This window comes from Furipterus horrens, unplaced genomic scaffold (genome assembly GCF_987537825.1).
Source record: "Furipterus horrens unplaced genomic scaffold, mFurHor1.1.pri manual_scaffold_8, whole genome shotgun sequence".
Taxonomy (NCBI): Eukaryota; Metazoa; Chordata; class Mammalia; order Chiroptera; family Furipteridae; genus Furipterus; species Furipterus horrens.
In genome coordinates, this window is record NW_028327178.1 from 86,647,540 (window position 1) to 86,791,718 (window position 144,179).

The 144,179-nt window shown below is 42.5% G+C and overlaps 3 protein-coding genes across 5 annotated transcripts in view; 1 reads left to right on the top strand and 2 right to left on the bottom strand.

Moving 5' to 3' along the window:
- The first annotated feature begins 37,557 nt into the window (after positions 1-37,557).
- RNF24 (ring finger protein 24) lies at positions 37,558-85,252 on the top strand. The gene is made up of 6 exons (XM_090286086.1): positions 37,558-37,665; positions 62,507-62,656; positions 69,897-69,939; positions 72,878-72,919; positions 80,047-80,126; positions 80,845-85,252. Exons 2-6 carry the CDS (start codon positions 62,514-62,516, stop codon positions 80,981-80,983), a joined length of 447 nt encoding a protein of 148 aa, XP_090142212.1. The 5' UTR covers positions 37,558-37,665; positions 62,507-62,513; the 3' UTR covers positions 80,984-85,252.
- Positions 85,253-85,300: 48 nt separating this feature from the next.
- PANK2 (pantothenate kinase 2) lies at positions 85,301-112,279 on the bottom strand. Of its 2 annotated transcripts, XM_090286088.1 has the most exons (7): positions 111,854-112,279; positions 103,077-103,429; positions 97,556-97,809; positions 96,302-96,478; positions 93,972-94,095; positions 92,431-92,556; positions 88,978-90,138 (listed from the first exon to the last, which is right to left on the bottom strand). In XM_090286088.1, exons 1-7 carry the CDS (start codon positions 112,110-112,112, stop codon positions 90,088-90,090), a joined length of 1,344 nt encoding a protein of 447 aa, XP_090142214.1. In that variant the 5' UTR covers positions 112,113-112,279; the 3' UTR covers positions 88,978-90,087. The 2 variants fall into 2 exon arrangements, with proteins under 2 accessions (XP_090142213.1, XP_090142214.1); XM_090286087.1 differs by lacking the exons at positions 88,978-90,138; positions 92,431-92,556 and adding an exon at positions 85,301-86,143 and having other exon boundaries at positions 111,854-112,132.
- Positions 112,280-134,510: 22,231 nt separating this feature from the next.
- The window catches only part of MAVS (mitochondrial antiviral signaling protein), a 12,724-nt gene continuing 3,055 nt past the window's right edge, over positions 134,511-144,179 (bottom strand). The window contains exons 1-6 of one of the 2 annotated variants that reach the window (XM_090286089.1): positions 143,901-144,046; positions 142,567-142,741; positions 141,135-141,307; positions 140,234-140,390; positions 137,858-138,351; positions 134,511-136,966 (exon numbers count right to left, since the gene is read on the bottom strand). In XM_090286089.1, the coding sequence (XP_090142215.1) occupies positions 136,526-136,966; positions 137,858-138,351; positions 140,234-140,390; positions 141,135-141,307; positions 142,567-142,741; positions 143,901-144,017 (1,557 nt within the window). In that variant the 5' untranslated portion in view covers positions 144,018-144,046 and the 3' untranslated portion in view covers positions 134,511-136,525. Of the gene's footprint in view, positions 136,967-137,857; positions 138,352-140,233; positions 140,391-141,134; positions 141,308-142,566; positions 142,742-143,900; positions 144,047-144,179 lie in introns of those variants that run through there. The other variant, XM_090286090.1, reaches the window with a different exon arrangement.

Consider the following 144,179-nt stretch of genomic DNA (forward strand, 5'->3'; position numbering starts at 1 on the left):
TGCTACAGATTGTTTATAGTTAGCTGAGAGATAAGAAAAGCAGAGCAAGCTCTAAAGCATAATATGCATTCTTTAAATTCAGTTCCCATGGGAACCCTCTGAGTGTCCTTCAGTCCTGTCTGCCTCAGCCTTCTGATTCTCCATTGAGACATAGAGGCCTCCCGGGGCGGGGGGGCCTGCATCATGGCTTGGGCTACAATTCCCGAAACCACAAGGAGCCATTACCCCCACAATGGAGGAAACTCAGCTCATCTGTTTTTCTAGCTGAAGCCTATGGCTAACTTGGCAGGGAAGTTTTCCAGTGGGGCAAGACAGCAAATCAAAACTCTGGGAACTTCATAGTTCTAATATTTGTTTAAGGTGGTTTAATAATTGTTCTTCTCCTTTAGGACTTTAAGAGTATTCGTTATTTTAATCTTTATAAACAGTGGATTCAATAATAATAAAATATCAGTGAGTTTCAGTTTCTCTAAAAAAATTAAAAACTGGGAGAAAATAATGCTTGACCCCAGAAGACTTGTACATGAATGTTCATAGTTTTACTCATAAGAACTAAAAGTTAGAGACAACCCAAATGTCTACCAACAAGGGAATAAACAAATATTCATAAGCAAATTATGTTCTGTCCATTACAATGGAATAATAACCAGCAAGAAAAAGGGAACAAACTACTAATACATACAACAACCTGGATGACTCTCAAATGCATTATGCTTAACAAAATAAACCTTACACAAAAGAACAAAATGTATGATTCTTTTCTGTGACATTCAAGAACAGGAAGAACTAAGCTAACATCAGAAGAGTTATTTCCTCTGGGGCAGAGATGGGATTGATGAGGAGGAGCACAAAGGACCAGAACTGTGCTCAGCCTCTTGGAAATGAATACCTCCAGGTGCTCAGAGCCTGGGGTGCGGCCACAGAAAACAGAAACAGTTGAGCACATGGCCACAGCCAGACAGAGATGCCAACAGCAGCAGTGCCCCGCCACAGTCCTCCCATGGTCAGTCCTTCTGATCGATCCCATCAGTCACCCTGTAATCTTCTAATAAATCCCTCTTTTGCTTAGGCCTCTCAGAGCCATTTCTGTGTTTGAAACCAAACACCCTGGCTGGTAAATGCTGTGTGGAATGAGCCCAGGGCTGAGTGTCAGAGAGATCTGGACGGTGTCCTAAGTCACTCCGGTTCATCAAGTCTTGCCACATTGGATGATCAGATAGCCAGAGGGAGTTTGTCCCATGACCAGTCCAGTTCACAAGGGAAAGCAATTGGTCAGGAAGAGCCTGTGGAAGGATGGGGAGAGCTGCTGAGGGCAGCTGCAGGCCAAGCTGACCCAGCCAGGGGGTCTACTTTCAGCTGGGTAGGTGGGGGTTGTAGCGCACCAGCCTTGCTGGGCTTATAACAGGGCAGAGAAGTTCATGGGACTGACCTGAACCCACAGAGCAGGATCCTCACAACATAGGCTGATCACTGGGCAGGAGCAGCTTTCAAGCAATGAGGGGCCAGGTCCCTGTGTAGGGACTGTCTTCTGGGGGCAAAGCACAGCTTGGGCTATAGGGAGTTCTCAGCCAGCAGAAGAGACTTCATGAACGCAAGGTGTAGAAGTGCACCTTAGAGCACAGTGCACATGTACACGCACACACACCACACATACACCACGCACACACAGATTAGCCCCCTCAAAGAGGAACACAGGAAAAAGATGGGAGAGTGCCAGGGCAGTCCCACTGACAGGAGGAAGCCAAGGAGCAAGCTGACTGTGGCCACAAGGCAGCTTCTGTGGAAGCCTTGGTCAAGCTGGAGGCTGCTATTATGTTTTGGGGCAGACTGAGTGTCTAGCTAGAGCAAGAGAAGGAGGATTGACCCCCCTGGGATTTGGGTGTACCAGTTAGCTAATGCACTGTAACAGATCCCTCCAAAACTTGGTGGTTGAAAATAATAAGCATTTACTATTATTCATGAGCCTATGGGTTAGCTAGTCAATCTGGTATTGTCTAGGATCACTCTTGTGTCTACCATCAGCTATGAGTCAAGTAGGTGTCTTTGCTGATCTTGGCTAGGCTATCTGACACATTTGGATGTCAGCTAGTGGCTGGTGTAAGATGGCTTCAACTACGAAGATTGTCTTTGCTCCATGTGGTCTCTTGTCCTCCAATTGGCTAGTCTGAGAATGTTCACATGGTCATGGCAATATTTAAGAGAGCAAGCAGAAACAGGCAAGGCCCAGAAAGGGGTTAACAACTTCTACCACCTTCCATCAGTCAAGCAAGTCACAAGTCCAGACCAGATTCAAAGGGCCAGGAAACAGACTCCACCTCTCAATGGGATGAGCTATGAGATCAGATCATAAAAGGTGTGTATTCGGGGAGTGGTGGAGAATTAGGGCCATTTTTTAAATCATTCTGCTACATAGGGCAAAGTCAATCCTGGCATGGAATGTGTCAAACCCTAGGTTTTCAAGCAAAACCCTCAACCATTCTCAGGCTGCTTTGAGGACAGCCTCTGGCCCTTTTCTCCACAATGGCCCCTCCCTCACTGGAGTCTAGGCCAGGGAGAAACAAGGGACAAGCCAGTGGGAGTCCTGGAAGTCAGTCCTCATCTCTGACTCTGAATGGGTACTGGAAGCAAAGGCGAGGCAGGAGGAAGGCAAAATGAGAGGAAGGGGTAGGAGGCTGGACATGCCCTTCCTGACAAGGACCTACCCACAGGCGACGAAGAACAGGGAACAATTTTAGCACCTCTCACCCCCTCTCCTCCCTTGTCAGGGCACCAAGCTCCCACCAACCTTTTGGCTCACATCACCCAGGCCTACTTCCTGGTAGGACCCAGGCTCCAAAACCAACTCCTCTCAAATTACCTCCACTTCTAGCTTTTCACAGCTCTTCCCCTCCACCCCCACTCTTTATAGCTGCTGCAGAGAAATGAATCTGACAAAGCCTATCTCTCTTAGGGTCAGGGCAGATCTGGCCAATGGGTTTCATCTCTAAGTGGCAACAGTAATGATATTAACAGCTTCCATTTATTGAGCACCTACTGTGTGCCAGGTCTTAGGCTAAATGCTTATCAGAGATTACTGTGGGATTATGTTACAGGGGCTAACTAGAGCACCCACTCTCTGGAGAGGGGTTGTAAGTCCTTGTTTGAAAGACTCTGGTAATGAATTAGCAATGTGAGAGAGGGCGTTGACAGCAGGCATGCCTGGGTATAATCTGTCCTAGTTTAGGCTGCTATAACAAGTTTTCATAGACAGGATGCTTAAACAACACACATTTATTTCTCACAGTTCTGGAGGCTGAGAGGTCCAAAATCAAGGTGCCAGCAGATCTAGTGTCTCCTGAGGGCCTACTTGCTGATTTGCAGATGGCTGTCTTCTTCTTATATCCTCATAAGGCAGAGAGCAGAGAGAAAGCAATTTCTCTTTTGTCTTCTCTTATAAAGTCACTAATCCCATTCATGAGGGCTCCATCGAATGACCTAATTACCCCCAAAGACCCTATCTTCTAATACCATCACATAGGGGGTTAGGATTTCAACATATGAAATTTGGAGGGACCCAAATGGTTCATTACACTGTCACTGTGACCTTAGGCAAACTATTTATCTCTCTGAGCTTCAGAGATAATAGTAACATTTGTTTCACAAGGTTATGAAAATTAAATGAGATCATGCTTATAGAGCAATTACCAGAGCACCCAGTCTGTAGCAAGTATGAAATAAGTGTTTACTATTTTAATCATTAGGGTTCTGATCATTCAATCTAGAACAGGGATTACACATCCTATGCCCCCAGAGGTAGGGCAGGGTGAGGCTGCTGGCATTGTAAGGAGAACATCACAGTGGGAAAGGTTAGACTGCCCTGATTTTCAATGAAAAGACTCAGTTTCGGAACCACATGAATATTAGATACTGCTTTTGGCTTTTACCACTTCCAACCACTAGTACCTGTGATTTTTTTTTTTTTTAAACCTGAGAGCTTTCCCCGACCATTTGACCCCATTCTGTTTATCTGTAACCAGAGAGTTAATATCCTACCCTAGTAGTCTTCAACTAATGACTGACAGGAGTTGGTGTATAACCACCCCAGCTCCCTCGCCTCTCAAATGCCATGACTCAGATGTGTGCCCTGCACTCCCTCCCAGACTTCCAGAGCAGGATTAAGCTCCAGTCACCCACAGTGACTAAAACACACCTTGCATCCGCTTCATTCTCTTCCCTGTCTCACTTCCTGAATCTCCTGCTAGAGGTCTTGGGAACCTTCACAAATAAGCTTCTTGCACTTGAATCCTTGTCTCAAGCTATGCTCTGTGAAAAAGCAGCCTAAGACTCCCCCTCTGTTGAGGCCAGCCATGCCACACTAGCGGTCATCTGGGAGGGTCACACAAAGCCTGACCTCTGCTCCACAGCTCAGGCTGCCTAAAAATGATAGAACCTTTGGGTTGCTGAATCAGAAGGCATCTCCATCCCCAGGGATGCAAGCTAGAGACACCTTACAGGCAAATTTTCTCTCCTTTAAATCCCTCTTCACATATTCAGGGACTCCATGGAGACTGTCAAGGCCATCTTGACCTGAGGACCGAGATGACACAAAGGCTCTACCTTAAGTGTGCAACCTCTAATCAATTAATAGAAGTCGCCTGGAGGCTCTATCCAGGATTGGAGTATGCAGATATAATTTGTAATGTCTGCCTTGAGCCATGGAATGGCTAAGCAGGGGTCTTATGTCCACCACCCTGGCTCTAGAAGTAAATTAGCTTCTTCATGGGGAAGTTTACTGAATTTTCCTTTACATTCTTAGTCCACCAAGGCTCTCTCTCTGCCCCTTACTGAGCTACTTCCTTCATGTGACTTGCCCCATCCCAGTCAGCAAGCCTGTGCACTAACCACAGCCACCCATTTTCTGGATGAGGAAACTGAGGCTCTGAAATATTAAGTGACTTTCCCAGCATGACAGAACAGAGGTTTTCGATCAGGTCTGCCAGACAGCAAATCCTCACACTATACCGTTCATAGGGAAGGCAGTAGTAAAGGTCTTTGACCACAGAGAACAGCCAACACGCCTTTTTTTGTTAAGAGAGGCCTTCTGTCTACTGGTGCCCCCATCCTCTGTGGTCTTCTCCAGTCAGGTGGCGAAGAGGCTCTGGGGTGCAGTGAGAAGCCCTTCCCCTACCCCAGCCACTCCCAGTCTCTCCCAGCCTTTCCTCTGCCAGGCTTTGACTCCACCTTCTTGGGTCCAGACTCTCCCACTCCCATCTGGGAATGCTAGTCCTCACTATCCTGAAGCAGCTGCCTCTCAGACAGGGCTGGAGGCTCCCAGAAAAACCGAGGCGAAATCCTAACGAGGCAAAATTTTATCTGCAACAGGCAGGACTGGGACACTTCCAAACCTCTGAGTTATGGAAAAATCCAGCAGAGGCCTTCCCAGGGTGGTGATTCAGCACTCCCACAGGCTGGGGGCTCTGAATAGGGGCTTGGGACTACAGTCTAGGCCTGGAGCCTGCTGACCAGGCGGCCTGCCCATGGGTTTGGCTCACGCTCTCTCCCAAGGAGCAGCTCAGGACTTAGAATACATTCCTGTTGCAGCACATCTGGCCTCCAGCTTCGAAAGCCATCTCTGCTCTGAGAAGCCCATGGGGTGAGACTCTCAGACCCACGGTCTCTCTAACCACAAGCACAGACTTTAACTTGTCCCTCCCTGTCCCCATGGAGATACCTAATAGGACAGCTTGTTGTTGGTGCCTAGTTTTGTGGAATGAGAGAGCAGCAAGCAGTGCACAAGCAAGGGAGAGGGTAACAAAGCCACCAAGCTATGGACAATGCAGGGGGTCATCAGGCTGACCTTGAAGTCAGCTAGACCTGGCTTTGAATTCCTCACTAACTGGTGTTTTAGATCCTACTCTCTAGAATCAGAGATGGGGATTCCTGCGCACATAATTTACTGAGGAAATTCTCTCAGGAGAAGGGAGGGAGGGAAGCAGGACAGGGCAAGGGAAGATGCTCACCAAGGATGGGGTCTCAGTGACATCTAATCTCAGCCTGATCCCCCATGGAGCTCTGGGGGGTGAACAGTCCAGAGTTGATCTCCCTTGAGGTAAGCTGGCCAGGCTCTTATCCCCCTGCACCAATCAGTTCTTTTCCACTCCTGGAGAGTAGGGGATGGGGGATGGGAGAGAGGGGAAGTAAGTTCCCAGAAGGTGCTGGGCAAGGGCATGGGCTTTTAACCACCACACTGACAGCACATGGGGAAAGAGACCCAGGTAGGGCACCAACATCAGTTATTACACTGGGCAAGATTTAGTTTACTCCTTTGTAAAATGAGCATAATATATACCACACTGGTATGCTGGGAAGTCAGCAAAAGCCCCCCAACACAAGGTAAGTTCTCAGTGATGGGAAGCTACCATTCCTATTGCTTGTTGAAGTCATTTTAATAAGGAAGTTAATTTTTTTTAATTGTTAGCCTTTTTATTTATTTACTTATTTGTTTATTTACTTATTTATTTTTAGAGAGAGGGCAAAGGAGAAAGAGAGGGAGAGAAACATCACTGTGTGGTTGCCTCTCACTCGTACCCCCAACTGGAGACTTACATGCAACCTAGTCATGTACCCTGACTGGGAATCGAACCAGCGACACTTGGCTCGCAGGCCAATGCTCAATCCACTGAGCCACAGCAGCTAGGGTAGGAAGTTAATTTTGTGTGTCAACTTGGCAGGGCCATGGATATCCAGACATTTGGTCAAACATTATTCTGGATATTGCTATGAGGGTGTTTTTGGAGGACGGTACATTCAGTCAGTGCACTTTGAGTAGGCAGATTGCCTCTATGCTGTGGGTGGACTCATTTAATCAGCTGAAGTCCTGACTAGAGAAAGAAACTGACTTCTCCCAAGCAAGAGGAAATTCTGCAAGAAGATGGCCTTTGGACTTGAACTGTAGCATAAGCTCTTCCTTGAGTCTCCAGCCTGGTGGCTCACTTGGCAGATTTTGGACTTACCAGTCTCTATAATTGTGTGAGTCAATTCCTTAAACTACAATAAATAAATTTCAATTTCTCTTTCTCTTTCTCTTTCTCTTTCTGTTTCTCTCTCTCTCTCTCTCTCTCTCTCTCTCTCTCTCTCTCTCTCTGTGCATGTGTGTCTCTCTGTGTCTCTCTCTGTCTTTTTCTCTCTCTCTCTCTCTCTCTGTCTCTCCCTGACAAATACAGATAGAAAGGAGAGAAGGAGGTGGACAGCCCAGGGCCCAATGACAATGTCCCAAAGACATGTCTTTATCACCACCCAACCATGTTTCTAGGAATTTCGTGACCCTCCTGAATTCTTGGGAATCAAGACAGAAGCGCACTAACCCAGCTTTCCTGGCACCCACTGTATCAGATCCCGAAGCAACCTCTCCAGGCAGACACACCAGTCCCAGGCATCTCCCACCAGCCCTGCCACCAGCTTCTCCCTACCTCACCTTCCCATAAAGACATGGGGGAGGGGTGAGTCCTCAGAAAAGGGGGAGGTAGATCCAAACAGAGCAGCACTTCCCAGAGTTCACTGTTCCCACCTGCTCCTGGTGATCTCACTAGAATGCTGAGGACCCAGGACGGTCTCAACGAGACAGGAGGGAACGTGAGGACCCCCAAGTATCCTCTCTGATTAGCCTAGGTTCCTTTCTTCCTGCAATGAGGGCTGACAAATGCATTATTGTGCCCTGCCCCTGGCCTCTGTAGAAAAGTTAACACCTTAGACAGGGGGGGCAATGGTGACACCCCAGTAGGAAGACATGCCTTGGAGAGAACATAACCCTGATGACACCTTGATTTCAGACTTCTACCTTCCAGGACTGTGAGAATGACCTTCTGTTGTTTAAGTCACCTAGTCTGTGATATTTTGTTACGACAGTCCTAGGAAACAGATTCAGGGAGCTCACTACATGCCGTCCAACAGTTTGCCAAAGTGCCAACTACTACATTTCTGAGGGAAATCCTAGGATTAGAGTTTGGAAATTGGTGGCCACACCACCTCAGGGATTTGTCAGAGCAGAGCAGTCAGCTGCACTTCCTCTGCCTTGAAACCATCGTCAGTGCTCTAACGTGAAGGAAACAAAAGCTCAGGGAGGGTTAGTTACTTGCCCAAGATCACACGGCTGGCAAGGGGGTGGGGGCAAGACTTGAACTCAGGCTGACTCAAAAGCAAAGGTTTCTGTGACACTTGGGCCCCGAAGAGTAGCTCCACCTGGCACCACACAGGCAGGTCCAGCCCTGCTGGCTCACCTCCTGACACCTCATGCTGTGAGTCAGAGCAGCTGAAGACTTTATGAGCCCTCTCATGGGCTAACACCTGACAACCTGGTTATGCGAAAAGCCACATGTGAAACTCTGGCTCTCGTAACCACATTATTTATAAGGAAGTGAATCTAACTTCTCCCAAGGCCTTTGGCTGCCTGCCCTTCAGGAAGACTCGGGACAGTTTTTCAGGACAAAGCAGGGAGCAAAGAGGAGCTCCCTCTGGCCCTGCCCCACTCTGTCCCCAGAGCCTCCTCTGCTCCAGGCTGCCTTTCCGTCTGGGCCTCTGCACGGTCCTCCTCGCAGTGGGGACCCAAGGAGAAGGGACGCTGGAGGTAGGCAGGAGGAGACAGCGGGGGGAAGAAAAAGAAGAGGTGGCCAAATGAAGAGACAGACAGATGGACTGGAGGGGACAGGGTCTTTCGGCTCCTACTTCTCAGAAGCTGGGGCTCAGACAAAATCCACCAAATGAAACAGGCGTCTATTGCCTGTCCTGGAATGCCAGACCCAGACAGCAAGGCTGGGTCCAGAGTGGGACAATGGGCACTGCACACCAGTCCACAAGACAGCCCAACCCCCAATTCTGTCTCCAGCTTTCTGGGTGAGAACTGCTCGGTTTTCTCTGATCCTCTCTGACCTCTGTGCCCTTCACTGTCTCTCCCTTCTTTCCCATGCACCTCAGTTCTGAAGCCAGAAGTCTGAACTCAAGCTGTCAGCAAGGCCGTGCTCTCTTCGAAGACGTCAACCTGTGGGGGTGACCACTGTCCCCTGCCTAAGCTGCTAACTTTTCTGCAGAGGCTGGGAGCAGAGCACAGGAAAGTACTATTTGTCAGTCTGATGGCTGTGAAAGGACCCAAAAGGTAGAAAGAAAAGACGGAAGCAAGAGAAGGAAGCCACAGTCACTTCTCCTCCAGCCATGGCCTCCCAAGTTCCAGGACAAAGGGAGACATGGGAGAGGGTTCATCAGCAAGGAGCCGGGGAACAGAAGAGGAGGAAGGAAGAACAGAGAGTAGGGCTCCAGGAGGAGAAGGGTGGGGAATATATGCTTCAAAGCTGCTCCCCTGGCCAGGTGGGCTGAAGGTCAGAGCTGGGCAAGCCCCCTCAGCAGGTGACGAGAATACTGAAAATCCCACGTTATCCCGGGCCAAGAAAAGTCCTTTCTGCCTCATCCACCCGCCCACTCACTCCTTCATATCTCGCTTTCTTTTCCCAGCACACCTGGTTTCCTGATTCCATTCACTTCCCTCATTTGCCCACCGTTTGTAGCTCCCGGGCAGAGAACTTTGCCCAGTGCCTGGCAAATTCATGTTTATTACATGAACTCATGGATGAATCTCAGTGGATACATGCAGGATTTTTAACAGGGGACAAAAGGCTTTAAAGAAGTTGCAAATTTATACTTCTAACCCGACCTGCTACCAAACCCTGTGCTTATACTCATCACACACAGGCACTTTCAAGTATGAAACCACGGCCCCATGTCTCATAACAAACTTAGTTTTTCTTTCTTTTTCCCTCACTGGTCTCAGAGCCCTGCCTCCTCCTCTTTTCCTGCAATCCTGGACACCGTGAGAAGGCTCCACCCGCCCTCTGGTTGGCCTGCAGCTCCAGGCCAAACTCCCTTCCTCTATTTTTATCTCATGTGCACATTCTTGGCAGCCTTTAAAAATTCTCTCCGTAAAATCCATGGGCTCCACCCTCACCATCCCCTTCTGCAGCCCTGCCTCAGACAAAGCCACTTCTGAGGAAGTGGACCCACCCTACCTGTCTCCTCACTGTTCCTCTGGTTCCTTCCAGACTCTGTCATTGTTACCCTCATCTCACTTCCTGTGCCTTCCCCCAGACACACACACACACACACACTCATACACACATATACACATGTACACACACAAACATATTACAATACATATACACATTATATATAAACACATATTTTATATATATGCCTCCACTGAAATATATCTTCCTCTGTGTATTTTTTCACTCTACCTTCTAGTGCCCTTGCCACCTTCCCCTTCGCACACAGTGCTGGCTTATTCTCAGCAGGTATTGCCAACTCACAGTCCCTTTATTCTGGACCCTTAACTGCGGGCACCGTGGGAAGTAGAATAGTGGCCCACCAAGAAACCCACATCCTAATCCTCAGAACCTGTGAATATGTTAACGTATATGGCATAAGGGTCTTTGTGATGAGATTAAATTAAGGAATTTAAATTGAAGAGATTATTCTGGATTGTTCAGGTTGGTCTGATGTAATCCCAAGGGTCCTTATAAAGGAAAGAGGGAGGCAGGGGAGTCAGAAATTATTTAATGATTGAAGCAGAGGAGAGAGAGAGAGAAATGTAAAAGTGTTACACCGCTGACTTTGAAGGTGGAGAAAGAGGCCACAAGCCAAGGACTGCAAGGAGGTTGGAGAAATTGAAAAAGGCAAGGAAGCAAGTCCTCTCCTAAACAGAGCCTCCAGAAGGAACACAGAGCTAGCACACTTAAACCCGTTTTGGACTTGTGACCTCCAAAACTGGAAGGTTTTGTGTGGTTTTAAGCATGTTTGTTACAGCAACAAAGGGAAACTAATTCAGATATCGATTTGTACAATTCCAGTAGTCACACAGCGCCCACCTGAGTAGCTGTTGCTGGCAGCCCTGCTTGGTGCAGTCCATGCATAATGCCTTTGCAGTGTGTCTGTCACTGAAGGATAATAGTGGATAATGGTGCCCTTTAACAGTTGCCATCGTTTAGGTGCCACCCCCCCCCAACCCCAGAAGCTGACTCTGAGACAAGAAATTGGATGCAAGTAATTTAACTAGAGGTGATGCCAGGAAACACTGAGAGGAGAGTGGGAAAGTGAGACAAGGAAGGGAAGCCAACCAATAAAAGTCCATTATTAACAAGTTACTGGTGTAGGCAATAAAGCTCAAGCCCACAGAGGAACTCTCAGAGCCAACGTTGAGCATGCCACAGTGTTAGCCCTGGGGAATGACCCCTTCCTTCCCCAGGGGAAAGAGAGGTAGAGTGTATATTATATACCTACTCCCATCAGTCATTGGCCGAGGGCTGCCTGGAGGTGGTGAGACAGTGTTCTGGTCTCTGGCCAGCACAAACAGAACCACTTATATGCTTTGGAGAAAGCTCTCAGGCAAAGAGATGTGCATTCTAGCCACAGAACACACTGAAGTAGTGAGTCCCAAACTGTGAGAGATGGGTGCCTATCCAGTCAGCAGTGTGCCCCTCCTCAACAAGGAAGCGCCGCCATATATGTGGCCTCTATACCTCCCCTCACTAGAGTGGGAAGAGTATGGGCTCTGGGTTCTAATCCATACAGCTCTATAGCATTCTGTAGACTGTTTCTCAATTTGGATTTGTCTGGGGTGCTATCATGATTAGATTGATATGAGAAGCAATATTGAACCCTTCCCAGTGCATCACATCAGGGGGTACATAATGCCAGTAGAGTTACTACTAGTGATCTTAACCTTGGGTCTGTGGTTAAAGTGGTATCTACCAGGTTTCTCCACTTTTATATTTTTCCTTTAAAATTAATAAATATGCTGGGAAGATACTTTGAGATTTTGTTTCTCATCAAATTTTCGCCCAGGGAGTGTAGTACCATCAATGAATCTTGCCTGCTACTGTTATTACTATAGGGTTTGCCTAGTGGTGATTTTCTATTTCCCTCATTTTTAGACCTAGTTTTAAGTTCTTTTGCATTTCAGTTTCTTCATCTGTAAATGGGGGCAATATTTTTTTCCTGCTAGAGAAAAAGAGCTATATTACATAAAGATCAAAGCATCCATCCACCAGGAAGTTACAAGAATTCAAAAAGAGTATCAAAATATATGATGCAAAAACTAATTGAGTTGAAAGAAGAAACAGATAAATCAACAATTACAAATGGAGACTTCCCATTTGCAGCAAATGATAAAACTATTAGAGAATCAACAAGGATATAGAACTGAACAATACCATCAACCAAGAGGATATAATTGGCATATAAAAAATACTGTACCAACCAATAGCAGAACACACTTTTTTTTTCAAGAACTCATAGAATGTTCACCAAGATAAATGATATCCTTCCCTGGTTGGTGTGGCTCAGTGGATTGCATGTTGGCCTGTGAAACCAAAGATGCCAGTTTGATTCCCAGTCAGGGCACAAGCCTGGATTGTGGGCCAGGTCCCCCATTTGGGGCATGCCAGAGGCAACCACACATTGATGTTTCTCTCCCTCTCTTTCTCTCTCCTTTCCCCTCTCTCTAAAAATAAATAAATAAAATCTTTTTAAAAAGGAAAAGATAAACCATATCCTGGGTTATGAAACAAGCTTCAACTAACTTAAAATAATTAACACAGACAACAGTATGGTGATTACAAGAAGAAAAAGGGGTACAGGGAGGTAGAAGAGGGTAAAGGTGGGATAAATGGTGACAAAAAGAGACTTGACTTTGGATGATGAACACACAATGCAATATACAGATGATATATTATAGAACTGTGCACTTGAAACCTATAAATTTTATTGACCAATGCTACCCCAATAAATTCAATAAAAAAATTTTAAAATAATTAAAATCATACATACAAAGTATGTTCTCTGACCATAATGGGATAAAACTAGAAATTAATAATGGAAAGTCAGTATGAAAATCTCTAAAATTGAAAAGCTAATCAAACATTTCAGTAATCCATCATCAAAGAGGCTTCAAAAGAAATTTTTAAAATATGTTGATCTAAATTAAAATACAACATATCAAAATCGGTGGAATCAAATAAAGCAGTGCTGAAAGGAAAATTTTAAATGCTAAATGCTTATATTAGGAAAGAGAAAAAGCCTCAAATCAACTATCTGAGCTCATACTTCAAGAAACTAGAAAAAAGGAGAGCAAAATAAGTGCAAATCAAGCTGAAGAAATGAAATAATAAAGATAAAAGTAACATCCAAGGAAATTGAAAACAGGAGGATAATAGAGAAAATTATTGAAACAAGAAGCTAGTTCTTTGAAAAATTTAATAAAGTTTATAAACTTTTAGCAAGACTGATGACGATAAGAAGGGAAAAGACAAATATAACCAATATCAGAAATGAAACAGGATATCACTTCATTCCTAAAGCCATTTAAAGGATAATAAGGGACTACTATGAAAAGCATTATGCTCAGAAATTTGACAACTTAAAAGAAATGGATCAATTTCAACCTACCAAACTACCAAATTTCAATGAAGATAATAGATAATCTGAATAATGCTACAACCATTAAAGGATATATATATTGAATCTATAATGTAAAACTCCTGAAAAACAATCTCCAAGTCCAGATGGGAATTCTACCAAACACTTGAAGAAGAATTAGCCCTAAATTTTACACAATCTCTTCCAGAAAATTGAAGTGGAAACATTTTCCAACTGATTTTATTCTATTTTTTTTTAAGGTTTTATTTTTTTATTTTTAGAGAGAGGGGAAGGGTGGGAGGAGGGAGAGAAACATCAATGTGTGGTTGCCTCTCACACACCCCCAATTGGGGACCTGGCCCACAACCCAGGCATGTGCCCTGACTGGGAATCAAACCAATGACCCTTTGGTTCACAGGCCGGCATCTGATCCACTGAGCTACACCAGCCAACAGAAGACTAGGACCTGGAATATACAAAGAACTCTCAAATTATAACAGTAAAAAAAAATTATTCAAGAAAAATAGGCAAAAGATCTGACCAAACATTTTACCAAACAGGATGTTCAGAAGGCATATAAGCACATGAAAAAAAAAGTTTAACATCATTACCCATTAGAGATATATGAAGTAAAACTATAATGAGATATCACTATACACCTACCAGAATAACTAAAATTAAAAGTTGTAACAACACCAAATGCTGACAAGACTGTAGAGTATCTGGATCACTCACACACTATTGGTGAGAATGTAAAATGATACAGCTACTACAGGAAGCAATTTGGCAGATTTTCATAAAACTACACATGCAAGTTCCACGTGACTCGGCAATTATACTCCTGGACATTTATCCCAGAGAAATTATATTTTTCACAAAAGCTTGTACACAAATGTTCATCACTATTGTATTATTCTGATTATGCATAACAGTGGAAACTGGAAACAATCTAGATGTCCTTCAATGGGTGAATGGTTAAATAAACTATGAGGGATCCATACCATGGAATACTACTCAGCAATAAAAAGGAACAAACTACTGATACACACAACAAGTTGGATGAATCTCCAGGGAATTGTGCTGTGTAAATAAAGTGAATCCCCAAAGGTTACATACTGTATTATTTCTTTTATATGTCATTATTGAAATGACAAAATTGTATAAATGGAGACTCCATTAGTAGTTGCCAGGAAGTAGAAACAGACAACATGGGGGAGGGGAGTTGGGATGGGTGTGATTATAAAAAAGCAGCCCAAGGGATCTTGTGGGAACCAAACTGTTCTGTATATTAACTATGGTAATGATTACATGAATCTCCTTATGTGACAAATTACATAAAACTAAATGCAAACATGCATCTGTAAAACTGGAGAAAACTGAGTAAGATTGGTATATAGTATGAATGTCAGTTTCCTGGCTTTGATAGTGTGCTATAGTTACACAAGATGTTGTCATTGAGGGTAACTGGGTAAAGGATACAAGGATCTTTCTATATTATTACAATGTCATGTGAATTTACAATTATTTCAAAATTAAAAGTTATTTTTTAAGATTTTATTTATTTTATTTTCAGAGAGAGGGGAAAAGAGAGAGAAAGAGAAGGAGAGAAACAACAGTGTGTGGTTGCCTCTTACACACCCCCAACTGGGGACCTAGCCTGAAACCCAGGCATGGCCCTAACTGGAAATCAAACTGGCAGACCTTTGGTTTGCAGGCCGGTGCTCAACCCACTGAACCACACACTAGCCAGAGCTAAAAGTTAATTTTAAAGAAAGACCACTAGAAAAAAAGCTAGAGGAATGTATGTGCAGACAATATAACATGTATGAGAGAATACCTTTGATTTGAGAGTGAGCACTGACTCACACCTAGATTAGAATAAATCCCCAAACTGGGTAGTGAGGAGAGCTACATGATTCTGGATGTCTGAGAATAGAAGCTCTACATCTTGCCTTCTTCCCCATATCAATGTGGGAACTCCAAGTGCAGAAAGAAGCCTGAATAGGGCTCAGAGTGGAAATAAGACCATCCAACAGAGATGGCAGTGTGCACATGGAAAGTTGAACCAGTCCTGTCAGGGTTCCCAAAATCCAGCAAAGTGTGGAAGTAATAGAATAAGTTACATACATCTGTGAATAGCCCAGAAAATCTGGAGTGTCCTAGATAATCCACCATGTCCTCTTGGGCCATCACAGAACTTTAGAATACCCTGTGAATCAAGACGGGCACAGGAGTTGGCTGACAGACACCCAGCCCCCAAGGAATCATGCAGTCAAGGGTGAGAATTGTGCTAGCAAGGACATTTATGAACTGATCACCAAAAAACAAGGTCAAAAGAGCACAGTTAGTATGATGCTGAGGCAGAAAGTGATGATACAGACCAGATGCCATCTACCAATGCTTTGGATTTCTGGAAGCCTCCCAGAAACTCCACTGACAGCAACACGGAATGAAGTTCACAATAGAGATTGTACTGGCTTCCTTCCTTCCCCTTTCTCACTTCTTCATTCACCTAACTGGTGCTTCCTCACATCATCTCCTACATCAACTACTTGCATTTGAATTATCTGAGAATCTGCGTTGGGCGATAACTAAAAGTAAGGTCAGTGGTAATTGCTGGTCAGTGTCTCAATCCAAATGCGTTGTGTTAAGTGAAAGAAGCCAGACTCAAAAGGCTTCATACTATATTATTCCACTTATATGACATTGTAGAAAAGGTAAAACTATTAGGATAAAAAAATAGATCATCGTGTTAGGAATGAAGAAGCAAGCCAGGGACTCTCAAACCAGTAGGAGATAATTAACAGATAAATCATGGAAAAGAGGCCAGGAAATGACATTCCACAGTTCCCCCACACATATCTCTGCGATCAAAAGGAGGAAGATTGTTATCACCAAACACAGAGAAATGGGAAGATGTAGCTGGATAACTTTGCAAATAAATTGGAGATAGACCTATAAATAGATTGTTGGCAGCCGTCCGTCTCGAGAGACGATGGTGTAGCTTCTTAAGAGTCTATCTGCACCGCCGAGAATGGTTGTGCAGTCCGACTCGGGAGTGACACGGTATCTGTCTCCTCCCGTGTTGAATCGACATCTTGCGATGACGCTGGAGTGTCCTCTCCAGTGAAGCTGAAGCTACAGAGCCTGGGCAGGGTGATATGGAGGGTCTGCTGTTGCCCATGCAGCAGACCCCCCCTCTCTTCGCAGCTGAAGGATCCAAGGGAAAGACGGAGTCAATACAGCTTGGCTTCAGGTGCGCCGCAGGAGTTGCCGGTGTTGACTACAACGTCAAACCGCCTTAGGGACTCCGGCTCCGGATTTTCTGTCGGGGTTTACTCCCTTAGCCTTTCCCCTGAAGAGGTGTGCCGCAAGGCAGCGGAGGTTTTTTGGAGTCAGAGTTTTCCTTCTCTGATGTGCCCTGACTGGAAGATCGAACCAGCGACACTTAGCTCGCAGGCCGATGCTCAATCCACTGAGCCAAACCAGCCAGGGTCAATATGAATAGATTACCCTTAGTTAACAGAGAAGGAAAACTCTGACTCCAAAAAACCTCCGCTGCCTTGCGGCATACCTCTTCTGGGGAAAGGCTAAGGGAGTAAACCCCGACAGAAAATCCGGAGCCGGAGTCCCTAAGGCGGTTTGACGTTGTAGTCAACACCGGCAACTCCTGCGGCGCACCTGAAGCCAAGCTGTATTGACTCCGTCTTTCCCTTGGACCCTTCAGCTGCGAAGAGAGGGGGGGTCTGCTGCATGGGCAACAGCAGACCCTCCATATCACCCTGCCCAGGCTCTGTAGCTTCAGCTCCACTGGAGAGGACACTCCAGCGTCATCGCAAGATGTCGATTCAACACGGGAGGAGACAGATACCGTGTCACTCCCGAGTCGGACTGCACAGCCATTCTCGGCGGTGCAGATAGACTCTTAAGAAGCTACACCATCGTCTCTCGAGACGGACGGCTGCCGACGACGACCCTTAGTTAATCAAACACTGTGTTAGATAGTTAATCGCGTTAGATTGTGAACCCGGATTAACCAGTAATGGAGAAACGGGGGAGAAGGAGAGGGGAAGGGGAGCTAATCGAATTAGTATAAAACCAGTTTTCTTTATCTACTTCGTGAACACATGCTCCTGGCTGGCGGTGCACCTGACTCTGCAGACTCGTAAATAAACGCCTCACTTTGCTGCTGAAGTCCTGTGTCCTGGTGATTTATTGTGAGCATTTCTCACAATCTAGGGGCTTGTCCAGGATCCTCCACCTGTGTGGGGGAAGCGGCTCTGAGCTGAGGCAGGGAGATGCATCCTGCCCACTTTTGGGTGGCCTACTTGACCCAGGGCCCACCCACCTTACAGTGTCCAGAAACGGACCCCAGATTTCTTGTTGGGACAGCAGTAGAACTGACACAGGGGTGAAACAAAAGCCAACACCGTGGTAACAAGGCAACCTCGTGCATGGGCCAAGGTAAGAAAATTGTGTTAATTACGGCCTTGGTGGTTGGGCATCCTCAGAGATCTAATGTGTGTTTGTGTGACTGAGGGCTCTGAGCAAGAAACTTCCAGTATGGGGGGGTTGAGCTCACAGGTTTGTGTGCAAGAAATCTCCAGTATGGGGGGTTAAGCACACAAAGCATAAACAAGAACTTCCAATAAGGGGAGTTGAGTCCATGGGCCATAGGCAAGAAACCTCCAATACGAGGGATTGAGCTCATGGTGTTTCTGTATACCAGAAATCTCCAGTAAGGGAGGTTGAGTATATGGGGTCTGTATACAAGAAACTTCCAGTATGGGGGGTTGGGTATACAGGGTGTGAGCAAGAAATCTCCAATATGGGGGGTTGAGCTCACGGGTTCATGTTCAAGAAATCTCCAGTAATAAGGGGTTGAAGATACAACCAGATTCAGCCACAGCCACAGAAATTGATTGAGGGCAGGAAATAAAACCCTAAGCCTAGGGAAACTGAAGAATTAGGGAAAATGTTAGAGCATTGGGGAGAAGATCCCCGGACCCAGAATAAGAAAAAACAAAAAATGGTAAAATATTGCTATCTTCTTTGGTTTAAGAATCCAAAAGGGGCAATCTGTTTTCTGGCCCCAATTCAGGTCTGATGAAATTTGAGTTTGTCAAGCCCTGATCTTATATGCCAGTGATCAGGCATCAGCTTCTAAGGAAGAGAAGGAAAATGCTCTCTGCTGGTTACAATCTACCAGCAGGTCTACCGCTCTCTTCCCTGTAAAAGAAAGAAGATAAAGCCTGGGACCCTCTGTCCTGTCTCCTGCCACCTTATAGCTCTGACCAACTGGCGGCCAACTGGGCATAGGCCCACAGAAAGACAATACAGACAAATCAGGCCAGGGACACCTAACAGGTGCCCAACTGGTAGCCATGCCCACGACACCCATAGCACTAGCAGGAACTTACTCTAGATTAAGAAAGAATTAGAACAATGTAAGCAAGACCTGAAGAACTTTCCCATTCCCACAGAGCAGCCAATGTTTCCCCTTAGGGAAGTCTCCATGGGCACTATATGAAGCACTTGGTAGACAAACCCTATGGATTGGCAGAACAATTAGATCAGTTCCTTGGACCCAGCATATACATGTGGACGGAACTGATGTCTGTACTAGATATATTCAATGGGAAAGAGTGGGGAATGATCAGACTGGCTGCTGTGAGGATATGGAAAAGGGAACATCCTCCTGGTCAGGGAATTGTCCCAGCTGAACAAAAGTTTCCCAGTATAGATCCTGAGTGGCATAATAACAGGCCAGAGGATAGGGCTCAGATGAGAGACTTTAGGAGCCTCATAATCAGGGGAATCAAAGAGTCCATTCCCCAAGCACAGAATGTCTCCAAGGCATTCAAGATACAGCAAGAAAGAGATGAAACTCCATCAGCATTCCTACAGAAGTTCAGGGACCAGATAAGAAAGTATTCTGGTCTAAATCCAAAGAATGTTGTAGGGCAGGGACTCTTAAAGGTCACCTTTGTAACAAAAGATGGCCAGATATTTATAAGAAATTGCAGAAGGTAGATGATGGGCCATATAAAACAACTGAAATCTCCTCGAGAAAGCTCATAAAGTGTACATTAAAAGAGAGAAAAAGAAGCTGAAACTTCAAAAAGCTGCAGGAAATCTCTGCAAATCTAGGAACCTTTAGCTGCCAGATACTTAGTTTGAGTATAGTCCTTCACAGTGTGGGAAAGAACAAGAATTGGAAGCATGTTATGTTTAAATCTGAAGATGTAAAGGGTATTTAAAAAGTTTGTGAATGTTGCAGAAGGTCTGTGGAAAGTTGTAACGATAAAAAGGAAACAGTTATGGAAGTTTTAAACCTGGGAAAAGGAAACCTCAGCTGCTTGTGTTCTGATTTTATAAAAGCATACTTTGGTCTGTTCTGCTGTGAAATTCTCTGTACATGTTTTTGACTAATGAGACTTAGGAAAGGTCATCTGTAAACTGGTTGACAAAAATTCCTTTTGCCAATCAGGACCCAGGAAGGGTCATTCAGGGCTGAAAAGCATTCCAGTCTGGGTAAGTGAGCATGTCTCTGCCAGGGCATGTCTCTCTAGGAGGCCAGTGGACATACTGGAGAGAGAGGATCTAGCTGTCTCTATTTTGAATTATTGCTCTGTGTATGTTCTGAAAGGAAAAACTGAGGTTTTCCAGGGAAAGTTAAAACTTCACATGAAATGAAGGGAACCAGGGAAAGTTTAAGCCATGAAGATGAAAAAGGTTTATTAGAAGTTTATAAAAGTTTTGAAAAGAAATTGCATGGTTTTAGTAATGGAAGGCATAATGCATGTAAGTGCAATTTTGAAGGACAGAGATTTTTTTTCACACCTTTATATTTTTCTGCCTACCTGATCCCTCCAGTATTTGGCACTCTAAAGAAGTAAGAAATGACGTAGGTTTCTTTTGCATAAAACTAATAATACCAGTTGCTAATGGTGGTTTTGTTAACTGAGGCTTGGCTGAGATATCATGCCTGAAGGAGGCTTGCCTAGGCTCTGGTTGTTACCATAAAGCCCTGAGCAATGGGAATTGAATTTCAAGGCTAGCGAAAGCCTGATACCCTGGTTGGTTGTGTGTTTTGTGGCAATATTTCTAAGGAATGAACAAAGGTTGCTTTCCCGAAAGATGGCTAGGAGGATCCTTAAGGCACAGTGGAAAACCTGAGGATCTTGTAAAAAGCATGGTTTTACAAGCAAGGCCCAATGGCAGGTGTGTGGCTCAGCTTCTGTGCCCAGAAGGGCGGACTGAAGGTCAACCTGAAGATTCCTTGTGTGAGTTCCAGCAAAGCAGACTTAAAAGATTATATGTGATCAATTGCTGCTCTTGTTGTGTTTATGCAAATGAACAGGCTAAATTAAAACTAGACTTAATGCAGTCCCTTTAATAACAGGGAGGGTAATCCTTAGGAGAAAAATCATGATTTGAGGAATATCACAATGCTCAGTGGTAGACTATAAACTAGTGCACCTGTCTTTAAAAGTTTGTTTTCATTTAGAAGTTAAAATTAGCTTTGTAACATCAACAAAAATGTTCAATCTACAGGCAAGGAGGACCTGTCAAACTGTCATTGTTAAATATCATTCCAGCAAAGGCCCTGTGATTGGATGCCTCTACAGTTTTACAGATTCAGAGGCTGGTTTATGAGTTATGTTGTGTGAATTAACATCTATATTCTTCCTTGGCATAGGGCATAAGCCTATAATCTCATTACCTGAGTAATTGTCTGTACATATAGACCTCACTTAAGAAGCCTATCTGCATTGCTGCCTCCTGAGACTCCCATCTGCATCGCCGCCTTCTGAGACTCCAATCTGCATCACTGCCTCCTAAGACTCAATGGTTTGGCTGAACTAAGTGGTTGGGTTGGTAAAATGTGGGGCAGTCTGTGGGCTTCACTTTAAAACTGGTTTCTCTTTTCTGTCGCATAGCTTGAACAGAAAGAGCCCAGAGTTCTGAGAAGGGGGACATCCTAAAATATTCCCTTTGGCCCAAACTAAGTTTAGTGTGCAAAAGGGCTTTGAACAGGTGTGACATGCCTTGCACACCTTCCGCCAGAGAAGCCAATTATTTTTTCCTAATGTAGGACATTAAACATTCATCCCTGCCTATTTTCATCTAGTGGTTATAGTTTTAATTATGCCTTTTAATCCTGTTGCCAAATCTGTTGCTCCCCCGAATACGACAAGGATGCCAGTTTATTCAGCAGTGTCAGCCCTTGGAAACTGAGCATGATGCCACTGTCCTGGGACAGACAACTGACCTGGACTTTACAAAATCCTTCTGCATGTGGGAAGACCATCCTCTCCTTCTCACTCCCACTCTATTAGGGATTTCTAGACCCAAGGGTAGGTAGGACAATGGCTATGTCCAGCTTGAAGCAGATAGAGGAGCATAAGACCTTCGCCTAATGTCTTTTATAAGATTATAAAGGGTCTTAAGTCTGAGAGGAATGAATTGTTACAAAGGAAGTTCCCCCAAATTCCCCAGAGCCTGCAGTTGGGAATGTGGGGGAAGAGTGCAGCTTTCAAGATGTCTTTGTATAGCTATGGCTGGTAGCTAGTATCTTAGTTATACAAATGGCTTTGGTTCTTCCAAGGCCCCAAGGAGATGAGAAGGATTTTGACTATAAAATGACGATGAAAAAGAGGTCAATAGCCCCTGGTGGATCACTTGATCCTCACATCTATATCGATGCTACTGGGGTCCCTAAAGGAGTTCCAGAGAATTTTAAGGCTAGGAATCAAATAGCAGCAGGGTTTGAGTCAGTGCTCTTCTGGTAGTCAACAATAATAAGAATGTTGATTGAATAAACTATATTATTATAATCAGCAGAGACTTATTAATTGTACCAGGGATGCTATAGGAGGAATAGCTCAACAGTTAGATGCCACCAGTTGAATGACGGATAGGATGGCACTGGATATGATGCTAGCAGAAAAAGGAGGTGTATATGTCATGCTCGAAGGACAGTGTTGCAATTTTATCCCCAATAATACAGCTCCTGATGGGACTATCACTCAGTCTCTACAGGGACTGACTACCCTAGCAAATGAACTAGCAGAAAACTCAGGCATCAACAATCCTGTAAGAGGATGGTTAGAAAACTGGTTTGGCAATTGGAAAGGAATGATCATGTCAGCTCTTGTCTCCCCACCCTCATTGTAGTAGCAGGTGCCCTTACTGTTTTAGGCTTCTGTATTATTCCCTGCACCAGAGGTTTAGTTCAGAGATTAATTGAGACTTCATTAACTGAACAGATGCTAGTAATTTACCAACAGAATAATCTCCTCCTCCTGGAGGTTGACGAAAATCCTGGCTATGAGGCAGAGAATCAAGAAATCCTCATGAGTTTTGAAGGGACAAATTAGAAGTTTGAGTAGTCAACTCTCCAAAAGAGAGAGGGGGCATTGTTAAGGATAAAGAAGCAAGCCAGTGAGTCTCAAACTAGTAGGAGATAATTAACAAATAAATCATGGAAAAGAGGCGAGGAAACGACATTCTGCAGCTCCTCACACATATCTCTGGGATCAAAGGGAGGAAGATTGTTATCACCAAACACAGAGAAATGGGAAGATGTAGCTAGATAACTTTGTAAATAAGTTGGAGATAGACTATAACTAGGTCATCCTTAGTTAATCAGACCCTAAGTTAAGTAGTTAATTGCATTAGGTTGTGAACTTGGGTTAACCAGTAATGGAGAAATGGGGAGAAGGGGAGCTAATTGCATTAGTGTAAAACCAGTTTTCTTTGTCTACTTCATACACACATGCTCCTGGCTAGCAATGTGCCTGACTCTGCACACTCATGAATAAACGCCTCGCTTTGCTGCTGAAGTCCTATGCCCCAGTGATTAATTGTGAGTGTTTCTCACAATTTGGGGGCTCATCCAGAATCCCGTCTGTGTGCGGGAAGGGGCCCTGAGCCAAGGCAGAGAGACGCATCATACCTGTTTTTGGGTGGCCTGCTCGACCCAAGGCCCACCCACCTCACAGTGGTCAGAAATGAACCCAAGAGTTCTTGTTGGGACAGCAGTAGACTGACACAGGTGAGTGAAACAAAAGCAAACGTCGCAGTAACCAGGCAACCACATGCATAGGCCAAGGTAAGAAAATTGGGTTAATTACTATGTTAGTGGTTGGGCATCAAGTGTGTGTGTGTGTGGCTAAGATGCATCTTAAGATACAAAGCCGGTGCAGTGTCTCAATCCATGGTTCTGTTCTCCTGCAAGGGATGCGGCCAAAGACGGATGAAGCAAATCTCAGGCTGTGTGCAAAAAATTTCCAGTATGGGGAATTGAGCACACAAGGCATGGACAAGAAACCTCCAATATGGGGAGTTGAGCTCACGGTGTTTCCATGTACAAGAAATCTCCAGTAAGGGGGGTTAAGTATACGGGTTCTGTATACAGAAACTTCCAGTATGGGGGATTGAGTATACAGGGTGTGAGCAAGAAACTTCCAATATGGGGGGTTGAGCTTACATGTTCATGTTCAAGAAATCTCCAGTAAGTGGGGTTGAGAACACAACCAGATTCAGCCACAGATGCAGGGGTCAACTGAGGATGGGAAATAAAAATTCTAAGCCTAGGGAAACTAAAAAATGGGGCAAAGAAACACCCCATAGACATTCTGCACAATAGTCCATTAGGGAAAATGTTAGAGCACAGGGGAGAATATCCCCAGACCCAGAATAAGGAAAAACAGAAAATGGTAAAATATTGCTATTTTCTTTGGCCAAGGAAACCCAATAAGGGGCAATCCGTTTTCTGGCCCCAATCTGGGTCCAATGAAACTGGGGTTTCTTAAGCCCTGATCTTATATGTGAGTGATCAGGCATCAGCTTCTAAAGAAGAAAAGGAAAATGCTCTCTGCTGGTTACAACCTACCAGCAGGTCTACAGGTCTCTTCCCTGTAGAAGAAAAAGAAGATAAAGCTTGGGATCTCTGTCCTGTCTCCTGCTACCTTACAGACCTGGCCAGTTGGCAGCCAGCTGCGCTCAGGCACTGCAGACAGAGAGTACAGACAAATCAGGCCAGGGACACCTAACAGGTGCCCAAACAGTAGCTGTGCCCATGACACCCATGGCACTGGCGGGAACTTACTCTAGATTAAGAAAAGAATTAGAACAATGTAAGCAAGACCTGAAGAACTTTCTTATTCCCACAGAGCAGCCAATGTTTCCCCTTAGGGCAGTCTCCATGGGACCAGAACAAATTGGGTATGTCAAATGCTCCCTTAACAAGCACTAAAGTTAGAAACTTCAAGCGCTATATGAAGCACTTGGTAGAGGACCCCTATGGATTGGCAGAACAATTAGATCAGTTCCTTGGACCCAGCATATACACGTGGATGGAATTGATGTCTGTACTAGACATATTCAGTGGGGAAGAGAGGGGAATGATCAGACTGGCTGCTATGAGGATATGGAAAAGGGAACATCCTCCTGGTCAGGGAATTGTCCCAGCTGAACAAAAGTTTCCCAGTATAGATCCTGAGTGGCATAATAACAGGCCAAAGGATAGGGCTCAGATGAGAGACCTTAGGAGCCTCATAATCAGGGGAATCAAGGAGTCCATTCCCCAAGCACAGAATGTCTCCAAGGCATTCAAGATACAGCAAGAAAGAGATGAAACTCCATCAGCATTCCTACAGAAGTTCAGGGACCAGATAAGAAAGTATTCTGGTCTAAATCCAAAGAATGTTGTAGGGCAGGGACTCTTAAAGGTCACCTTTGTAACAGAAGATGGCCAGATATTTATAAGAATTTGCAGAAGGTAGATGAATGGGCCAGATAGAACAATTGAAAACTCCTCAGGAAAACTCAGAAAGTGTAAGTTAGAAGAGAGGAGAAGCAGAAGTTTGTTTAAAGTTGCAGGACATCTCTGCAAACCTAGGAACTTTTAGCTGCCAGATACTTAGTTTGAGTATAGTCCTTCACAGTGTGGAAAAGAACAAGAATTGGAAGCATGTTATGCTTAAATCTAAAGATGTAAAGGGTATTTTAAAAGTCTGTGAATGTTGCAGAAGGTCTGTGGAAAGTTGTAACGATAAAAAGGAAACAGTTATGGAAATTTTAAACCTGGGAAAAGGAAACCTCAGCTGCTTGTGTTCTGATTTTATAAACGTGTATTTAGATCTGTTCTGTCATGGAATTCTCTGTATCTGTTTTTGACCAATGAGACCTAGACAAGGTCATCTGTAAACTGGTTGACAAAAATTTCTTTTGCCAACCAGGACCCAGGAAGGGTCATTCAGGGCTGAAAAGCATTCCAGTCTGGGTAAGTAAGCATGTCTCTGCCAGGGCATGTCTCTCTAGGAGGCCAGTGGACATACTGGAGAGAGAGGATCTAGCTGTCTCTATTTTGAATTATTGCTCTGTGTATGTTCTGAAAGGAAAAACTGAGGTTTTCCAGGGAAAGTTAAAACTTCACATGAAATGAAGGGAACCAGGGAAAGTTTAAGCCATGAAGATAAAAAAGGTTTATTAGAAGTTTATAAAAGTTTTGAAAAGAAATTGCATGGTTTTAGTAATGGAAGGCATAATGCATGTAAGTGCAATTTTGAAGGACAGAGATTTTTTTCACACCTTTATATTTTTCTGCCTACCTGATCCCTCCAGTATTTGGCACTCTAAAGAAGTAAGAAATGACGTAGGTTTCTTTTGCATAAAACTAATAATACCAGTTGCTAATGGTGGTTTTGTTAACTGAGGCTTGGCTGAGATATCATGCCTGAAGGAGGCTTGCCTAGGCTCTGGTTGTTACCATAAAGCCCTGAGGAATGGGAATTGAATTTCAAGGCTAGCGAAAGCCTGATACCCTGGTTGGTTGTGTGTTTTGTGGCAATATTTCTAGGGAATGAACAAAGGTTGCTTTCCTGAAGGATGGCTAGGAGGATCCTTAAGGCACAGTGGAAAACCTGAGGATCTTGTAAAAAGCATGGTTTTACAAGCAAGGCCCAATGGCAGGTGTGTGGCTCAGCTTCTGTGCCCAGAAGGGCAGACTGAAGGTCAACCTGAAGATTCCTTGTGTGAGTTCCAGCAAAGCAGACTTAAAAGATTATATGTGATCAATTGCTGCTCTTGTTGTGTTTATGCAAATGAACAGGCTAAATTAAAACTGGACTTAATGCAGTCCCTTTAATAACAAGGAGGGTAGAGAGTTGCTTACAAAGGGGTGCCTATAAGACTATCACATGATTTCTCAAATGACACTTCGCAGGCAAGAAGGGACTGGCAAGAAGTATTCAATGTGATGAAAAGCAAGGACCTACAGCCAAGATTTCTCTATCTAGCAAAGCTATCATTTAGAATGGAAGGGCAGATGAAGTGCTTCCTAGACAAGGTAAAGCTAAAAATGTTAATCATCACCAAGCCATTATTATATGAAATGTCAAAGGGACTTACTTAATAAAAAGAAGATCAAAACTATAAACACTAAAATGACAACAAACTCAGAACTATCAACAACTGAATCTAAAAAATAAAAACAAAATCCAACTAAGCAAACCAGAATAGGAGCAGAATCATAGGAATGGGAATTATTTGGAGGGTTATAAACTGGGAGAGTGAAGGGAGAGAAATGGGGAAATGGTCCAGGGATTAAGAAGCATAATCAGTTGATACAAATAGACAGGGGAAATTAAGAATAATATAGGAAAGAGTGAAGCCAAAAAACTTATATGCATGACCCATGGACATGAACTAAGGAGGGTGGGATTACTGGAGGGAAGGCGGGTGCTGAGCAGAGGGGAGCAAAGGGGGAAAAGATTGGGACTACTGTAACAACATAATCAATAAAATATACTTAAAAAAATAACAAGGAGGGTAATCTTTAGGAGAAAAAGCATGATTTGAGGAAAATCACAATGTTCAGTGGTAGACTATAAACCAGTGCACCTAACTGTCTTTAAAAGTTTGTTTTCATTTAGAAGTTAAAATTAGTTTTGTAACATCAACAAAGATGCTCAATCCACAGTCAAGGATGACCTGTCAAATTGCCATTGTTAAATACCATTCCAGCAAAGGCCCTTTGACTGGATGCCTCTACAGTTTTACAGACTCAGAGGCTGTTTTGTGGGTTATGTTGTATGAATTAACATGTATATTCTTCCTTCTGTTTGCATAGGACATAAGCCTATAATCTCATTACCTGAGTAATTGTCTGTACATATCGTCGTCGTCGGCAGTCGTCCGTCTCGAGAGACGATGGTGTAGCTTCTTAAGAGTCTATCTGCACCGCCGAGAATGGCTGTGCAGTCCGACTCGGGAGTGACATGGTATCTGTCTCCTCCCGTGTTGAATCGACATCTTGCGATGACACTGAAGCTACAGAGCCTGGGCAGGGTAATATGGAGGGTCTGCTGTTGCCCATGCAGCAGACTCCCCCTCTCTTCGCAGCTGAAGGGTCCAAGGGAAAGACGGAGTCGATACAGCTTGGGTTCAGGTGCGCCGCAGGAGTTGCCGGTGTTGACTACAACATCAAACCGCCTTAGGGACTCCGGCTCCGGATTTTCTGTCGGGGTTTACTCCCTTAGCCTTTCCCCTGAAGAGGTATGCCGCAAGGCAGCGGAGGTTTTTTGGAGTCAGAGTTTTCCTTCTCTGATGTACCCTGACTGGAAGATCGAACCAGCGACACTTAGCTCGCAGGCCGACGCTCAATCCACTGAGCTAAACCAGCCAGGACTTCAGAGAGAGATTAAATACTAGATAACTTGGTCATTAGGTGACTAATCATTAAACAAACTAGCTTTAAGGAGAACTAACTATAAGGAGAGTTAGCTCATATACGCCTCACTTAAAAAGCCCATCTGCATCACCACCTCCTGAGACTCAATGGTTTGGCTGAACTAAGTGGTTGGGTTGGTAAAGTGTGGGGCAGTCTGTGGACTTCATATTAAAACTGGTTTCTCTTTTCTGTCCCATAGCTTGAACAGAAAGAGCCCAGAGTTCTGAGATGGGTGAAATCCTAAAATATTCCCCTTAGCCAAACTAAGTTTAGTGTGCAAAAGGGCTTTGAACAGGTGTGACATGCCTTGCACACCTTCTGCCAGAGAAGCCAATTTTTTTCCTAATGTAGGACATTAAACATTTATTCCTGCCTGTTTTCATCTAGTGGTTATAGTTTTAATTATGCCTTTTAACGCCGTTGCCAAATCTGTTGCCCCCCAAAGATGACAAGGATGCCAGTTTATTCAGCAGTGTCAGCCCTTGGAAACTGAGCATGCCACTGTCCTGGGACAGACAACTGACCTGGACTTTACAAAATCCTTCTGCATGTGGGAAGGCCACCCTCTCCTCCTCACTTCCACTCTATTAGGGATTTCTAGACCCAAGGGAAGGTAGGACAATGACCATGTCCAGCTTAAAGCAGCTACAGGAGCACGAGACCTTCGCCCAATGTCCTTTATCAGATTATAAAGGGTCTTAAGTCTGAGAGGAGGAATTGTTACAGAGTAAGGTTCCCCCAAAATTTCCAAGAGCCTATGGTTTGAACATGGGGGAAGTGGACAGCTTTCAAGATGTCTTTGTATAGCTATGGCTGGTAGGTAGTATCTTAGTTATACAAATGGCTTTGCTTCTTCCAAGGCCCCAAGAAATGGGAGGGATTTTGACTATAAAATGGTGATGAAAAGGAGGTTAACAGCCCCTAATGGTGGATCATTTGATCCTTATATCTATATCGATGCCCCTGGGGGTCCCTAAAGGAGTTCCAGAGAATTTTAAGGCTAGGAATCAAATAGCGGCAGGGTTTGAGTCAGTCCTCTTCTGGTAGTAAACAATAATAAGAATGTTAATTGAATAAACTATATTATTATAATCAGCAGAGAGTTATTAATTATACCAGGGTTGCTATAGGAGGAATAGCTCAACAGTTAGATGCCACCAGTTGAATGACCTGGGAGAATAGGATAGTACTGGGTATGACGTTGGCAGAAAAATGAGGTGTATGTGTAATGCCTGGGGGACAGTGTTGCACTTTTATCCCCAATAATACAGCTCCTGATGAGACTAAGATTTTACAGGCACTAACCACCCTATCAAACGAACTGGCAGGAAACTCAGGTATTGACGATCCTATAAGAGGATGGTTAGAAAACTGGTTTGGCAATTGGAAAGGAATGATTACTTCAGCTCTTGTCTCCCTCACAGTAGTAGCAGGTGCCCTTACTGCTTTAGGCTGCTGTATTATTCCCTGCATCAGAGATTTAGTTCACAGATTAATTGAGACTGCACTAACTAAACAGATGCCAGCAATTTATCAACAGAATAATCTCCTCCTCCTGGAGGCTGACGAAAATCCTTGCTATGAGGCAGAGAGTCAAGAAATCCTCATGAGTTTTGAAGGGACAAATTATTAGAGGTTTGAGTAGTCAATTTTCCAAAAGAAACGGGGAATTATAAGGGATAAAGAAGCCACTGACTCTCAAACCAGTAGGAGATAATTAACAGATAAATCATCGAAAAGAGGGGAGGAAACGACATTCTGCAGCTCCTCACACAGATCTCTGGGATCAAAAGGAGGAAGATTATCACCACCAAACACAGAGAAATGAAAAGATGTAGCTAGATAACTTTGCAAATAAGTTGGAGATAGACCTATAACTAGATTACCCTTAGTTAGTCACACCCTTAATTAAGTAGTTAATCATGTTAGATTGTGAACCCAGGTTAACCAGTAATGGAGAAATGGGGAAGAAGGAGAGGGGAGGGAGAGCTAATCACATTAGTATAAAACCAGTTTTCTTTGTCTACTTTGTGCACGCATGCCCCTGGCTGGCAGTGTGCCCCACTCTGCAGACTCATGAATAAACGCCTCGCTTTGCTGCTGATGTCCTGTGTCCCAGTGATTTATTCTGAGTGTTTCTCACAGATCCTCCTAGGTTTACCCTATATCAACCTCATGGAGATTCCCATTCCTCTGCCTATGTTGGACCCCCTGGTTCCTGTAGCCTGTGTCTTTTTCTTTTGGTTTTCTTCCTCAGCTTGCTTAAGTACTTTCTTCAGTTACTTCCTAGAAAAGGAAGTATGAGATTATGAATTTCTGAAATTGTCTTTATTCTACTTTTCTCTTGATTGATAGTGTGGGTGGGAATAGAATTTTAGATTGGCAACAATTCCCCTTTAAAATTTAGCAGTTGCTACTCTAGTATTATACCTTCCAGTGTTGCTGCAACAGTTTTAATGAAGAGAAGTGTAAAGCCATTTTGATTCCTGAGACTTGGTTTTACTTGATTCAACTTGTGGAATATTCTTGTCCCCAGGGTTCTGAAATTTCAGACGTACGTGCTTTGCTTGGGCCTATTTTTACCCATTGAATTAGGCACATGGTCGGCCCTTTTGACATGGAAATTTGTTTATGCAGTTTGAGAAATTTTTCTTGAATTATCTCACGGATGATTTGCTCCCCTCTTTCTGGAATGCATGTTATTTAGATGTTAAACCATCTGCACTATTCCTCCTAGATTCCTCTTTTCTTTTCTATTTTTTCATCACTTTGTCTTTTGGGTCTATTTTATTGGGAGATAACCCAGACTTTATTTCCCAAATCATCTGAGTTTTTCATTTCAGCAATCATATTTGTTTTTTATATTTTAAAGGTTTATTCCTGTTTTCTGTCTTCTACAATAACATCTTATGTTTTGTCATAGGTGTAGTATCATCTCTTATTCTTGAGAATAAATCTTGGGTTTATCCAAGTTGCTTTTTTCTGTTTATTTTAATTCTCAGCTTGTGGTTTATTTTATTTTTATTATTACTTGTTCTCTGTCTTCCCTGTTAGCAATTTTCCTCAGATGTGTGGTAATTTGTGGTAGATGTTATTGGTAGCTTGCTACAACCCTCAGCTGCTGCGAGTGTTGGTTGTTAATGAACCAGAGTTGCCTCTTTCGCTAGAGCAATGATTTTCAACCTGTTACATCTCATGGCACACAAACTGATTACTAAAATTCTGTGGCACACCAAAAAATATGTTATATTTTTTGCCACTCTGACAAAAATCGGTATGATTTTGATTGATTTACAAAATCTAGTAATGACCTGCCCTTTTTGCTCCAAAATGACTTTTTATTAAAAATCAGGTGCCTATATTTGTATATAAAGATTTCTGGTACCAAGAATTCATCAGTCAGATGCAACTTTATTATGCGATATGACCAATTAGATACAACTCTATTATATGATCTATATATTTATGGTTCAAGACAGAGCATTCACACCAGAAAGTTATTGTTATGTTGGCTGTTGTCACTTTTTTATTTGACAATTTAAGGTTAAAGAGGTTAGTTCCCTTGACTAAATAGTCAGGTATTGTATGTTTTAAAAATTCTGTGGCACACTGCTTGAAAATCTCTGCTCCAGACAATTGACTTCAGCCAGAAGCTGCCTGGTCTGGGAGGTTATGGCCACCTCCCTGGTAAGCCACAGGCAATGATTGATTAAAATGTGGACACACAAAAAAAGCCTTCTTGCATCAAGGTGAGATCAGTTCTAGGATGTAGTTCACACTCCAGGGTTCTCTGTGGGATAAGAACGAGGCTAGACTCCAGCTAAGACCACAGCTTTGTTCTTAGCTCCTTTCACTGCTGCTTCTAGAGAAGTGAGACATGGTGTGTGTGGCGGGGGGGGGGGGGGGGGCTTCTCCTGAGAGACCACTCTCAATTCACATGCACCCGAATCCCCACCACAGCCTCTGTTTATAGGGAACCTGAGACATCATCTTTAGCTGTCTGCTCTTGAATAAGAGTAAAATTTATTGAAAGCCCTGAGTTTGGGCGTCAGAAATGTCAATTCAGAGATTCACTGTAGGGAGATACGGGTGGTCATTTATTGGAAACGCCAATGCCAATATCCTTATTTCTTTCCTTTAGGACTGGTCAGAGTACCAGAGAAGAGGGATGGAGTGTGGCTGCCAGTGATTTGAAAAGTGAGCAGAAAAGAAAGCTGAGGCTCTCAGCCTGCAGTGAGCGAATATTTACTTAATGCCCCTGTTCTTTACATGACACCTTTGTCCTCAGCTGTGCCTGGTGTCCCCAGACCAAAGACCCTCTGTTTTACCCACTCCAAACTAAATCTCCAGCCTTCTGCTTGGGGGGAAGGGGCCCTGCAGCATCAAGAGTGTGAGAGAAGAGCTAGAACTTTCACTGCTTCCCAATCACCTTTCACCCAGTTCTCCCGATTTTGGATTGCTGCATTCCAGAAGTTTCTAAGACTGCCAACTCCTTTTTTTGTTTGTTTTAATTTTTTAGTATTTTACCATGAAAGTAAGTCTGTTAGCTTTCTCTGGGTTTCAACCTTCTTGGGACTGCTAAATCAATTACCATTCATCCATTTGTTTTCCAGCTTCCAAAATTCTTTTTGCTATTGTCTCTTCTGTTCTCATAAGTTTGTGTCTTTTTTTTTTTTTTTTTAATCTCTTTATAGTAGTTTTAATGGATTTCAGGAGGGTGCAAAGATAGACGTGTGGGTTCAATTCAGCATCTAAACCTGGGAGGGGAAATCTCTGGTCATATTAAGAAGATATTTTCTGCCAGCACTTCCCTCCTGTGAGCCCCTTTGGATGACAGGCCAGTGAGAACTGCAGGCAAAGGAGCCCAAGGCCTGTGGTGGAACCTGTGTCTCACAGTAGAGGATACCCTCCTGTACATAGTTCAAGCTTCTTCCCCACTCTTGGCCTTCACCCACCTCTGAGGGCATAAAGGGCTGAGTCCAGATTATGACCAAGTAGGTTGGAAGGGCAAAAAGCCAAGATAAACCAGGGAAACCTGCCTAGAGGAGGTACTGCTATAGTGGGAGAGGCAAAAGATACTGGATCTTATCTTTCTAATGAGAGAGTTCATCCCCTCTAGCTCTGCTTCTATGACTCTGTGAGGCCAGAAGTCATTCCAGAAAGACTGCTTTCTTGCCCTCTCCCTCTTTACTGTTCCTTGCATTAGGATGAGGCAATGGTGGCAGAGCTATTTGGATAGATTGGATAGGTTGAAAGAGGGAAGTACTAAACCATATAGTTCCCTTTTCCTGGAATGTTTGTGAGCAAAGATATGATCTCACTTCACTTCTTCCTTCAAGCTCAGACCGAAAAACCCAGAAAAGAAAAAAGGTAGTGACACAATTGGGTGGGAGAACTTAGGAGAGGCAAGAATTGTGGTGATAATAGTGGTAGAGACTGTGTAACCAATAGCAGATGAGCTGAGCTTGCTGCACAAATGTAACTTCAAAGTTCCCAGTTGTCATCTATAAGCAACGGGAAGTCAGTGAATAAATATTCCAGCCTCCTTCATCATCACCTGGGAGGAAAGTGTGAGGATGTTCCTACGAAGTTTCTCAGGGGGTTCCCAGGTGCCCATGGCAGTAACTGGCCCATTAGCACACCTTAGTATTGGCTTCTCTCCCTTCCATATCTCGCTTTCCCATTTCTTCACTCCTATTTCCTGAGATAACCTCCCAAATAAATTACCTAGATCTCAAACCTTGTCTCAGGACCTGCTCTTAGGAGAATTCACACTAAGACAGGTGTCCTCCAATCCAAAAGCAAGTAGGAACAGACTGCATCATCACTGGGAAATGCTGCTCCCACTTCCTCTGTCTGCAGCTGGTCTCAGCTAGAAGGTGCTCACGCGGAATCCTGAGCACATTTACATTTTCAGGAGCTCTGAGCTCTGTTTGGGTCACTGGGCCTGTGTGTGCCAAAAAAGACAACATAAATTGTTGATAGCTAGGAAAACGGAATGCTTGGCTACTGCCTCAGAGAAGAAACTGCTCGACGCAAAGCTGTCATGCACATAGGAACCTATACTTCCTTTCCCACTCACACTGTTTCACAGTTCTGCACACACATCCTGCATCGAGAAGCAATTCCATCACTCCAAGGTCAGACTCACACCCCAGCTAGAGATCAACACGGCCTGTGAGAAGAGGAGGACCATTGGGATGATGCTAGCAGGAGGAGGCCCGGCAGGAGACTCTTTGGGAATCTTGGATGAATGGAAACATAGTACCATACCTCAATCTCTTACAGAAATGTGAGACTCATCTGCTGACCCAGTCCAAGGGGTCAAAGCATTGAATGGCCAGCCCTTGAAGAGATTATTCAGAGTTCTAGATTAATTAAGCAGTCAAATATTGGCCAATACGACGATGTATCCATTCAACAGATGGATAGGTCTAACCATTTGGGAAGGAAAGGCAGAGGGGTTGGACTATAGACCACATTTGATTTCTAGCTACGGTTTGAAAAACTGATTTTTGCCTTTATTGGTCAGGCAGTCATTCAAAAAAACTTGTATCGAGCACCATATCCAAAATGACTAAAACCAACCTCTGCTCCTACTACAGTTACCATCAGAAAGCTGCTATTCCAAAATTAGTCATAGACATTTGATTTAAAATTAGATATCATCTCTTTTACAGAAGGTAGAGGAGTCTTAAAGGATTTCTGACCATGTGGGTAGTGGCAAAGTTTTTTGAGAAATGAGCTGGGGATGATGAAAATGCTTTGAATAAGTAGGAAATGGTTAAAAGTGGGGAGAGGGGAGGTAGAGAGTAAGAGGGGCATCCTCTTTCCTTCCATCTGTCTCCCATCATGTGGAACAAGGGAACATGTTAGCTGAGAAAGCAACTACTTCAAGTCCTGGATGCCTGCTGCTTTGGGGTACCTACCTAAACTGCCCAGGGCTTCCTTAATATACCAACATCGCATATTTCATATCCATTTTGCCTAGAGAAGACAGGGGTGGTAGGGAGTGGTGAGGGGGGAATAGAACCTTTTGTATCACTAGGCACATAGGATCATGGACTGGCAGGTAAATCTCCAGCTGGAGATACCAGAAGACCAATAACTCTGACTTCTACCCCAACAGGGGTAAGGAAAAATCCACTACTGGGGAAAGAAGGTCAGGATCCTGTGATATGTGTTGTGAAAACTGTGAGGCTGGGTTCCGCTTGTCCAATTCCAAGGGGAGATGTTCTCCTTGACCCAAAGAGCAGTTAGGCTAGCTAGTGCCTCAACAAAATTTTCATAAGATGGATCTCACTGAAAATAGCAACTGAACACATCTCTCCTCCTTACATCCTTACATTCTTTCTGTCTCTCTTTTCCCCCTCCCCGCCCTAATTTTCACAAGGACAAAGGACATGAAGCTGGAGTCATTCCACCCTCTACCCTACAGCAGTGTTTGGACTAGTGACTCTCTAGCCAAGCTTTCTAAACAAACAAAACGTGTTTCCAAACAACCATCAGGGGAAGGAAGCAACAAGAAGGGAGAAGAAAGAAATGGGAGCTCAGCCTTTCTCTCCCCCATGGAGCCTCCCTCACCCACCAGGGAACATCACCTATCTCAACAACCATTGAATGACCACTGTGCACGAGTAACCTACCAGCTAGGTCTCAAGGAAACATCGCTCCTATGGTTTAAGGGCTCATATTCTGGTCGCAATGGGAAACATGCAAGTGAGTAGGAACCCTAAGTGTGCCTGTGCTGAGAGGAAAGCGGGTACAGGTGAGGATTCCAAAAGAAAGTCTGTCAACAAGGAGGGAACAGGAAGGAACACTTCATTAAAAAACTGTCTTTTGAGTGTTTCTAAATAAGTGTTGCTTTCATAATAAAGAGAACAAACAGCAAGAACACAGGCACTAAGGGTGAACACCGTAGTGCTGCTCTGGAAATGGCTGGAAAACCAAAGTGGCAAGTTGGGGAGAAAAAAGAGAAAAGGATAGAGACAAGGGAACATGTGCATACCATGTAACTTGATTTGCATAAGCATGGATTGAAATTTCAGCAATACCTCTGGAGGGAGAAGAGGAGGCCTGATGTAGGCAGATTGAGAGGTACTAGCAAATTAGAGTTGAGAAGGTCCTCCTGCTTCAAATGAGAGCGAGAAGTGAAAGGAGAGAGGGGAAAAAGATCCTGACATTCTTGGCTTGGGTGGCAGTGGGGACAGGTGTTGACAAGCAGCTTTAGAAGAAGAAGGGTCTCCCACATGCTTTTGCCATACTCTGTCTAGCACAAGCCTTCATCCAACTCTCACTTTGGGGACTGCGACAATTGAGTAACTTCTTGAGATGTACTTCCCCCTTGCTTTGGAGGTTTTTGGTTTGCCAAAGCAGAAGGAACTTGCTGCAGGCTCTTTCCGTGATCACTTTTGCTTCTCAACATTAAGCCACTGAGCTGTTTATGGTTTATGTGAGGGGGCCTGAAAGGTAGGAGAAGAAAGGAGAACCTCAGAGGAGGACATGGGGACTAAGGGAAAGGGGGCAATCATTTCTGTAAACCTTGAGCTGCACACTCCACTGAGGAACCTCAGAGGGGATGGCTGTGAGGCCTGCAGCAAGCTGCCAGCATCAACAGAGTTCTTCAGTACGGGAATGGCAGAGCCAAGAATCTGGGAACCATAGGGTGTCTCCGCAGAATACATTGCCTGCCAGAGAGACCTCCCTAGGTCCTTGGAGCTGCATTAGACCCTAGGCCTTGGTATTACAAAAGGGCTGAGCCCAGGCCCCAAATCAAGGTCAGTTTCTTGCCTGCCCTTTGGAATGGGAGCTGGGGGAGATGAGGGGACTGAGTCAATGCAAATAAACAAAGGAATGCACTCTTTTCTGTACACTTCTCTCGACTATCTGGGTAGATTCTGGGTCTCATCCATCACTGAGGTGCCAGCACTCAGCTGGGAGGACCTGCAGCAGGAGAGACAAATGGAGGAAGGGGGCGGTGCGCACGGTATCCCCATCAAACTCATGGGCACTCCTGAGCACCCAGGGGCTGGCAGACTGGATGCTAGAAAGGAGATGGTGCGTTCTAAGATTTCACTTTTAAAAATGCTTACAGGACATGCAAAAGTACTAAAGATTAAGCGAGAGGGTCTATTTGCAGCAGCTCGGTCTGTAGGGACTTTGCCAGAGGGTGGGGCGGGACCAGGACCAGCCAAGGAGCAGAGCGCCTGCGCACTGCAGACCCTGAAGGACAGCGTCCTCAGTGAGGTGGGCGGGGAAATGCCAGGGCATCCGGGTCCCTCACCCCGCCCCGCTGCTTGAATGAGAGGCGCGGCGCCCGCCCCTCCCCCGTCGGGCCCGCCCCGAGCAGCGATACACCGAGCGCAGTGTGCTGCCGCCACCTCAGCCGCACTTGGTCGGGCAGACGCTCGCTGCCCGCAGCCTGCTGCCCGGCGCTGACGGCCCCGCACGCCTGCTGCCGCCGCCACCGCCGTCCCCGGCGCTACCGAGTGAGTGGACAGCGAGGGTCGGGGTGCAGAGGCCCATCGCCCCCGGGCTGGGGCTTAGGGGACCGGGTGGGTTCGGGTTCAGGATGCTGAGGAGACCACGGGCCAGCGCCAGCCTCGCACACACTCACTCCGGGCGCTCCGGCAGGGGACAGGGAGGAGTGGGACAGCGGCCCCAGGCCAGGAGAGACTCGTAGGAGGGTCCGCCCCCAGGCCTGAGGGTGCACAGGCTATCCCCGGGAAGTCGCAGAAGAGAAGGTTCGCGACTCCCCGCCAGCCCCGCTTGCACTGGTGCGCGGCATCGGGCCCCCGGGCGTGGGAGGGGGGGTGGGGGGGCGCTGTGCGGGAGGCGAGGACGAGGATGGCGAAGTCCGCTGCCTCAGTGTAGGGAGTGGGAACGCGCCGTGGGGGGTGCGGCGTGGCAGTGTTTTCCTGATCCCCATCTGCTCCTCCCCTTTCTTTGTGGCGTCTGTCTCGTGCCCGTTTGTCACTGTACGGTGGCTATGGTCTAAGAGTGCGATCTCTCGTCTCGGCGTCCTCATTAATTAAAGTCAGGAGGTGGCCTGCAGCCTGTGGGTGGGGGGCGCGTGTGCTTCCACAGGCCAAAGAATTAAGGACCTTCCTTTGTTTCCAGAGACCTAATGGTGTGTGTGTGTGTGTGTGTGTGTGTGTGTGTGTGTCTATGCGCGCGCGCTATCGCGTGTGTGTGTGTGTGTGTGTGTGTGTGTGTGTCTGTGTATCTGTGTCTCCTATGAAATGAATCACATCATTCAAAAAGGTCTGAGGGAAAAAAGACATTACTTCATCAGACCTTCACCCAATTCTGTGTCTGATGTTCTTTCACACATCATTTCAAACAAATATTTTTTTGTTTGTTCCTTACTATAAAAATCAGTGGGTTTCGTTAATTGAAAATGTGTCTGTGCTCTCATGGATCTGTATATCTAGAACACTTTGTTTTTTGTGGGGGTTTAGTTGATGGTAAAATGGCGCTACGTACGTACATGGGAATACTTTCGTACATAGAGGACACTGTATTCTGGGTTTGGTTCATTTATAATATATACCTATATTCGTATACACGTCTATAGGAATACTCCGGTATATCTAGGACACTTTTCTCAGCTGCTCAGTACAGGCAGATTTTGTTTCTTCCTGTGTTAATAAGAAGGTGGTCCAGCAGGTTCTGTCCACCTCCACGCTTTTTTTTTTTGTTTGTTTGTTTGTTTTAATACTTTGCACAAGGTTTCATTGCATATTACCCTGGTATGTGCCTTTGCTTTGATCTGAAATTTTCCTGTGTTCTGTTGTCTGGTTGTGCAGCCCAGCTCAATGGCTCCTCTTACAGGACTACTGGAAAACAGAGCACCTTTTATCGTACTCATCCCCAGAGAGAAAAGGAAACTGTAGGTTCCCACAGACTTTCACTTGCTCAGTAAGACTGACTGCCTGATTTTGCTGTCTTCCTCGAGTGAAGACCAAGAGTTACAAGTTGGTATAAACCAATTTTAAAAAAGCAATTGTGGTAGCACCAGCTATTCCTTGCTATTTCCTTTGTACCTTTTTCTCTTTTTAAAGCAGATATAAGCTTTAGAAGACAGTTGATTGCATTAACAGCTTTATCAATTTTTATAATTCTGTTTTACCCTTATAATTTTGCAGTGATGGGAAATTAGCTAAAATTGGTTGTAAGAAACACACCTCTAAAATATATTTTTATTATGATCTTTTGACTTAAAATAGTGGTGCCAAAAAAAAAAAAAATAGGGTTTATTGGATGATATGAATAATTGAATTGGTTCAGTTTTAAGATTCTCTTTAAGATTCTTTTTAGTCACATATTTTAATTCCTGGTAGTTTTCATTGCAAAATATTATCTAAATTAAGCAGTCTTCCACAGCATTGTTTGTGTATATTCCCTTTATGAAAAACATTTGCTTTTAATTTGAAGGGGAAATTTTCCATTAGTTGTATTGGGATCCATTATTCTTGGTAAAATTCTTACCTTATGTTGGCATGGTCAAATTGTTTGCTTCTTTTTGTTTATTTGTTCTTTATTTTTGTAAAAGCTTAAATTAGAAAAAGTTGACTTTTCAATTTGGAGAAGTTTTGGTTTTATGATGTAGGATTTAAATAAATTTTTAGTATTAATGAGTTAACTTAAAATAAGTTGACTGTAAAAACATGGGCTTCATTAACTTTCTTAATTGTTTTACTAATATTGAGGCAACTGCAATAATTTTATAAACTGCCCACATCTGATTATTTTTTAGGAATCCCCTTAAAACAAACCATAAGGAGAAGTCTTAGATAAACAAAGCAGTAAAACTGGGATTATCGCTGAAATAGGCTTGCATAGTACCAAAATATTATGGAACTTTAATTTTGCAAGAGTGACGTAACTATTGTTTGAATCAACAAAGGAACCTAAAAACATCCTGGCCTTGTTCAGCATTCTGTTAACCAAAATCTTTACCAACCTGTAGTTTAGTATTTCCTGTAGTATGAGGATTACAAAAAAATTCAAAAGTAATTTCTAGATCATTAGAATAGATTAAACTTTGTTAAATGCTATTTTAGTAGTAAATATATTCACTAGAAATACTAATATTGTGGACTTCCGGCCAAGATGGAGGCCTAGATAGACATGCGGCAACTTCCTCCACAACTAAGAGGGAATACAGCTACCTCAAAACTAGAGACAACCAGCACTTCCAGAAAATCGAGCTGCATGGAAGTCCAACAAACAAAGATATAAAGAAGAAATACTCATCCAAACAGGTAGGAGGGGGGAGCCGGGGCAGAAAGACTGCGGTATAGTGGCAGCAGCGGCAGGCCAGTGGAAAACTCAGTCACACATTTTAAAAAGTAGGGAGGGACACCTGGGGAGCACTCCCAGCACCAGACCAGACCAAGCAGCTCGCAGTTCCAGTGGCGGGGAAAAAAAAAGCCTCATTGCTTCTGACTGTGCAGACCAGTGGGGGTTGGGGCAGAGGAAGAAACTGCTGGTCTCTCAATAGAGGCCCCCATTGTCCTATAACGTCTGCAGACCCACCAACTCTGGGAACAACAACCAGGGCAACAGCTAGACAGACACCAGTCTCATACGGAAGTGGGAGAAGGGCCTGGAAAAGGGGGCGAGTACTGAGGAAGCGGCATTGTTTGCTCTCAGACCCCTCCACCACATGCAGCACCACAACGTGGTGAAATGGGTTGCCCTGTACTGATGAATACCTAAGGCTCCGCCCCTAACAACGTAACAGGTGCAACAGCTCTACGTAAGACACAGAGGCAAACAAATACAGGAGCCTGTCAAGATGAGGAGATATGGCCCAAAAGAGGGAACGGATCAAGGTTCCAATGGGAGAACTAAGCAACAAGGAGATAGCCAACCTAACAGACCCAGAGTTCAAAACATTGGTGATAAAGATGCTCACAGACTTGACAGGCATGCTTAAGTATGGCAAATGCATAAGGGAAGAAGTGAAGGCTGTGCTAAATGAAACAAAGGAAAATACACACAAAATCAATGGTGAAGGTCAGGAAACCAGGGTTCAAAACAATGATTTTGAACATAACGAAGAAAAAAACAGTCAACCAGTACAGAATGAGGATACAAGGATTGAAAAAAATGAGGAGAGGCTTAGGAACCTCTGGGACAACTTTAAATGTGCCAACATCTGAATCATATGGGTGCCAGAAGAAGAGGAAGACCAAGAAATCGAAAGCTTATGTGAAAAAATAATGAAGGAAAACTTCCCAAATTTGGTGCAGGAAATAGACATACAAGTCCAGGAAGCACAGAGTCCCAAAGAAGCTAGACCCAAAGAGGACCACCCCAAGACACATCATAATTAAAATGCCAAAGATTCAAGATAAAGAGAGAATCTTAAAAGCAGCAAGAGAAAAGCAGAGAGTTACCTACAAAGGGGTGCCTATAAGACTGTCAGCTGATATCTTAAAGAAACTTTGCAGGCAAGAAGGGACTGGCAAGAAGGATTAGAAGTGATGAAAAGCGAGGACCTACAACCAAGATTACCCTATCCAGCAAAGCTGTCATTTATAATGGAAAGGCAGATGAAGTGCTTCCCAGACAAGGTAAAGCTAAAAGACTTCATCATCACTGAGTCATTATTATATGAAACGTTAAAGGGACTTATTTAAGAAAAAGAAGTTCAAAACTATGAACATTAAAATGAAAAATAATAATAATAAAAAATAAAATGACAAACTTACAACTATCAACAACTGAATCTAAAAAATAAAAACAAAAACAAACTAAGCAAACAACCAGAACAGAAATAGGATCATAGGTGTGGGGATCATTTGGAGGGATATCAGCTGGGAGGGGGAAGAGGTAGGAATGGGGAAATGGTGCAGGAACTAAGAAGCATAATTGGTTGGAACAAAATAGATGGGGAAGATAAGAATATTAGGAAAGGGTGAAGCCAAAGAACTTATATGCATGACCAATGGACATGAACTAAGCAGTGTGGGATTGCTGGAGGGAAGGTGGGTACTGGGAAGAGGGGAGCAAAGGGAAATGAAATTGGGACAACTGTAACAACATAATCAATAAAATATACTAAAAAAATAAAGCTGATTTGATTTTTTAGAAAATGCTAATATTGTTATGTTAGTGATGGTAATAGCAGATATGGTGACAAAGTTACCCAAAACTGGGGTGTATTATCCCCCCAACAATATCTTGATAATAAAAAGAATATTTTTTCTATTGTGCATTTTCTCTCAATTATTGTTTTCCGTTCAATTGGCAGTTTATTCTAAAATCAGTAACAAGGTAATATTATTATAGTATTAGCTTAAACTGTATGAAATAGCCATTTTTTTTATTGGGGAGTAGTAAAAAATCAGCAATTTCATATGGTTCAATCACTTTCAACTCTCAGCAGTTTCTTCTGTTATTTACCTTTATTTCATTTGGCTATTTGGATATTACCTATAGATTTCTATTTTGGAACTGGAGAACTTAGTTGTCCCACACCGCCATCCTTCTATTCCCTGCTCATATGTCGTCGTCGGCAGCCGTCCGTCTCGAGAGACGATGGTGTAGCTTCTTAAGAGTCTATCTGCACCGCCGAGAATGGCTGTGCAGTCCGACTTGGGAGTGACATGGTATCTGTCTCCTCCTGTGTTGAATCGACATCTTGCGATGACGCTGAAGCTACAGAGCCTGGGCAGGGTAATATGGAGGGTCTGCTGTTGCCCATGCAGCAGACCCCCCCTCTCTTCGCAGCTGAAGGGTCCAAGGGAAAGACGGAGTCGATACAGCTTGGCTTCAGGTGCGCCGCAGGAGTTGCTGGTGTTGACTACAACGTCAAACCGCCTTAGGGACTCCGGCTCCGGATTTTCTGTCGGGGTTTACTCCCTTAGCCTTTCCCCTGAAGAGGTATGCCGCAAGGCAGCGGAGGTTTTTTGGAGTCAGAGTTTTCCTTCTCTGATGTACCCTGACTGGAAGATCGAACCAGCGACACTTAGCTCGCAGGCCGACGCTCAATCCACTGAGCTAAACCAGCCAGGGCAACCTGCTCATATGTGTACTTTAGAGTTCCAAGTTAAGTCAGTTTTCAACGTTTATGTGACTGTGACAATGTACCTCTTATTCACGGATGAGCCATTAGTAGAATACTAATATTATATTTTATTTCTTTTACAACTTCTGTTTCTCCTGAATTAAATAATCACCTCTTTGTTTTTCATTTGCTTAGTTTTATTTTTACCAGTCACTAATGCATTCTCAAATCCTATGACATAACTAATAATCTTTCAATCTGTTTCATTTCTTTTTTTCTAGCTGTCATCTAGGACTTCCTTTTGTGATCATCTTGGGAATCCCCTTTGCCTTCTTCCTGTGTTAAATCCTTTTTTTCCTGGATCCTGTGTCTCCCTCACTCATTCTTCAGTAGCTCCCTGAGAAAGGGCATATGCAAACTATGAAATTCCTTCCTAAATTCAGAAGTTATATGTCTGGAAATGTCATTTTACCCTCACACTTGAATAGTGGTTTAACCAGATATTGAATTCTATATTGAAAATTAGTGTCCCTCTTTTGAAAGCATTGCTCCATTAGCTTCCAGGATTGTTCTTGAGAAGTCTCATGCCATCCTAATCCCCACATCTTTTTCCCTCTCACTCTGGAAAATTTTGGGATCTTCTGTTTTTCCCTGATGTTCCTGACATTTCATGATGTTCCTTGAAACATCTTTTTCTTTTTGCTCATGGGGCAGATAATATTTTCCCCAAATGACTATATGGTATATATGGTATATATGTCAACAAAGACACACACACACACACCCCATCTCACCCAATATGCTGTTCTTTATGGTGTTGTCAAGAGGTGGAGTCTTTGTTTCCTCTCCTTCAACCTGTGAAGACATGAATGCTCCCCAGAACGTTGGGTCTTAAGGCAAAATCGTGATTTAGAAGTACTACTGAATGATCAAGAGTATGTATATTGGAGGGGGGTATTGTTTTTTATTTTTTACTTTTAAATGGAATCATCACTGGAAATGTCAGTTATCAGAGAAAATTTCTTCAAGCAGTGAAATTCAGTCACCTTTGGAATCAACATGAAGGCTACCAAGTGCATTTTTCAAAATCCACCATATAAAATGACAACTATTCATGACCAATAAAGAAACACTCTATGCTTCATGATTAAATAATGTCATGACTAAATAGGACAAATATATTATTTGCAAGAATTTCTGTGATGACAAGATGGAGACAAATGGAACTATGTAGATCACAGCTTGATTGGACATTGTCAGTGACTTGTGTTTATCTCATAGATACATTTTTTAAAATATTTTTTTACCCATGAATTTTTTTATATTTACAGGTGCCTTATCCCTCATCTAGCTTTTCCATGAGTGCACATGAATGACTGAATATTAATGGGGAACTTTAGAGTCATGATTAAAGAAAGGTTTCTTCTTCATGTTATTCCACATTAAGTTTTCTTGTTTCTGGAAATGGAACTTTTAAATCACCCAGTACATCATCAACAGATTTTTTTTTTTTTCCAATAGCTATAAGACACTCTTGTTTTCACTTACTAGCTAGCTGGGAAGATAAATATGTGTAGCAATAGAAGGTCCACTCTGAGGGCCACATAAGGGATAAAGACACGGTCTGGAGAAGTTCAGAGTATGGAGATTCATGTCTTGCCAGCCTTAAGGGATTCTTAAAAACTTTCTGCATGTTAAATTCTGTTTTAGCTTATTCCCATATTATTTGTCTTGATTTTTATTTTGAAAATTTGTTTAATAATCAGGACAGTAGTTTAGATTTTAAGACTGATAGTATACAAGCTAAAATTTAGAGCAGTTTTCTTGAAGTAATTAACTTTGTAGTCACTCTGCCTCTTTCTTCCCTTATCTAGGTAGGCAGTGGGGACTCCTCCAATTATCTGAGCATTTCTAACATCAGAGTGTAGTGTTGGGTAAATTTAGGGTTCAAAAAGATGCCAGATGATTTGAAAGGAATTGTGAGCACTCCAACTAGTGCAGTCCACTGAAAGCCAGCTGGCTGAGCCTCATCTGCTCTGGAGGTAGAAACCAGACACCCTGTTCTGTGCCAGCTGGCCCAGGAGTAGCTGGCCAGTGGACTTATTTTGGTTGGCCATTCCTGGGAAAGCCAGCCTGGGCAGTCCATCTGCCCTAAGGACAGTCTGATACCATAGAGTTGCTCTGTGCCTCCACTATGCTCTAGGGAATTGGAGCAAGCCTGAGTGGCATGGAAAGGAAGCCACCTTTTAGATAGCATTGCAAGTGAACCTCATATTAAGTTGTGATCTTGCCCTGTAAAAGTGTAATGCAACTTGAGTTTTTATGGGTTCAATGATGTTAGGTATATTGTATTCTAGTTGCTTACGGCTAAAGTATGTATAGGGAATTTTTATTTTATTTTAATACTCACCCAAGGATATGTTTTATTGATTTGAGAGGGACATCGCTCACTTGCTTCCTGTATGCCCCCTGACCAGAGATGGTACCTGCCAGCTAGGTTATGTGCCCTGACTGGGAATCAAACCTTAAACTTTTTGGTGTACAGGACAATGCTCCAACTGAGTCACCTAGCCAGGGCAATATAGTAAATGTTTTCATATTGCAAATAACTTCTATTTGACCTGCTTTTAAAGTTTCTGTTTTCATTTATTGACTTTTCATAAAGTGAAGTTTGCCTATTCTTTTTTTTGTTTTCTTCTTCTAAAGTTATGGTCATTTTGATTAGTAATAATTTTCATCTGTCGTAAAGCTTGCTCTTATATAAACCATAGGCTTCTTCTGTAGGAGGTTAATTATGTGTGTTGTCTTAAAATCTGTGTCTCATATCCTGGCCAGGTGACTCAGTTCCTTGGAACATCATCCTGTACACCAAAAGGTTATGTGTTCATTTCCTGATCAGGGCACATTCGTAGCTTGTGTGTTTGATCCCTGATCTGGGCGTGTACAGGAGGCAACTGATCGATGTGTCTCTCTCACTTCCTCTCTCTCTAAAATCAATAAGCAGATCCTCAGATGAGGATTCAAAAAAAATCTGTATCTCATTTTGTCTGTTATTTATGTTTTCCTAACTAAATAGATGTTTGTGTCAGGTATAGTTTCTCCTTTAGCAAACTTAATATAATAATAATTTAACTGAGAACAAAAGAAGTGCAAGTACGGCACTGCAGATATGAGCATTCAGTTCTTTTGATGACAGTGTTTATTGAATCCTCAAAAGTAATAACTTCACAACAGTCTATCAGTATGCTTTATGTTACCTTTAAATTCCTTTTTTTAAATTTGGAGATTGATGCTACATTACTTAGGTTTATTAAGTTTCTCTACGCAAACCAAAAAATTATGAACTGACCTGTATCTCCTTATTGTTCTTACCCAGCTCTGAGCATGAAAAATTATGCTCAGTGCTGTAAACTTAAAGTAGAATCTAGGTATCATATCCAAATAGGCTTTTTATTGCAAACTGAAAGAGAAAGTTTGGCAGATAATGAAACACCAAACTATGAGCTAATGTAGTTTATGGGAAATGGGTGGGAAGGGAAGTCAAAGATATAGGCTATCATTCTTTTCCTTTAGCACAAAAGAAAGTGCAAAACTTTTTCAGAAGTATGTAGAGTATCTCATACTCAGCTATAATTAAGTAAAAAGTTTTTGCTTAAACTTATTGTCCCTGAAAACAAGCCCGAATAAATTTTGTGGTAGTAAGAAATTTTTTTTAAATCTTAAAACACAGTATCAATAGTTAGGGGCAATATTATACCCAGAAAATCATCTTTCACCTTAGCTAAGTTATACCAAACCCTTTTATGCCAGTAGCTTTACATGCATTACTTATTTACTCCTTACAGCAGCAACCTTGAAAGAGTTGTTTATGGATGATAAAACAGAAGGTCAAAGAAGTAACCTGTTGAGCCCTGACCAGTGTGGCTCAGTTGGTTGGGTGTCGTCCCACAAAACAAAGGGTTGCCTGTTCAATTCCCAGTCGAGGCACATGCCTGGGTTGCGGGTTCAGTTCCAGGGCAGGACGTATGCAGGAGGTGGGGGGGGGGGGGCACAGATCAATGTTTCTCTCTCGCATCAATGTTTCTCTCCATCTCTTTCTCCCTACCTTCCTCTGTCTCTAATAAGTAAATAAATAAATAGTGAAGAAAAAAAATAAAAAGTAGTAATCTGTTCAGGTTCACACAGTCAGGGGTTAGGTTTAGAACCCAAGCCCTCATCCTTTAACCAACCACATAGCACAATTGATGATGTCAACTTTCACAAAAATACATCTATTTACTATTTAGATACAATCCTGCACTGTCATATTTGGAAGACCACTAATAAAGGAAATTCAGAAACCTTTGCAAAAAATAGCTGCAGAATAACGAGACATTTGGGGAGCATCTATATTCTGATGCTCTTGAAGTGATTAATTATTGCAAAACTGCATTAATTAAGATGAAGTAAATAAAAATGACTTGTTAGGCTTAGAATGGGACAAAGGAGCTGTAGTTTCCTAAGGTTGCCGTAACAAATTACCACAAAAATTGATGGCCTAAAACAACAGAAATGTATTCTCTCACAGTTCTGGAGGCCAAAAGTCTGAAATCAAAGTTTGAACAGGGCTACTACACTCCCTTCAAAGGCTAGGAAAGAATCCCTCCTTGATTCTTCTAGCTTCTGGTGGCTCCACATGATCCTTGGCTTATGGCTACATAATTCCATCTCTGCTTGTGTAGTCACACAGCCCTCTCCTCTGTCTCTAATAAAGACACTGCCATTGGATTTAAAGTTCACATGGATAACCCAAAATTATTTCATCTCCAGATCCTTAACTTAATTACATTTACAAAGACCCTTTTTCCAAATAAGGTCATATTCACAGGTTCCTGGGGTTAAGACATGAACATATTCTTTGGGGGGCCACTCTTCAACCCCACTACAGGTAGTAAGAACTTCCTTGGTGATAATTTCAATTTTGACTGTTGCATCACACAGAATCCCAAATTAGACAAGTATTCAGTAGACCATGATACAAAATGGGGAAAGGTATTGGGCGTATAAAGGACTGAAGACAAGTTCAGAGGAAGGTTAGGAGAATCAAGGAATGCTTCATGGAGGCTGTATTGCTTATGAGAGATCATGAAGGAAAAAAAGACTTCCAACAGATGGTTGGGGTAGCCTGCAGTATGCACATAGTGGTGGTAGCAAAGATAGGGAGCCATCTTCATTTGACCGAAGTGTGGTACTTAGAGAAATAGTGGAGAATAGGGTTGAAGAGTCCAAGCAAATTCATGGGAGGCCTTTAGTGTTAGTTGATAAATTTGTACTTTGTTTAGAGTTGCTTACAGAACACTGTATCATATCAGAGCTATGATAAAACCCTTTGAAAAATATGTAGACTTTTTTTTTACTATAGAAAGATTTTCAGGTTAAGAACCACTTGCTCTATTAGAAATAAAATGTTGCTTACTGCTTTGAAGATGTTTCTGGAAGATTATTGATCTTCTGTTTGGTTTACTTTAAACTACTTAGAATATAATTTGAAAGTAGAGCTCCAAAGAGCCTTAATCTTTGGAATACATTTTAAATTTTGCATACTAAAAGTTAAAATACTCTTTCACGAGGGATATGAAGTAGGTCCTGGGTTCATGGAAAACTGATCAAATGATTACACAAAAGCAAAAACAGCATTTAGTTCAAAATGCATCTGTGACTTCTTTTCTGTGTCTCAATGTTCTCTATTTCAGTACACTACCACCATCTATTTAGGACTCCAGAATTATATAAAATCTAAGGAGAGAAAGTGGACAGCTGCATTCCTTAACGTTTTTTTAAAAAACATATTCTGTAAAACTGCTTGTTCTCTATTGGGGGTTTTCAGTGGAATATACTTCAGAAATAAAGCAATATATTATATAGCTGTCTGACTGTTTTAGTTCTATCAGGCTGCTGTAAGAAAATACCATCGCCTGGGTGTCTTACCAGCAACAAAAATTTCTCACAGGTCTGGAGGCTGGGAAGTCCAAGATCAAGGCCCTGGCAGATTCTGAGTCTGGTGAGGGCCCACTTCCTGGTGCATAGACAGTACTTCTTGCTGTGTCCTCATGATAGAAGGAACAGGGGAGCTCTCTGGGGCCTCCAGGCACTAATTACATTCATGAGGGCTCCACCTTTTTGACTTAGTCACCTCCAGATGTCATCACAGTGGGATTTAGTTTTCAATATATGAATCTGGGTGGGGCACAAACATTCAGTGTACAACACTGACTAATGATACAAGGAGAAAAGTAATGTTTCCCATATAACTCACTCAATTTCTAAATAATCAGCTGTCATGTTAATTTTTCATTGAGCTGTTTTCTGCCTGAGATTAATTTTAATTGATTTACCTGTACTTGTTTTCAGGTTTCTCTGCTAATTCTTTTTAATTTTTTTATTATAAAAACTTATAAATACACTCAAAACTAGACAGTACAAGACACCCCCATATGTCCATCCCTCAGATTCATTCAACTATTATCAAGATTTTGCCATATTTACTTTTTATATATTTTTCTTTCATCTTTCTTTGCTGAGGTATTTTAAAGCAAATCCCAGGCATTTCTGTATGTATACCCTGACAATACTTCTATAGGCAGGCATCTCTAAAAAATAAGGATGTTGTCTTATAGAACCAAAATGCCATTCTAACACCTAATAAAATTAACGATTACTCCTTGGTATCATCTAATAGCTAGACTCTATTCAGGCTTGCCCAATTGTCTCAAGACTATAATTTTAGAGATGGTTTGTTCCAGACAAACCACCGGGATTTAAAGTCCACAGATCACAATTGGTCATTTTGTCTCTCATGTTTGTTTTGATCTAGGGCAGTCTCTCCTCTCTCCCTCTCTCCCCACCTTTTTCTGTGTGTCATGAACTAGTTGCAGGAACTAGGTCAGTAGTCCTGTGGAACTTCTCACGTTTGGGATTTGTCTGCTTGCTTCATCATGGGGTCAGTTTGTCGCTGTGTTCCCTGTGTTTCCTACAAATGGAAGTTAACTCTAGAGACTAGATTAAAGTCAGATTTAAGCTTTTGGCAAGAATGCTTACTTAGGAAGCCTGTTGTGTTTGACTACCCCATTTATTACTTCCAATGTGGCAAAATGGTGATTTTCTTATTTTGGCATTCCTTCCACATTTATTAGCAGAAGCTCTATAAAAAGGATTGTTTATTTAAAAATAATAATATTGTGGGGTCTTTTCTGAAAGATAAAGAATGTCATTATAAAGGAATGCCTCAAAAGATCATAGATAAGATCAGTATTTTTATTTTTAGTCTGTTGAGCTAAGCATAAAAGCTGATTATTCCTCATTGGGACTCTAAAATCGTTTTAGTGCTGAAACTTACATTTTCCTACTTGTTGAATTTAAACACATACTTGTAAAACACCTACTGTGTGCAAGTCATTAGGCTAGGTGTTGAGTAGTAGAGTTGATTTCAATATTTGGCTCAAGATAGAAAGCACCCTCTAGAAGTGTGTTTCAGTTCTGTTATCTCCTCATCCTCACTTAATGCCACTAGTAGCCCCTGGGTTTAGGCCTCTTTGTGCAGCCTTTGTCCTGTTCCCTTATTTAAGTGCTGTAGGGGCTACAGAATGGTGAGCACAGAGGTTGCTGGGGTTGAAGTTCTGCTCTTTGGAGGCCACAAAGCTTGTATGTTCTTCTGTCCTCTCCCAGAAACAAGGGTGGTTTTTGTCTTTTTAGGGATATTTCAATTATTTCATCCAGTATGCTGCTTGGATTTACCATCTTATCTTTACTCATATTAATACATATTTCTTGAGTATCTTTTTTCTTTAAGATTTTATTTATTTATTTTTTAGAGAGGAGGAGAAGAGAGGGAGAAAAAGAGGGACAGAAACATAAATGTGACAGAGAAACATCGATCAGTTGCCTCTTGCACATGGCCCAACCAGGGACCAAACCTGGATCCCAGGCATGTGCCCTGACATGGAATCAAACCACTGACCTTTAGCTTTGTGGCACAATGCCCAGCCAGCTGAGCCACACCAGTCAGGGCCGTTGAGTATCTTTTAAGTGCCAGGTACTGTTTAGTCTGAATTTATAGGAATTCCACATCTTATAATAAGAAACTTGTTTCTTTTTTTTTTTTTTAAGCCAGCCTTTTGACTTCGAATAACTCAGCCTCTCTGTGCCTCAGCTTCTTCCTCTGTAAAGTGGCTCACTTGGATAAATAGTTAATTAGTGTTGACAGTCTTTAACTCTATGATTCTGTGAAGATAATTGGTAAATGTATTACTGATGATTCCAGACTACTTTCTACACCATATCAAGAAAACTGCATTCTAATGTAGGATTTCCTGTGTTCTAATTAGTTATCCAATGTGTTATGACAGAAAGCTAATGGTTTGTATAGTCTGAGCAAAAATCATATTTTTCTGAAGTAAAATTAGGATTCATGGTCTGATATTCCAAATGGTCTATTAATGCAAAAGAATTTAAAATCGTACTCACCTCCCTGAAAATGGCTACAAAAAATTTTAATAATGAAATCATTTCCATAAGACACTAGCTAATTTTAAAGCTCCACTATCAGTAGCACTGATAACTTGGTGGAATTTCTAAAATGTTAGTAAAAAAAAAAAAAAAATACATGACTTTTTTTTTTAAATAAAATAAAATAGTACTCACCTAGAACATCAATATGTTAGATCAATGGGTTCAGCTGTGAGTCACAGAAAACCCAAAACAAGTGCCTTAAAACGAGATTAAAATTTATTTCTCACATAAAAGTTGGTATCAAGCTTTAAGGCATCATGGACCTTTCACCAATTATCCCCTTTTCTTTTAGCACTCTACCCTCCTCTTGGGTACAAACCACATTCTGATTGAGAAAGATGGTGGCACACACATTACAGGATACAGGATGGAGAAAGGGATGATGCAGAAGGTAAAAGTTACCTTCAGTGCTCTAAGCATGATTCCCAGACACTTTCATGTGCATCCATCACATTAGCTAGATTTGAGACTTGGCCATTCACAACTACAAAGAAAGCTGGGAAGTGTAGCCATGTGCCCAGCTAAAAATTCTAATTGGAGTGGAAGAAAGGGAGGTGTAGGGAGTCACTAATACAATCTGGTTAATGATAAACAAAAGAGAAAACCAAGGAATGTTTGCTATTATATATCTTCCATTAAAGAGTAGGAAGGAGGATTCCTTCTTTAGTAGCTATTTCTAGTAGCTGATATTGGTTCTCTAAATGGAAATATCCTTCTTTCCTTCTTTAGTAGCTATTTCTAGTAGCCAGTATTTGGTATTTGTTCTGTAAATGAAAATGTCCTTTAAGAGTAGAAGAGCTAACAATGTCATGGAAACATCCCTTAAGAATGTCATTCTCTTTTCCAGAATTTGGTTAATGCACGGGACCTTCCGAGAGAGAATTGCTAGATATCTTTACTAGTTTTAATTCATTAGTTGATATTAAGATTTTTGAGTCAGCCTCTTGTGAGTTAATGTGAATTTTTTTCCACTTAACTCAGTAACCCCTGGGGAAACTGATAAGCAGAGAATAGACCCAACCCTATAAGTACAGTGAGCATACTGGGAACATATACCCTGTAAGGCTTCATCTGACCTGAACCATCCATCTCTCATTCTTGATCATGAAGGGAAGAAAAATCACAAACTTATATAGTCTTTAATATATCCATTTATAAGATCAAAATATTGTTTTGCATGATGAAGATTGGTAGTGTTCTTGTAAAATGTTTTTAAGTAAGAAAGAACTTTCCAAGGCTAATGATATGGCAAGTCTTGACCAAAAAACCCACTTAGAGAATTATTCACTACTCTGGAATGTAGTGACCTTTTCAGAATTTTTGAAGATAAATAATCAGTAGAACCAGAATCACCCTCTAGAATATTGAAATAACTTATTTCATCTGCACCATTGTCTCAGCTGTTCCTTTGCCTGCCTGAAATCATCTTAAGGATGAAGTCTTAACCATAGCTTTCTTAAAAGAAAAAAGTGATCCCAGTAAACAAGAGGCAATGCTTAGGATTATAATATCTAGAAACTTAAGTTAATTTTCACCAGTGTCAAAATACCAGGCAGCTTGCACACTTTGCTGGATTCGTAAGTATTTGAGGTTTGTTCAGTTAGTCATGAGCATCTCAGATGGTGTTTTATAGCTATAGAATTCTATAAGAGTAGGATCCAAGCCCTGGCCAGTGTGGTTAATTGGTTGGAGCATTGTCCCATAGACCAAAAGGCTGTGGGTTCAGTTCTCAGTTAGAGCACATATTCAGGTTGCAGGTTCAATCCCCAGTTGGGATGAGTATGAGAAGGTAACCAATCGATGTTTCTCAATCTCAATCTCTCTCTCTCTCTCCCTCCCTCCTCCACCTTCCTCTCTCTCTAAAAGCAATGGGGGTGGGGGGAGCCTCAGGTAAGGATTTTATTTTAAAGATTCAAAAAACCAATAGACTTTTGATTTATACAGATGAGCCATCTGGAAATTGTCCTTGAAAAAATGTAGCTAAACTAATGACTGTTTCCCAAAATTCCCTTCTCTGTCTGAGTCACTTCAGAAGGGAGTCCACCTGTGGCCCAGGCTCAAAGATTTGGATCTGAACCAGAGTGAACCAGGGAGAGATGTGGTCCAGGCTCAAATTATCCCTGACTCAGGAATACTCAGACACTAACCTCAACGCCAGCCTGGCAACAAAGAACCAAAAGACCTTGATCATGATGATGAACACTCCCGTATGCCAGGCACATCCCCCAGAAACAGATGTTGTAACTAGCCTTGTTTTACACATGAGAAAATTGAGACTTGCCTAAGGTCCTAGCCGGTGGAGTAGCTAAACTGGAGTCTACAGTTAATGCCTCAGCTATGGCATCTTCCCTGGAGCCCCCCAATTTACTTTCATTTCCTGGCTAATGAATTTCTAAGCCTTTAGGTTGTATTTTTCCATTTCTTAGCTTTTTCTTGTTTTACCACTCTAGAAAGTGCTTGTGGTTTTACTAAACTTACTTGTTTCAGTTTTAGTTCATACAATATATCAATTGAAATCTTTTCTCTTCAGGTACTCTAAGCTCCGGTAGGAATTCTAAAAAACCGGTACCTTTTCTGGTAACTGAGACTTCATTAATAAAGTATTGGAATTAACATGCTCAACCCAGAACCCTCAATGTTTATAAAGGACCCTCTTGCCACTCCTCCCGTCGTAACTTGAACAGGGTCTAGAGAACGCACCTTACCAAGGGTTCCGGGTTTGAAATAGAGGCACCGACAGCTCAGCCACTTTTAAGCTACAATTTAGAAACGGGGGTCCTATATAGAGGAAATTCAGTGCCTTCTAATAACCTTATGTAAACTTGAATCTACTTAAGTTACCCAGTCTGTAGACTGAACAAACTCAAGTCCTCATTTAAAAGCAAGTTAATTTTTCATGACTGTCCCATTAAACAAAGTTGTATTGATTTCCATCTGGTACCCTGTGCTTTCCAGGGAGTTATAACTGATTGTGGATTTATTTTCTATGGCCAGTTAGCTTAAATACAATTGACCTATCTTGATTATCACAACCAACTCTTCCCTTTATTTAAAGAGTGCCTCCTTTTTTGGTCTTTAGGGCCACTCTGGCTCTTATTTCAAGATGTTTCCTTGGTTATCACATAGACCCAGCAATTCCCAGTGGGTTTTCAATATTCAAAGGTGTTTCTAGAAATGCATGACATTTTCAGAATCAAATAAATCTTTATTAATTTTAATGATAGCTTTTTTAAAAGTTTATTTACTTTTAGAGAGAGGGGAAGAAAGAATGAAAAGGAAGGAGAGAAACATCAATGTGTGGTTGCCTCTCTCACATCCCCAGCTAGGGACCTGGCCCACAACCCAGGCATGTGCCCTGACTGGGAATCAAACCGCCAACCCCTTGGTGTGCAGATCAGCACTCAGTTCAATGAGCCAGGGCACCTTTGTTAATTTTAAGGACACAGTTTTGTGTCAAAGATTGGAGAAAACTAAAAGACATAACTAAATATAATTTGGGATCTTGGATTGGATCCTAGAAAAGAAAGACCATTAGCAGAAAAACTGGTAAAATTTTAATAAAGTCTACAGTTTAGTTAATAGTATTGTATCGGTGCTGATTTTCTGTTATTGTACTATTGTTTTGAGATTTTGACATTAGTGGAAACTATGTGAAAAGTATATGGGAATTCGTGCACTCTTCTGTAAATCTAAAATTATTGCAAAATTAAAACTTTTAAGTGAATATATATACAGTTCCAAATTGTTTGGGAATTATGGTATTGGCCTTTCTTACGGCTCTCTAAGGCAAAGAAGATAACCCAGAACGCATCAGTATACTCAACTGTCCACAGGAACCAGTGACAGAAATTGTTTCACTTGTGTGTTATTCAAATTCTGCCAGTCTGGTCTGGTGCAAGCTTAGTTAGGCCCATGGAAGGCAGCAGGATCTCATGGGAAGAGTAAGGGATTTGGATTCAGTTGTGGATTTCATTTCCTCTTCTACCACTGGCTAGTGATTTCAATTTGAGCAGCCAACTTGACCTTTGAGTCTCAATGTCTTCATCTGAATATGGAGGAGTAAATACCCAGCTCATGACAGTTATAAGGATTAAATGGAATTTATGTATTTGAATGTTAGTCATAAACTCTAAAACACTATGTAAAATGGTTTTTTTTAATTACTATCCCAAAGAATTATTTAAAGAAAAAAAGATTCCCTAGTTTCAAAGATTATACATTAGGTTTAGGTTGGCTCTCCTGAGAGTATTTTCTTCCCTTACAACTTGTCTTTCATTTCACTCTCCTTCTGTCTCAGCATTATTCTGTGCTCTTTTTCCTACATATTCTTAAGAGTCCCATCCTTAGTTAATGATGACTGTAAATTAAATAAAAATCAATAGTTAAACACTAATAAACAGATTATTAGAGATTATATGGTTGTCTGGGATAGGGCTCAGAGAGGAATATAAGTTATCAAATTTTAATCCCTTGCCACCTTCAAGTTCTCATAAAGATCTGATGGAATGATTTAAATTGAAAATAGAAACTTTATCATTACATAAAAATGGGAAAAAAAGTTTTTATGGCGCCAACATAGAATAATATCTGGGAATATGGCAGAGTAAAAATAGACCCAGCAAAATAACAAATATCTGAAATATTTTTAGACGTGTTTTAGAAGACACACTTCAATTATGTTAGCAAACCTAGCACCTCAGACTTGATTTCAGAACTTAGGTAACACCAACAAAGAGAAAAGCTGTGCACAAATCCAGAGGGAACAAAAAAGAAAACCCAAAGTGCAGAAAATGGAATTGTCAATAATAGGGCTGAAAAGGATAAAAAGATAACAGATACTACTAAAAGAGGCTAGTTACAAGTTTAAAAAAAACAAAAACAAAATCTTGAAGGACTATGATAAAAGTACAAAGAAATTTACATCCCTTAAGGGAAAAATGGCATCAGAATAATGGGGTGGTCAGTAAAATTGAGGCTAGATGGAGAGGTCCAGATTATAAAACAGGTGAAATAGACAAATAGTTTACACCAAATTCAATAGATCTAGTATTTGCTCCTGTAACTCCCCTTTAAGTAAAGTGGGGGAAGGGGTGAGTGTTGCAAATGGAAGGACACCTCAGTAAACAAAAAAATTGAAGACATTACTGTAGAGAAAAAACAGGCCTTTGCTTACAGATTGAGAGTTTGTGGAGTACATTTTTTCCAGATTTGACACTTAAAGACATTACACTTACTTATCAGTTTCTTAAAACTGCAAAGAAGGAAAATCTGTCCTCTAGAGAATAAAAGATAAGAATGAGCTTAGACTTTACAACTGAAATTATAGAGAGAAAATGCATTTAGGGAAATATTTATGAAATACCGGCCAATTTATCTTGCCTAGCTGTCTGCCTTCTGAAGATAAAAGATTTCGAACCCTGATATCGTAGAAGGATTTCGAATAGTCAAGTACCAGAGAAGATTATAAAAGACTTGGAATGCAGAAGAAACTAGAAAATATACGGTTAATACAAAAAAGTCAGAAAAAGAACATGAGAAATAGTAGAATGGCACATAATTGAAGCATAGCAATAATAATATTGAATAGATTACTCCAGTTAAAAGCAGCTGACTGGATTTTTAAAAAAAAACAAAATCTAACTATATACTGCCTATACTTTAGACAGCTATATACTGTGATATATTTTAGATTCAAAGACACAAAATAGTAGAAAAAATATCTTGCAAAGAATATGCATAGGAGAGCTAGAGTGGCTATACATATCAGACAAAATAATCTTTAAAACAAAAAAAAATTACTAGAGACAAAGACATTTTATAAGAAAAATTAACAATTATAGACATATACCAACCTAACAGCTGAATCCCAAAATATGTGAAGCAAAAACTGACAGAATTAAAGGGGAAAATTGATAATTCAACAGTAATAGTTGAAAACTTCAATATCTCACCCTCAATAATGAATAGAACAACTATACCAAAAATTACCAAGGATATATAACAGTTAAACAGCACTATCAATCAACTTGACCTAACTTTCATTTATGGAACACACTACCTAATGACAACAGAATACATATTCTTCTTAAGCACACATGGAACATTTTCCAAGATAGACCATATGCTAGGCCAGAGGTTTGTAAAAAGTTTCTTAAAGGGCTATATAGTAAATATTTTAGGTTTGTTGCCTATAAAGGTCTGTGTCACAGCTATTCAACTCTGCCATTTTAATGCAAAAACAGCCGTAGACAATACATGAACAACAAGTGGACATGACTGTGTTCCACTACATTTTTTTTTAAATAATTTATTTGTTTGTTTATTTATAGAGAGAGGGGAAAGGAGAAAGAGAGGGAGAGAAACATCACTGTGTGGTTGCCTCTCACTCACACCCCCAACTGGGAACCTGATGTGCAACCTAGTCATGTGCCCTGACTGGGAATCGAACCAGCGACACTTGGATCGCAGGCCAACGCTCAATCCACTGAGCCACAGCAGCCGGGGCTCCACTACATTTTATTTACAGAAACAAGCAGGCTGTGAGCAGTTCACCAACCCCTGTGCTAGGTCATAAAACAAGTCTCAATGATTTTTTAAAAATTGTAACCTAACTTGATGGAATTAAATTAGAAATCACCAAAAGGAAATTTGGGAAATCCACAAATATTTGGAAATTAAACAATACTACTAAGTAGTCCATAGGTTAAGGAAGAAAATACAAGGAAAATTAGAAAACATTTTGAGCTGGATGGAAATGGAAATACAACAAACCAAAATAATGGGATGCCTACCCAATGCAACCTGCAGATTCAGTGCAATCCCTATCAAAATTTCAACTATCTTTTTGCGGAAATAGAAAAGCCAGTCCTTGAATTCCTATGGAATTGCAAGAGGCCCCAAATAGCCAAAACAATTTAGGGGTGAGGAAACAGAGTTGTAAGATTTCATTCTTCCCAATTTCTAAATTTACTACAAAGCTAAAGTCATCATAAAGATATGGCATAAAGATAGACACATAGATCAATGGAGTAGATTTGAGAGTCCAGAAATAATACCCAGATATCTGTGACGAATTGATTATTGATAAGAGTACAAAGACCATTCAATGGGGAAAGAATCATCTAAAAAATGGTGCTGGACAACTGGATATTCACATGCAAAGAATAAAACTGACCTCTCCCTCATATCCTATACAAAATCAACTGAAAATAGACCAATTACCTAAATATAAGAGCTAAAACTCTTAGAAGAAAACAGAGGTGAATCTACATAATCCTGGGTTTGGCAATGGATTCTTAGATATGACACCAAAAGCATGAGCCACAGAGAGAGAGAAAGAAATTAGACTTCACCAAAATTTAAACTTTTTGTGCATCAAAGGACATCAAGAAAGTTAAAAGACAAACTACAAAATGGGAGAAAATATTTGTAAATCATGTATTTAATAAGAGTGTAGTATCTGGAATACATAAAAAACTTTTACAACTTAAAAAAAAAAGGCCCAGTTTTAAAATAGGAAAAGTACTTAAAGAGCCTTTTCTCCAAAAATACACAAATGAAATAAACACATGAAAGATTGCTCCACATCATTAGTCATTAGGGAAATGTAAATTAAAATCACAATGAAATAGCAAGCACTTCACACCCATTAGGATAGGTATTTAAAAAATAAAAAGCACAGAAATAAACAAGTATTAGTGAGGATATGAAGAAATTTGAATTCTCTTATATCAATGATAGAAATGTAAAATGGTACATAGCCACTGTGGAAAACAGTTTGGTGATTCCTCAGAAAGTTAAACATAGAATTATCATATGACCCAGCAATCCACATCTAGGAATATACCCAAAAGAATTAAAACAGGTACTCAAGCAAATCCTTGACCACAAATGTTTATAGTAGCATTATTCACAATAGCCAAACAGTGGAAAGAACCCAAATGTACCCTGTCCCTTTTGGATCTTGGTAAGAAATCCTACTACTGATAAAATACTCATCTTCTTCTCTGTTTTTTTCTTAAAAATAAACTAATTAGATAGTCTGAAATTTGGGCTGAGACTAGAAATTTCAGGAACTATTAATTATACAAGGTGGGGGTAAGGTTTTCATGTAATTGAAATGCCAAGTAAGATCCAGCAATGCGTGTATGTTCTACTTCTCTTCATTCCCACAAGGAGCAATTACTAAATAACTTTTACATTTGTAATACCTAAAAGGCAAAGAATGCTTATTCCTAGGATGATAAATAGTCTGTCTTTTTAAAGATTATCTTATTTTCAAAGATAATTAATATTCATGCTGAAAAGATACTATATGAAAATATTATAAAACTAATGTATAACTAGACCAGGATTAACACCTTGGAATAATACACCATGTACTTAGACTGTTGAGCCAATATATCATTCATAGCTAAGCAATTTCATTTACCAAAAGGAAGAAAGGTCCTAAAATTTATTCTGCATCAGCGTATCCTCTGCCAGCCCCCACATCTCTAGCAATGGGTTGTAAGGCCCTGTCAAAAAGGGACAACTCGCCCTGGCTGCTGTGGCTCTGTGGATTGAGCATCGACCTGCAAGCCAAGTGTCACTGATTCGATTCCCAGTCAGGGCACATGACTGGGTTGCACATCAGGTCCCCAGTTGGGGGCACGAGTGAGAGGCAACCACACAGTGATGTTTCTCTCCCTCTCTTTCTCCTTTCCCCTCTCTCTAAAAATAAATAAGTAAACAAACAAATAACTAAATAAATTTAAAAAAAAAAAAAAAAGGGACAACTCACAGGGAAGTCTCAGTAGTCAGCTCCCAAGAGTGCTGAGGCAGAGATGTCCATTCCCTGTGATGACAGCACTACTTCTAATGCTCTGTATGTCTGTGTCTCTCTGTTCAGAATTCCCCAAGAGTTCCTTGGTGATGCCACCCAGTGTGAAGGTCCGTTGCAGGGTCAACATTCTCACACTGCTAGCTCACTCCCAGCTGGCCTGGATGATGGCTGCCTTAGACCAAGATAGGTGTCCAGTTCCTGCATCTGGGAGCCTGGTTAGCAGGCCACTTGACACAAGTTTGGCATTGTGTGCAAAAGAGCACCTGAGAAAGGAGCATTGGGTTTAGCAGAACCCTCTCTGGAGACTTTATCTTTGTCAGGGCTTCTTTTATGTTATTTACTACTTTTAGCTAATGTCTTCCCTCCCCACTGCCCCAACTAAAATGCATGCAAGCACATACACACACACATGCACACACACACACAACACATTAAAGCCTTACATGAGATGAGAAAATTGAAGTATAAATGGGCCAAATACTGACATCTAGCTTGTGACATTCTGGGGAACAATATCCAGAATTGCTGACTGCAAACCTGTTCCTTTTCCTACCACACCACTTTCTCTGTTTGACCATTTCTTTGTTAGTCCTCTCAGCATGGATGTTTAAATCTCTTATTTCCTAAACTGAGAGTTATTTTACCAAATCTAATTTGTCTGGTGAAGGCTATTTCTAAGGGATTAAGGGTATTGCTAAGGGATAGAAAAGGGTTACTGGACCCAGTTCCAACATGGGGTGAAGGAGTGCCCACACTAACAGTTCTTGGACACTAGCAGGATGTCCATGCATTTAACTAAATCCTGACACTGTCTGCCCAGGGATAGCATCAGATTCCACAGGTTAATGGTTCAGTCCTACAAGACTACACACATATGCATACACTTCAGACCTCAGCCTCAAGCTTGTTCTCTTACCTGTGCTTCTGACCAACTGGCTCTAGGTTGGAAGCTCCAGTGACTCCCTCCAGCTCATAATGCCTATCACAAGTCCAGATTGTTAACTTTACTTCTGATCAACTGGCTATAACTCAGTCATTCCCATAATGCCCTCCTTAGTTTCAGTTAGTTTGCTAGAATGGCTCACAGAACTCAAAGAAGCATTTTACTTAACTAGTTCATTGATTTATTACAGAAAGATATAACGCAAGAATAACCAGATGGAAGAGACGCAGAGAGCAAGGTGTGTTTGAAGGTGCCTGGAGCATCCATGCCCTCTCCAAGCACGTCACTCTCCTAGCGCATCCATGTGCTCACTGACCTGGAAGCTCTCGAAAAAAGGACTGATGATCTGTCCTGGTTTTTTATGCCCCCATCCTTACATAGTCCATAAAACTTGCATTAACATAACAATAGACACCCTTTTTCACTCTCAACACTCAAGAAATTATAAAAGTTTCTAGAGCAATCAGCCAGAAATTGTGGACAAAAACCATATATACACACAGTTTATATCCCACTTAATTTTTCCCACATACCTTCATATTTCCCTTGACATTAACATTTATGGGCAATTCCAGAAATAAACAATAAATTTTAAATGGAGTGCTATTCTGAGTAGTGTCCATTCATCCCTGGACATGAATCATCCCTTTGTCCAGAATATCCACACTGTATATAGTACAATAAAATCTCTTGAGAGGGAAAGACCACATTCACATAATTGTTATTACAGTATATTGTTATAATTGCTCTATTTTATTTTAGTTATTGCTGTTAATCTCTTATTGCGCCTTATTTATAAATTAAACATTATCATAGGTATGTATATATAGGAAAAAACATAGTGTATAGTGTTTGTTACTCCCCAGGAATCCACTTGAGGGTTTTGGAACGTATTCCCCAGGGATAAGGAGAGACTACAATAACGTACAAACATGATGCTATCTTGATTCTTAGTCTTTATAACCTAATTTTTTGTATTCTTTTTTTCCCCCACAGTTCATCCATGAGCTCAGATTTCCCACATTACAACTTCAGGATGCCTAATATCGGATTCCAGAATCTGCCTCTCAACATATATATTGTGGTTTTTGGCACTGCTATATTTGTCTTCATCCTTAGTTTACTCTTCTGCTGCTACTTGATTAGGTAATCAATTTTCATTCTATGTTACTTTACAACATGTTAATCAGTAATAAATTAACTTTCTGCCCTTAGGTGAAAATTTTTATAAATATTATAAGAAAATTTCCTTGTCTGTTCTAGGTTCTTTCAGCTAGTCTAATAATCAAATTGACATGAGACAGATTAACAAGAGAAAAATAACCAAATTAAATTAAATATGTACATATGAGAATCCCACATACATGAGAAGGTTCAGAGACAGAAAGTTAAAATGAGGTCTATGTGGCCTTCTGAGCTAAAAATAAGATAAGGTGCCTTGGGGCTTCAGAGGGGAGGAAGGTCATTTGAAGGACGATAAGAAGAGCAGATGTTCAGTAATTACATGTTTGCCCTGCCTCATAGATTACAAAATGTTATTTATGGCAATAACTGTTATTATGGGCAGGGCACCCAATTTAGATTCTTTAAGGAAGACATAAAGATTTCTCTTGGGCCCACAGGGTCTCAGTCGCCTTCAGCTCAAAATAATATATGTGTCAAAGTAGCACATCTTGGGGAGGCCTGTTCTGAACCACTCTACGACAAAATTGTTCTCATTTGTTTTTCCGACGTATTAGCATCTGGACCAGATACAGTTATGTCATTGTCTGTCCCGAAGATTTAATCTACTTTCACAGAGATTTCAAGGTTGCTTTTCAGGAGGGTGTTACATTATTTTAGGCTAAAGTCATTAGGGATCAGAAAGCAATCTCCAAATAAGATCCAAGCCTTTAAAAAAACTCTTGTGGTCTCTCAAGATTTTAAGCTCCCATTTGTTGTTGAACTGGTCAGGTGTTCAGGTGATTGACTATCTGCATAAAACACTAAGCGTTTCACAAGCTCTGTAGCATGTGTACGGACAAGTGATGAAGGGTAACAACTCACTTGAAGGAGTAATGGATTTGGCTAGTAAAGAGTCACAGCTCACTGACTCATAATTGTATAAGCAAACATTTTTCTCTTTTTAAGTATTTAAATGGGGCCTAATTTTCAAAGCCAAAACTCAGACTGTAAAAATTTTTATACTGAATTGTTCAAAGAGCTTTATGGAATAAAATAATAGATAATTGAATTTTATTGTACAGCTATACATCTTTAACAGTTTTTAGTGTTTGTATAGTATATGATGATGGTTAACATAAATACCAACATCAGATATCTTTCAGCAATGATTCATTATTGCCCCCAGTGTTCTGGGACACTTCACTTTATTACTGATGGTCAAATTTGAATGAATTTGGTGTGTAGTTTCTAATCTTCTGACAAATGGATTTATATTCTTCATAGAAAGTGAATCTTCTCTGAAGTTCTCACAAAATGTAACTGCTCCTTATATCTCATAGATATGTTGGCTGCCTATGATTTTTAGGTCTCACCTCAGAGAAATAAATACATAGCTAATGTAATTATGATACTTAGGAAACACTTTTTAAAAAATCTGTTTGTTGCTAGAAATTTCCTTTTTCTAACATTTCTTTAATAATAGTTGATAAATGTTATGTAAATATTCAGCTTTTTTTTTAAATTAGGGAATTAGCCATAATTAAAAGGACCTCATAGCATTAAAATATTTTCCTTTTATTCTAGACCTACTAAATTTTTTGGAAGTTTCTCCACAAACACTGGCTTAATTCAAATTTTTGAATTTACTGTTTGAAACCAAATTATTTTTTAAAAAGAGACAAAGATATAACAAAATATTTTAAAATGTTCATTAAGGAAGGGTCATATAGAAAATATTCTAAAATGTACAGCTCATAGTATAGTTTTTATTACTATGTTAAAGAATTAATTAAGCCTTTAATTTTTTTGTTTTAAGAAAAATATTAATATACCATTTGTGATTCTTGGTAAATTTTTTGAAAAATAAGTTATGAAACATTATTTTACCTCACTGTATTTTTTTTAATAAGCAAGTAAAGAGATAAAAAATGATAGCATTGTTTTCATGCATTATTATTGTACTTCATTTTATCCTTTTTGTAACCTTTTTATTATTCATTTAACAAGCACGTAAGTAGGGCTCTGCTACACTAAAATAAAATTATCTTTTTTAATCAGAGAAGCAAGTCATGTTCAAACATATCTAAGCTTGATTTATAAGTCATTGGTACCATTTTGAAAATTTAATTGTGATGTAAAGAGCATTCCCTTTCTGATGATTGTAGTTTGTTACTTTTAACTCTTCAAATGTTAAGTTTGGATTTAATAAGTCCTTTATAGTTAATCAGGAGATTCATGGATTCAGCTCCTCTAAAATTACCCAGGCCTACTTTTTAATATAACTTAAGTTCTCCAGCACCTTCCTAGGGGGCCCTTAAAATTATCATGCAGAGAGATCCCTCCAGTCCCAGCCAAACTCATCAGAATCATAGGAGGAACACAGCTTAGATCTAAACTAGATACCCACTACCAACCAAATTTTACACAGTATTTTAGTATAGAATCTGCTGCCTGTGATAGGGCTGTGAATAGATTACTAAGGAACACAAAAAAAGGACATCTTACCTTCCTAGGAGTGATCCTATTTTATAATCATATAATATTCTAACTTATGTTTGTTATTCATCTCTCTCCCCTGATAAATTTTTTCTATTCTTTTTGCTGTATCCCAAACACCCAAAACTAAACAATGCCTGGCACGATACTGGTACTCAGTAAGTGTTTGTTGGGTAAATGAAAGTATGTTGTTCCTAGTAGGTAGTCGTTAGTTACACATAAAACTGAAAAATCAAGAAGTAGCAACATAAGAAAGGTAAATAGAGATATAGAAGTAAATATCAAAATAGTGAGCTACAGGGGGAAAAATGGTTATCTCTAGGGAAGAAGGCATAAGACTGCTGGTTTTGTTATAACTAACCCTTTTAAACTATATATGATTTTGAAATATGTGCATATATAATTTTGTTAAAATTAAAAACTAAAAATAGAGGGAAATATTGAGTAACCTAATAGATATTATAAGGTTTTGAACCAAGATAATGACAGTAGAGTGAGAGAGTGTGTTATGAATGGGTGTGAGAAATACTTGGGAGGTGAAAAATGAACAAAACTTGGTGACTAGGCACTAAAGACAAGAAAAGGATGAGCTTAGAATCTTTTGTGGACTTTTGGCCTAGGCAGCTGAATGGATAGCAGTCTTTTCACAGAGATAGAAAACGAATGGCCAAGTTGGGGTGGAAAGATGATTCCGTTTCACACATAGTAGTACTAAGTTCCCTGTGTAGTATCCAAGATGTTTACTGCATAGTTGGATATATAGGTCTAAAGCTTATGAGAAGTCTGGTCAGAAAATAGAGGGTCATGTAATAATAGGTAAAGGCTGAAACCAAGTGTGTCCCCTAGAGAGAATGTGTATAGTGAAATAAAATTGGTCCAGGTCAGAATCCTAGGGAAACATTAATATTTAAGAAAAACCCATAAAAGAGATTAGGAAGGTATAGCAGAAGAAAATCATGAGAGAAGTGCCCCATGTGTAGAGTTTCAATGGATTGAGTCAGTTGTGCAGCTGCTCCCAGGGAGGTTTAAGAAAGGAAGAATTGAAAAGTTCCCATACAGTTGACTCTTGAACAACATAGATTTGAACTGCATGGGTGCACTTGTGTGCAGATTTTTTTCAACTAATATTGTAAATATATTTTCTATGATTTTCTTAACATTTTCTGATCTCTAGCTTACTTTATTGTAAGAATACAGTATATAATGCACATAACATACAAGATATATGTTAATCAACTGTTTATGTTATCAGTGAGATTTCTGGTTACCAGTAGGGAAGTAAAAAGTTATATATGGATTTTCATTTGAGCAGAGGATCAGCACCCCTAACCCTCGCCATTGTTCAAGGGTCAACTGTACATTTGACAATTAGGTTTGCATTCATAATTTTAGAAAAGTTTCAGTAGCATGGGTACTAGGGTGATAAAAGCTAGGCTATAGGGGGGCAAAGCTTGAGCATGTGAAAATGGATACAAGGAATATAACCACTTTGAAGAATCTTGATTGAGAAAATATTGGGGGAGCAGTTTGATCTAGAATCAAGAAACTATTTTGGTGTTTGATTTTTTTAAGATAAAGATTTATAATATTAAGGAGAATGAGCTAGTTGTGGAAGACTTGTAAGAAAGAATGCATCATGGATTCATCACCAGGGGCTTGAGGGGCACCAGTCACATATAGCAAGTAGGTGAAGTGACTGGAAATGCAGCGACAGCCAGGCAGACCTCAGAGGCCACGTGGTGGCATTGTCCCCTCTCCGAGCCCTCCCCCGACACAGAGCCACAAAGCAGGAAAGTGGGTTGCCCAGCCCTGGTGATTACCTAAGGCTCTGCCCCACATAATTTACATGTACCTTTGCTACATAATCCACGCTACTAAGACAGGAAGTCAAAGCAGCTCTACCTCATACACAGAAACAAACACAGGGAGGCTGCCAAATTGAGGAGACAAAGAAATATGGCCCAAATGAAAGAACAGAACAAAACCCCAGAGAAAGAACTAAATGAAACAGAGATAACCATCCTGTCAGATGCAGAGTTCAAAACACTGGTGATCAGGATGCTCAAAGAACTCATTGAGTACAGCAACAACATAAAGGAAGAAAAGAAGTTTACAGTAAGTGAAATAACGAAAAATCTATAGGAAACCATCAGCAGAGGGGAGAAAGCTGGAATTTAACTCAATGATTTGGAATGAAAGAACATTCAACCAGAAGAGCAGGAAGAAAAAAGAATTCAAAGAAACGAGGAGAGAATAAGGACCTTCTGGGACATCTCCAAACATACCAATATCCAAATCACAGGGATGCCAGAAGGAGAAGAGGAAGGGCAAGAAATTGAAAACTTAACTTGAAAAAATAATGAAAGAAAACTTCCCTGATTGGGGAAGGAAATGCAGACATACAAGTCCAGAAAGTACAAAGAGTCCCAAACAAGTTGGACCCAAAGAGGACCACACCAAGATACGTCATAATGAAAATGACAAAGGTTAAAGATAAAGGGAGAATCTTCAAAGCAAGGGAAAAGCAGAGCGTTACCTACAAAGGCGTTCCCATAAGACTATCAGCTGATTTCTCAAAAAAAAACTTTGTAGGCAAGAAGGGGCTCGCAAGAAGTATTCAAATTGGTGAAAAGCAAGGATCTACAACCTAGATTACTCTATCCAGCAAAACTATCATTTAGAATGGAAGGGCAAATAAAATGCTTCCCAGACAAGGTAAAGCTAAAGGAGTTCATTATCACCAAGCCCTTATTAAATGAAATGTTAAAGAGACTTAAGAAAAAGATCAAAATTATGAACATTAAAATGGCAACAAGTTCACAACTATCAACAACTGAATCTAAAAAACACAAACTAAGCAAACAACAAAACAAGAACAGAATCATAGATATGGAAGTCATTTGGAGGGTTTCAGCTAGGAGGAAGAAAGGGGAGAATGAGGGGAAAAGGTGCAGGGACTAAGAAGCATAATTGCTAGGTACAAAATAGACAGGGGGATGTTAAGAATAGTATAGGAAATGGAGAAGCCAAAGAACTTATATGCAGGACCCATAGACATGAACTAAAGGGGAAGGGATTACTGGACGGAAGGGGGGATACCAGGTGGTGGAGGGGGGCAAAGGGGGAAAAATTGGGACAACTGTAATAACATAATCAATACAATATTTTTTTAAGCATTTGGTAAAAATTAATACCTATTAATGATTTTTAAAAATTATAAACTAGACTACAAGGGAATTTGTTTATTTGAATCAAGGTTATCTACTAAAAATCTAGAGAAAACATTATACCTAATAGTGCTGTATTGATAGAGACATTGTACTTACCACTTTTTTTTTTTAAGGTTTTATTTATTTTCAGAGAGAGAGTAAGAAAGGGAGAAAGAGAGAGAGAAAAACATCAACGTGCAAGAGAAACATCAGTTGGTTGCCTCTCACAAGCCCCAACTAGGGACCTGGCCCACAACCCAAGCATGTGCCCTGATTGAGAATTGAACCAGCAACCTTTTGGTTCACAGGCTGGTCCTCAGTCCACAGAGACACACCAGCCAGGGCTGTCACCACTTTTATTTAACATTATATTAGAGGTCTTAGCCAATACGGAAAAAAAGAGGAATAAAAGAAATGAAAGGAAGGTGTAAAGTATATAAAGATTAAAAGGCAGAGTTTAAACAATCACCTATTTGTAGACAAAATGATAGTGTATATTAAAAATCCAAAAGGTCCTATACATAAACTATGTAAAATTAATAAGTGAACTTAACAAGTCACTAGATATAAGATCAATGTACAAAAATTATTTTTTTTAATATAGTAGCAACAAAGAATTAGAAAATAAAAAAATTATCATTTATAGTAGATCAAGAATTACCAAATACCTAGAAATAAATCTAATGGAAAATGTATAAATGTTCTACCTAGAAATATATAGACAGAAATTAAGATCTAATAAATAGAGGGATATACTATGTCCATAGGTTGGAAACTCAATCTTGCATAGATGTCAGTTCTTCCCCATTTGATCTATAAGTTCCACACAATCTCAGTCAAAATACCAACAAAATTTTTTTAAATTGACAAGCTCATGAAATTTACAGTTAAGTACAAAGCTTGAGTAGTTGTACTACCAGACCCCAAGACTTGTTACAGAACTCCAGTACTAAAAACAGAGCACTAGTCACCTAGCACCCAGATCTTGCTTTCTAAATACTATTCTCCTATAAAACCAACCAAGTTCTTCAGGAGAAGTGGTTACTTCCACAACTGGGGCATGGAAAATACAACATGAGCCTGAAACATCTTTCAGTGCCAGTAAGCAAGGGAAAGAATGAGGGCATCTTGACTGAAAGAAGCCAACACAAATGAGTATATACCAAATGATCCATTTATGTGAAGCTCAAAATTAAGCATCATTAATCTATAATGATAGAAAATCCTCTTAGGGGTGGATATTGATTTGAAGGAGTCATTTAAGGGTTACTGGAAATATATATATCTTGATCTTGGTGATAGTTACACTGGTATGTGTGTATATATGTGTGTGCATGTATATATTTTTAATATTTAATTAAATTCTTAATATTTTTGTATATTATTAGATGTATAATATACTTAAATTTTTTAATTAAGAAAAATGTGATATTAAGTATTGAAACAAGTGGATTGTCATCAATATAAAAATTGTTACATTAGGAATCTTAATATTGCATTGTTACTTTGTCTTTTAGGCTAAGACATCAAGCGCACAAAGAATTTTATGCCTACAAACAGGTGAGAAATTTACTTCAAATTGGCTTTAATCATGTTTTTTACCCCCCAAACAATGAGAACTTAGATTTCTACTCACTTTAAACTAGGACCTGTGTTCATTTTAGTATTTCACTTGCCAGTTTGCAGTACAAAATAGATCAACTTTAACTCTTCTTTTCTTTCTTATTTTTGAAGTTATAGAAAGTTCAGATGATGCAGTAATATAATTTATTTTCTATAAGGGAAAGTTTATTTAGAAAGTCTTAGAGGTAGAAGAAATGGGCTCAGGAACAAGTTACAGAGGCAAAAGAAGAGCCCTTGGAGCTTAGGAGAAAGAGAGGCGAGGAAAATGCAAGCACACCTGTGGGGAAGAGGGTAGAGAAAGATGCAGGCATGCTCCATAGTGAGAGAAGTTAGTGCTATAATTTAACAGGGAACTTAAGCCAACATTTTGCTAAAGAGAAGTGCCACAATTTATGATCCTTAAAGATTATATTAAATGAGATTCCATTAAATTAATTTTTATTTTTATTTTTGTATTTATTTACTGAATTTTAGAGAGAGAGGAAGAAGGGGAGAGAGAGTGAGAGAGAAAGAGAAACAGCTGTTCCACCCATTCATGCATTCATTGGCTTACTCCTGCATGTGCCCTGTCCAGGGATTGAACCTGCAGCCTTGGCGTATAGAGACAACACTCTAACCAACTAAGCTACCCAGCCAGGGCCCATTAAATGAATTTTTTACCTCCTCCTTCATTAAAGACGTACCAGTTCCTCAGAGATGACCAGCTCTGTTATAGTGATCTCATCTCCCCTTTTGTATTTTTGTTTGTTTGTTTTTTAATCCTCATATGAGGATAGGCTCATTGATCTTAGAAAGGAAGGGAAAGAGAAAGAGAAGGAGAAACATCAATCAGCTGCCTCACACACACCCAGACTGGGAGTGAACCCGCAACCCAGGCATGTGCCCTGACTGGGAATTCAGCCTCCAGCCTTTCGGTTTACAGGACAATACTCAAACTGGCTGAGCCACACCGGCCAGGGCCCCTTTTGTACTTTAAATGTTAGCTTATGTCACACCATTAAAGTCTACTTGGATCATCACTGATAACCCTTCTCCCTTTGTATTATCCCTTTACTGATTTGTCCTTTAAAGTAATAAACTTAGCTTTACTTGAAGGCAAGGTCAAATTTGTTTTTCCTTCCATGTGTCATCCATTAACATTTTTACCACTGACACCAAACAGTGGGCGGAGTTGTTCCTTAGCTTTTTGAGAGATGAGAGAACGAGTTTCAGCTTATTTGGGTCTTTAACTTTGCTGGTGTGATGTACAGAACCATCTCACTATTTTAGGATTACATATTTTTTTGTCCATCTTTAGTCTGTGTCTCTTTGAAATCTGAGCTCATTGGTCAGTTCCTTAGATGTCCACACTAATGTCATTGGTAACCCCACACTCGTCCCCATAGGTCTCATGTGGAATTCGTACACAGAGTGGAATGTTTTAGTCTTATAAATGAATTAATCTCTTTTTCTTAGTTCTATCTTGATCTTGACAGCCCACAAGATATTTATATGTAAAAAAAAAAAAAAAAAAAAGAAGAAAACCTAACTAGAAAGTAAAATTGGCCTTAGTGGTCACTTAAAAGGTGAAATTGCCCTGGCTGGTGTGGCTCGGTGGATTGAGTGTTGGCCTGCAAACCAAATGATCACCAGTTCAATTCCCAGTCAGGACAGATAACTGGGTTGCAGGCCAGGTCTGCAGTTGGGGACTTACAAGAAGCAACCACACATTGATGTTTCTCTCCCTATCTTCCTCCCTCCCTCCCCATCTCTCTAAAAATAAATAAAATCTTTTCTTTTAATGGTGAAATTGACTGATAAAACTAATAAAGTCACAGAACATATGGTAGAAATTGTCTTTAAAAATATCGAATTTGAAATTTAATACATGCCTGCATAGCTAGATGGTAGATTTTGGTTGTAATTTTTGAAAATGTGATTTACCCTCAAAATTATTTTTGCTTGAGGAATATAAGATACTCAAAGTAGAGGTTTTCTCCAAATTTTACTTGCCTGTTTTTTCACTTGAAAATGATATATATAAGCTAAGTTTATTCTCAGAAATTTTCTATTTAAATAGTAATTTTCCCTCTTATCATTTGGTATTATTTTTAAGTGATATCTAGTCACTACAAAGTCAAGTTAGGAACAGCACCTGTATGAATTTTAAGCCTTTTTATATAACTAGATAGAGCTAAAGTTTTTTGAGGATAGTAATGTATAATAATGAGCAAAATTTCTAAATTTAAGATCAGTCTTCCTTTTTAATCTTTTATAAATTATTAATTATCCATGGCTGGGTGGCTCAGTTGGTTGGAGTGTCATCCTGTACACCAAAACAAAAGTTTGCAGAATAGATCCTGGCCAGGGCACATACCTAGGTTGGTTTGGTCCCTAGTTGGGGAATATACCGGAAGCAACCTATCAATGTTTCTCTCTCTCTCTCTCTCTCTCTCTCTCTCTCTCTCTCTCTCTCTCCACACCCCACCCTCTCTCCCCGCCTCTCTAAAATCAATAAACATGTCCTCAGATGAGGATTTTTTGCTAATAAATTACTAATTAGTTAGTCACATCAGCCATAAGGCAGTCAGCCTCATTTTTTCCCCCTTGTTAGCACTTAGTCTAGATGGGCATGTGTTAATGTTAATGTCTTTTCCCAAAATTTAATCTGTTGTCAAAGAGATTTTTTAATTGCTTTCCAGAAGAATTTTGTATCATTGCTCAAGTTCAAAGAATGTTGCTAACATGTTCTGTCTCAAACTTTAAAAGAGAGTCTCTCCAATATTGAATATGAGGGGGAAATGAACTATATACACAAAAGTATTTGTAAGTATAATGAGAATTTTTTTTAATTACATATTTAAATGGGCATAAGAACATACTTTTTGTCTTACAGGTTATATTAAAAGAAAAAGTAAAAGAACTGAATTTACATGAGGTAAGTTGCCTTGTAAGTATTTTAGTCTTGACCTATTTTCTAATAGAGTGATGTGTTGTGGTATATTTAAACATCTTTATTTTCAAAAGTTGAAAAGTTAGATTTAGATCAGCTTCATAGAATATTTGAGGATGAGGTCACATAAAAATCAATTGTGTGAAGACTTTAAGAGAGTAACATAACTCATATTTTTAATAGGGATGGTGCCCATGTAAGATTGCATAGTGGCAGGGATGCTGCCTGCTGTCCATGCTATATGAGTAGGAGGTATATAGATGTAAGTTTTTCTACTCAAAGTGAATTTACAGTAATTTCACTTTTGAAAATGTTCCCAGTAGTCCCTTCTTATCATTGTCATAAAAAAGGCAATGATTATTTCTTGGGAGTAGGAGTTTGGGGAGGTGAGACAGAGGGATGGAATAAGGAAGATTGTACAGGGAGAGGTATATCCTTGGGATTATCTAGAGTTGAGGTTGCATGGTTGTTGGTTCAGTATGTGTTCCCTATGTTATATTTTGTAACTTAAATACAAACTTGTGTGTGTGTCCTGACACACCACAAAATACAGTCTGTAAGAATTCTTTTTCATTTTATTTCTTTTGTTGCCTCTAACTACAAATGTTCACAATTTTTATTTTTAATTTTAGGGTGCTTTTTCTTCCTCTCTCTCTGAATTTTTGAGTTGGTGTTTAAAGCAAGTACTTGGAAAGCTGCATGTATAATATCTGTGTTTTATATAGATTAACTGTGGTGAGCTACATTGCTAGCCTCTTTAAAGACAGTTTGTGAAATTATTTGAATAATAATGATTTATATTATTGTTGAACACTGAATCATCTGCTCCTTTGCTTTTTCTGCATAGTATTTTACACCTAGCCTTGGATTAAACTCAAGCATCAATTACTGTTTTATTTTTGAATTTTCCCAGAAGTTAACTTTGGCGCATGATCAAAATTAACATGAAATAATAGAGGGTGATCTCTTCTATTTGGGGTATCTTGATGCCCATAAATGAAAACATTGAGTCCCGACATACTCGTACATTTGCAATATTGAATAACCAGTTTTGTCAGGAACAGAAGTCTGCCTTATTGGTTTGACCCATCAATTTAGAATCTTCCCTGAATAAGTGCATTGTGTTGCAGCATTGTGTATCAGAGTTAGTATCCAGCCTTACCCACCAATTTCAGTTTCACTGACTCTGACCAGGCTGCTGATCCACCCTCCCTCTGTTATTTGAAACTGTAGCTAGGAAAACCTAACCTTGCACTACACCTTGTGTTTAGAGGCCATGATGTATTTCTAATAATTCATTTTGTTCTCTCCAGCTGCATTTCTTGGTAATGAAACTATTTTTTGTCAAGCTTTTATGTATAGCTTGGTCCTGTGTAACCACATGAAATTTCAATATGGATACTGTTATTAATGAATTATTATAATAGTGAAAAATCAGAGACAAGCTAAATGTCCTTCAGTGGACATTTAATGAATAAGTAAAACGTGATATACTGGAAGATTACCCACCAAGAAAGGGAGAGAGGAAAGGGAAAAAAACCTGATACAGTGATTCATACAATGAGGAACTACATAGCAGGCAAAATTAAGGAAGAAGTTCTTTCTATAAGTACATCATACAACCTGGAAAAACCTCTAATGGGATCTTGATGAAAGCAAGTTGCAAAATGATAATAAATTTTATATTGCATAGGTAAAATGAAATAAACCCCAGATTATTCATGGATTTATATGCATACTGCAAAGTGTTTTACTCTGTTTGAGAAGGACACATAGTGATCAGAGGACAAAAGAGGGAAAAGATTAGGAGAAGTCAAATGGATATTTGTTTTATATGCAGTATTTTTAATTTTAAAGAAGGAAAAAAGTAAACCTTAAATTTTTAAATAATTTTAAAATTATTGACTACATAAAACATGTCAGGCACTATACTAAACCATGGAGACACAAAGAGGCATAAAATGCTTACTAATTTCTGCTCTCAAGAAGTTAGAAGTCTTGTAGAGGAGAGTGTAAAAGAGGAAGTCATAGAATGTGCAGAAGGGTGCTGTTACCTGGTGTATACACTGAGAGGCCCTTGAGAGGTCTGGTGTTGCATGATCTCATAGCTTCTTCTTGACCTTTGGTCCCATAAGGGAACCTTCCTGGGACTGTGCAGGCTCAGATGCTCAGACACCACCACCATCACCTCCAGCTTCCTAAATGGTTGGCCCTATAGCTGTGACTTTTTATATCATTTTTTGTTTTGTTTATTTTTCCCCTACCAGTCTAGAAGTCAGGCAGTACTTAAACAAGTGACATTTACTATGAGGAACACTTATAAGATAGTTCCAATCTGTCTTTTAACTGGTGTGTTTGGACCATTTACATTCAATGCAATTATTGATATTTTGAAATTAGATCGACCATTCAAAACACGAGACTATATTGTCCTTCTATAAAGAAAAATAACCCTGGCTAGTGTGGCTCAGTGGATTGAGTACCGGCCTGCGTACCAAAGGGTTACCAGTTGGGTTCCTAGTCAGGGCACATGCCTGGGTTGCGGGCCAGGTCCCCAGCTGGGGGTGTGCAAGGGGCAACCACACATTGATGTTTCTCTCCTTCTCTTTCTCCCTCCCTTCCCCTCTCTCTAAAAATAACTGAATAAAATCTTTAAAAGAAGGAAAGAAAAAGAAAAATATCTTCTCTAAAAACCTGTTTATCTTTTCTTCCTCCATATTTAAAAAAAGAATTTTTTTTAATCCTCACCTGAGGATATGTTTATTGATTTTAGAGAGAGAATAAAGGGTAGGGGAAGGGGGAGAAAGAGGGAGAGAGAAAAATTGATGTGAGAGAGAAACACTGACCAGGTGCCTCTCATACACTCCCAGCCAGGGACCAAACCCTAACCTAGGTATGTACCCTGACCAGGGATTGAACCCACAACTTTTTGGTGTACAGAATGACGCTCCAGCCAACTGAGCAACCCAGCCAGGGCTACTCCATCTTTTAATAGAGACATAGATATAGAGGAACAGCTCTCTAAAAGAAACATGTTTCTAGTTCTTATCATTCAAGTGGGATAATAAATGGCATCTAGTAGATCCTGGGGTCAAGAGAAACAGGTGCCATGGAAACTGACACTGGGGCATACAAGTCACAAGGAAAGGAGTTGCTAGTACTCAGTTCTAGCTAATTGTTGCCATGGGGGAATACAGTCTATTTGTTGCCTGTTCTGCGTTTTCTCAAGCGAAGCCTGAGAGTCTTGGCATTAGTCTATGATCTACTTGCCATCTGCATTTATTCTTTGATTTGTTCACCACAATGTCCCCAGCTCTGGTTATGATGAGTGGTTGCTTTCTCCATTAAATCTCTTTTGCACCTTTGTCAAAAAATCAAATGGCCATATTTTTGTGAGTCTGTTTCTGGATTCTCTATTCTGTTCCATTGATTTATGTGCCTATCTCTTTAGTCTCAATTACTTTAGCTTTACAGTAAGTCTTAAAATCAAGTTATAATTCCTTCAAACTTTATTCTTCTTTTCCAGTACTGTTTCAGCTAGTCTAGTTCCTTTGCCTTTGCTCTTCCAAATGTTAGCATCAGCCTGACTATATTTACAAAAAAAAAAAAAAAAAAAAAAATTCCTGCTGGGACTTTGATTAGTATTACATTAAATCTGTAAATCATTTGGGAGAAAATTGGCACCTTTACCATGTCCAGTCTTCTGATTTGAACTGAAGTTTCTTATCCATGCTGTCACGAAAGGCAGGAGTTCCTTCTTTCTTTCTACTGTGTAGTATTCCATTGTGTAAATATACCACAGATTTTTTATCCACTCATTTACTGATGGGCTCTTAGGCTGTTTCCAGCACTTGGCTATTGTAAAAACACTGCTATAAACTTAGTGGTGCATAGGTTCTTTTGAATTGGTGTTTCAGGATTCTTAGGGTATAAACCTAGCAATGGAATCACTGGATCAAAAAGCAATTCAATTTTTAGTTTTTTGTTTTCCATAGTGGCTGCGCCAGCCTGCATTCCCACCAACAGTGCACTAGGGTTCCCTTTTCTCTGCATCCTTGCCAGCATTTGCTGTTTGTTGATTTGTTGATGATGGCCATTCTGATCTGTGTGAGGTGGTATCTTATTGTGGTTTTAACTTGCATCTCTCTGATGGCTAGGGAAGTTGAACATCCTTGCATATGTCTGTGGGCCCTCTGTATGTCCTTCTTGGAGAAGCATCTGTTCAGGTCCTTTGCCCATTTTTTAATTGGATTGTTTGTCTTCTGGTGTTGGGTTGTATGAGTTCTTTATATATTTTGGAGATCAAACCCTTGTCTGAGGTATTATTGGCAAATATGTTCTCCCATACAGTTGGTTCCCTTTTCATTTTAATGATGTTTTCTTCAGCCGTGCAGAAGCTTTTTAATTTGGTGTAGTCCCATTTGTTTATTCTTCCCTTTATTTCCCTTGCCCTAGAGGATATATTGGCAAAAATATTGCTGCTTGGGATATCTGAGGTTTTACTGCCTATGTTTTCCTCTAGGACTTTATGGTGCCATGGCTTATACTGTATTTAAGTCTTTTGAATAGACATTTCTTCAAAGAAAATATACAAATGGTCAATAAGCACATCATTAGTCATTGAAAAAATGCAGATGAAAACCACAATGAGATACCACTTCACAACTCTGTGAATATAATAAAAACTGCTGAATTGTACACTTTAAAGTGGTTTATACCACCCTGGCCAGTATGGCTCAGTGGATTGACCGCCAGCCTGCGAACTGGAGGGTCATGGGTTTGATGCCTGGTTGGGGAACATGCCTGGGTTGCAGGCCAGGTCACCTGATGGGGGCATGTAAGAGGCAACCAATCGATTTTTTTTCTCCCTCTTTCTTCTCTTCCCCTTTCTTTCTTTTTTTTAAAATAATTTATTGATTTGTTTATTTTATTTTTAGAGAGAGTTGAAAGGAGAAAGGGAGAGAAACATCACTGAGTGGTTGCCTCTCACTAGTGCCCCGAACTGGGGACCTGACATGCAACCTAGTAATGTGCCCTGACTGGGAATCGAACCAGCGACACTTGGCTCGCAGGCCTTCCCCTTTCTAAAAAATAATATTTTTAAGGGGAGAGGGGTTTATATTGTATGTGACTTATATCTTCATTTTTTAAAAAGAGATGGGTACCCAGACTAGAAAAACAATCTGTTGCTGATAACACTGAAAAGTAAAGCTCATTTGCAAAATATGATCTTTAAAGTTGTTAAATTAGTGTGACCCTTCGGGGAACTTCTAAGAAGGTAGATCTGAGGCTTTTCTCTTCGTGGTTGTTCTTGGCTTTTGGTCACCTTTAGCACTTAACATGTCATAATTTATCTTGTGGGGTTTTTTTTGTTTTGTTTTCAGGTGACTGTGGTCTTAGAATTTGTTTGGGAAGAACATAATAGCACATTATAACCACTAGTAGTAACTCCATTTTTAAAAGATTACAAATCTAACTTTGGATCCTGGAAAAATAAGCAAATACGAATGAGAGACTTGTCCAACTTCTTGCCCTTTGGTAGGATCAGCACTGAATCCTACCAGCAGTCCTGACCATATTCCAGGAGAAGGCTATACTGTGAGGGAAACTGGGTGTTGAAGGCCACAGGACCTGTTCACACAGTCTAGGAGGTGGGAACAGCCTTCCCCCTTCACAAGTCGGAAACTGAGGCCCCAAAAGATCACTCCCAAGGCTAGAGCTGCTAGTGTCTCATCTTTACAATAGCTTGTTCTCAGACTTCTTTCAGAAAACAAAGACGGGCTTTAAAATAGCACTCCCATTGCAAAATTTAAATATGAATAAAAATTGCTGGTACTACTGCCTTCTTAGCTCTGCTCCTCACAGCCTGAGCTGATAACAGTCCTGTGAGGGAGATGGGACAGGTAGTGTCCTCACTTTACATAGATGAAGGAACAAAGCTTGAGAGGCATCAGAATGGCAGAGATCACATAGCTGGTGGGTGTCTGAGCCAAAGCCAGTGGCCTGTCCTGCCTTCCTCCCAGCTCTCCTGCTGTCTCAGCAGTAATGCCAGGTCTGATAAGATAGTTATCCATTCTCTTCCTTGTATACAGATCCTATCTGCTATATACACAAGGTCCCGAGGGAAGGGTGTCGCAAGACCAATATTCATGGCACTGTCCATGTGGCATCAAGAGCCATGTGTCCTGTCATGTAACCCAAGACTGGTTTACATGTTATAGGTTATAAAACAAGTGACAGGAAGGCCATGCCAGTAGCCTGGGCAAGAAATGATAATGATTGAACCAGGATCCCTAGAGATGGACAGGGAAGCAAGCAGGGAGGAAATCAAGCTTTGGGCGGGAGGTAGAAGAGGAACAGCAGCACATCAGTGCAGCAGACGTGGATCCCCAGCAGGGCCCTACACTCACCCACTGCATGGCCTCAGGAAATGTGCTAATTGCTCTGAGCTACTGTTTCCTCCTCTGTAAAGTGGATAAAAGTGACAATAGTTGGGGTCCCCGGGCACTGGTAAGAAGAAGTGGTTGAAACCCAGCATTTGGGTGTGAAGGAGGCCTTGTTCAAGCCATGGAGCCTAGCCCCCTGTCGGAGAGCACTCCTGGCCCCATCTGCACATTTTCTCAAGTTTAGATTCAGTGACTCTTGAATAACTTTTTATATGACAAAGACAAACACTGACAGAAGGACAGTGCCAAAGTGAGTGGACCCAGGAATTACAGAAGCCGGTCAGCAGAGAAAGGAGAGCCCCAGGGCCTGCTCTGGGCGTGAGCAGTCCCCATTAGGGGCTATGCTGCTCAGCAGGCAGAGCATCCCTACAGAAAGTCAGCCCCTGAGCACATCACATCACATTACATTATGTCCAGCCTGTCTAGTGAGAATTAACTTAAGTCCAGTTCTTCCCACGCAATAAAGGAAACTTCCTCTTGCTTTCTATCTTCTCCCATGTGTCCTCCATCTTTGATGTTACCCAGACACCCTGTTTCTTTCACTTAATGATCTGTGGAAAGTTGTAAATTCCTTCAGGTGGCTGGGCCTCAGGGGCCTGTACTTTACTTTGTGGACCAAAAGAGTACTTAGCAGATACTTTGCTCATCTGTGAATTTATCTTGCAGCTCTGTGCAGTATGTCTAGAAGACTTCAAGCCTCGAGATGAGTTGGGGATTTGTCCCTGTAAGCATGCCTTCCACAGAAAGTGAGTATTGGTTTGGAATTATTTAAGGGCACCTGAGTTTGAGGCACATCAACCAACTTACTTGTGATCTTGGGACAGTGTCAGACGAGTGATGGCTTCATGATTGTCTATAGTGCAGAAAGCACCCTCCAGGGTCGGGCGTGTGTGTTTACACATTAGAGGGAATTGGGGTTGAGGAACATGACCACCATGGCAGGACTTTGGCAGAGAGCCAGACATGCCCATACCTCCTGGGAGCCCAGGTTATAAATAGCTGTTTAACTGGAACTTTCTAGTGAGAGCTTCCATTCCAAAAAATTACTTTAATCAAAACCAGTTATTTTAAATCAAGATAAATAAGTCTGAATGTAAATAGCAGTGTGGGTCTGTCTCCTCCCCCTCTTGCAGACATAGTCATATTCCCCTTTCTTTCGTATTTTGTGCGTTTTGCATTTCTATTAGAAAATTTTATCTCTTCTGCTTTGCACCACTCTCAGTGGTGCGAAGTGACCAAGGATGACTGAGAGTATAGCATGCTGACTGGCTTATTACTGTCGCCTTTTGGAAGATTGGAGGCTCTGGTTCCTTCAGAGGGTGAAGTGCATTCTCCACCGAGGGGTGGAGCTCCTCAGGACCTGGCTGTTCTGGACGATAGATGTGTCAACATGCAAGGTGTGTGGGCAGGGGTACCACGAGCACGGGACTGACGTCTTCCCTCTTGTGGTGTCTCATTCTGCAGGTGCCTTATTAAGTGGCTGGAGGTTCGGAAAGTGTGTCCACTATGCAACATGCCAGTTCTGCAGCTGGCCCAGTTGCACAGTAAGCAGGACCATGGACCCCCACAGGGGCCCCTGCCTGGGGCAGAGAACATTGTATAGCTCACCACAACGATCCCACGTCCACGTTGAGGCAAGAGGGACACAAGTGTTCTCTGTGTTGGCTGCTCTCCCCGGGGCACCAGCCACCACTGCCTTTGCCTCATGAAGAACTCTTGGGCTAACTGAGCTGAGAACCCAGACTTCTGGGTCTTGTGACAACCAAAGCACGCTGACACTACCCCATGTCAAGAAGAGAAAAGTTGAATGAGCCTGCGGGTTTGTTTCAAGAAACTTATGAGAGTCTCTTGCTGACTCAATTACATGCTGTCTCCCAGACACTTATCTCCATGTAAGGTGAATCTTTCTCAAGCAGGAGGAAAGACAAACACAAATATTAGAGAAGGGAACTGATGGCAGGTCTTTAAAGCCACCAACCCCCACCCTGTGGACAGACGAGCTTCTATGCAGACTGCATGCCTTAGCTGCAGCAAACCTTCCTGGCAGTCCCTGAGCCAAGTAAAACCAGCGGTTACCTCAGCCGAAGCATGACCGGTTGCCTGGTTGGTGAAACAGTGCCAACAAGGCTTTTCCCCTTACATTCCTTTGACAAGGCCATCTTGGAACCTGCCGTTTCCTCTTCTCCCACCCCCACCTCATTAGTGGGACACAGCCACACTGCCCATCCAGAGTCCAAGCAGGGGGTAGGCCTCTGAGCCCATGTTGTCCGTGTGACCCGGGGTCCTCAGAGTGCTGCCCACATCCCCGTGTGAGGTGTGGCTCCAGCATAGCTGCCGGTCTTGGCCCCACTGCCTTGGTAGGGAGCCACTGGGAACCCCTCAGACAGCAGAGTGGCTAGTCCTCCTGACCCTGTTGAGATAGGATACTGACCCCCTTGCCTGTCCCCTTCCTTCCCTCTCTTGCCCTGTTTCTGCTTCAGAGAAAATGCCTGTCATTGACTTTTTAACAAGTTAAAGCATCCCAAATAAGATCCCTCTGTAATTCTTTAGGCAGGGATCCACTTGAAATTGTAAATAGTTTCAGGAAGCTCCTGCAGGGCTGTTCACTCATTGGTGTGTGCCTCAGTATTCAGACTTGCAAAAACTGATTGGAAGTGTCTTTATAGGAGAGAACTGCATGCTATTCTTTGGCTCTTTCTGTCCAACTTTTCTAGTATGACTCAGAGTCCGTTAGGATTCATGAATATTGTGTAAATTAGCTAATAACTTTCTAGTTCTTTTCCACAGTCCTCTTCACCACCTCCTTTCGTGATAGGGATGGTCTCCTCATCAACAGCTTTGCCTCTGCTGCCGCAAACATATGAGTGGGGCAGTTTCTCACGGGAAATATCACCTGCAAGGTATGGAGAGAGGATGGAGGAAGCTTTGCAATTCTGTTCATGGCATGTCTCCAGGAATTTTTTCTGGAATCCAGCCTCTACCGCCTTAGAATGGGCACAGGAACCTGTCCTTGGCTCAGGTGGCTGGGGTTAAAGGATGAGGAAAATTCCCATTAGCCTAGAAAAGTGCTGGGCAGAATCCAGTTTGGAAAATTACAAATCCAGTTGGTCAGAATTGGCTGTTTCCTATGTGTCACCTATTGTATGATATTCCTATGGTATGCCAACTGGACCGTTTCTTAAACAGGGCAAGGAAAGCGTGGAATATTTTTATATGAAAGCCTTAGCCTGTTTGGCACCCATGAAAAGAACTATTTGTATACTCAGACTTTCACCCTCTGTTTCTGCATTCTCTGTAGCACAATAGAGTTGAATGCTGCAAAGCACCCAGTTTACAGTGAAACGTTTTCAGTGACCAATGTCAGGAGACTTGCTTCTGGACTAACCTCATTAATGACCAACACCCACCATTTTCCATGAAATGGCCTCAGGACAAATGTCACTTTGTCTTTATGAGGTTTGAATAGGAAAGAGAATTTTTTGCCTCAAAGGAGGAATGCTTGTGCTCTGTGCTGCAAATTGCTTCGACTCCATTTCTGTAGGATTATAACCTTTGTCGCAGCCTTTTTCAATCCCTGTGTCAGTACCAAGGAGACAGCCTCACAAGTCCCTGTGATTGTAGGAAGGCAGATTAATTCATTTCATTGTGTCACAGCTAAAAGCAAGTTGATGTGGTTGGTACGCACTGGACCAAAGGCACGAAAGCTTGAGTGCTCTGCACTCTCCCTTTGGCACCATAGTGCATGTTTTGCCTCATGAGGTGCCACTAACATGACCTCAACACTTGTTAATGTGGAAGGCTTTTTAAAATGCAGCTCTTCCACTAGGTTGGGGCTGGACATTGGAGTGCTGATTGCCCACTCTGCTCATAGTCATCTCCCCTTTCTTGGTTTGGTGCCCTACTGCAACATGGCCATTGTCACTTGGCAGTAGTTCCTGACAACTCAGCAACACAACCTGAATGCATCTGCCACCCACATTTGGGTCTTCCTCTAGCACTTCCCCTGTGCTGCACTGTTATAACTGCAAGTGGCTGGGGTCTTATTTACATCTTCCTTGCATCCTGATGAAAATTAGTTTTGCTTGACAGACAAGGTTAATTTCCATCTGTTTGGGTTTTTTGTTTTTGAGTTAAGGATCTAATACCCTCGGCTCAGGCTCACACCCAACAGTGTGGTCACCGCCCTGTCCTCATCTATTCAAGTTGTGGGTGACCTTTTGTTAATCTAGACATGTGGGCCATCTGCTTCTGGGCTACTGGCTAATGACATGGTGATTTTTTTACTTGTCTAAATGCTTCTTAAGCAGCTCCAAGACTGGACATTACTTGTGTGCCATGGGTTAGTGGAACAGAGCTCAGCCCCAACTGTATTCCACTGGTGGCTCAATCATTATCTAATGGTTGCCAGAACACAACTGAACTCAGTGGGCTTTCGAAACAAAACCAGCCTGACTTGATTCTTGGTTATCTGCCATTTTACTTTGCCACAGTGTGATCTGATTAGGCCTGTCCCTGAAAGGGAACAGGACAGGACAGAAATGGCCAAATGCAAACAGTTGGCCCATGGGGAAGTCTGGGCTGAGGCAGGGGCTCTCCCACCATGGTCAGATGCCTGTTCTTCACAAATCTTGACAAATGAAGAGCCTTTCCCCAATGCCAAGCTCCTTGGAGCCATGATCTCAGGCCTTTTCCACAGCCCCATTCCAGTCTGTCATCTCCATGGCCTGATCCCACTGCTCAGCTAATGACTGTCAATCACGGAGAGGCTTTCTGGGAATATGCAGGTATTCCCCGAGCTCTGGGCAGAAAAAATAATTGGAGTGATTTGAATTACCCATCACTCACCAGCCAGGTGCCTTTCTGCCAGTTAGCCTCTTGGCCTGTTTCCTTATCCATCACCCAGGGATTTTAACAACGGTGTCTTTACTGGCTCTTTGAAAGAATTAGCTGTATCCAGAGCCTGGCAGGTAACAGGTCTGCAGGTCACAGGAGGGGGTTGGGAGGCTCTCAGGTCTGCTGGCTCCCTCCCTCTCCCCCTGCCTGATCTTCCCCAGTCACCTCTATTTACCTTTGCCCAGTGCTCCCAAATTTGTTGCTTACTGGTGAATATGCCTTTTAAAATTTAGTTTTGAATAGGTAATCCCTTCATATAGTTCACAAAAAAGTCAAGTCTTCCTTGAATCCCTGATCTCTAGCAAGCCCACATTCTCCTCTGGAGCATCGTTTTGCTCCTTGTGTATCCTTTCAGAGGTCATTTATGTACATACAGGCAAATACACACTTGGTTTTTTTTCCTCATGTGATAACCAGAGTATATTCAAGGAGCATTCCTATTTATGTGGGAAGAGCTGTACCAGATGTCTGTAAAAGATGGGCCCAGAAGTGGGGCATGATTTTGTAATCACATTCCTTTTGAATAAGGCATATTTTTTTTATTGATTGCAGCACACTGGAATTCTAGTTTTCTATACAAATCATTAACTGCAATCCCTCCCTGACCTTTACCACAGATGTCCAGATAACACGGGAGCACGACCAGTTTCCACTCTTTCTGATCTGTGACAGGACACTCGAGAGCAGGCCAGCACCAGTGCAGGCCTCTCATCCAGGTCCAACAGCTCTGCAGCCACCTGGCAAGTTCCAAGTGATGCCTGAGTCCAGCAGTGATGTCTGTTTAACTGTCTTGCTTCCTTAGGTGAGCACTCATTTTTGAAGCAGCAGCAACTGAAGGCTGAGGCACCTATCTTGAGGGGCAGAGATGTCTCAGATGTTGCTAAGCAAGTAGGTGGTCTGTCTCAGAATTAATCAATGTTCAGGTATATGGGTGAGGCTCCTTTTCCCTTCCCATTCTATGAACATCCTGCCCACCCCCCCCCCCCCAAAAAAAGCCTTTTTCTACCACCAGCAATCATTTCTTTAAAAAATAGTTCGTTTTTGCCCCCCACCCCCAGATGAAAATTAAAACTGCTTTGTCTAGGCAGCTGTGGCAGAAAGGACCAAGGACCGTGCCTCAGTCCTCACCCATCTCCCCAGTGTGCTGCCACCCAGCTTCCCCAGTATTCAAAGTGCACATGGGTCCCTGACCTGAATGAAACTTGAGATGAAATTGCAAGCGAACCTCCACCCTTCTGCCATGTGATAAATCTCTGGCCCTGGCTTACTGTCTTTCACGTTTGCTGTTAGGAATTTGAGTAAAGAACATGTCTAAATTCACAATGTATAAATTCAGGTGAAATTTGCAGTTGATAATCAGAAAATGCTGTCATGGTTCTTTGATTCAGATTAATGCACTTCCACTTGAGAGTATCAGGAGAATAGAGGTTAGTTCAATGTCGTTTTTCCGTTGTTTTAGAACCCAAAGATGCAAATAGTTTAGAATCCAAGATGCAAAGTTTTACTCTTTTAGACCAATCCAGTGCTCACTTCTGTGGCTGTAGTCAGGGAGAACACCCTGCCGGAGCCAGGTACATGTACCTAGAAAGTGAACCCGCCAGTCAAGGAATTTATCTGTACTTTGATGAAATTCCTCTGCCAGTACAAGCCTGCACTGTGAGCCAGCTGCACACTGTCGCTCTCTACGCCTTCCCTCCCAGGTTCCGCTAAAGCCACATAGCCAGATGGAGCCCCTCCATGTGACACCAGTCTTCCAAGGTAGTGTTCCTGATAACTGTCATCTCTGGGTCTCTTTAACAGATCGTTGCCATGAAGGATAGTTTAGTCTTGTAGTTTAGTCCATTGGGGTTCATTCACTAGATATAACTCCCTCAAAAAAAAAAAAAAGGTTTATGAAATGCTGAGCTTCAGGTTTCATAGACATGTTTGTACACTAAGAATTCTGCAGCAGAATATTTTTAAACATTCGCAGTTTTTTGTAAGGTATATTTTTGTATATTTAATTGCTATTTTAAAGTTTTAATGCATTTTTTGCTAATTTCTCTTGTTTAAAAAATAAACATGCATGTAATTGACTTAAACAAATATAAATAAACTTTGAAAAATACTTCATGTTAATCCAGTACCCATGTGTAGTCATCCACACCCCACTTAAGCCCACGTAGCAAGAGTTGGAAAGTCAAGATGAGTAGCTCTGATCAAACTGAGCTGGTCACCACCAACAGGTAAAGATAACGGAGATTCTGACCTGTCGCCCCCATGGTGTGGGGTGCAGGTCAGAGATGGTAAATAAAGCACTAGGCCATAGTGCGGAAGAAGGCAGAGAAGCCAAGGCTCCACCTGCCACACTGGCCTCAGCTTTGCAACTATGGCTGGACACAAAACTGGTAGTTTCCCAAATTCAGATACTAGTGCTTAAGGGGCCGTAAGTGCCCAATCTAGCGCATATATCATAACACTATATCCCAGACCTGCAAATAATCTGTTAGGAGAAAAATCTCTTGGTCCAAAGTCATACTGTGGGCAGCTGCAGTTTCTCCTCACTACCCCTCACTAGGGCCCACAACTTAGGGGAAATTGTTCTCCAGGCCATCTGTGGGCCACCTTTTATCCTCACTTCAGGTGTCTGGCAAGCTCCTCTCCCCTCAGGCTTTTGAGCAACAGAACCCCACCAGCACCCCCTCTGACCTCCCTTCAGTTTCATTTGCAGCCTTTCCCTTCTCTGCCCATCTCTCAATTGTTATTCTCACTCTACCCTAGTGTTCACTAAATTCCCTCCTACAGCTTGCCCACCTACATGCACATCACTTCTCAGGTGTTTTCTACAACTCAAATAACCAGCTATTTGGTATTAATCACAGCCCAAAGCTAAGCCTCCCCAACAAGCCTCAGTGCCCTCACAGAGCCTCCCTCCCCCAAATCCAATCATCACAGCCCAACATGCAACCTCTAGCCATTCCTTTCTCCAGCGGACCACCTGCTGCTCCCATCTTAGTTCCTTTCTCACCTGGGCCATGATCGCAACCACCCGCACTGCCTCTAGTTGGCAGAGTGTGGGGTGGGACCCTCGAGCTACCACGTGGAGGGCAGACTGGAAAGGACAACTGCTGGGATAAGACAGCAGTGGTTTAGACTAGAGGTGGCAACAGTGGAGATTGAATGTACATGCCTCTCAAGCTGGAGGGGGTAAAGACAGTTCCGGAGGGTGGGGGAGATTGTGGAGAAAGGATGTGAACACTTCTGTGTAGGGATGGCCTTGGAGATAAGACAAGAAAGGAAGGCAGTCACTGCCTTACGACTGGAGCTCTAAGGGAAGTGCTGGCTTGGGCATGCTACCTTAGAAGTCAAGAGTCAAGGTGTGTGCTGAAAACTGCTTAGGGAAATGAGGATTGTGCCTGGAGCTGGCAATATCAAATTGCCTTCAGAGAATAAGCTGGCAGAGACAATGGCACCTGAAAGGCAGACAGAAAGCCAAGAGAGGTCTACAGTTAGAGCTGAGGAAGGTGAGAACATAAAATGTCCATTAGATTTAATAGCAAAACTCAATGGTGGACCCATCAAGAACCCTTCCACAGAGTGATAGTGTGAGCTAAGAACCCACAAAGTGAGGTCAGAGGCAGCATCTCAATAGTGAGTGGCAAGTGGGTCCTCAGAGGTGGAAAGCTACTTAATGCAAGAAAGGAGTGGGGACTCTGCCCGTTTGACCTCAGGCTGGTTTGCTTTTCTGTTTAATTGTGAAGATACCAAAAGCTGCATGAAACAACCCATGTTAAGCACTGGCAGAGCCTCAAGAAGACAGGCAGGACCCACAAAAGAGGCCTGAGAAGAGGGCCCCACTCCCTCTCCCTTCTCTGCCTTGGTGGGGGAGAGGGCGGAAGGACAATGGGACTGGTACTCCGTCCAAGCAAGCAGCAAGCAAAGAAAGGCCTGGGACATGAGGGGTTTAAGAAGCAGAACTATGGTACTTGCAAGGGAATGGTGATGCTGTCTTTGGTGGCTGTGAGGGGAAGGTGGGGCCACCAAGTGTGTCTGGAAATGACACAGGACAGAAAACAGAATGGGGGCATAGCTCAGGCCAGGGAGTGATGCAACGGGCAGCAGCAGAAGAGACCCCGAGCGCCATCCAAGGGCCACAATTCCATCCCCTGCAATGCCCCTCCAGCTCTGCAGCTTGCACCAGGACAGCAGCACCCACAACCTACAGGTGCCAGGGACTGTGCAGAATCAGTGGGGAAATGGCCATGCCCTAACCAACCCGGATACAGGCCTCTGCTGCCCCCACGTGGCCAATATGGGAGGCACCAGAATCTCAGCAGGACAGTGAAGGGCCCAAGCTCCTCCTCCCGCGACGACCCAGCCCTGCCCCCTGTACCCTTCTGTCCCTTGGAACCTTCCCCACCAGATCCCTCCTATGCCATTCTCCTTGCCTGAAACCAAGGAGCACAAGGAGGGCACAGAACCTTGGAATTTCCTTCTAGTTCAAAAGCTGCTTTACCCCTGGTGGTGTCGCTCAGTTGGTTGGAGTGTTATCCAGTAAACCAAAAGGTCTCAAATTTGGTTCCCAGTTAGGACACATGCCTAGGTTGCAGGTTCAGTCCCAGGTCCAGGAGGGCGCAAGAGCCAATCAATCAATGATTCTCACATTGATGTTTATCTCTCCCTCCCTTCCCCTCTCTAAAATCAATAAGCATGTCCTCAAGTGAGTATTTAAAAAAAGAAAAAGCTGCTTTATATAGACCATTGCCTTCAACGGCAATACAGGCACCAAATAAAACACAAAATAAGACACAAATGTTTTCTCCAAGGGGAAGGTTTTTAAAAAGTACTCTGCACAGCAGAAAGAAATGGCCAAGTTTACCAATAATCTCAAAACCTGTCTCTCAAGCAGCAGCCTTTGTGCAAGACTGCCAGAGAAATCAGTACTGCACTTGGGGGCTGGCAAGTGCCAAGACCAGGAGTGGGAGAGAAAAGTGGAAAGAACCCCACCCTACTCCCCATGACTTTAAATAGACACCTCAATTCCTTTATTTCAATTAGCCTGAAAGTGAAATTAGATTCTCTCCCCAGTTTCCCGGAAAAAAGGCAGCCCTTTTTGTCTGGTTTTAGTCTTCCAGATTATGCTTTTTGTCCCAGGTTATTCACTTACATCAGGTCAATAATCAGCCCAATATCCAAGGTACTTCTGCCCATGAGAGAAGTCCTGTCTTTCCAAACAGACCTGCCTAGGATTTGTGGTACAAAGTAATGTGGAACTGTCCTTCTAAAAGTTGCTTAATTGTCAAAATTACAGATACAGAATTAACCTGCCCAATTAAATTTGCAGAATCTTGAAATAAAACATGTTTTTCAATATGTTCACACAAAGGCTGAATGCACAACAGAGTTCATGAGCAGGTGATGATCTTCAAGGCCATATTGACAAAATTGTTATTAGGTTGTAACACACAGTCACTTGCCTTACATTCAGCAAGTTCAACAGGACACAAAACCACAGCCAGGTGAACACTGCATAGCTCTCCCCTGAAGTGGTTCCAGTGACTGACACTGAATTTCAAAAATATACAGCAGGTATGATAGCAAATCCTCACTACCATGGACATGGTCCACTTTATGTGTATATATAAAATCTTTCCTTACTGGTTACTAGTTTAGACTGAATTAAGGATTGATCTTGATGACTTAGAAAAATTCCCTTGTCCTTTCTTGCTTTGATTCAGGTAATAAGCAATCATAAAATTAAGTAAGGCTCTTAAAAAACAGAAGTTCACAGATCCCACTGTGGAAGCTTCCAGGAACCCCCTCCCCAGGTAACAATCAGGGGATCTTCAACAGCTCAAGGAGTGCTCCAACAGCTCCAAAATAACCCTGAAAAAAATACACAAAAAATAAAAGCAATTTTCTTTAGAATTAAATTACCATAAATGATTGCCAATGTTAAAACCAACACTGCCATTAATTCCTGACACCTATTTCCTAAGCACCCATTTTGCTGAGCCCGTGTTTGTGAATCAGCTGTTGAAAAACTGAGGTTGGGAATTCAAAAATACTGTTTTTGACCTGTGGTTCATTGAATCCATGAATGCACAATCCATGGGTACAAAGGGCCAACTGTATTTACTGAAAAACATCCATATATACATGGATCTGCATAATTCAAACTCATGTTGTTCAAGGGCCAACTGTATTTCAAGACTCAGAGAGCCTAAAATAATCAAAGTTCCATATATGCAGAAATTAACCCTGGAATCAGAAGCCTGAATGCAAATAGAAAACAAGACAAATGGACCAGCAATGCTAACCAGAGAGGAAAATTAGTCAGCAGGCAATAAGAATGACAAAATATAAAAACAATTTCATAAATGGTTCATATTTTAACTGTAATGACATGAAGAATAAGTAAAAAAAAAAAAAGTTAACTTAAGAAATCAATCTCCATGTTCTACCTAGGAAAAAGGTTCAAGAGGAGGTAGAAATTCAGTAGGAGGAAAGTTACACTGAAATTTAACATTAAACATGTTTTCTTTTTATTCTAACATTAAACAGGTAAAAGATCACAACAAATAAAATGTATATACAAGATATAACAAACAATGATAACTTGGTACTGATTTCCTAATATAACATTAGAAGCAATAAACAAGTTATATGTCTCGAACTTTAAGCTTCTTGATATGGGAAATTTGTGCACTTTGGGTTTTAACCATAAACTTAAGCAACTTAAAAAGAAAAACTTGAAGCTATTTTAAAGGAAAAGCAATCTCTATGGCACTTCAAATTCTACTTTGATTCCTGTCAGTTCATATAAACGCAATTAAAAGTAAATATACACATACAGCCCTGGCCAGTGTGGCTCAGTTGGTTGGAGCATCGTCCCATAAACCAGAAGGTCACAGGTACCATTCCCAGTCAGGGCACATTTCCTAGGTTGTGGGTTCTGCCTCCAGTCAGGGCACATATAAGAGGCAACCGATCGATGTTTCTATCTCGCATCAATGTTCCTCTGTTCTCTCTCCCTCCTTCTAAAATCAACAAGCAAGTCCTTCGGTGAGGATAAAAGGTACTTACACACACATGCAATTCTGAAAAATGTTCAGGATAACACTATCTAAAATCCAACAATACTTGAAATAGTTCACCTGCCACACACAACCACAGGGAGGAAAGAGGGAGCACTTTCCAAAATAGGATACCAGATTAGGAAACTCAACGATTCTTTTCCATTTTGTCATTTCTAGCCTATGTGTTTCTAGACCTGGAATATTTTTCTCTGATCTATTGGTTTTCAGAACATACATACTAAATAAATGGGACATGAACTAAATCAATACATAAAAATGACATCAAGCCCTGGCTGGTGTGGCTCAGTGGATTGAGCTCCGCCTGCAAACCACAGGGTCGCCGGTTTAATTCCTAGGTTGGGGCACATGCCTGGGTTGCAGGCCCGGTCCCCAGTTGGGGGCGAGCGGAAGGCAACCAAACTTTGATGTTTCTCTCCCTCTTTCTCCCTCCCTTCCCCTCTCTCTAAAAATAAATAAATAAAATCTTTTTTTAAAAAAAGGTGACATCAAAAAATAAAAAAGCATAACCCAAAGCAAGTGCATTTATAAAGCACAATGGGAAAAATATAATGGATGGTTCAGAAAAGAGTAAGGCATCAGAAATATGCCTTGAATGTTCATCAAGACTTCCTTCTTTAAAATTGCTTAAGCTCTGGCTGGTGTGGCTCAGTGGACTGAGTGCTGGCCTGCAAACCAGAAGTTTGCTGGTTTGATTCCTGGTCGGGGCACATGTCTGGGTTTTGGGATGGGTCCCAGGCTGGGGGCACACAGGAGGCAACCTACTGCGTCTCTCACACATCAATGTTTCTCTTTCTCTCTCCCTTCCTCCCTCCCCCTCTCTCAAAAAGTAAATAAATTTTTAAATAAAAATATAATTGCTTAAGCTCACAATGAAATGAACCAAAAATCTATCTTGCATTAAATCAAGTTTAAGAAATAGCTTTTTAACATTAATACAATCAAAGTTAAACCCTGTGTCATACAATTACAAAAATATGTAAGTACCGCAGCCCTTTTTACCTCTACTTCAAATTCCAACACAGTGTGAACTGCATACCCTTTATGTAAGTGACATATTGCAGGAAATAAGTCTGCTTACCTCATGTTCTGAAAAAAGTGCTTTCAACTGTCCCTTGGACCAATAATCCAAAGCATATGCCAAAAGCCGCATGGCGATCGTATTAACTCTCAAGAAATTTCCAACAAATACCACCTGGTTAATATTCTGAGCACATCAAAAGAAGGCAATTAGTTTTCATAATTTCTGTTCTTCGTAAAAGCTACCCCAAACAGAGCTCATGTGCATAGTTTCTAACAGCAAATTGACTTCTGATTAAAAACAAGGATTTCCAACTCTGGCCCCACTTCAAAACATGCCAGAAAATATCACAGGAGAAAACCGGTTAGGAAAAACATGTGTATTAAATATGACAACTATTTAAAAGTTTTATACAGAAAAGTTAGAAAAAAAAGACCCAATTCAAAGAAGTGACACAAAGAGACAAATTATACAAGAAATATCACAGAAAAGAAATTCAACCTCACTAAGTGGTGCAAAAAAGGTAAAAATTTAGACACAATAATGTTAGCAAAACAATTAACTGAAATTCCAGGTACAAATTAGTCGAGCTGTGGTAAAAATGACCCATTCATTCATTGCTGAAGGTGATTAAATTGGTGCATCCCTTGTGCAAAGAAAGCACTTTGGCATAACATGGTCATATTCTTTACATGCGAAAACAAGATCCAACCAAGGAACAGCTTTCACGTTTAAAAATGCTTTACCACAGAGCTATCGTTGGCAAGCAACCAAAGGCCCAGCTCGATGTGAATGATGTATGACATAAAAAGAAATCAAATATGCAGCCATGAAATATAAAATGGAACATATACCAACTAAAATCTTAAATACATACACACAGGAAAGGGAACATGCAATAAAGAAAAGTGTTTAAATATCCAAATGAAGAGGTTTCTTTTAATTACTTGATGCTGATACAGTACCTTTTTAATTAAAAATTAAATAATCCTTTTGTATCTTTTAAGGTTTCCTTTTTAAGCCATATCACTATCTTATCTGTTTAAAAGAATAATTTTAAACAAAAATGTATAAATAGGGACAAGCTATAAAGCTTCACCAACTGGATCCCCAAGGGAAGGCCATTCTTGGTTCTTTCATAGCCCTGTACAATGCTGCTTGACCTGAATGCTACAAGGCAGCACTGTAAAGAAGCTGAAAGCACAAAGACAGCTCTGCTGCGGTCGAGGGGGAGCAGGGCAGGCACTGCGTGGCCCGCTCAGTCTTCTCCCAGCTTCCTCTGGATTCCTTCCCAGGGATTCTAGAGTTTCACAGTGAGCATGGAGTCTAGGTTCAGCATCGCTATCCATTATCACCATCCAACATTTCCCCCATCATCTGGCACACTGGCTACCTTCCTGCCTTCTTCTACTTTCTCCTCTACCTCTAGATAGTAACAGTGTTTATTTTCAGTAAGAAAAAAAATGTCAATTAAGATTAATCTACCAGTGCAGTTTTAACTCCACCAATGAAACAAACTCTACCATGTATGACCACAATTAGCCCACTTAGGATGTTCTGTATTTTCCTCACAGCAATGAAAGAAATTCATGTCCCCTTACTTCATTAAGGGCACACATTCTTGCTATCGAGCCAATGTTGTTGGTGATGGTGATCAAAGTTGCTCTAGCGAGGTCCTCTTTACTGACAGCCTCTCGCTTCTCCTTGCTCATCATGTTTCCAAAGCTGTAATAGGAAAAAAAAATACATATATCCCTTTCATAAAGCAAAGGCAACACAGCCCAACAGAACCTGAATGTGACTTTTAGAGTAATGTTCAATTTTCAAACTTTTCGTTACAAAATAAAGAAGCATCTGCTCAAAGAGAAATGCAGCTTCAAAGAGAACCCTCAAGCATTCTGAATGAGCAAATGGCTTTCCTTCTGGTTGCCACTGAATTATATCGAGCTTTGATACCAGATACTCACATACTCAAGTAGGATCTCATTAGATCCACTGCAAGGCACCACTGCTCCTTCTTCAACCAGGGAAAAGTTAAAGAAAGACACCTCTATTAACAATTCCTCCCCAACTGCCCAGCTGTTACTCAGCTGAATGGTCATATTCACATCTGGTAAAATGCTTTATCCTAGCAATGTGTCACCAGAAAACAAACCCAACCAGTCAGAAAAGGAAGTGATCACCAATGAGCAAATGCTGCAAACACAGAAAATGAAATCTACAGGATGTACAAAGTGCCTAAAATTAGTAAACTAGCATGTGTATGAGTGCCTATTCTATTATTAAAAACCATGTGCCCCGATTCACACACAAAAAATAGTATCTTCAGACAATCCAGAAATAAAATTAAGAAAACAATCCCAGTTACAATAGCATCAAAGAGAATAAAATACTTGAGATATATTTAACAAAACTATAACTTACACACTGAAAACTGCGAAACACTTGTGAAAGAAAGCAAAGATCTAAATAAGCAGACATGCCATCTTATTGGATCAGAAGACTAGATAAGTGACAAAAGCTGCAAAATTCTCCACAATGACCTATAGATTCAACACAATCTCTATCAAAATCCTAGTCGTCCTTTTTCGCAGATATTGGCAAGCTGATCCATATGAAGTCAAGGGACCCAGACAAACCAAAACAACCTTAAAAAAGAACAAGGTGGAGGACTCACACTTCCCAATTTCAAAACATAATACAAAGCTGCAGTAATCAAAGTAGTGTGATAATGGCATAATGATAAACATAAATGGAACAGAACTGAGTTCAAAAATAAGCTACACACTTATGGTCAATGTTTTCAACACAGCAGTCAAGAGCAGTCAATGAGAAAGGCACAGTCTATTCAACAACTGGTGCTGAGACAACAGTAAATCCGTACGTGAAAGAATGAATCTGGACCTCTACCTCACACCACATACAAAATTAACTCAAAATGGATTGCAGACCTAAATATAAGAGCTAAAACTATTACACTCTTAAAAGAAAATACAAAAAGTAGATTTTCATGTCCTTAGGGTTAGGCAATAATTTCTTATATGTAACACCAAAAGTACAGTGATAAAAGAGTAGATAGATAAGATCTATTTAAAAGTAAACCTTCTATATTGCAAAGGATTCCATCAAAGACGTACAGACAACCAACAAAATGGAAAGAAATTTTGCAAATTATATATAGTATTCCCTCACTTATCGCGGGTATTACATTCCAGACCCCCCCGCTAAGTAGGAATCTTATATTTATTCTACACTCTTAAACCTACGTAACAAACAATATACGTATATCGTACTGCAAAATCAGGTGATAAATGGATAAAATGTTTTATATACATACAATGGAATATTATCCATCAATAAAAAGGAACAAAATACTAGGCCCTGACCAGCTAGCTCAGCTGGTTAGAGCGTCATCCTTATACACTAAGGTTGCAGGTTTGATCCCCAGTCAGGGCACATACAAGAAACCACCAATGAGTGCATAAATAAGTGGAACAACAAAGCAATATTTCTCTTTCTCTCTCAAATTAATAAATAATTTTTTAAAGGAAGAAAATACTGACTTATGCTACAACATGGGTGAACCTTGAAAACATTAAGCTAAAGAAAAGTCGCATATCATATGATACCATTTATATGAAGTGTCCCGAACAGGCTAATCTATAGAGAGAAAAACAGGTTATTAGGGACTAGGGGGTAGGGAAATGAGGAGTGACAGCTAATGAATATAAGGTTTCTTTCTGGGATGGTAAAAATGTCCTAAAATTGGATTATGGTGATGACTGCACAGTTCTGTAAATATACTCGAAATCACTAAATTGGACACATTAAACAGGTCACTTTACAGTATGTAAGCTATTTAAAAGGAAAAAGTTATAGCCAAGATTTTAATTTTATTTCTGTATTTCCTAGAACACAGATTTCCCCTTACCTTGAAGCCACAGCCCAGCCTGGCAGTCCAAACCTCTCATAGTCCCCTCCATAAATGTCTCGTACTAGTTTATCTACTTTGGTGCTATCTCCACGAGATGCCATTTCAAGAGCTTCTTCAAAAGTGGTACAACCAGTAAGCAGACAGCAGAGACCAAAAAAAGTTCCTCCTCCAAGACTGTGATTAAAAACAATACATTATTGTAACATTTTTTTAAATAAAAAAAAGGAAGGCAATATTCAGTAAAAGTCTGTGACACCCTGGCTGGTATAGCTCACTGGGTTGGGCATCATCCTGCAAACCAAAAGGTCGCTGGTTCGATTCCTGGTTGGGGCGCACACCTGGGTTGCGGGCCAGGTCCCCGGTTGGCGGCATGCAAGAGGCAGCCCATCACTGTTTCTCTCTCACACTGATGTTTCTCTCCCTCTCTTTTTCCCTCTCTCACCTTCTCTGTAAAAATAATTTTTTTTTTTAAAGAAACAACTCTGTGAGAAGAACAGGTCCCTAATATGCCCCTGAAGATAAACATTCATGTGTGTGAACAAGCAACATGGCAAAACACAGGCACCACCTCTCCACCCATGTCTCCAGTTCAATCTGGGCAACTACTGAGTTTGAGAAACCCCAAGTGCAAATCAGTCTACCACACCCAGGACCAGGCTGGCGCCTCTTCCCTTTCTCCAAGCGCAGGCCCCAAGTCATCCCCATACAAGAATTTGTCACCCTGGCTCATCAACCCCTACCCCACAATACCTCTTCCATGAATGTGTTTTTCAAAAAAAAAAGATACTCCTCTCTCTCTTTTAACTCACACCTATTAAAAAACTTGTTTATCCCAATTCCCAGCTTCTTGTTTTTCTTCAAGTGATCTCTGATTCTTAAATCAAAGTATATTCCTTTCTCACCTACCACCTAATTTTTCTTTTAGATTACTCTCTCCAATCACTTTTCTATTGCTCAGCATCTCAACTTCTAGATCTCACATCATCCTCAGACCCCATGAGTGTGTGTGTGTGTGCATGCGCATGTGTGTTTATACACACATATAAAATAATCTAGGCCAGTTTCAAAGCTAGAATGGTGCCTTGCCTTGCTTTCTCTTTATAGATGCTACCAAGCTTTGGTTACTTTATGATATATGCGCACCATACACTATCTGAGGGCAGGGACTATGGGATCACATAATTTTTACAGATTATTAAAGGTGTATTTATATGCAATACCTATATGATATCAAGAATATAAAAGACCTACCTGGTACCGGTGACCCGCTTGTAATTATCTTTGGAATATACTGCTAAGATGCTAACCCCAGAGCCAATGTTCACCAAAAGCAGAGGGTATGGATTTTTCAAATCAAATGGTAACTTCTGACAATTTTCAGAATCAGCAGGGTTTTCAAAGTAATAGCACTGTGACCGTCCATTGAATCCAACTGAGTCGATGTATAAAATTCCTTTTATTAAGCAATCTAGTTCATCAAGTTTGCAAAGCTGAAGATCACCTATCTGTAATAAAATAAAATGTTTTCAGACTTTTTTAACAAGCCAGCAGAAATAAAAACTCCATTTAATAAGGCACTCCATCTACATTAAACAAACCATAAAAGCACTCGAGGGTGTGTATTATCTGTGCATGCTTTACAGAACAAATATGTAGACAAAAAACAGGGATGAACTGTAAGACAGACTCCTGCTCCCACAGGCCCAAATGCACTCCCCCTACAGAACACTGCAGCAACTGGAGAAATGTGCCAAACGCCAAACAGAAAACAAGACATCTGCTCACAGTCATGAAGCAGGAGCATGGCTGAGATCATAGTCTCTATCAAAAGCAAACTCCAAGAAATCTAAGTGATGCAAGCACCTGGAGACACAGGCAGGCGCCACAAAGACTGACATCTGCCTTCCAAAGGACCATCTTCAAGGCTATGGAGCAGTAAAAGCAGGCCACACTTTTATTATTAACGTCAAGCCAAAAGGCAGCAAGTGGGCAATTAGAAGGTAAGATTTTTCACTATCTAAACAAGTTGCAGCCTCTAGAGGACAGGGAGATTTAATCAGAATTTAAAACATTATCATCAACTTAACTTCACTTAAGTTATAAATGATTTAATTATTATTTATATTATGGAACACTGTACAGAAATTAAAAATGAAGATCTTCACTCAATAAAAATTGAAGTGGGAAGAATTTCAAAACATATTAGTCAAAGAAAGCTGAGGAATGTTTTATAATGACCCAATTTGCCTATTTGTGAAACCATGTTCATATGTCTATATCATACATAGTCATGCATAGAAAAAATAGATACATAAACCTTTAACAGTAGTAACACTGGAGAGATGATATAAAGAAACTTCCATATTTTACTCTATGAATTTCTAACCCATATGAACGTTTACAAGCATATATACTCAATAGATGTAACAAATGTAAAGATGCCTCAACCCCTAAAGCACCTATTTCTATTGACAACCAAGGATCGGCCCTCAAGTTCTCCCCATTAAATCAACTCCCATTTGCTTGATTACATTTATATGTAATTTTTCTGATCCACAGTGGACATGGAAGTTAACAGGCAACTTCATTTTAAAGCTTAATTAATCCCTAGTTAAATTACTCATCTATGGAAACCAAGCCCTTTGTTCATCACTCTCCTTATTTCATCTGCTAGGGCCCTCCTTGCCAAGACAAATTTAAATACCGATTTTCTGATACTTGAAATTTCTTAGGCAAGTCATTTTACACTGGTGGCTTTTTGGAATTCAAGTAGTTTTCTGCCATTGTCTGTCAAACCAATATCTTTTGTCCTTCCCATAATTCATGTTATCCCGAAGTGCCCTGATGTGCTATTATTATTCCTAATAAACCCCAGCCTCACTGACACAGTTAGATGACAGAATGCGCAGGTCATTTCTCTAACTCAAGTTACTCTTATGTGAGTGCTGCACCAACAAGCAAACTCAATAGGTGAAGAAATCTGATTCACGTTAAAAAAGAGTAAAAAAAGAGTAAACTTAGTATTTTTTTTAAATAATTTATTTATTTGTTTGTTTATTTTTAGAGAGAGGGGAAAGGAGAGAGGGAGAGAAACATCACTGTGTGGTTGCCTCTCACTTGCGCCCCCAACTGGGGACCTGACATGCAAGCTAGTCATGTACTCTGACTGGGAATCGAACCAGAGACACTTGAATGCAGGCCGATGCTCAATCCACTGAGCCACAGCAGCCAGGGCCCTAAACTCAGTATTTTAAAATTGTTCCAGAGGTTGAGCTTTGACTTCCATCAAGATGGAGGCATAAGTAAACAGAGTACTCACCTGCACTCACAACCACAACAAAATTACAACCAGCCCTGGCTGGTATGGCTCTGTGGACTGAGTGTTGGCCTATGAACCCAAAGGTCACAGGTTCAATTCCCAGTTAGGGCACATGCCTGGGTTGAGGGCCAGGTCCCCAGTTGGGGGTGCACGAGAGGCAACTACACATTGATGTTTCTCTCCCCTTTTTCCTCCCCTCCTTCCCTTCTAAAAACAAAATCTTTTTAAAAAATTACAATTAAACTACACAAGAGAACCATCACTCAGAACCTCCTGAAATCAGGCTGAATGAAAGTCCTACAACTAGAGAATTAAGCCACATCAAAACCAGTCAGAGGAGCAGACACAGAATGGGCTGGTCCCACACCCACAGTGGTAGACAAAAATTGGGAATGATATTTCATCTGCACAGGTCCCTACTGAGGAGCAAGGGGACCCAGCCCCCCAACAGCCCTGCACCCTATCTCAGGATTCCAGTGCCCGGAAGAGAAATCCCCATAACCTCTGGCTGTAAAAAACAGCAAGGACTGAGGCTAAGTGAGGAAGAGGTGTTCTGGAATCCCAGGCAGTTCTTCTTAAAGGACCCATACACAAACTTACTCAGACTCACTGTCTCTGAGCTCCAGCACTGGGGCAGCAGATTGAAAGGCACCAGAGACATACAGAGAGGAGCTGAACAGTCCCGGCATCAGGGTGAGAGCTGGGGGGAGAGGGAATGAGAGGAGGGGGCATCTTTCTCCCAGACAAAAGTGCTGGCGAAGGCCACTGTTCCTTTTCTGAGCTATTCCCCACCCCCCCCCACCCCACCCCACACACACACAGAGCAGGGAGGTAGGCACCATATGTGTTTCCATCAACCTAGCTTACACTGCCCCCTAACCCCACCCTTCGTGATTCCCTGAGGACCCGCACCACCAACTTCTGGCCCACCCAGGATGCTTCCAGTGGCTTTTCCTTACTAATGGCCTGCCTTGGCTCATGCTTCAGATTTTCCTAAAAACTCTCAAAAAAGCAGCACCTTGCTTCAGTGTGCCCGATACCTCTCACTAAGTGGCCCCAGGCAGACACTGGCACTAGACCAAAAGGACTGGAAATACTCAAAGTGATGAAAAGCAAGGCCCTACAACCAAGATTAGTCTACCCAGCAAAGCTATCCTTTAGAATCAAAGGACAGATAAAGAACTTCCCAGACAAGAAAAAGATGAAGGAGTTCATCACCACCAAACCAGTATTATATTAAATGTTAGAGTCTTCTTTAAGCAAAGCGGGGAAGAAAGGATCTGTCCTGGCTGGTGTGGTTCAGTAGATTGAGTGCCGGCTTGTGAACCAAGGGGTCAGTGGTTCGATTCCATCAGGACACATACCTGTGTTGCGGGCCAGGTCCCCCAGTTGGGGGTGTGCGAGAGGCAATCACACATTGATGTTTCTCCCTCCCTTCCCCTCCCTCTAAAAATAAATAAATAAGTAAAACATCACTTTTTAAAAACAGATCAAAAATATGAACAAAATGGCACTAGACAGAAATCGATCAACAGCTGACTAAAAAACAAGCAAAACAGAACCAGACTCATAGATACAGAGAACATTTTGATAGCTACAAGATGGGAGGGGGTTGGAGGGGCATTGAGGAAAAGGTGAAGGAATTAAGTACAAATTGGCTGTTACAGAATAGTCATGGGAATATAAAGTACAGCATAGAGAATATTAGTCAATAACAGTCTAATAACTATGTATGGTGTCAGATGAGTGCAAGATTTATCAGGGTGATCACTAAGCTATATAACGTCTAATCAATGGCGTTTACACCTGAAACTAATATAATAATATATGTCAACTGTGGTTGAAAATTAAAAAATAATTAAAAATAGAATTTTTTAAAAAAACTTTCACTGTGGTTTATTAAATTTTAGTCATTCTAATGCACAAACAGGATTTGATAGGCATTTCATTTTTAGTTTTCAAAGACAGTGCTGGTACACAAAAATGAGAGGCCCCAACAGCCTAAGAAGCCATGCCTAAGATCTAAAATCCACTTTGCACCCTCTCCTTGAATTTACCCCACAACTCTGAACCTCTGGTAAACAGCCTGAATGGCTCAACTATGTTCCGAAGGGCATCTGTGCAGGGCCCCAGAAATAGAGGTTTTCTCCCTTACCTATCAGTCATGGTCCAGAGTCCACTGTGATCCTTCCACAAGAAGGAGAACCTCTCTCCTCCTGCTACCTTTCCCCTACTGACAGGTGAAAAGAAACCACTGAAAACCAACAACCAAGGGAAATACAAAGAATATAAAACCTTACTTAAAAATTCATTTTCAAAATCCTATTCTATATTATGATTATGGTCAGTTACGGGAGAAAGTCAGGAGATAAAGGTCAAAGAAAGAGAACAAGGTCATAAATAACACAGTGACACAGGGTGCAGGGAAGAAATGTAGAATGACACAAAGGCAGAATCTCTGGAATAATATTCTCATTGGGGGCATTAAAAACATGGTCACTCCATGTCCAGCTTGAAGCAGCTAGAGGAGCACGAGACCTTCAACCACTGTCCTTTATAAGATTATACAGGGTCTTAAGTCTGAGAGGGGAGAACTGTTTTTTATTGTTATAAAAAATTAATTAAAATTAAAAAAAAAAATATATAGGAAAGGGTGAAGCCAAAGAACTTATATGCACGATCCATGGATATGAACTAAGGGGGGTGGGATGGCTGGGGGAAGGAGGGTACTGGGCAGAGGGGAGCAAAGGGAGAAAAAATTGGAACTATTGTAACAACATAATCAATAAAATATACATAAAAAATAAAAATAAATAATTAAAAAATAAAAAACATGGCCACTGAAGGTATTTTAAATCTGAAGGTCAGAGTCCTGGCCAACGCATTTATCAATTTTCCCACCTACCCTCACATCCACCTTCAAAGGACCTAGCCTCAAGGTCTTGCACACAGTGGCCACTGACACTCCCCTGGTGTCCAGACATGATCTAGAGACTCCTGTTAACAAGTGTGCTGCACAGAACACATCAGAAGGCATTTGGGGAGAAGAGGGTCTTACTGTCAACCATCTCTAACTAGTTTTTTTTTTCTTTCTTTTTTTATATGGTATTTTTCAAATATTTTCTTTTTCTTTTTAGAGAGTGGGAGGGAGAAAGAGAGGAGAGAAACATCGATGTGTGAGAGATACATTGGTTCGGCTGCCTCTCGCACGCCCCCAACTGGGGACCTGGCCCGCAGCCCAGGCATGTGCCCTGACTGGATATCAAACCGGCAACCCTTTGGTTCACAGGCTGGTACTCAATCCACTGAGCCACACCAGTGAGGGCTGTATTTAATCTTAATTGGACAATGATATTTAAGTTCCATTAGAAATGGAAATGATTCCACCACTTGCTACTGGTTATTATTTTAAACAGATTACCATAAATTGTATAAGCTAAAAAAAATGCATACTGTGAGAAAATCCTGCTCAAATTTGTACGCTCCACCTCCAGTGGCACAAAAGACAGTGTGGAGACTTGAGAAGTTTTTATCTCTGCCCATTTGAATAAAAGCAGGCATGTCATGAGTGGGAAAGCGTATAAAGTGCAGATTGCCTTTGCGTCCACACAGAGTCAGGTCCTTCAGTTCCAGGTGCACGTCCCGAATACCCGTGGATCCATAAGCCACATTGGAGGTCAGGTACTTCCGAATGCTTTTAAGACTTTCCACTTCTTCCTCTTCTTCTTCAGCAGTGATGTCTTTGGGTTCAAAATAGACCAGCTTGACTAGGGTTCCACCAATATCCAAGCCAAACCATGGAAAAACTAAATGGGGGGAAAAAAATTTAGGACAGTTTTTTCATGAAAACTAAATTTTCACTTACTAACTCAGAAACTTATTTCATATCCTGAAGTTCCTAGGACTACATAAACAAACAGGTTTTGGGGAAAAGAAGTATAATTCTGTCTGATCTGGAAGCCTATATATATATTTTTAATTACAAAGACGAGGAAAAAAATAATCAGAATATTGAGACAACCCAACCCTCTTATACAGATGAGCCCAAACCGCACTAAGAAATATTTTAAAACAACAAAATGACTACCTATGGACCTTCTGGAAAAAAAATGAAAATGAAAATCTTCACCCTTCCCCTTGGCTCCCAGAAGAAATCTTGGAAGTTTTCAGAGTAAAGGAAAACTCCCAACCCCATGTAACATAGAATATAAACTCCAGTGTTCAATGGATGTTTCCAAGTTATTATCTGTAATCAAAAATATCCTTCCCAAAAGAATGGCTTCAGGAGATTGGATCAAGATGGACTACATAGATACACATGCCTTCCCCCACTCCCATTGTAAATGCCAGAAAGGACTAACGATATAGATTTACTGACATATTATTTTCTAAAATAATTCTGGAAACAAGAAGTGATTACTGTCAGCAGAACTAGGTTGATAAAGGCAGTAACTGTCCAGAAACTTCAAAAGAGGAATGCTGTAATAATTGGGGAGCAGCTACAAAGGTGGGGGGAGAATGGGGTGTTCCATCCAAGCTATAGATGGGGTGACTGCCATGCGCAATCAGGATGCAACTGGACAGGCCAGCCACTTCCCTCTACTAAGAATTACTCCTCACCTCCCCTTCCTCCAACCAACAGAGGCAAAGTCTTCAATGAGCACAGGCACTTGAGCCCAAGACTCAGGGTGGCACCCAAGTAGCTATTATTAACTAGAAGAAATAGGTGTCCAGTTCTGACCATATATTTAATCTCTCCCCTATCATACAACCTGACAGAATGGTAAACAGACACTGCATCCACTGACAGGAGAACAGCAATCCTCAAACCAGAGATGATCATTTTACAAACTAGAATCACCAAAAGGGAAATCAACACCACAAAAACAAGAAGCTAAATATCTGAATAAAGAGTTGCAGGAACAAAGGAGACACTTAACAATCATAAATGTCTCACAAATAAAATGAGAAATTAAGAAGTGATTGATTGTCAGCTTTGGCGGTGACCTCAAGAATCTACACGTGACAAAATTATACAGAAGTAAATCACACATACAAAAGAGTTTATGTAAAAAGGTGAAACCTAAATAACGCCTGTGAACTGTATCCACATTTGGGGGGGGGGTTCAAAATCACATAAAGGAGGACAAACTATTATACACTTAACATAGATGAATCTCAAAAACAGACTTAAACAAAAGGCTACATACTCTGTAATTCCATTTATATGAAACTCTAGAAAATGCAAACTAATCATTCCTGAATCTGACAGGAAGCAGATCACAGGCTGGAGGACAGAAGGGAGGACTGCACAGGGGGCAGGAGAAAACCTTCCATGGTAACCCAAATCATGACTGCTTGAGGCAGCAGTGGGGGAGCTTCATGGGTATATGTATCTGTCAAAATATACGGAACTGTACACTTGTAATGAATGCAGTTTATTTTATGTAGATTACACTTCAATGAAGACACATTTACAAAAAAGGAGAAAAACTGATTTCCCAAATAAAGCTTAACAAGTACATTCAACAAGAAAATAGGCACAGAAAAAAAATGAAAAACTAAGAAATTATCACAAAATGTCTCTTGAGTATGAAGGAAAGGTAGATATACAGAATATAGAACCACAGTCCAACATCTATCCTACATGTCTTCTAGAAATTTTCTGGGGGAGATAGGGGATGAAGGAAGAACATTAATCATCAGGTTGAAAGACTCACTAAGTGTTAAGCAGAATCAATTAGTGGAGAAAGGGAAAACCTGGACACATCGTACTGAAATTTCACGAAATCCTAAAACCTTCCAAAGGAAAAAAGTTAATTCCTACAAAGATACATAAGTCACGTAAGGGTAAAATTAAGACTTCAACAGCAACACAGATGATAGAAGACAATGGAGCAATGGCTTCAAAGTGATAAGGAAAAAGATTTTGAAACTCATATCTAGACAAATAGGCTTTCAAGTCTCAGTGCAAAGGACATTTTCACACATAAAAGAGCTCAACATTTACTACCCAAGGAGCTTCTCTGAAGTAATTAGCAAAATGCTTCCAATATATTTTAACAAGCATCTAAGAAATAAGCTATGAGGAACAATAATAAGCAAAAGAAGGAACACATGCTAACTTTTAGAAAAGTAAATGATCTGGAACTAAAATACATGATTTCAACACAGGAAGTCAAAGAAGGAAGAGAAAGAAAGGGAAGTAAAGCAATTCTGTCCTTTTGGGGAAAGGAAGATACAGATTCTCCCTAATTCTGAATAAAATAGTGAGGGTTTAAATGCATTAAACCATCCAGAAGAAATGAACATAAGACCTTCAAATAAGTAGGAAAAAAGATCAGTTCAAAAACAAGTAATAAAAATATGATAAATACAAAGTTAAAAATTCTAAGAATGAATGTCAGTCATCACAAATAGGTCAAATTTCTCTTCTAGATTGAAGAGGAAATTCAACTACATGCTTACTTAAAAAGATACACCTAAAACAAGATTATACAGTAGATTGAAGATAAATAAATGGTATAATAGCCACAACAGAGTCCCATAATAAGGAAGAGTTGGATGCTTTTTAAGATAAAAATGGCTTTCAGTCAAAAGTACTCATATCAAAATCTTAGGCACCTCACTGGAGACTGATAGTGCAGTTAACTTACATGTAGGAACCATGGTACTGTCAAAGTCAAACCCATGTTTCAAGACCAGTACTGCATTCAACAGATGCTATGCTCACAAGATGAAAGGTACCCCTCCAAGCAGTGACCTACCAAGAAAATAGGATTCAGAGCTTTCATCCCTCTGTTCCCTGGGAAGAATGTACATATGCACTGACCAAATCAGTGGAGTAAAAATCACTGGCACCATTTACTTAATTTATCTGCCATATTTACATGGATTTGTGTACACAAAATAAATGCTTGGACAATGCTACTCCACTGTATCAAGCAAATGTTAACAGAGAACAAATACAATATGAGAAGACTGAACAGCACTAAAACAAAAAGCATTAAAAGGGGACAAAAAGTCACCACCAATGGGCTCAGTTGGTTGGGCATTGTCCTGCAAACCAAAAGGTCGCATGTTCAATTCCCAGCCAGGGTACATGCCTAGGTTGCAGGTTCAGTCCCCTGGGGCATATGCAGAAGGCAGCCAGTTTCTCTCTTACATCGATGTTTCTTGCCCTCTTTCTCCCTCCCTTCCCCTCTAAATAAAAAATAAAGTATTTTAAAGGGGGGAGGGGACAAAAAGGAATTATGTCATTGCATAAAGAAGTATAATTGATGTGATCCTAACACATGCTTCAGAAGTATTAAAACCAAGGAGAAACTGACTAATCTACAAATCAATGTAAGAATGATATAGGTCTCAAAAATTTGCCCACAAACACACAAAATAAAGGTAAACAGAGGATTTGACTATCACAGCTGATAAGGTGATCTATTAAACACAAATATAACTCTTATCAAAAAATCAAATACACTTTCCTTTTGCCCTGACTGGTGCTGCTCAGAGGATTGAGCCTTGTCCAGCAAAATGAAAGGCTGCCAGTTAAGATTCCCGGTCAGGGCAGATGCCTGGGTTATAGGCCATGGTTGGGTGTATAAGAGGCAACCGATAGATGTTTCTCTCACATGTCAATGTTTCTCTCCCTCTCTTTTTCCCTCCTTTACCCTCCCTCTAAAAATAAATAAATAAAACTTTTTTAAAAGTATACTTTCCTTTCAAATACCCATAAACCATTCACAAAAATGAACTGCATTAGCTTTAAGAACCTCCAATTCCAAAGAACAGAAACAAACCACATTTACTTTCCACAATACATCCAAATTAGACATCAGTCTTTCTTCCCTGCTCTTCCTCCCTCCCTTCCCCTCTCTCCAAATAAAATATATTTTAACAAAAAAAATTTCCAACAGACACAAAGAAATGCATCCACCTGAAAATTTTTATTTTTTTAATTATTTTGACATTATTTTTCTACTTTAAAATTGTCAAGCTACAAACAAAAGTTTTATTTTCTGAACTAATGGAAATTAAGAATATTCCATGATGGGGATGAGCCCAACATCATTAAGTCCCAAAGATATCCCAGACAGCTACAACATGCTTGAGAGTCACCCTCAAAGAGCCAGCTCATTCACTGCTATGGAATACTCTGATCTCAGGGTTCTCACATCTTCTGCACATCTGGGGCCCTTGATTAAAATGTTCTCCTCCCTGGCAGGTGTGGCTCAGTTGGCTGGAGCAACATGGCTCAGCTGGCTGGAGCACTGTTGCATAGACCAAAAGGTCACAGGTTTGATTCGCAGTCAGGGCTAGTCAGGGCACATACCCAAGATGCGGGTTCAATTCCCCCGGTCAGGGTACATATGAAAAGGCGTCCATTGATGTTCAATGTTTGTTTCTCTTACTCCCTCCACTTTCCTCTCTCTAGAAACAATTAAAAAATGTCCTTGGATGGGGATTTTTTTAAAAACGTATCTGATTACAGGAGTGTATACATTTGTCAAAATTATACATTTTACTGTATGTAATTATGCCCCATTAAAATTTTAAAAATTAGAAGATGCAAGTTCTTAGCCCCCTTGTAAATATGAGGGTTTTCTTTTAAAACTTCTGAATGATTCCATGTGAGACCACTACTCTGGATTACACTGCATGTATCTTCCACCATTCCAAAATACAGAAAGTCAAGCATACTGGGTCTGAATTCAGGCACCTAGACCAAAACGCAGTTCCATTACTAACTCACTATATGCCCTTGGACAAAAGAACAATTCCACTGAACCTGCTTCCTTATCTGAAAACGAGGAATAAAAAATACCTACTTCATAGGATAATTGTAAGACGTTTATGAAATATTTGGTATAGTGTCTAATGTCAACAAGTATTGTGTTACCATCATTAGCATCTTTGTTTTCAACATTTTAATCCAATCCTTATTTGGTCTTTTCTCTCAGTCCTAAAATACATACTCCACCTAATCTAAAACTTTTAAAGAACTTAGACCCACACATGCCTAGCCTCTCACCCCTAATGACTGACGTGTTAAGTCTGGGATAAGGACAGTTTAGGACTCATATCGCCCTAGGGAACTTGTGTAGCAGAACATAACTACAAACAGAGCTCAGAAGTATTCCTCAGATAAACTGGAAAGCTCCTCCTAGTTCCAAATGACAACCAGCCTCCTTTCTTTAGACGAGTACTGTAATGACGTCAGAACAAGGTTTGTGAACATCAAAAGAAAAGTGGTACTACCCCATACCCAACATTCCCAACAATAAACACAGAGATTTAGTCTTTATTGGATTTTCTCAAAGTTAGACAAAAGTAAGCTCTTACCTCTTTAAGAACAAGGGAGGCAAGATGTGTTAGGAATGCTGACCACCCCACCCCCCACTTCCCTTGCAGTCAAAAATCCACTAACCTGCCCTGGCTGGTGTGGCTCAGTAGGCTGACCATCAGCCTACAAACGGAAAGGTTGCTGGTCCAATTCCAGGTCAGGGCACATGCCTGGATTGTGGGTCGGGTCTCCAGTTGGGGGCATGCGAGAGGCAACCAATCAGTGTTTCTCTTCATTTCTCCCTCCCTCCCCTTCTCTTTAAAAATAAATAAAATCTTTAAAAAAAATGTTTTAATCCATGAACCTGACTCCTCCAAAACTTAGCTGTCTCACAGTATCTAAAAGGGAGTGGTTCCAGGACACTGCCCCCCACCCCCAGATACCAACAAGTAAGGATGTTCAAGTCCCCTATATAAAATGGCACAGACCAATGCAAACAGTCGGCCCTCTGCATCTGCAGATGGAAAACAATACAGGTTTATTGGGAGGAAAAAAAAATCCTCGTATTAGTGGACCCATGCAGTTCAAACCCATGTTGTTCCAGAGACAAGTGTATGTATATTCTTGGAGGGTTCAGCAGTCTAACACTTCTTCTCCCTCTAACAGGTATACCTGGCATCATACAGAAAGGGCAAACGGGAACAAGAACAATACCTTATTTCTTTAGGTCTATACCTGAGAGACACCATACAATAGACAACAAAACAAAAAAAATAATCCTACAATGTGAATATTTGTCCTAACTCCTAAAAGAAGTTTCAAAACCACCTTATATAAACGCCCCCCCATCCAGTCCAAACCAGTGTTTTTCAGAGCTGTCTTTGAAGTCTCCTGTATCTAAACAATATAAGGAGCTTCTTAGAATCCCTTCCAGATTTTGATTTAAAAAAAAAGGGCCGTGAACCCAGGAAATTTACATTTTTAATTCCCCAGGTCATTTTTATGCTCAAAATTTGGAAGTGGCTAGAAATTTTCACCTCAAGTAAGAAAACCAAGAATGCAAAAGATCATGACTATGCTTGCTCTTAAAGTAATAAAAAATTAGCTACTAGAATATGAATAATCTATAAAGCACAGTGGTTAAGAACAAATGCTATGAAGCTAAAATTCCTGAGTTTACAGTTCTGTTCACTAGCCATTTGACAACGGGTAAATAAGTCCCAATTTTCTTATCTGTAAAAGGGAATACTATACCTACCTCAGAGTTGTGAGGGCTAATAAGTTACTAAAACTCTCAGAAGAGTGCCTGAAAGAAAATTTTAATTAAAACATGTTTTTACAGTGTCTGACCTGTCAAACACTCGAAATACAATACTTATTTCAAATCCTTGTGGCCAATGGCCACACACAGCTGGCTATATATATATATATATACAGCTGTGAATCTTTGCTAAATCTCTGAAATTTGCATCCACATCCAATGATACAGTACAAACCCATGAAGGAACTAATATTTTTTACAGCTTAAAAATCAGATGTGCCCTGCCAGGTGTGGAGTTGGTTGGGCGCTGTACCACAAAGCGAAAGGTCGCCAGTTCAATTCCCAGTCAGGGCTCCTGCCTGGGTTGTGGGTTCATTCCCCAGCTGGGGTTGTGTACGAAAGGCAACCCATTGCTGTTCCTCTCTCACATCAATGTTTCTCTCCCTCTTTCTCCTTCCCTTCCCCTCTAAAAATAAATAAAACATATTTTTAAAAAATCAAGATCAAGTGCTCCTCAAATAAAACATAAACCAGGTAACAGGCTCTAAAAACGGTAGGTTGATAGCAATAATGTTTTACAAATAATCTTTCAAGAGAACTGGAAAAAACAAAACAACTTAAAACTCCCCAAACTTTTCATAGCAAAATAGGGCTACACTTACCATCGAAATTATACAAGTTAAAAGTAAAGCAAATGGGTGGCTGGACCAAAGTACAAGACAAGGCCATCCAATAAACACCTCACACCCATCCTGCCACTTTCTCTCAAGCTCATAATCTGCGTTAAAACAAGCTGAATTTGGCTACAACATCAAGAAGAAGAAAAAAAAGTCTAACCATATGTACAATGCCACTATACTGTAAGACTTATATTAGAGTATCAGGACAGTGGATACTTTCAACAGCACAGATGGCCTGAACTGAAGACCTACAATGGAGAGAAAATACTTAGAACAAGATCTGAACACAGAAAAAAACAAACCTAATAATAAAATGGAGAAAACAATTCTCTGATAAGAGCATGTACAACTCCCAAGAGATTCAGAAAAATGTCGTTTTCCCTAAACCAAAAAGCCTTAATGCCCAGAATGCTCCAGTCCTGAAACGTATCAGCAAATAGATGTAAAGAAGAAGAGATTATCTGGGAGAGACATGACCCGAATTCTCACGGGAAGAAAAACAGCCAAAGCTTACTGCACAAAACACGGAATCTAGTTTTAGGCTTGCAAGAACTCAGGGGTCAGTTAACCATTTTCCAGTAAACTCGAATTTCCAGACCAAAAAAAAAGTGGTTTAATGCCTTGGAGAGCAGCTCTTTAAAAACCCACAGAAGACAGACATTGGCGATTCGAAGGATTTGGGGGGGAGGGGAAGCTGTGGAAATGAGTCAAAAGAAGCATTTTCCAGGATAAAATCATGAGACTTTCAGGCATATAATGCCTCCAGAGCTAGTAGGGAGGAAGGGTCCTGGGGAAGGGACCTGGGAGCGCAGGCTACTGTGCGCGAGGGCCAAACCCCGAAGCCCCAGCATTTGTGCGACCCCAGGCCTCCAATCCGCAGTCTGCCCACGCACCAACCTGGGACCACCGTGCGGTGGCACTGTTCCCTCACCCGCGCGCGGGAAAAACAGCGGCCGGGCTGGAGGGGAACAGGGCGAGCCGCGAGGGCGCCCCACCGGGGACTTACGCGGCCGCTTCTTCCTTAGTGTTTCCACGCGCACGCGAGAGGCCGAGGTAGTGCCGCTGTAGGAGCCAGGTCGGTCCCGCCTCACTTCCTCAGCCGAGGCTCCGACTGCGGGTGCCGACGCGCTGTTCGCCCGACGCCGCAGCGGCTCCTGCCACCGCCCATCTGGCTCCTCCGGCTCCAGCTCCCGGGTCGATGAGGTAGAAGTGGTGGCGGCCCTGCCGTGGCGCTCCATGGGCACACCGAGACGGCCCGCTCCCATCCACAGCGGTCACTGCTACCGCCCTAAACAGCCTCTCAGAGCCGAACTCCTCGTTGCCTCCTCCGCGGCAGTCCAGCCGGGACCGAGATGAACCCGTGGCTGGCCGCCTCTTCCGTTGCGCCAACGTGCAGCAAGCCAATCACAGCAGGCTAGGGGACGCCCAAAGGCCTCGTGTCCAATCGGTCCCCTGACTCGAGGCTAATTGACTTCATCTCCGCCCAATGAGAGATTCCTAGGATGGTGGTGGGGCAGAGGGTGGCGGGGGAGGGGATCCGGGATCGGCGGATGGGGGAAAGGCGGTGTTGCTCAAGAGGTAGTGATGGCGGCGCCGCCCAGTGGACGCGTGGGTCGGGGGAGCTTGTGCCCCCTCTACCTTCAGCACCAGCACCTAGCCGTTCGTGTGGACAGGTCGGTGCTCCAGGGCCTCAGAACTCTCCTTGGAGTTTGCCGCGCGCCCCCAAGTCGCACCACGCTGCTCTGTTCCTTCCTCTCCCAGTCCCTCCTCCAGCCCAGCAGCGCCCCCGCAGCTTCTGTTGGACGACTGAAGGGCTGGAACAGCGGCTGGCTTGAGCCTTTGTCCCTCGGCATAGTTCCTCCGCTGCGGTCTAGGGTGCCAGCCTCTCCACTCTATTTTTTACTACCACCCCCTCCCCCAGCACCACCACTGGCCTGTTTGGGCTAAGCCCCCTCCCTTCCGCCTGCGTTGGAGAAATGTTCCTGGTACAAAAAGAAATGAAAGGACTAGGTCTCCATGACAACTGGATGAAAGAGGTGGGTTATAAATCCTTTGCTACCCGCCTGTGGTGAAGGAAGGAGTGTGGGAGCGGGAAGTAGGGTTGGCTTTTTGAAGGAGTGTGACCCTCTTTCTGTGTGATGACTAGGGGACATGGATTTGGTGGCTGCCTGTGAGAAAGTGGCTTTTTTTTTTTTTTTAACATTTTTTTCCCTTCTCTTTGGAGCAAGAACATGGTCACCTCCAGCCCTGAGATCCTACCCTCTCACATCTACCAAAGGGCCTTCCAAGCCCCTCTTCTCCCAGAGGATTACTCAAGCCTGTTATGACCCCGCCCCTTCCTACCTTCATAGCAGGCCCTCACAACAAGTTTAACAGGACTGTGTGGGTTTATCTTGCTTACTAATTATTCCATAAGTACCTTCCCTGGTAGACTGTAATAGCCTTGGGTGATATCTTTTATTTCCTTCGTCTTTCCCATAATGGTTAGAGGTGGCAAAGGGTATAGGGATAAATGGTAATGGGAAAAATAAAATAAAATTTTTAAAAAATGAAATGTAAACAAGGAAGGTTTCTTCTGAAGATCAAAATAAATAAATTACAAATTTTAAAAAAGAGAGAAAGATGAGCTTCTCTCTTGCTTGTTGAATGGAATTACCATGCTCACTGCAAAATTGCTCCCCTCACTGTAGGAATAACTCTGGAACCCCAAGTTCCCAACTCTGGAAATCCCAGCTCCTTCAGGAAGCTACCCCAGATGGATCCTACAAGAATCAGGATCAGCTATAATTTCTTTTCCAAATCTCAGTGCCCATCATTGCCTATCTTTCTGCCTCCTTCCCCTCCCCAACTGCCAACACCGCAAAAAATATATATTTTTATATGTGTGTATATATATACATATATATATACATATATACACATATATGTGTGTGTTACTCATATGGTCCTCCTTGACATGAAGAAGCTTCTATCCAAGTCTGTGAGCTTTCATACATCATCCTGAGGAATCAAAGAATCATTATCTGAGGCTGTCAAGATGAACCTCAACATCAAAACGACACCTGAATTATGTGTAGCATTTTTTATAGTTTACAGAGTGCCTTTACATCTCACTCCTCCCAGCAACATTTGGATAATGAGTCAACTTGCCCAGAGGCACACAGTTTTTTAAAATGACAGAACCTGCTCTGGTTGGCGTGGCTCAGTGGATTAAACGCCAGCCTGTGAATCAAAGGGTTGCCAGTTCGATTCCCAGTCAAGGCACATGCCTGGGTTGCAGGCCACCTCCCTAGTGGGAGGCATGCGAGAGGCAACTACACAATGATGTTTTTCTCCCACTCTTTCTCCATCCCTTCCCCCTCTCTGAAAATAAATAAAATGTTTTTAAAAAATGACAGAACCTCAGAACCTGGACTTCTGAAAAGTTACCTACTCTGCCTTATGATAATTAAAAGAAGGTATGGAGCCCTGACTAGTGTGGCTTGATTGGTTGGGTTTTGTCCTGCAAAACAAAAGATCTCTGGTTTGATTCCAGTCAGGGTAAGGGCCTGGGTTGCGAGTTCATCCCTGGTGGGGACACATGAGAGAGGCAGCTGATGGGTATTTCTCGCCCTCTCTTTCTCTCTCCCTTCTCCTCTCATAAAAAAAAAAAGAAGAAGAAGGCATGGATCCAATAAAATTCCAATACATTCCTAGAAGGCTTTTTCTCCTCTTAAATGAATATATGTGTCATCACTCACAAGTGTATTTGTGAACTTGATGACAGTCTGTGGCAATCATTAAAGTTTATCCAAAGTAACAAGTGAGACATATTCTGCTTGCAGTTAGGCAAGATGTACATAACCCTAAATCAAAAATGCAAATAAATTGAGCAAAAGAAACCAGACACAAAGAATATATCTTGTATGATTCCATTTATATGAAGTTTAACATTAATAAATGAAGTTGGAAGTTGGGATGATGGTTACTCTTGGGGAAAGGGGAGAAAATAGTGATAAGAGGATACTAGGTAGGCTTATAGAAGGCTGATAATGTTCAGTCTCTGGTCTCAGTAGTGGTTACATGAATATGTTCCCTCTATTTGTGCAGTTTTCTGTATGCGTGTTATGCTTAAATAAAAATGTTTTTTCTATTTACTTTTAGAGAGAGAGGAAGGGAGGGAGAGAAACATCAACGGGTGAGAGATGCATTGATCAGCAACCTCTCATGTACCCCCAAATGGGGACCTGGCCCATAACCCAGGCATATGACCTGACCAGGAATTAAACCCGTGACCTTTCACTTTGTGGCCCAGTGTTCAATCCACTGAGCCACACCAGCCAGGGTGAAATTTTTTTTTTTTAATGAGAGAGAGAGAGCCCTGACCAGTATGGCTCAGTTGAAGCATCATCCCATAAACCAAAAGTTTACAGGTTTGATTCCCAGTCAAGGCACATGCCTGGGTTTCAGTTTCAGTTCTGTTCAGGGTGCGTGCAAGAGGCAACCAGTCGAGGTTTCGCTCTCACATCAATATTTCTTTCTCCCTCCCTTTCCCTCAGTCTGTAAAAATAAATACATAAAATATTTATTAAAATAAAAAATAATTCATTTCTTTATTAAAAGAAATTAAAGATTTGCCTTGGAGCAAATTAAACCCATGACTAAGTCCTGGATGGTGGGACTCAGCAGATTGAACTCCAGCCTGTGAACCAAAAGGTCGCCATTCATTTCCCCGTCAGGATACATGCCTGAGTTGAAGGCCAGGTCCTCAGTTGGGGGCATGCAAGAGGCAACTAATAAATGTATCTCTTGCACATTGATGTTTCCCACCCTTTCCTTCTCCCTCCCTTCCCACCTCTAAAAATAAATAAGATCTTTAAAAAAAAAAAACCATGACTAAGCACAGGGTTGTTTTTTCAAAAAGTGAAATGAAAGTAGCAAGAGGTTTCCTTTCTTTGTAGTTATAATAATTTAAGTTCTTTATCACTTCTTTCAGTTATTTACCTTTGGGGAAAAGCTATTTTTCTAGTATACACACCAGAATAACAAGCACTGGAGTCATGGTAAGCATTGTGCTTCAGAGGAACTAACCAAGTTCTAAAGTAATGACTTGTAAACCTAGAGCCATTCGGTGACAAAACATCATACAATACATACATCTACCGTATTAGTTGCTTATGACTAGGTAAAAACTCCAAAGCTTAGTGGCTTAAAACAGTAATAAATATTTTGTATTACCTCAGTTCTGTAGGTCAAGAATTTGCAAGTGACTTCTGTGTGGTTCTGGGTCAATGTCTTCTATAAAGTTGCAGTCATTTGAAAGTATGCACTGGAGGATCCTCTTACAAAATGGCTTATTCACATGGCAGGCAAGTTGGCAATGGCTCTTGGCAGGAGTCCTTAGCTCCCATAACATGGCCCCTGTGGAGATCAGGGGAGGTCGAAAGTATCCAGCACCACTGTGAACAGCTGGAGAAGGCTGTCAAATTAAAGGCTTGAGCACTCAGCCATAGGCCTAAAACCATATTCAGAAGTTTAAAAAGATGGTATTTTGATTACTATCTGATTCCTATTCCTGTCTCCGAGAAAAATAGAAAGAGTCATGGTGCTTTGGGCCCATCAATCCCAAAACCCTATTTTTACTGTTTCTGGGGCTTACCTTCAGGAGAAAAGCATCTGGGTTGTAAAACACCTGGAGAGAAGGAGCTACAACTTTATCATCTTTTGTGTACTCTTCCCCCAGCCCAACAGATATGTGGCTGGCACACAGTGGGCCATCATATGTAGAATTAGAACTAACTCCAGATGAGGTAATTGGAGCAGTGTGTAATATGGCACCGGGCTGCTCTAATTAGCTGTCACCTGATGCCAAACAACTCCTGCCCAGGAGCCAGCTGGATAAAGAGTAGGTTAGTGGTGGTGGAAGAATTCCTCAAAACAAGCAGGCTTCCGGGACAGTTTTCATCCCAGGTCGTCGTCATCGGCAGCCGTCCGTCTCGAGAGACGATGGCGTAGCTTCTTGAGAGTCTATCTGCACCGCCGAGAATGGCTGTGCAGTCCGACTCGGGAGTGACAATCCCTGCCACACTTGTTACAGGTGAAGGCAGATGGCCGTTGTTGCTGCTGTTGACGCTGCTTCCGCCTCGATCTTTTCTGGACCGCCTCCTCGTTGCGCGCAGCCTCTGCGCGTGACGTACCTTGCCTGACCGCGAGCCTCCAGGCTAGGCGGTTGTCTGCTTGAACTTCCCATGTGTTGAGATTGATGGAGCATTGTGTCATGTCCTTTTTGCAGATGTCTTTGAACCGCAGTTTTGGGCGCCCTGTCATCCTCTTGCCTTCTGCTAGCTCGCCGTAGAGGAGGTCTTTGGGGATACGGCCTGCATCCATTCTTTTGACATGGCCGAGCCACCTGAGGCGTCTCTCGCTAAGAACTGCATGCAAACTGCTCATATTGGCTTGCTTCAGCACCTCGGTGTTGGGGACCTTATCCTGCCAGGCGACATGCAGGACGCGTCGCAGGCACCTCATGTGGAAGCTGTTGAGTTTCCTTTCGTGCCTTGCGTAGGTGGTCCACGTCTCGCTGCCATAGAGGAGAGTGCTGAGTACGCAGGCTTGGTAGATGCGCAGTCTGGTTTTCTCAGTGAGGCTGGAATTGTTCCACGCTCGCCGGTTCAGTCTGGCCATAACTGTGGCTGCCCTGGCGATTCTCCGGTTGACCTCCAAGTCGACTGACAGAGAGCTCGAGATGGTGGACCCGAGGTAAGTGAAGTCGTTGACAACCTCCAGGGTGTACCCGTCGATGGTGATGCATGGGGGAGTCCCCGTGCCTTGAGCCATAACATTCGTCTTCGTCAGGCTGATGGCTAGTCCGAACTCCTTGCATGCGTGGGAAAGGCAAGTGACTAGCTGCTGGAGTCCCTCTTCGGAGTGTGATGTCAAAGCTGCGTCATCGGCGAAGAGCATCTCACGGATGAGCACCTCTTTGACTTTGTTCTTGGCTCGTAGACGGGCCAGGTTGTAGAGCTTGCCATCGGATCTGGTGTGAATGAAGACACCCTCGCTGCAGTCCTTAAAGGCGTATTGGAGGAGCATGGAGAAGAAGATTCCGAACAGCGTAGGCGCGAGGACGCAGCCCTGCTTTACTCCGCTGCTGACTGGGAAGGCCTCAGAGGTTGCGCCGTTGTAGGACACCGTGCTGTGCATGTTGTCGTGAAAGGACATGACCACAGCAAGCAGATGTGGTGGACAGCCAATCTTCCGTAGCAAGCTGAAGAGACCGCTTCGACTGACCAGATCAAACGCCTTTGTAAGGTCGATAAAGGCGAGGTAGAGTGGTTTATGCTGCTCGTGACACTTCTCCTGCAGCTGGCGTAGGGAGAAGATCATGTCCACTGTTGAACGGCCAGCTCTGAAGCCACACTGGGACTCTGGGTAGACGCGGGAAGCAAGGGTCTGCAGGCGGGCAAGAGCGACCCGGGCGAATACTTTGCCGACGACGCTGAGGAGAGAGATGCCCCGGTAGTTGTTGCAGTCGCTGCAGTCTCCTTTGTTCTTGTACATGGTGATAATGTTGGCATCTCTCATATCCTGGGGGATGTAACCCTCCTTCCAGCAGCGACAGAGTAGATGGTGGAGCGGCTGTAGCAGGACTGGTTTCCCGCTCTTTAGGATTTCTGGAGGGATTCCGTCGCTTCCTGGTGCTTTCCCGCAAGCGAGGCGGTCGATGGCTTTGCTGAGCTCTGCCGCAGTAGGTGGGGTGTCTAGCTCCTCCATGACTGGTAGGTCTGGGATGGCTTTAAGAGCAGTGTCTGTTACGGTGTTCTTCGTTGCGTACAGCTCGAGGTAGTGCTCGGTCCACCGCCGCATTTGCTGTTCCTGGTCAGTGATGACCTCACCTGTCTTGGACTTAAGGGGGGCGATCTTGGAGGGGATTGGCCTGTTGCCTTCTTGATACCCTCATACATTCCTCGTGCGTTGCCTATATCGGCGGCTTCCTGAATGCTTCTGCACAGGTTTAGCCAATAGGTGTTGGCACAGTGGCGGGCGGTCTTCTGGACTTTGTTCCTGGCAGCCCGTAGAGCTTGAAGTGTACTGGGAGTGGGCGTGGCCTTGTAAGCCAGTAGGGCCTTCCTCTTAGCCTCGATCACGGGTTCCATTTCTTCCCAGTGAGCCTCGTACCAGTCAGCGTTCTTCCGCTCTTTCTTCCCGTAAGCAATAATGGCGGAGTTGTATATGGCGTCGCGGAGACGTGGCCAATTGGATTCGATAATGTCATCTGCCGCCACTCCCTCGCCGAGTGCATCTTCCATCTTGTTGATGAATTGCTGGGTCTTAACTGGGTTGCTGGCACAACTGGTGTTGATGCGTGGGCGACCCTTCATCTTGGAGTGGTGCAACCTCTTCGGCATTATGCGCACCTTGCTTACCACGAGGGCATGGTCGGTGTCGCAGTCTGCACTGTGGTAGCTGCGGGTGAGGAGGGTGCTGCCAATATCCGTTCTTCTGGTGATGACGAGGTCAAGCTGGTGCCAATGGCGGGAGCGGGGGTGCCTCCATGACACCTGGTGGATCTCTTTGCACTTGAAGAATGTGTTTGTCACGCACAGGCCGTGGTGACACGAAAGCTCAAGCAGTCGCTGACCATTCTCATTGATCTTTCCTCTCCCAAAGTTTCCAAGGCAGGTGGGCCAGGCCATGTGGTCGGCTCCTACTCTTGCGTTGAAGTCTCCAAGGAGATAGAGAGCGTTACTTCTGGGGATCTTGGATAACGCTTCGTCCAGTGCATGGTAGAACTGTTCTTTCTCTTCGATGGTGGCGCAGAGGGTTGGGGCGTACGCGCTAAGAATGCTGACTGGGCCGAAAGTTGTTGACAATCGGAGGGTAAGTAATCTCTCTGTGCCTCCTGTGGGTGGCTCTATGGAGTTAACAAGCGTGTTCTTCACAGCAAACCCAACACCGTGCTGTCTTGGTTGGTCCGGAGACTTCCCTTGCCAGTAGAAGGTGTAGTTGGTTTCTCTGATAGTTCCGTTGTCGGCCAACCGGGTCTCCTGTAGAGCCGCAATGTCGATATTTAGAGGCGGCAGAAGCGGCAGGAACCGCTAGGCGGAGAGAGACCAGGACCTACTGCTGTGCATGAAGGTGGTGTGAGAAAAGGTATAATCTTGGACGGAAAACGAAAACTCGGGCAGAGGAAACGGCGGCAGGCGCCCTGCCTGAAAAATCCGGACAAAAGGCGCGGACCTCCGTCCCCGCTGGTCGGCCGCCGGGGCCCTGGCACTGCCGTCCTAATCTGTGCCCTGCCCTGGCATCCCTCCTACGCTTACCCCTTTCCCATGCCTTCTTGCAGTTATGCAGATTATGAAGAAAGGAAGGCAGAAGCCACAGATAAATAGGAATATGATTTGGATAAGGCAGGCAAGGAAAGTGGGAAGGGAACTCTGTGCACTTTGGAATCACCTATGCCCTCTGGGGCCAGGAGACCTCATACAACCACCACCTTGACTCCTGAGAGCTGATCAAGCCCAAGCCTTCCACCCATCCCCCTCTGATCAGAATCAGGGAATCAGGTCCTGGAGGGGGCAGGTGGCTCAGACACCAAGTGGGCCATCTCTACTCCTGTAAAGGAGGAAAGAGGAAGGACATCTCTAAAATCAGAGAAGGAAAACTCTGACTCCAAAAAACCTCCACTGCCTTGCGGCATACCTCTTCAGGGGAAAGGCTAAGGGAGTAAACCCCGACAGAAAATCCGGAGCCGGAGTCCCTAAGGCGGTTTGACGTTGTAGTCAACACCGGCAACTCCTGCGGCGCACCTGAAGCCAAGCTGTATTGACTTTGTCTTTCCCTTGGACCCTTCAGCTGCGAAGAGAGGGGGAGTCTGCTGCATGGGCAACAGCAGACCCTCCATATCACCCTGCCCAGGCTCTGTAGCTTCAGTTTCACTGGAGAGGACACTCCAGCGTCATCGCAAGATGTCGACTCAACACGGGAGGAGACAGATACGGTTATAAGCTCATCCGATTGGCGAAGGAAACGAGCGCCAGGGGTCTCCTCTGACGGTGGGAGAGGTCATCGCACCTCACTGGACAGCTACCGCCCGCCTCAAGCTGGGCAGCCCCAGCCAATTAGGTGCCGTCTCGCCATGGCTCGCCTGCCCCACTGGGTGCGTGGGGATCAGAGAGGCGCCTCTCGAAAAGTGGGCCACAAAACACCCGCACCAGTTAATTCCAAGCAAACAACAAGAAAGAAGCCTCCGGCTCTTCGCCTCGCTAGCTGGAACATCAGGACCATGTGCCCCGAACTTACTGCAGACCTTCCATGGATCAAGGGTGCCAGGAAAACCGCTGTCATCGATAGGGAACTGGCACGACTAAACTAAACATCATCCCAGGTAGCATCTGGTAATCACCTAGGTAGTTTGCGGGGGTCGGGGGTGGGGGCGGAATAGGCTGCATGCATCCCAAACAAATGAAGCTGGCATCTCTGGGGGTGGGACCAAGCATCAGTAGTGTTCAAAGGTGATTCCAATGTATGGTTAAGGTTGAAATCCACTGGTCCAGGCTGGCCTTTCTTTAGCATGTTTAGTAGTTTGTAAGAAATGCAGACTTTCAGGCCCCATTCCACACCCACCTTTTCTGCATTTTAGCAAGAATCCCAGGTGACTCATATGTGTTAAAGTTTGGGAAGCACTGGTGTAGAATACAGGCTTTGGAGTCAGCCGAATCTTGGTTCTAATCCTGGCTGCACCAGCTCAGTGACATTAGGCAAGATACTTTAACAAGGTAAACCTCAGTTAAATAAACTAGGTCCACACAATGGAAAACTATGCAGCCATAAAAAGGAATCTGTAATATTTTTAGATTCTATGGAGTAATTCCCACAGTATTTTAACTGAGTAAAAGCAAAAATATAGACATATTGTTTTAACAGAAAAAATTTAAATGGGCTTTGGGGAAAAATTAAATAATATATAGAGAACAAATTAGCATTGTTTCTGTAAACAGTGGAGTGCTTAACAAATACCAGCTATTGTTATTCCTCTGTTGGTGCAGTTACTAGCTGTTAGCTCAGAGAAATGATGTCAGTACCCCGGCTCTATGGTATTAGCAAAGCACTTAGGAAAATCTCATGCTACCAGGACAAAAAAATGTGGGCTTCTTAACCTTTTGTTATAGAAAGCTTCAAAAATGTACAAAAGTCAAATATCAATGAACCTTCACATTCTGATCACCCTACTTTCTAGTCTTTCTTGTCTCATCTTTACCCTCACCCCTTCCATGCCTCACTGGATTATTTTGAAGTAAATTCCAGACATATTACACTTCAGCAGAAATATGTAAATCCTAGACATATCACCCTTCATCAGAAGTATTTTAATATGAGGGGATAAATGATAATGGGAAAAAATACAATAAGAATAATGAAAAAAGGAGTAAACAAAAATACTTTAATATGTACCTATAAAAGATGAGGATTCTTATTGTAACACTCCCACAGAACAATTATAACACCCAAAAGTAAATAATTTCCTAATATTAAATACTAGTCAGTGTTAAAATTTCCGTCAGTCTTTTTTTACAATTGTTTTGTTCAAGCTTGTATCCAAACAAGGTCAACATATTATATTTGACTGCTTCGTCTCTTAAATCTTCTTTAACTTATTGGTTTACCCTCTACTTATTTTCCCTTGCAATATATTTATTGGGTAAACCAGGTTGTTTGCCTTAAAGAATTCAGGATTTTGATGATTCCATTCTTGTAGTTTAACCTGTTCTCCTGTCCCTTATATTTCTTGTATACTGATAGTTAGACATAGAGGCTTGATTAGATTCAGGTTTGCTTTCTTTAAAACAATTTTTCATAGGTAATACTATTTATCTCACCAGGAGAAGAGAAAAATCGACTTCATAACATTAACTACTTATTTGCATTATTATCTGTTTTTGAGATGTTAAGATTGGTCAGTTGTTCCGGGATCATCAGATTGATTCATCTGTAATAAAGTTCTCCATCAGTTTTTCACCTTCTAGTTATAGAAGCTATTCCTGATATTGACTGATGATTACATAGTCAAAAATTGTGATATTCTAATTTTATTGTTTCTTCTGCACTTAATAACTGTAATTCTCTAATAATGAAGAACCTTCCCTCACCAACTCTCTGGTATTCTAAAGTCCAACTTACATAGAAAAGCAAGCCTCGCTGGTGTGGCTCAGTGGATTGAGCACCAGCCTGCGAACCAAAGGGTTGCCAGTTTGATTCCCAGTCAGGGCACATGCCTGGGTTGTGGTCCAGGTCCCCAGTTGGGGGCGCGTGAGAAGCAACCACACACTGAAGTTTCTCTCTCTTTCTCCCTCCCTTCCCTTCTAAAAATAAATAAATAAAATATTTAAAAAAAATAAAATAAAGGCAGTTCCCCAAGCATAAGTAACAGTTAATATTTTATTTTACAATTTTGGCCAAGATGGAGGCCTAGGTAGACACACTGCATGTCCCTCCACAACTAAGAAGGAATACAACTATCTCAAAACTAGAGACAACCAGAAGTTCCAGAAAATCGAGCTGCATGGAAGTCAAACAAAAAAAGATATAAAGAAGAAATACTCATCCAGACAGGTAGGAGGGGCGGAGCCAGGGCAGAGAGGAAGCAGTGCGGTGGTGGCAGCAGAGGCAGCAGCGGCAGGCCATCAGAAAGTGCACTCACACATTTTATAAAGTAGGGAGAAATACCTGGGAAGCACTCCTAGCACCAAACCAGACCGCGTAGCTCACGGCTCCAGTGCCAGGGAAAATAAAGCCTTATTGCTTCTGACTGTGCAAACAAGCAGGGGTTGGGGCAGAGGAAAAAACTGTTGATCTCTCAGCAGAGTCCTAGGATGTCTGCAGACCCACCCACTCCGGGAACAATGGTAAGGGCAACAGATAGAGGAACACCAGTCCAGTACGGGAAGCAGGAGAAGTGCCTGGAAAAGGGGCAAATGCCAAGCAAGTGGCATTGTTCCCTCTCATACCCCCCCCCCGCCACATAGAGCACCACACATAATGAAACAGGTCCCATTTACTGACAAATAACTAAGACTCTGCCCCTTACAGCATAACAAGTGTGACAGGTCTACTTACAAGACACAGAGGCAAACAAACACAGGAGCCCGTCAAGATGAGGAGACAGAGAAGTATGGCCCAAAAGAAGGAACGGATCAAGGTTCCAGTGGGAGAACTAAGCGATGAGGATAGTCAACCTAACAGACATAGAGGACATAGAGTTCAAAACACTGGTGATAAAGATGCTCACAGACTTGACAGATATGCTTAAGTACAGCAAACGCAGAAAAGAAGAAGTGAAGGCTATGCTAAATGAAACAAAGGAAAATCCACACAAAACCAATGGTGAAAGGAAGGAAATCAGGGTTCAAATAAATTATTTAGAACATAAGGAAGAAAAAAAAAACAGTCGACCAGTACAGAATGAGGAAACAAGAATGGAAAAAATGAGAAGAGGCTTAGGAACCTCTGGGACAACTTTAAATGTGCCAACATCTGAATCATAGGGGTGCTAGAAGGAGAAGAGGAACAGCAAGAAATTGAAAACTTATTTGAAAAAATAATGAAAGAAAACGTTCCTAATTTGGTGAAGGAAATAGACATGCAAGTCCAGGAAGCACAGGGAATCCCAAACAAGCTAGACTCAAAGAGGACCACACCAAGATACATCATAATTAAAGTGCCAAAGGTTAAGAATAAAGAGAGAATCTTAAAAGCAGCAAGAGAAAAGAAGAGAGTTACTTACAAAGGGGTTCCTGTAAGACTATCAGCTGATTGCTCAAAAGAAACTTTGCAGGCAAGAAGGGACTGGCAGGAAGTATTCAAAGTGATGAAAAGCAAGGACCTACAACCAAGATTACTCTATCCAGAAAACCTATAATTTAGAATGGAAGGGCAGATAAAGTGCTTCCCAGACAAGGTAAAGCTAAAGGAGTTCTTTATCACCAAGCCATTATTATATGAAATATTAAAGGGACTTATTTAAGAAAAAGAAGATCAAAACTATGAACACTAAAATGACAACAAACTCACAACTTTCAACAACTGAATCTGAAAATTAAAACAAAATCCAACTTAGCAACCCAGAATAGGAACAGAATCATAAGTATGGGGATCATTTGGAGGGTTATCAGCTGGGAGGGTTAGGGTTAGGGGGAGAAATGGGGAAATGTTGCAAGGATTAAGAAGCATAATTGGTTGGTACAAAATAGACAGGGGAAAGTTAAGAATAATATAGGAAAGGGTGAAGCCAAAGAACTTATATGCACGACCCATGGACTTGAACTAAGGGGGGTGAGATTGCTGGAGGAAAGGGGAACAAAGGGAAAAGAAATTGGAACAACTGTAACAACATAATTAATAAAATATACTTTAAAAAGAAAAGAAAAGAAAGGCAGCATTGATTCTTTTCATTGACCAGTTTTCAGAATGAATTGGTTTCTTAGCTTCCTCTAGAGGCTCCTAATGAATTATTTTCTTTTTAGTTTATTATGAACTCATGCATTGAAGAAACATGTTTGATGAATTTCAGTCCACTGGAGTCACTCTTTGATGTTCAAATTTTCCCACATTTGGCCAATGAAAGTCCTCCAGATTGATTCCTTAGTCATTTAAACGTGACTCTAGTAGTCTTAAGTAGCTTCTTTTTTTCTTTGGTATGACAGGAGTTCCCAACCTCAACTCTGTAAATTTTTGCCTAGGCCTTGAATCAGTGATTTCTCCAAGGAGTAATTGTCCTTTTCAGTGAGCAACGGTATTTAAAGGCTCATTGTTACTGGGTTGTTCATTATTTCCAGGCTCTTTGAGTGGGTAGAACTAAAAAATACATTTTTAAAGAGAAAGGCTATATCATGAATTTATACTAATATTTTCTATGTGTTTTTAAGGTTACTGAGTTTTTACATAATTTTGGTGTTATATTTCTCTTTTACCTAAAAATCTAAGTTCTTAACAACATTCACTACTTTTTTGTTTTATCATTAAATGTATAGATAACAGTTTCAAAATAAAAATACCAATATTATTACCAACAATGTGACTACTAAACACTGGTTAAAATTTAATTGAATCCCTCTCTGCCAAATGCACTCAACGGTGGCTGACTCTCTTGCAGGCTCTGAATAAAAACCCTGTTTGTTCTTGTCAAGAAAAGGTTGAAATTCCAAAGCTAACTAAGCCTACCAACAGGAATCAGATAAAGAACCCAGGGACCACCACCAAGAAACCAGTTCATGCTAGAAAAATCCAAGATGGCACCTGAAACCCCTTCCCAAGTGACCTTTTGATGAACTTTTTGTAAAGTATATTTTATTGGTTATGCTGTTAGCTGTCCCAATTTCTTTTTCCCCTTGCCCCCCTTCGCCCAGTACCCTGTTCCCTCCAGCAATCCCCTCCCCCCTTATTTCAGGTCTGTCTGTTGTGTATATAAGTTCTTTGTCTTTACCCTTTCCTATACTATTCTTTTTTGTTTTGTTTTTCAATTACAGTTGTCCCATTTTTCCCCCATTGCTCCCCGCAACCCAGCCCACCCTTTCTCCCATAGTCATACCCCCCCGCGTTGTCCATGTCCATGAGTCATTTATACAGGCTCTTTAACTAAACCCTTCCCTTACTTATCTCCCTTCTCTCCCTCCCCCCTGATAACCGTTATTCTGTTCCTTGTTCATGTTAGTTCATTTGTTTGTGTTCTTCCTTAGCCTCCTGTATTAGGTGATATCATATGGTATTTTTCTTTCATTGCCTGGCTTATTTCACTAAACATAATTCTCTCTAGTTCCATCCATGTTGTCGCAAATGGCAGGAGTTCCTTCTTTCTTTCTGCTGCATAGTACTCCATTGTGTAAATGTACCACAGTTTTTTAATCCACTCATCTACCGATGGGCACTAGGCTGTTTCCAGCACTTACCTATTGTAAACAGGGCTGCTATGAACATAGGGGTGCATAAGTTCTTTGGAATTGGGGTTTTAGGATTTTTCAGGTATAATCCTAGCAGTGGAATCGCTGGTTCAAAAGGCAGTTCCATTTTTAGTTTTTTGAGGTAATTCCATACTGTTTTCCATAGTGGCTGTGTAACAGAACCTCTGGGCTGCTCCGATTGAAACAGAACCCACAGGCCATTTAGTTAGGAGCCCGACTGCCCGCCGCCAGAATTACAACTCTCAGTACTAGAGTTTAGTGAAAAGAAAAAGAACTGTTTATTTAACAGTTAAATAGATTTAGATTATTTGTGGATTTCTGCTGTTGAGTCTTATGTTCTTTAAAATACCCACAAACACATAGTTCTGCCTCCCCCTACCAAACCAGGCCAGCCTTAGAAAAGTTGGAAACACCGTTTCCCTACTTCCTAGGCACAGTTCAGCTTTACCAGTAGCTGCCAATCACTCAATTCTGATTGGGGAGGTCCTTTCTGCGCCGTGGTGCCCTCCAGCTTTTAATGCAGTACCGCATGGATTCTCAGCCTCCTTGTAAACTGCCTTCTTCCTGCAAACCGCATGGATCTCCTCTCCTTTTCAAAACCGCATGGCGAGAGCCTCTTAAAGCCGCCTGGAGAGACCTCTAAAAACCACATGGAGAACTCAGCTTCTTTAATCCGCATGGAGAACCTAGCTTCTCAAAACCGCATGAAGAAGGCACCTTCACCAAGCCACATGGAGGGAGCGCGAGAGAGAGAGCAACCTGGAGAGCTCTCTCCTCCAAACCACATGGAGGGAGAGTGCGAGAGCGCGAGAGCGCAAGAGAGCCCGAGCTAAAATGTCCACAGCTGCTTATATATCCCTGACTGCCTGACGCAGTGGGTGTTGCAACCAGTTCTGACCATTCACAGAACCCTACGCAGGCTCTGTAGGCTCCTGCCGTACCATCCCATGGTCCAAGACCCCTCCCATCTTCTTGGGCCTTGGAAGTATCAAAGCCATTTTACATAACAAAGACACTAGCAACTAGCCCCAGGCATGCAAAGGCGTCTTAAAAGCTACTTCCTTTTCCCCATCCCCCAGCCGCAAACTCCGGGGTTTGTTTTTGGACACCCCTGTTTCTGTAACAACTGCACCAGTCTGCATTCCCACCAACAGTGCAGTAGGGTTCCTGTTTCTCCACATCCTCGCCACCACTTGTTGTTTGTTGATTTGTTGATGATGGCCATTCTGACAGGAGTAAAGTGGTATCTCATTGTGGTTTTTATTTGCATCTCTCTGATGGTTAGTGATGTTAAGCATCCTTTCATGTGTCTATGGACCTTCCGTGTATCCTCCTTAGAGAAGTGTTTGTTCATGTCTTTTGCCCATTTTTTAATTGGGCTGTCTGTCTTCTTGGTGTTGAGATGTGTAAGTTCTTTATATATTTTGGAGACCAATCCCTGAGTCTCCAAACAAACAAACAAACATTGGCAAATATGTTTCCCATATGGTTGGTTTCCTTTTCATCTTGCTAATGTTTTCTTTTGCTGAGCAGAAACTCTTTAGTTTGATGCAGCCCCATTTGTTTATTTTTTATTTTCCTTGCCTTAGGAGATGTATCAGTGAAAATACTGCTACATGGAATATCTGAAATTTTCCTGCCTATGTTTTCCTCTAGGACTTTTATGGTGTCACAGCTTACATTTAAGTCTTTGATCCATCTTGAGTTTTTTCTGATGTATGGTGTAAGTTTGCAGTCTAGTTTCATTTTTTTTCACGTCCCTGTCCAGTTCTCCACCTATACTATTCTTAACATCCTTCTATCTGTTTTGTTCCTACCAATTAAACTTCTTAATCCCTGTACCTTTTCTCCGTTTCTCCCTCTTCCCCCTCCCAGCTGATAACCCTCCAAATGACCTCCATACCTATGATTCTGTTCCTGTTCTAGTTGTTTGCTTAGTTTTTGTTTTTACTTTTTAGATTCTGTTGTTGATAGTTGTGAGTTTGTTGTCATTTTAGTGTTCATAGTTTTGATCTTCTTTTTCTTAAATAAGTCCCTTTACCATTTCATATAATAATGGCCTGGTGATGATGAACTCCTTCAGCTTTACCTTGTCTGGGAACCACTTTATCTGCCCTTCCATTCTAAATTATAGGTTTTCTGGATAGAGTAATCTTGGTTGTAGGTCCTTGCTTTTCATCACTTTAAATACTTCTTGCCAGTTCCTTCTCGCCTGCAAAGTTTCTTTTGAGAAATCAGCTGATAGCCTTATGGGAACTTCTTTACAGGTTTTCTCTTGCTGCTTTTAAGATTCTCTCTTTATCCTTAACCTTTGGCACTTTAATTATGATGTATCTTGGTGTGGTCCTCTTCAGGTCCAACTTGTTTGGGACTCTCTGTGCTTTCTGGACTTGTATGTCTACATTTCACCAAATTAGGGAAATTTTCTTTCATTTTTTCAAATAAGTTTTCAATTTCTTGCTCTTCCTCTTCCTCTGACACCCCTGTGTCAGACGTTGACATGTTTCACGATGTCCCAGAGGTTCCTATCCTCTCCTCTTTTTTTTCAATTCTTGTTTCTTTCTGCACTAGGTGAATGTTTATTTCTTCCTTTTGTTCCAAATCATTGATTTGAATCCCGGCTTCCTTCCCATTACTGTTGGTTCCCTGTATATTTTCCTTCATTTCATTTTGTGTAACTTTCACTTCTTCCTTTATCTTGTGGCCATACGTACTCAGTCATTTCTCTGAGCATCCTGATCACCAGTGTTTTGAACTCTTCATCTGATAGGTTGGCTATCTCCATTTCATTTAGTTCTTTTTCTGGGGTTTTGATCTGTTCTTTCATTTGAGCCATGTTCCTTTGCCTCCTCATATGTCAGCCTCCCTGTGTTTGTTTCCGTGTATTAGGTAAAGGTACTTTGACTCTGTCCTGGTAGTATGGCCTTGGCAGTAGGTGGGTGTCCGATAGGGTCCAGTGGCACAGCCTCCTTATCACCCAAGCTGGGTACTCATGATGCACCCTTTGTGTGGGCTGAGTACACCCTCCTCTTGTAGTTGAGCCTTAGTTGCTGTTGGCAGATCAATAGGAGGGATTTACCCAGGCCAGTCAGCTGCAAGGACTGGCTGTGAACACCGGCCACCAACCTCCACCCTCTGTGGAGGATCAGCTGTGCAGGGGCAGGGTAGTGGTCCTCTGTATGATCTGTAGCCGTCCACTGGCTGCACTGGGGTTTCCAGGGTGGTGCAGGCCAAGGTCAGCCCCATCTGTGTTTTGTCCAGGCTACCCTGCCTGTGCTATAAAGCAGTCTCTCAAATGGCTGCTACTTGTGCTGGAAGCCAAGCTGTGAATCAAGCTGTCTGCTGGTAGTGCCAGGCATGGAACTCAACTGAGGCCAGCTGTTGCTTGTTTGAGAGGATTTAGGAAGTTGTGAAGCATGAACCAAGACCAGCCATTCATATGGAAAAGCAGCTTGGGTGGGCCCATAAATTGGGTGGGGTGGAGCCTCTGGGGATCTCCAAGGTGGGTCAGATAGTGTTAGCCAGGTTGATGGAGTCTTAGATAAGGCATGAGCTTGCCGGTTCTGTGGGGGGAGGATTTAGAAAAGAGACAATGGCCTCTGCTCACTTTGATGCCAGACACTTCAGTTTCTCCCTGTATACCACTGGTGCCTTTCAAGCTGGTACCCCAGTGCTGAAGCTCAGAGGGAATGACTCTGAGTGTGGGCTCTTTACGATGAACTGCTTGGGGGTCCAGCAGTTTCTTCTACAGACTCAATACCCCCTCGGTTTTGCAGCCTGAAGTTGTGGGGGCTTATCTTCCTGGTACTGGAACCCTGGGCTGGGGAACCTAGTGTGGGGCTGGGACTCCTCGTTCCTGAGATATCCCTCCCAAATTTTTACCCACCACATGTGGGTGACAGATCAGTCCGTTCCATGTCTGTGCCCCTCCTACCCATCTCGATGGATGTGGTTCTTTAATTTTATAGTTATCACACTACCATTCAACTCAACTTCTGATGGTTCTGGCTGATGGTTTTTCTATATTTTAGTTGTAATTTTGATGTGGTTGTGTGAACAGGCAAGCCACGTCTGCCTACGCCACCATCTTAACTGGATCCTGATGAACTTTTCTCAATTAGCATACTGAAAATAATGCTCGGGTGGAGACTTAACATTAAAATGAGACATGCGATGTATGGCTAGGCACGTTCCAACCATGTTTGAATACTGGACATGCTCCCTTGGAAGTTGAGAACGCTCCATCTGCCTCAAAAATCCCCACCCTTGAACCTGCCTACCTCCCCCGAGACCCTTTAATACTTTCCTAATTCCCCAGAATCGGGAAGTAGGAATCATTAGAGCGTTCTATTGTCCTTCTACATTTGTTGGCAAAGGAATAGCTTCTGACTTGCTTTACTGAATACTGTCTTATCTTACTGATGTGAGAGACACTGGACAGAATGACCACAATTTGGGGTCCCTGAACCTGCAGGGGAAGGTGACACTATCTCTCCCAATGTAACTATTCCAACTTTCAATGCCATGGGCCAGTTTCACTTATTTCTCTACATTTTATATGAATACAATCATACAGTGAGCATATTTTTGCAGACGCTGACTTCTTTTGCTCAACATCATGTCCATGAGATGTGTCCATATGATTATGTGTAGCAATATATTCATTCATACTCATGGCTGTATACTAGCATTCTACTGTGTGACTTTACCACAACTTAATATCCATTCTACTGTGAATAGACATTTGAGTTGATGCTTGTTTGAAGCTATCATGAACAGTGCCATTATATGGCAAGATATGCCATCCTTGCACATATCCTGGTAGATATAAACTCTTGTTTCTGTTGTGTACATACCCAGGAGTGGAATTGCTGCATCATAGGTTAAACATGGGTTTAGTTTTAATAGGTACTGCCAGTTTTGCAAAGGCTATATACCAACTTACATGCTCCCAACAGTTCATGAGAGTTCCAGTTGCTGTATATTTTTGCCAACATTTGATCTTGTAAGATACTTTTTAAATTTATTTATTTATTTTTGGAGAGAGAAGGGAGAAAGAAACATTGATTTGTTTTTCCACCCATCCATGTATCCATTGGTTGATTCTTGTATATGCCCTGACTGGGGATTGAACTGGCAACCTCAGTGCATCAGGACACCACTCCAACCAACTACCCAGTCAAGGCTTGTCAGACACTTTCATTTTAGCTTTGCCGGTAGGTGACTGTAAATTTATACTTAATATTTTTCTTATTCTCTATCAGCTCCAAGTGTTACTGTTTTCTGGGATTTCAGTATTACAATTACTAATGGTATATAACTGATCAAAACAATAGTCGTCTCTCCCTCTCCCCAATCCCTACCCATGCTTCAGAACACTCCCTTAGGCCACTCATTCTTGTATTGGAAATAATGAGTGGTGGAAGGGGACTCTTAGGGTGGGTCTTTGCTGTATTATTCTGTGCCTCCAAAGGCTTCCCCAGTACTCTGCACACACAGTAGGCACAAAATAAATATTGTATAAATACATGATCGGATGATATGAAAGCTTATTTGTCTCCACCACACTTTGTGAGCCATCCTCAACCACTGGAGGGTATGAAAGCGGATGTCTTCCTCATTTTAGGTCTTAGACCCAGTACAGGAAATCCTTTAACAAACAATGTCTACTAAACCAAACTGGCTTCTAGAGAACTGGCATATTAGGCTTGTGCCCCCTGCCCTGCCTCACATAGCTTCAGGCCATTGAGCCTGGACACATATGATTATTAGTCATATTGATATAACATCCCTAAGACTAGTCATTATATATTGCATATTATTACACTATTTTAGCAGGTGGCAGATCTTGCCACACTGGGCAGGGATGTGTTGGTGTGAAATCTCACTTTAAAAAAAAAAATTATTTATTTTTAGAAAGAAGAGAAGGGAGGAAGAAAGTGGGATAGAAACATTATATGAGAGAGAAACACGAATTGGTTGCTTCCTGCACGTGCCCCAGCTGGAGACTGAACCCGCAACCAAGGCATATGCCCTGACCAGGTATTGAACTGGTAACCCTTTGCTTTGTGGGACAACAATCAACCAACTGAGCACACCAGTCAGGGCTGAAATCTCACTTTAAATGGGGTTCTGGGCTTCAGATGCCCAATCTGCTACAGGTCATGGGCATAGAGAACATACAGCTCTGGGGCTCAGAGTGCAATTTTCCCTTGCATTGTCCCTTCTGATCCTTTCTCCCTCCCAGTCTCGCAGACTAGCTGTAAATTGGGTAATAATGGTTCCCCTTCATAGGCTTATTGTGAGGATTAAAGGAGTTAATATATGTAAAGTGCTTAGCCCAGTGCCTGGCACACAGCAAAGTGTAGGGTAAGTGGTAGCCCTTTTTATTACTACTGATATATAGAGATAGATACAGATGAGGAGAGAGAGGGGAGAGAGAAAGAGAAATATTTTATTCTATTTTGGTGTGTTGGAAGTTTTCCATAACAAAACATGTTTCTTAAAGAAAGCTATGAATAATCCAAGGCCTCTAGGGTAAAAGGTAATTTCCAGATCTTTGACTAGAAATTCCCCTAAATGTAATTAAACTTGAGCACATCCAGAAGGGAAGTAAGGTGAGGGTGTGGCATTGGTCTAGATTTAGTAAGTCAACAAGCAGGACTGCAGGTGTTTTCCAGGGAGAGGCAGCTTTGAGATAAATGTTGTTTCAGCAGACGGTGGAGAGGGATTTATATGAAGGTACTCTGGCTGCTCGAGAGTCTGCCCCAAGCATGTAGATTGGCACTGGGTCTTGGCTCCAGCCCAACCTTTAGCCTGAGGTAAAGTGTGCTTTCCCTTCTCTGAGTATAGGTGCTCAGCCCCCCAACTAGGGGTGAAGGCCCTCCCTCCCTTCCTTGGGTTCTGGCCTCTGTCATCCAGGACACGGCTGTGACATCTGACATATATACTACCCCAAGATCTCTTCTGACCAGAGGCCTCAATACACTGGCCAATTCCCAACCCTGCTTGAAGTTGACATTTTAGAGGCCTTCAGGTTAACAACAGCCAAAAATAGGAATGCTCTTCAATGCAGGTCAAGGCAGGGCTTCTGGGCAGCATAATTTGAAAAGTGCCTGAATGCTTCCTATCAAACAGTATCTGCCACACTTTTGGTAAAACATACTTTACCTTGGGCTAAAGGCTGGGCTGGGGCCAGAGGCCCAGTGCCATCTGATGCACTGGTCATTGTGCTTGAAATTTCACTATTTAAAAGCATTCTTTGGGGTTACACATTACCTTCTTGAGATATTTTTTTCCAAAGATATCCTGGAAGGGGAATGCATTAGAACTAGTACCTGTGCACCCTAGCCAGTGTGGCTCAGTTGGTTGGAGTATCCTCCCATGCACCAGGCACTGGGCTAAGCACTTTACATATATTAACTCCTTTAATCCTCACAATAAGCCTATGAAGGGGAACCATTATTACCCAATTTACAGCTAGTCTGCGAGACTGGGAGGGAGAAAGGATCAGAAGGGACAATGCAAGGGAAAATTGCACTCTGAGCCCCAGAGCTGTATGTTCTCTATGCCCATGACCTGTAGCAGATTGGGTTAAATTCCTGGTCAAGGCACATACCTGGGTTGTGGGTTCAATCCCCAGTCGGGGTGTGTGCGGGAGGCAACTGATTGATGTTTCTCTCATATAGATGTTTCTCTCTTTCCCTTCCTCTCTCTCTAAAAGCAATGAAAAAAAAAAAAAAAGTCCTCAGGTGAGGATTCAAAATCAAAAACAAAACAAAAAAACTAGTACCTATGCATGAATTGTATACTGACTGACCTGGGTACCGGGAGGGAGGGAGAGAGGGAGGGAGGGAAGGAGAAGCACAGAGGATAGGTTAAGAGAAAGGGTGATGGGAAGTTGTAGACAGCTTGGGTGGGGACCTCTCCTAGTTTCAGTGTGCAGATGATCGAGTTCTGAGTGAGGGCTGAAGAGAAGTTCAGAGACAGAGGTCAAAGTCATTAAAGGCAGAGGTTGCTGAAGTCCTCTGGGGCAGTGCAAAGCAAGACTGCAGTGGCCAAAGCATGGTGCAGAACCCTACAGGCTGACAGCTTGGGGGTGGGCCACAGTGACACCGCCCCCCATCTCCCCAGGCTCTAGTCTTGTCCCCTGCAGAGCCCCAAAATGGAATCAGTTCTGAGGTTCTTTGCCTGCCCCATGTCCTGTGATAGCTGCCTGAAAAGAACCCACAAGGATACCCCCAATCCATCTGGCTGCTGGGGGGTACTGCGGCCCTCACCCTGCACAGCTACCTCAGTGGATGTGCCTTTCTTCCCAATCCCTAACAATTCTCCAATGCACAGGATAAAGGAAGGGGCAAATATAAAGGCAGAGGTGGAGGAAGGGAACAGTAGGGAGACTGAGTCTGCCTCTAAAGCTAGAGCCAAGTGCTCCAGCCTCTCCAATTTGAACAGTGATAATAACATGTTTCCAACCCTTAGTAAAGGCCAGGAACCATTCTAACATTTATATAAACTCTTTTAATCCTCACAACAACACTAGGATAAATATATATATATACTTATTTACTTATTGTTTTGTACTATTCATCTCCTTCATTTCACAGCTAAGAAAACAGAGGCACAGAGGCTAACACCTTGCCCAGGAGCAGAGTGATGAGAGGCAGAGTGGGACTCAGGCCTAGGCTACACTGTGCTGCAGGCTTGCACCCTCACCACCTGGGAATTCCGCCTCTCCTGCCATCATCTCTACTACGATGGGCAGGGAAGAGGTAGGAGGAGCATTTAATGGCCACCTGCTCTGGGCCAGGCACTTGACAAACACCTGTACACTTCAATCTCATCAGAACCCAGTGAAGGATGAGCCACCATACAGTCCATGTGAGGAAGCAAGACCAGAGAAGTCTGATCATCTGCCAGGCCACATATCCCAGGAAAGGGTGAAGCTGAAATCCAAACTTTGACCTGAGCTCTGCCCGGAAGATCCCCTCCCCAATCCAGAGGGCCCCTCTCCAATCTGCATGGGGATGGGGACCAGGAGGGAGGGGAAAAGGAGAAGAGGGATGAGGAAACTGGAAAGGGGCTTCAGAGGGTACCCTCAGGCCTAGCAGCTGTCTCAGGCATCCCAGGGCTCCACAGGAACCTCCAGACCTTTTCCCCACCTTTGCCTGGTGTGAGTGGAGGACCCAAGGGCAGGGGACCAGATGCAGCTCTGGTGTTCTTTAGGGTGCTCATGAGGGCAACGACCTCAGGCTGGGATGCTGGGTGCCGGGAGTGAGGTCCTGTGGATCCCCCTCCCTGGATATCTGCTGTCAGCAGCCAGGAACCAGGGCAGGACTGGGGCTGGGGGTGGGGGTGTTGCCAGCCACTTGCACTTTCAGTGGCACCTCCTGATCTGTGCGCTTAGGCAAACAGAAATAAGGCCTAGATGGATGCACCTCCTCTAGAGGTCAAGGGCGACAACCTAGATTGCCAGGTGGCAGGTCTGGAGAGCCTAGGGCAGCACAGAAAGCTGAGGATGGTAAGGGAGCTGCAGAGCACACCAGCTGGGACAGAAATGTTGTTTTCCGGGACTCAGCTGGTGATGACACAGCTTCTATCCAGGGCTGTGGTCCCGAGTCCCCTCTGACCCAGTCTCTGCCAGCTCCAAGAAAGGGACAATGTGGGTAGGACCAGCTCTGTGGCTCAGGTCAAATGTATGAAAGGGAAGGAAGCAGACGCATGGTGGGGAGGGCAGAGGGGCCTCACTGGAGTAGGCGCCGCCTGTACAGCACAGCCAGGAGTGTGGCCAGGAGCGCCCCAGCAGCAGCCGCTCTGAGCCATGAAGCCCACGGCGCTGTCCTAGCCATCAGGGACTCCTCCTCCTCCTCCTCCTTGGCGTTGAGCTGGGGGGAATCATGAAGCCCAGGGTTGACCATCAGGAGGTCAGCACTGGGACTCTCAGCCACATTGATGCTAAGGCCATTCACTGAAGTGTACTCATTCTCCTCTGGGGCATTGTCAGGTTCTGGACCCAAGGAGTTGCAGCTGATGGCAAGGTCTGCAGAGCAGCCGGAGAATGGCTGGCTATCCTGGGAAGACAGTCTGCCTGGTTTGCTCAGCTCTGGCTCTGAACCACTGCTATCTACACGGGATGAGCTGCCTCCAGTAGTGGCACCTGTGGGTGCTGGAGACACTGGTGCTTCCTAGTTAAAAAAAGAGAGAAAGAGAGGGGATGGAGGGACTGGGGATGACAGGGGGACAAGCCATGTTGGGCTGCCCCATTCCTAGGCTGGGTCATGAACTCACACCCCAACCTCCCAATTCCCAACCCATAGTGCCTATGAGGCCATTCTCTCTTGGAGAGTCAACCCACCAATAGGTTGAGGAAGGCAGGCAATATGAAGGAGACCCAGGCACTGCAGCAGAATTGGTGGTGACCTCCAGGGCAGCCCTGTCCCTACTCACTGGCCTGCCTGTGAACTCAGCCTCACCCCTGGGAGCTCTTGGTGGTATGTGGCCTCATCTTGCACCAACATTCTGCCTGGGCCTGAGGGCCATGCAGTAGCCAGCCACAGGGTCAGAGGTCTGGCCATGCACCCAAGAGGCCCCACAGGCTTGGTTCCTCTGGGCAGGCTGGAGGGGCTGCAGCTGTTGGGGGCTGCTGGGTCAGAGCAGCTGCCCAGGCTGGATGGGCTGGGATTGCTGTCAGTAAAACCCTGGTCACGGAGGGCCACAGCAAAGCATCGAGGCAGATAGGCCATCCTGCCCTGTCGCTCACTGCTTCCTTTTCTGCAAAATGGAATTACCAAGCTTACCCGGGAGCTGTGAGATCTAAATGGAGTAATGCATGTGACCAGTGGGGGTGGCCCCCATGTCTGACTCTCCTGAGGCATCCACATAAGAGCTCCAATGATCATTATGAATCTAAAGGACATAGTGTGGGGTCTGGATAAGGCTACTTCTCAGCTGTTCCTATACCCTTAAAAGGAGGCCCTGGACCAGCCTAGGCTGGAGACAGAATGGAGACAGGGAAGCGTCCAAGGACAGGGCTAGGGAAGGGGCCCGGATCACTGCTATGAGGGGTGAGGACTCACCTCTGCGGGACTGTTGCTGCTCCTGATGGTGGGTGCTGTGTTGGCAGGCACCTTACTGGGCACCAAGTCCGTGGGCATCCTGTGGTTAGGCACCAAGCCAGTAGTTACCTTGGGTGGCACTGTGCCAGCACGTATTGTGCTGACAGGCAATTTGGATGGTGCTAGACTGGTGGGCACATTAGTGGGCATTAGATCAGGAGGCTTTGAGCTGGTGGGCAAGTTGGAAGGCACTGTGCTGGTAAATGCTGAGTGGAGGGGCACCTTGGAGGGTGCTGTGCTGGTGGTCATAGAGTTGGTGGGCACCCCTACGCCTCTGGAGCAGATGGGAGCCTCAGCCGGGTCACCAGCACCCACTGCAGAGGAGGTGCCAGTAGACAGAGCTGACACTGGGGGTCCAGGCAAACGGCTTGCCCTCGGGGTGGAACGGGCCAGGGGCTGGAAGGAGCCCGTCGGAGATACAGGCCCACGAGGTGATGTAAGGCTGGAGACCATGTCTGCAGGTGGCAAAACAAAAGGGAAACATAAACCTACAGGAGGGCTGGGATCAGAGGTCAGGAGAAGGGCCCTTCTGCCCCAGCTCATACCATCTCTATGGCATCAAGGCCTCCCAGCTTCCTGCCCATGGAGGAGTCTCCACAATCCCTTTGGTCACTGCTCCCAGGCCTGAAGGCCCTATAGCTACAGGCACATCCTTGGTCCTGTCTATCCTCACACCTTGACTTACAGTACCAAGTCAGTTTTCTCACAAGAGTGAAATGGTCTATCTCTCCAACAGCCTTTAGGAGCTTGAATATCATTAATTATCTGCTCAGCTTTTTCTTCTCCTGCCTGGGAGACCCCCCTTTCCTCCTGTGTCTGCTTTTTCCACCTTTTCTCTAGCCTGGTGGAATCCTGGATACTCCTTCCACTGCCATCTTTCTTCCCCGCCCCACCCCTGGCAGGAGCAATCCTGGACCAGGGCAAGAGGCAGCAGGGTGAATCAAGCAGAAGAGCTCACACCAGTCATGTGGTCCCAGAGGCCTAGCCAGCCCCTCGCATGTGTAGATCTCCTAGAAGGCCTAAAGCCCTGGGAGGCAGGCCTGCCCTGGGGGAAGGAGAAGGGAGCAAACGGTGATAGACCATAAGGCCATTATATCAGGATCTCCCATGGAACTCTGAGAATGCACATTACAGGCCCCATGGCTGACAAAGGCCAGGAGTGATTTTGATGTTCCCAAACATAAGACCACAGACTCTTGTGGGACCTGTCCACACACGACTGAAATCGAAGTGCCCTTTGCCTCTCAGGTACACAGTAGCATTTCCCAAAAGGTACTCCATGGCATGCTGACATTGCAAAATGCAAAGGGGTATTTGGGGCAGCCTTTTGAAGTAACAGAAGTACAGGGCACTGAGATGGCTTTTCTGAGCCTTTAACTGCTCATGTGCTTTGTGGCTATCCCAGTGGCACTGAGGGCTGGCCCAGCACCAGTGTCACATGGAACACAGTTTGGGAAATAGTGGTGCAGAGAGACGCCAGTCTGGGAGTGGGGATTCAGAGTGAACAGCTCTATATTCCTGAGGGAGAATACTGAGGTCTGGTGTGAGGATTCAGAACCTTGTCTGATAAAAAAAACATACCTCCTCTGGCAGCTGAGAAATTTTAGTGATTTGCTGGGAGCTAGAGACTCTTTTAGGACAGGGCAGTGCATACGGGCTCCCCTGCCAACAGCAGGCCCAGCCCTGTACTCTCTCTTCTGTACTATCCTCCAGGTGCTGGCAGGTCCCTATAGAGTCCCTTTGGTAGAGTGCAGAAGTGGCCATCATTCTCTTCTCCTACCTGTATCCACACCCTCTGCAATGGACTTTGTCACTCCTCTCATCTAAGAATGGACTGTTTCCCTACTCCTTGACTTTGGGGTGGCACGTGACTTGCTTTGGCCCACAGAGTGAGGCCAAAGGAACACTGTACCCATTTTGAGCCTGTGCCCAAGAGTTATCTCTTTCCCAGAACTCAGCTCAGCTGCCATGAAACAAACTTGTTGCTGGAGGATGAGGGACTCATGGAAGAGAACCAAGGTGCCCCAAACAACAGTCACAAGCAGAGCTTATGTGTACACATAAGAGGGAATTCAGCCAAGATCTGAACTAGCTGAACCAGCCCAAACTGCTGATCCACAGAATCACGAACAAAATAAATAAGCATAATGAAAGCTATTAAATATTAGGGGACTGTTTGTTACACAGCAAGTGCTAACCAATACATCCCCTCAGGAACTGGATTGTTTCCTTTATTCCCACCCTTGTCTCTCATCCAAGGAAGCCAGAGAGGCAACTCTAACCCTCACTCTAACTTGGAAGCCAGAAAGGCCCTATAATTCCAGATTCCACACATACCTTTTTTGTGGATACTGCCAGGTTCTATGTCCTGCTCCTGAGGCCCACTGGAGGTCAGAGGCCTGAGGGCTGCCATGTCAGAGGAGGGCTCCAGGGGGCCACTGGGATTTCTCAAGACAGTCCCAGAGCTGAGTGTCTGTGGGGCCTTCTTTGAACTCTGCAAGAGAGAAAATGTGAATAAGGTAGTTGCTTCTCCCAGGAGCTGGCAAAGGACAGTTTAAGCTCATGGGGCAGCTTCTACAGACCTCAGCCCACATCACGGAGCATAGGAAACAAGGAAACTACTGCCTTGGTTTTGGTCACTGCCAGACTCTGTCTACAAGTGACTTTGAACCCATCTCACAGAAAACACACACACCCCATCCCCTGGGGAGCCTCTATCTGTCTGGCCCAGTAGGAAGGTCCCCCTCTGTAAGGCCATTGCATAGACTCCTTTCTTGGGCTTCAAGTCTATGGTTTTATATCTCTTGGGCACCCACTGCCCATTCATTATATCCCAACAGAATCAGTCATCTTTCCCCCAAACTTCACTTTACTGGCAAAAATTACAGGTCCACCAGCCAACCCCTACCCCATCACCTTCTGGTCCCTCAATCCCTCTCATCTGGTCAACCCCTGATCCCTCAACATCTCACATGTACCATTGCAAAGACCTCAGTGTGGGACTCACGACAGGCTGATGAAAGGATTGGGGCTGCCCCCGAGTGAAGCCCTGGTCAACAGTCTAGGAGCTGGTCTAGGGCAGATCCCCACTAGGGGAGCCCTGGGGTTCTGGATTCTGAGCAGAGATTAGGCACAATTTGTGGGGTGCAGGAGAGGGCTTCTGGAAGGCTGGGTGAGCAGAAGGCAGCAGACAGCAACAATAAAAGCAGGGGGCAGAAAGTAGATAGTGAGGACGCACCTCTCCCAGGGACGGTGGTGACTGGGTGTCCTGGACAGGCATGGGGTAACTTGTCTCCTCGTCTCTGTAGCTGTCGTGGGAGGCACTGGGGGTCACAGCAGGCTTGGAGGGCCCTGGAGCCTCAGCAGAAGCTGACAGCGGCTCCAGTGGGGCTGGGGGGCATCTTTGGTTCACTGGAGGACAAAGATAAAGTGATGTCAAGGGGCCATCAGGGGTATTCCCAGTGCCGGGAGAGGCCTGGGTGCTCTTGGACCGACCCCCAGGGCCATGTCTGTCGGAACTCCCACGGCTCCAAACGCTGTCCTGATACAGAACGCACTCCTCAGAGGAGACAAGCTTCACTTAGAGGAGGCAGAAGTGGGAGGGAGCCAGGGGTTGAGGAGGACAAGGAGAGAAACGTGGAGTGAGACAGAACGGGGGAGTGCAGGAGCCTCACTAGCCTCTTACCACCCAGACTGGGTCAGCAGTTACCACTTCTCTGTCCCCAGTGGCTTTCTCCTCCTCATGGGGGGTTGTCACCACCAATGGACCCCTGACCTGATGCTGTGTCTTCCTCAGCCCTTCCCCTTTACTCCCACCACCCACTCTTGGCCCCACCACAGCTGTTTGTATTTAGGGATTCGCTGTTAATCTCCACAAATGAAAACACACATTTAAAAGGGAGGGAGGGAGGAAAGGACTGAAGGTAGAGAAAAATGATGGCAGACAAACGGGGATATTCTAAGGCTATAAATCTAGGCAGGGCTTCAGGAGTGATCTCGTCTGAAATATAAATATGGCTAGCTTGCATTTTCTTCCTGTCTCAGTTCCTCAGACCCTGACCTCACAAACCCCCCAGGGGCATTTGGCCTGGCTGGGAGTATGGAGCGGAGCTGAGGGAAACTGGGGTGGGGAACCTAGAAGGCTTTAAGGGAAACCAGTGAAGGGGAAGAGATGAGGGGAAAGAAATAAACCCACAGGGAGAAAAAGGAGACTGTAAAGGGAGGAAAAGAGGCGAGAGAAGTGTAGAGAAAGAAGGCAAACTGAGGTGAGGAGACAGGAGGAAGTTAGAACAGGAGCGGGAGGCAAATGTCACAGCCACAAAAATGAGAGGAAGCTCAATTTGCTGAGCACAGGGAGGTGCTCAGCCCCACCTAAGCACTAGACATGCCAACATCCCCTGGTATTCACCGCAGCCCCATGAGGTAGATGTTTCCATTAGCCCTGTTTTATAGAGAAGACCGAGACTCAGGGAAATCAAGGGGCTTGGCCAAAGGAACACGGCTAATAAGTAGCTAAGCTGGGATATAAACCCAGGTTTGTGCGCTGCCCAGGAGTGACAGGAGGCAGGGTGACAGAGGAAGGGAAGAGGTGCAAGGGCGAGGGGACAGGCAGAGTGGAGACCAAGGGAACAGACAGGCATTCCAAGAGAAGACCCAGGTGGGAGGCTTACCAGGCAGGTTTCTCTGGTAGACCTGGGCCACTTCATCAGCAAGACTAGTCATCTCACAGGCCCTCAGTGCCCGGATGAGGGACTCCACCCAGCCGCTCCGCCGCTGAAGGCTGTTGAAGAGTTCCCAAATGGTGTTTCGGTTCCCCTTGTGATTGTAGTGGGCCCGCAGTAGGTCCTGGAAGACATAGCCCATGGCCCTGCTCATCAAGCCAGGTGGTCCTGGCTCCTTCCCCACTCTGGAGTGGACAGCTGCAGGGGCGGGGGCAGGGGGCAGGACAAGGCTAGGGTCTGAGTTTAAGTTTAAAGGCAGCTACCAGGCTCTTACCGTGTGCTGGGGCTCTCTAGTTCAGGGCTTTGCGTGAATTATTTTATTTAATGCAATTATTCCTACTCTGCTGATGAGGGAATTGAGGCTTCATAGAAGTAAGGTAGCAAAGATCCTGCAGCAGGAATCTAAACCCACCTGGTCTGATGCCTAAGCCTGGGTTTTTTTTATACAGCCTCCAAGGCAAAAAGGTTTAGATGAGCAGAGGAGGAAAAGGTGTGTAGGAAACAGCAGAAGAAGGGCATAATGGAAAAGAGAGGAGGCCAAAAATAAGAACCAGGGAAGATGAGGGACTGGGGAGATTCTGAGACAATGAAGCAGCTGCAGAATTTTAAAATCCACATGAATTCCCACATACAAATAAGCAACCAGGTAGCAGAAACAAACAAACAAACAAACAAACAAACAAAAAAAACTCACAGAAAACATTTACTCAAAAACAAGGTAACAAGGTATCCCCACCAAGCCCCAAAATATAAGAGGGAGGGCCAAATCCCATCAGCCACAGACCGGTGCTACCAGCATTTGTGAGGAAGAAGCAGAGAACAGGTGGGGTTCAATCTAAGAACAGCAGAAACTGGGAGGGGTCTGGCCCACTTCACTAGGGGCCCCAAGCAGGTTGGGGTGGTCTGGTACTCATAAACTCTCAAAGCTGAGCCTTGGGCTCCATACCAGAACAGGGGCCCACGAGAAGTGAATGTAAACTGAGCCAGAGCAAAGACAACAGATGAAGAGAAAGGCGGTTCTGATAAAATTGGTGAGGGGCCCAGAGTCCTGAAATTTCAGGCAGCCAAGTGCTGTATCGTTGAGCACTGCACCAAAATGACACCAGAGAGCTCAGGAAAGTTGGAAAGGCCACCCTGAACCACACTTCATTCTGAAAGTTAGAAAATGGACAAGGACAGGAAGTGGGATAGACAAGGAAGGAAGCAGTCGACTCTGGCTTTGGTGAAACTCTGAAGTCCACAGCCCTGCCCCCAGTCTGGCTGGCTGTCATGCCCTGGCTCACCTGGTCACTTGCTGTGAGGCAAGACAAGTAAGGCAGAATCTCCAGAACATGAATATGGTAAAAATTGTGGAAATGGTGGCGGATATACTCGTAAGTCTTGTCCTCGGCAACCGTCATCACTGTTCACGTTCTGAAGTGACGGAGGTCTGTGTGTGCCCCTACCCGCTGATAGCAAGAGGGCTCCACCCAGCAGTGTTGCTTCTTTGAGGTACACTGGGGAAAAAAGCAACAGCCCAACATGATAATAATAGGATCCATCCTACTTGAAAGGTAAAGAAA

Bases quoted from the DNA above. Each gene is read 5' to 3' on its own strand.
- RNF24 (XM_090286086.1), top strand. From the start codon at position 62,514: ATGAGCTCAGATTTCCCACATTACAACTTCAGGATGCCTAATATCGGA. The intron at 62,657-69,896 runs GTAATCAATTTT...TTTGTCTTTTAG, and splicing joins TTCTGCTGCTACTTGATTAG to GCTAAGACATCAAGCGCACA. The intron at 72,920-80,046 runs GTAAGTTGCCTT...TTTATCTTGCAG, and splicing joins AAGAACTGAATTTACATGAG to CTCTGTGCAGTATGTCTAGA.
- PANK2 (XM_090286088.1), bottom strand. From the start codon at position 112,112: ATGGGAGCGGGCCGTCTCGGTGTGCCCATGGAGCGCCACGGCAGGGCC. The intron at 97,810-103,076 runs GTATGCATTTTT...ATTTTATTACAG, and splicing joins TTGAGCAGGATTTTCTCACA to ATAGGTGATCTTCAGCTTTG. The intron at 94,096-96,301 runs GTAAGGGGAAAT...TTCCTATTACAG, and splicing joins GGCTGGGCTGTGGCTTCAAG to CTTTGGAAACATGATGAGCA.